General features: G+C 42.0%; 3 protein-coding genes and 1 pseudogene across 3 annotated transcripts; 1 reads left to right on the top strand and 3 right to left on the bottom strand.

Moving 5' to 3' along the window:
• Nucleotides 1–2,647: 2,647 nt before the first annotated feature.
• LOC102267401 (melanoma-associated antigen B10) lies at nucleotides 2,648–3,574 on the bottom strand. The gene has a single exon (XM_005892628.2). The coding sequence runs from the start codon at nucleotides 3,572–3,574 to the stop codon at nucleotides 2,648–2,650; it is 927 nt and encodes a 308-aa protein (XP_005892690.2).
• Nucleotides 3,575–55,172: 51,598 nt separating this feature from the next.
• Nucleotides 55,173–55,526, top strand: H2AL3 (H2A.L variant histone 3). Its single transcript, XM_005892622.3, has one exon. It carries the CDS (start codon nucleotides 55,173–55,175, stop codon nucleotides 55,524–55,526), a length of 354 nt encoding a protein of 117 aa, XP_005892684.1.
• Nucleotides 55,527–76,248: 20,722 nt separating this feature from the next.
• Nucleotides 76,249–78,062, bottom strand: LOC138986500 (spidroin-2-like). The gene is made up of 2 exons (XM_070366599.1): nucleotides 78,059–78,062; nucleotides 76,249–77,762 (listed from the first exon to the last, which is right to left on the bottom strand). The coding sequence occupies exons 1-2, from the start codon at nucleotides 78,060–78,062 to the stop codon at nucleotides 76,249–76,251; spliced, it is 1,518 nt and encodes a 505-aa protein (XP_070222700.1).
• A 27,698-nt stretch (nucleotides 78,063–105,760) lies between these two features.
• LOC102267683 (beta-galactoside alpha-2,6-sialyltransferase 1 pseudogene) lies at nucleotides 105,761–107,706 on the bottom strand (annotated as a pseudogene).
• Nucleotides 107,707–144,179: the final 36,473 nt, after the last annotated feature.

Below are 144,179 nucleotides of genomic sequence, written 5' to 3'. Positions count from 1 at the left end.
TAGAAATACTGCAGAATTTGTAGGAATTCAGCTTCTCTATATATTTGCTTATACAGTGATTTCCATGGTGTTTCCTTATCTACCATTTGTGGAAGAGGATTTGATTTTGACCATGTAAGTATTCTCACATATAGGTACATATGTCCAGTTTCAAAGAAGACACTAGTAAACTCCTAATTCAGATGTCAAGTATTTGTTGCTTAGTCGTGTCCAACTCTTTGTGATCCCATGGACTATAGCCTGCCAGGCTCCTCTATCTATGGAATTCTCCAGGTGAGAATACTGGAGTGGGTAGTCATTTCCTTCTCCAGAGGATCTTCATGAGCCAGGGATTAAACTTGGGTCTCCTGCATTGCAGGCAGATTCTTTACCATCTGAGTTAAGGCTGATTTCAAAAACCCCTTTCTAACTTCAGAGTTATATGCTGGAAACCAGTAGGTTCTGTGCCCAGTCATATTCTACTATCCAGTGTATTTGGAAAATGCCTTGAGTGTGATAAAGATGCCGATGGAGGATGATCACGTTTCTAAAATTCACTGTCCAATGTGAACTCTAGAGAGTAAGGGCTGTTGCTCTCAGAGGGATCCCGTGATGAGGATCCATCAAGAGATGACTACAGGAAGTTGGTATATTCCATCAGGAAGAGGGCAGATGATTCTGGGCTGTCTATTCCACTGGGAGCAGGACTCAGTGTCCAGAGGAATTAAGAAACAAAAGTTCTACAGCTGGGAGGAGTGGGCCTCAGGTGGGCAATAGACACTCTCCAATCAGGGGTCTTGTCCCAATTTTGCCACATACAACTCTGCCATACGAACTTGGGCATATTGCCAAGCTCTGTGAGCCTTAGTTTTTTCATCTGCGAAATGGGACTGATAAGCCCTGTGTTGTAGGACTGTTGAAATCCATGTGCTGAATGTAAAACAACTAATGTACTGTCTTTAGTACATTGGGTCTTTAATGATTAGCAGGTATTACTATTATCTTGACCTCAGACCCCAATACCCTCTTTATTGGGATTTATTTATTGAGAAGATGTTAGGGGAAATGCAATACTCTAGGACATGGTATACCAAGTCAGTTAAAAATGGTTATTAGCAAGAAAATCTAAATCAGTTTTCCCCTTTAGAGCATATATTATTTCTGTTTTGGAATTTTGTTAAACTGAATGCACCTCAATGCCCCTAGAATTTGTGTAGAGGAGCACTCCTTCCATTCCCACTCAGCTGCCCTTCTACCCAAACCATGCTTATTTTCATTTATTTTACCTCTACCAAAAATCTAGATCTCACATTCCTGTTGTTCACTTGCTCAGTCGTGTTCACCTCTGAGATCCCATGGACTGCAGCATGCCAGACTTCCCTGTCCTTTACTATCTCCTGGAGTTCGCTCAAACTCATGTCCATTGAGTTGGTGATGCCATCCAACCATTTCATCCTCTGTTGTCCCCTTCTCCTCCTGCCTTCAATATTTCCCAGCATCAGAGTCTTGAACCCCATAAACAGTATGAAAAGGCAAAAATATCTCACATAGAGGTTGATAAATTACACTCAAGATAATCTCATTAAAATGTCCTTTGAATGGAGTCGGTTCTGGCTCTCTAAAAGCAGCAAAAACAGTGCCATCCCAGTAGCTGGTGGCACTCCAAAGGAACATCACTCTGTTTCTCAGAAACTCCTTGACAACAGTGTACATAAAACAACTAGTTTGTGTACTGTGTTCAGGTGCACTGCTACAAGAGCACAGGACAAGTTCCATTCCTGCCCGAAGTACAGATTTCTTTGGCTTACCATAATACTATGTTCAGTGTGATAAGTTTCAGGTTATTAGCTTCAGACTCAGATACACTGGAGAGTCTGGCTCCTGCTCACCACTTCCATGCCTCACCTTGCCCACCCCTCAGCTTCACTGAACCTTCCGCTGAAGGACTTATGGTTTCTCAAGACCCCAGTATGCCTCGTCTCAGGGCATTTAAACTTGACTTCTGTCATATGGATCCTCAATCTTCTCACTCATTTTTCCTTGTCCTTTAGGTCTTAGATGATACCCACCATCATCTTTATGTAACTGCTGCTCCTATATGCTAAAATACTATGGATGGGGATTGGGTCTTACTTATCCTAATGTCCTCAGGACTAGTGTGGTGCCTTCTGAAGAGTAGCTGCCCAATTAATGTTTGGAGTTAATGTTCCTTCTACATCTTGAATGAGCTAAGCAAATCCAAATATATGTATTTAATTTTTTTGTAGAACACATTAACAGGGAAAAAACAAGCCAGGAATTGACCATTTTTTACTTTTTATTGCTATTTATTGACTCCAACTATCTTACTGCTGCATTCTTAGAAATTTCCAAGGAAATTCCTGGTTTCCATTTATTACAGGATAACAAATCTCTTAGTGTTAAATCTGAGGAACAGTAATAGATGTCTAAACAATGTCATTCATAAACTTACATTCTTAACGCTCATAAATCCTCTTGTTAAAAGAAAAAAAATGAAAAATGCCAAAAAGGTAAATTTCCAACACAGTGAAATATAAGAATACACAGGTTTTATCTACTTTTTCCCCCCTAATCCCACTCCAGCCTTCCACTGTTTCAAACATTGACATCCCTTTTCAAGAGCAAAGTGCAGAGGCTGCCTCAGTCTTCAGTAAGGGTGGGAGAAACCAGAACTTGCACTGGCCATGGCACTTGTGCCAGCCGTAGCTTCAATTCTGGCTCGGGCTCGCTCTTCCTCATCTCTCAAAGCCTCCTCGTACTGAGATGGGAAGCTCTTGGGGTTGGTCCCATGGATCTTAGCCAAAAACTCCAGCAATTTCATCTTGCTGACTTCAGCATAGGCTCTCGGACCCCACAGGAATTCATAGCGAGGGGGATCACTAGTGGGCACCTGCTGGTACTCCAGATACTTTTCCATCACCAAATCACTGGTGATGAGCCTTCTGGGTTCCCCAAAGATGAAATGCTTCCTCCCAGAATATATATCCATCATATTCAGCACTTTCCAGACTTCCTCCTCAGTGGCGCAGTTCCCCTTCATGAAGATCACTCCCAAGATAATTATCAGGAGGCCAGTCTTGGGCATGCCCTGTTGATCACTCAGCATTCCGTTGTAGGTGAGATCCAGCTTGTTAGCAAGGGTATAGCTATGGTTGATGGGATCCACTTCCTTCACATCAAGGCCAAAGACCAGCTCCATGCACTCAGAGGCACTCCTGAGAATCTCAAGGAAGTCATCCTTGTACTCTTTGACAACATTACCAATCATGTCTGCCTTCGTGACTGGCTCTCTCATTTGATACTTTTGCAGCAGGAAATTGATTAGCAGTTCCACCTTTTCATCTAGAAGGTCTATGTGCAAGTTCTCAAGGTCTGGCAGGGATTGCAAAGTGCTCGATTGTTCCATCTCTTCTTGGCTAGTGGAACCCCCATCTGATTTTTCCATCTCTTCCTGGATGCTGGAACCCTCTGTTGATCTGCTTAATGAGGTACCTGTGGTGACAGTGGAGGAGAAGGAGGCACTCTGAGGACACTGGGAAGAACTGGGTGTCCCAGAAATAGAAACGTCCTCCATGGGGTGGGGGATCAGAGAAGAGGAGGAGGAAGAGGAAGCCTCATTCTCAGCTTGTGTTACCTGTGCACCTGCCAGGCCCTGGGTCTCCCTGTGTGCCTAAAAGTATTGCTCATGTGGGAAGCATGGACTCTCCTTATTATCAGTCATAGGTGACAGCTGACAGGAGTGTCATCAAGAGAGTGGGTTAAGAGGGCCCACAGTTCAAGGGAGAGGGGGAGGGTGTGACTGGTCTCAGCTGGTAAACTTTGCCATCATAGCTCTCATGGAGGCTACCTCCACAGGTCTTCCCCGAGGACAGCGCTCTAGAGGGCCTCACAGGACTTCTGTCCTACACCACCTGTTCCATAATAGCCTGAAGGAGGAATGGAAAAATTCCTCAGGATGCAGCTGGCCCTCTCAGACTGAAAGCAGGGCAAGGTTGAGGCATGTGCAGTCCCTTGTGTTCAAAGGTGTGTTATCTGCTCAGCCTTCATTAAGGGTCTTCACGTTGACTCAATGCATTGATTGGAACGTTTCCTCCTCCTGAACTAGGACCACCTGCCCCCCCTCCTCAGAGTAGGGTAGTTACTTCCCTGAGAACCCCGAGTAGGAAGTCTGAGGATGCCTGAGTGTAATAGATTTATTGAGAGCTGCCCGGGTCTAACAAACAGGGTGGGGATGCGGGGGAGGATGCTGTCTATTCTGGGGTGGGTAGTTCCCTCAGTTCTCACTGAGGGCCCTCACTTTGATCCCTAGAAGGCCGTAGGTCACTTCCCCTCTGTTTTCCTGAGGCCAGGGCTCCCTTGGGACATGTCTCATCTCCCTATATCACCAGGAGTGAAAGTCAAAGGGTATCTCGGTCTAAAAGGTATTCTGGGGTTTCCTAGAGATGAGAGCAGGGACGGGGCTCTCATGGATCTCGGCCATTTTTGGATAAGTGGTCCCATAATTTCTCAATGAAGAGCCTCACCGGGACACCTACAGAGCCCGGGAATCTTCCATCTGGTGATCTATGGACAGGTCTCTACAGGCCTGAGGCTCCCAAAGAGGAGCTCAGCGGCACTACTTCTATCTACCTCCATAGGGCTTTCCAACGCCTACAGCCAGGGTGTGGCTGTTTCTCTTTTCTGAGAGGGGCGATACCCTCAGGTCTTACTCACAAGTCCTCACCTACACCCCTTGCAGGCCTAGGACTCCACCCTAGAGCAAAGCCCTCTTTCCCCTGAGACCACCCTCCCCATACCCACCCCCGGAACAAATGAGCGGGTGCCTCATTCGGACAGTTATTCCAGAGCTCTCCAGGCTGGGGGGCGGGGGCAGGGCTTTGTGGGGGGCCCTTCCTCTCTGGGTGGGCGCCCCCTCAGTCCTGGTTCAGAATCTTTACCTGGACTCTTTGCAGAACCGGAACTTGTCTCTCTTGATTTGTGACCTCTATCCTCAGATGGTGCCCTCACCAGTCTCACTTCCGGAGGGGGAAGTTAGGGGCGTGACTTCCGGCCACGCATATGTGGCGTATCCCTGAGCAGACTAATAAGCGGGGCTATGTGAGACCCCACCCCACCTGTCTATTCTCACTTAATGTCCTCACCTGCCTTACAGGATGGAGAAGGCAATGGCACCCCACTCCAGTACTCTTGCCTGGAAAATCCCAAGGACGGAGGAGCCTGGTAGGTTGCAGTCCGTAGGGTCGCTAGGAGCCGGACACGACTGAGCGACTTCACTTTCACTTTTCACTTTAATGCATTGGAGAAGGAAATGGCAACCCACTCCAGTGTTCTTGCCTGGAGAATCCCATGGACAGCGGAGGCTGGTTGGGCTGCCATCTATGGGGTCGCATAGAGTCGGACACGACTGAGCGACTTCACTTTCACTTTTCACTTTCATGCATTGGAGAAGGAAATGGCAACCCACTCCAGTGTTCTTGCCTGGAAAATCCCAGGGACAGCGGAGCCTCGTGGGCTGCTGTCTATGGCGTCGCACAGGGTCGGACATGACTGAAGCAACTTAGCAGCAGCAGCAGCAGGAGAAGGTCAGGGATTGTACCATCTGGCCACCCCTACTGGAAGCTTCCCAGGGCTAACAGTTGGGACTTGGCTCCATGAGGCCCTCTTTCTTCTGGGGTGAGTGGCCACATTCAGCCCTCATTCAGGATCCTTCTCTCGGCCACAGTCCTTTTGATTAATTAACTGATCCTTGATTAATATTTCTTACTAATGAAGGGAGTTATCAGTCTGTGCACTTCTGTCAAACTGCAACTCTCATAGAGATTGAAATCTGAGTCCCAGACTAGATTTTAGTTGGGGAGGCTGCAGCACAAGGTATGTGTGTGTCTAGAGTTGCTGCTAGACTGTTAGAGAACCCACACATCCCTTCCCATCAGAGGTCTCTTCTCCAGCCAGACTTAAACACTTGGGAATATTCTGTTCCAAAAGATTTACAGGGTGGAGACTCATGTAGACACATTTTTTTAAGGAAATTTTGGCCATATCCCTTGGAAGCATTGTGCCACTTCATTTCATGATGAAATGAACAGTTGTAAGAGCCAGCATAGGCCCACTAGGTGGATATAAGTTCTTACTTGACCTCTAATCATTTGGTAAATAATTGAAATAGTAAAGTAGGAATCTTACAAATTGTCATTCTTTGGATGTAGAGCCTGGAGCACAGTGGGGGGGAGGTGATTTGTCAAGGATCACACAGTTTGTGCCACAAGGAGTAATCACAGTGACATCCGCTGTTTCCATCCTTGTACTCAAAATGACTTGGGGCTTCAGAGTGGGGAGTGGAGTGTTTTGCAAGTGATTTGTTCTGATCTGTTGAAAACACTGAAGTGTTCTATGACTGTTTTCTCACTGTAAGAATTCCAAACATGCAGTCATAACAAAATGCTCCCTTGAGAATCCCCTCCCTCATCCCCACCACCATATAACCTTATTATGAGTTTATTCTGAATGGACGGAAATGTGGTCATGACTTAAAAAAATGGAACAATAAAATACATATTATTTTTCAACTCTACCCCCAATTAGTAATGCATCTTGAAGCATATACAGTATCAATCTTCAGAGTGGCCCTAAAGTCAGGAAATTCAGATAATTTTATTACTATTTTGCAGATTGACCATGTTATTGATGACATTTTATATATTTGTCTATATTTCCAGAATGTACAAGACCTTTATATAGATTTAGCATTTTTCTTTATTAAGAAAACTAAAATGACTAAGCTTGTAATTAAAACTCTAATGCATTTTTGTCTGAAAATATTGTCTTGAGGTGGCATGCATATTAAGATATATAATTGGTGTTCTAAGTATTGCTCATGAGAATTAGTAGCCTTTCCTTGGGCCATGAGAAATGAGAAACAATAAAATTACAAGGTTAACTATTTCTATACTCTACCTTTTATAGACTTAGCCTCTGTATTTCCTGTTCTTGACATATGAGGTCAGCTACATGAAGCCCTGTCAATCACAGTGATTAAATGCCAACCAGCATACTGTGACGCTTAGGCATAAGCTTAAAGTCTCAAGCACAAAGTCCAAGGACGGGTTTTCTATTTGCTCTTTGAGAGCTTATGCTGTGAAGCAGTTTCATCACCTAGTCCATCTTGCCTTGGAATCATTTTAGAGCTCTTTGGATATATTTTATTTACTTGCATTCCTTTTTTGAGGTTGGGATATCAGAGTAAGACAGAATCAAGTTTTTAAAGAAAGCATTTTATTTATCTGGCTGTGTTGGGTCTTAGCTGCAACTTAGTTGTGGAATCTTTCATTTAAGGATGTGGGTTCAGTAGTTGTGGTGCCCATGGCATGTGTGATCTTAGTTTCTGACCAAGGATCAAACCCACATCCCTTGCATTACAAGGCAGAATTCTAACCACTGGATGGCCAGGGAGGTCCCAGAATCAACTTCTTATGTCTTCATTTTATCCTTTTTGTCAACTCTCATGTACTATATCACTAATATAAAATGTTTTCTGTTTCCTATATATTGGGGGTTTTTAGAGACAGAGTAGTGGTTAAGAATGTAGAACTAATGTCATCTGGAATTTTAAAGATTCCATCTTTATTTTATGGAGCATTTGCATCTATTCTATGTCTCATCTTAAAGCAAAAGTATTCTAAAATGGGTAAAATTCTGAATTGTACTAATGTGGGGTATTTTAATGCTATAGTAAGCATAATTGTCAATGCCCATGATATATGTTAAGTCAAAAGTTGAAATAGAAGCATTTTGTATAAATGTAACAAGTGGACTTGGAATAATAAATACTATTTTAGTCTCTTAATTCTGTAATTTTTATTTGTGTGTAAAAGCTTTAGATCTACAGAAAAGTTGTGATGATAGTATAGAGATTTTCCATATACATATCCTATACCCACTTCCTCTATTGTTAATATCTTCCATTAGTAGGCTATGTTTGTCACAATTAAAGAACCAGTATTAATACATTATTTTCTATAGTCCAGAGATTTTCCATATACATATACTATATCCGCTTCCTCTATTGTTAATATCTTCCATTAGTAGGCTATGTTTGTCACAATTAAAGAACCAATATTAATACATTATTTTCTATACTCCATAATTTTTCCAGATTTCCCTAGTTTTTATCTAATGTTCTTTGATAAACTCCTGAGTCCCCTCCAGGAGAACAGTGTTAGATCATGTCTCCTCAAGGTCTTCATTGGCTGTGATAGTTTCTCAGACTTTTTTTATTTTTGACAAACTTGACAGTTTTGAGGAGTACCTTCTCAAGTAATTTTTATAATGTCCCTCAACTGAGATTTGTCTGTTTTCTTATCAATTTTATTGATTTTAAAAAAAGAATCAGCCTTCAGTTTCATTGATATTTTTTCTCTATTGTTTTCCTTTTTAATTTTGCTGATTTCTGCTCTAATTTTTATTATGCAATTATTATCCTTGCTTTAAGTTTAATTTACTTTACACCTGAAACTAACACGAAATTGTTAATTAACTATATCTTAAAATAAAATAAAATATTTTAAAGTTTAATTTGTTCTTTTTTTTTCTCTTGTTTCCTAAGGTGGAAGCCTAGGTAATTAATTTAGGTCTTTTTTCTGTGCTTATATATGCATTTTAAGTTATAAATTTCCATGTACATTGTTCAGTTGTAGCCCACAGATTTTGCTAAGGTGTGTTTCATTTTTATTTAATTAATAATCCTTTAAAGACTCTTGAGAGTCTCTTCAGTTCAGTTCAGTTCAGTCATTCAGTCGTGTCTGATTCTTTGTGACTCCATGAACCGCAGCACACCAGGCCTCCCTGTCCATCACCAACTCCTGGAGTCCACCCAAACCCATGTGCATTGAGTCAGTGATGCCATCTAACTATGTCATCCTCTGTCTTCTCCAACCTATCTTTTCTTTATTTTTGCAACGGGTAGTGGAAAATGTGTGATTTTTCTCTTGACAAGAAAATATTTCAGTGCACACTATCTTGCCTGACAGGTTTAGTATTTTCTTCATAAGTGATACAGGAATTTCTATACAACTCTCTTCCATCCTGTTGTGAAGAAAAAAGCAGCAAACTGGGAGGGAAATAGCTTATCACCAGAATAGTAATGTCTGAAGTAAGAGTAATGTCTGAAGGAATAGTAATGTCAGAAGGTTTTCAAACTATGTTGGTTTTTTCCTCCTTCTAACTATCTCCATTTTCTTCTTATAGCTCACAAAATGTAAGGGTTTTTTATGTTAACAGTTATTCTTTGTAGGTGTTTTTTTTTTTTTCTTTCTCTGGATTAAAGTCCTATCTCTCCTTAGTTTGTTGCTCTATGTGGTATTTGACTTGTTCAGTTCCTGCCTGTTTGAATCAATAAGCTCTTCTTTTAGCTTAGTTAATTCTTTTCTCATTTCATCTACAGTGTCCTGAACTTCCCTGGTGGTCCAGTGATTAAAATTCTGTGCTCCCAGTACAGGGGCCATGGGTTCAATCCTTGGTTGGGGAGCTAAGATCCCACATGCTGCATTCGGTTCAGTTCAGTCACACAGTCGTGTCCAGCTCTTTGTGACCTCATGGACTGCAACAATGCAGGCCTCCCTGTCCATCACCAACTCCTGGAGTTTTCTCAAATTCATGTCCATTGAGTTGGTGATGCCATCCAACCATCTCATCTTCTGTCGTCCCCTGTTCCTCCCGCCTTCAATCTTTCCCAGCATCAGGGTCTTTTCAAATGAGTCAGTTCTTCGCATCAGGTGGCCAAAGTATTGGAGTTTCAGTTTCAACATCAGTCCTTCCAATGAATATTCAGGACTGATTTCCTTTAGGATTGATTGCTTTGGTCTCCTTGTAGTCTAAGAGACTCTCAAGAGTCTTCTCCAACACCACAGTTCAAAAGCATCAATTATTCAGCTCTCAGCTTTCTTTATGGTCCAACTTTCACATGCATAATGACTACTACCATAGCTTTGAGTAGACGGACATTTGTTGGCAAATAATGTCTGCTTTTTAGTATGCTGTCTAGGGTGGTCACAGCTTTTCTTCCAAGGAGCAAGTGTCTTTTAAAAATTTTTATGACTGCAGTCACCATCTGCAGTAATTTTGGAGCCCAAGAAAATAAAGTGTGTCACTGTTTCCATTGTTTCCCCATCTATTTGCCATGAAGTGATGGGATGATGTCATGATCTTAGCTTTTGGATGTTGAATTTTAAGCCAACTTTTTCACCCTCCTCTTTCATTTTCATCAGGAAGCTATTTAGTTCTTCTTCGCTTTCTGCCATATGCGTGGTGTCATCTGGGTATCTGAGGTTATTGATATTTCTGCCAGCAATCTTGATTCCAGCTTGTGGTTCATCCAGCCCAGCATTTCGCATAATGTACTCTGCATGTAAGTTAAATAAGCAGGTACTCTGCATATAAGTTAAACATGCTGCATGGCGTGACCTAAAAAATAGAAAAAAGTCCTGCTTCAGGCTATCACAGTCTAGTTCCTCTGTCTGCACTCTGTTGTCACTGGGCTGTGATGAGGGCACAGATTTTGGTCTGGAAATAACAGGTAACTTGCTGCCATTCACTGTATTTGTTCTTTCCCAAGGTTTTCTTCTCAGATCAGGTGTACTTGTTGAAGAGGCCTAGAAGCTATAGGCTCTGAATCTTCATTTCTGTCCTCTTTTTGTTCTGTTTCTATTGTTGATCCCTTTTTGGCAATTCTCCTGTTGGGCAGCAAGACACTCATTTCTTCCCTTAACCACTACCTTCTAAGGAAAATTGGTCTAGTTTGTTCTATCCACTCTGAGTATCTCTGTATTTTAGTTGGGATGTTTAGACTATTCACATGTAAAGCGTTTATTTATATAGCTAGATTAATATTTACCACCCATGTAACTGATTTCTGTGTGTTCTATTTCCTGTTTGTTTCTTCCTCGTCATTTTCTGCCTTCTCTGATTTTATTTGGTTCTATTTTATATCCTGTCTCAGCCTATTATTTATATTTATTTTAAAAAATTTTCAGTGCTTGCTCTAGGGTTTAAAATAGACATATTTTTAATTAGTGTTAGTTCACCTTCAGATAACACTATACTGTTTTACATGTGGCACAGGTACCTTATAACAGAATATTCTCAAATCCTGCCTGCTTTCCCTGTGACCTTGCATGTATTGTTTCACTTACAATAGTGATATAGTCACTGCATACATTTTTTAAGTAGTCATTTATTCATTTGTTTTTTTAGGTAGTCATTCATTTACTTTTTTTAATATTTAAAAAAATTTTTTTTTAAGTTTTTGGCTGCACCAGGTCAGCTTTTGTGCAGACATTCTCTATTCGCAGTGAGCAGGGGCTACTCTTTCTTGTGGTGTGGGTGCTTGTCAATGCAGTGGCTTCTCTTGTCCTGGAGCACAGACTCTAGAGCACAGGCATCAGTATTGATAGCTTGCAGGCTCTAGAGCACAGGCTCAGTAGTTATGGCTCACAGGCTTAGTTGCTCTGTGACATGTGGGATCTTCCCAGACCAGGGCTTGAACCTGTGTTAACTGCATTGGCAGGCAGATTCTTATCCAGTCTGCCACCAGGGAAGCCCCCAACCCCATACATTGTTATTATTAATGCTTTAAAGAAAGGTATATTTTAGGCTAAGAAAAGGAAATTAAATTAGGAAAAGGAAAATATTTTATCTTCATTTATTTCTTCTCAGATGCTTTTTTTCAATGAAAATCAAATCTTCTGATAAATATACAGGTATATATCAGATATATTTTTTCTTATACATAAAGATCTTCTCTGAATATTATTGACAGGGCAGGTCTACTGGCAATGATTTGCCACATTTTTTTCTCTCCGAGAAAGTCTTTATTTTTCCTTTACTTTTGAAGGATACTTTCATCACTTTTCATCACTTTTAAATATTTCACAGCCCTCTCTTCTTGCTTACATGTTTTCTGACAAGAAGTCCACTGTAAGTCTTGTCTTTATTCCTTTATAAATAAGATACTTTATTTTCCTTTTTTTCAAATTCATTCTTTTTTAATGTGCAAATTGAATATGATATGTCTAAGTGTAGCTTTTTTCCTTGTATTTATCTTGCTTAATGTTCTTTGAGAATCCCAGATCTATAATTTATCCATCATTATCTGTCATTCATTTTGAGAAGTTCTGAGTGATTATTACTTCAAATATTTATTTTGCTCCATTTTCTCTTTCTACTCCTTCTGGTACTCTAATTACACGTATGTTACTTTTTCATATTGCCCCACTGTTCTTGGTTATTCTGTTTTTGTTTTTTTAATTTTTTACTTTATTTTTAAAAAATACATTGAAATATAGTAGATTTACAGTGTTTTGCCAATCTCTGCTGTATAGCACAGTGACTCAGTTATACATGTGTATACATTCTTTTTTAGAAAAATATTTATTTTCTTTGCATTTTACTTTGAGAACTTCCTATTGAGCCATCTTCAATTTTTTTCCTCAAACATGTGGAGTCTACTAATGAGGTAGTTGAGGGCATTTTTAATTTCTGTTTCTGTGTTTTTTGATTTCTGGAATTTGTTTTTCTTAGAGTTTCAATCTTTCTGCTTATATTACAGATCTGTTCTTGTATGTTATTTACTTTTTCCATTAAACAACTTAGCATATTACTCAGAGTTATATTAAATTCATTGATAATTCTAATACCTGTGCTGTATCTGAGTATGGTTCTGATGTTTCTTTTGTTTTTTAAGACTATGGGTTTGTTTTGATATGCTTTGTCCTTTTTTGTTGTTGTTGAAAGGTAGATGTTTGGGTTATAAAACTGTGGTAGAGTCTGTTAGTGTGAAGATTTGTTAATCTGGCTCAGAGGAGGGTTGTGATAAATGTTCATGGTGGCTATGGGTGCTAGAAGCATCAAATTCCTCTCGTGTCCTTATTTTGGTTCCCCATTTTGGCTTTGGGGTTTCTCTGTGCACTGTTCCCTGAGCTGTTTCTTACAGCTTTTCCAGCTGTTACCCAGAGTTACTATTTTTGCTGAAACCTGGCCTCTGTTTCCTGGTGGCAAATTGAAACACAGAGACAGAGTTTTGGGTGAAGTTGAAAGGAGTAGATTTTACTGCCTTGACAGTTAAAGGGGGCCACACAGGCTAATACCCTCAAGGCTGTGTGACTCACCCTGGAGGGGGCAGTAAGGAATTTTATAGTGTTCAAGGAGCAAGGCATGATCAGCTCGTGGAAAATTCTACCATCAGTTGGCATCAAGGTGAAGTTTCAAGTATCATCAGTCTTCCGGTTTCAACCAGTCTATGTTCTGTGTTCTTGGGGTCAGCAGTTTTCATCTGGAGGTGGGTCTGCATCCTTTAAAAACAAGTTAAGAATGTGTCAGGCCTTTATTCATATCTTTCAGGGAACTGGGAGTTGGATTATGTTGCTAAATGGCAAATATATAGTCTAAATTGTTACCAGTTCCCCAACCCAACAAGCCATTGGATGGTTCTTCATCTTCACATTTCCCAATCATTAATTCTTGAGTCAGCATTTTACTTTAAAGACAAGGACACAAGGGTTGGTACATGGTGTCACTATACTGGAGCCTTGTTGATTTGGTGGTAGGGTGTGGAGGACAGGAAGCATTCTATAACCTGACTGTCAGTCTTTAGAGGGCCTGTGTTTCAGTGCTATGACCTTAACAATGGTTTCTGTCCCTCCTCCAGTGATATATCATTTTTGCCTTTTTTCTACTACTTCGACTTCTTAGACTGCAACATTCCCAATTCATCTCCTTAAAGCTCCCCCTACTCTCCGCCCCCACCAGGTGAGGCCAGGAAAACCATGGGTGACAGATTGGAGAGGGATTTCATTTTCTAGCCAGGATAAAATTTCAGAATTATGCTATTTCGAAGTATCTTATCCTGGAAAGTAGGCTTTGGTTATAGGAAGATTATGGGGGTATTTACAAACAGTTACTCTCCCCTCCCTCTGCCAAAGCCAAAAGGGTTATTTCTTCATTCTTTACCCTGAGAACTTAGCGTGGTCCTTGGAGGGAAAAAAATCCATGATTATGTAAGCAGATCCATGGGGTTGCAGAGTCGGACACCACTTAGTGACTGAACAACAATGTAAGCACATCTTGGCTCCTATACCTGTCTTTCCAGATTTCAGGGTGGCATTTTTCAAAGGTAAAACTAGAACACACACTCAGGCAACCTTAAAGTCAGAGACTCTGCTTCACTAGCCAAAATTTTTAAAAAAGAAGATAGACTGTTCTATACATCAGTGTCTCTTTTGCTGTCTTGTACACAGGGTTATTGTTACCATCTTTCTAAATTCCATATATATGCGTTAGTATACTGTATAGAACAGTCTTATGGACTCTGTGGGAGAGGGAGAGGGTGGGGAGATTTGGGAGAATGGTGTTGAAACATGTAAAATATCATGTATGAAACGAGATGCCAGTCCAGGTTCGATGCATGATACTGGATGCTTGGGGCTAGTGCACTGGGATGACCCGGAGGGATGGTATGGGGAGGGAGGAGGGTTCAGGATGGGGAACACATGTATACCAGTGGTGGATTCATTTTGATATTTGGCAAAACTAATACAATTATGTAAAATTTAAAAATAAAATAAAATAAAAAAAAAAAGATAAAAAAAAAACCCAAAACCTTGAAATTATAGAGCAGAGCTTAAGGTTCTCTTTGTGGAGCCCAATCTGAAGACAGGAAGGATGAAATGCAGAGAGAAGGTCCTATTTCCCCAAATTAGTATCACATGTATCCTTCAGTCAGGGAAGTCAAATATGTTATTCTCCATAGTTGTTTCAAGATTTCCCACTGACCTATTTTTTCCTCCTAAACACCAAAGATCCAGCTGTTGATTAGATAAATATCACAGGGATTTACATGGTGAAATATAGGAATGCCCTACTTGGATGCTTTAGGCATAAAAGAAGAATTAACTTAATCTGAATGAATTGTTGGAGGATTGAGGTTCTTATAGCAAAGAAAAAGGGCTTTCATAAAAGCTTTTGTATCCTTTCAGAAAGATATAGGGATTACCAAATCCGTGCAATCCGTAGTGCTCTGCCTAGGTATTCTACTTGCATTGACTTTTCCCATCGTATGGTTAATGTTTTACACAACCTAGTTCCAGCTCTGCTTTTGAATTGTAACATTTCTAAATTTGTTCCATGGGGTACTTTAAATGCCTTCCAATAGAAGTTGTACATAGATTTTTTTCTCTAATGGCAAAAAGGAAATTTTAAGACCCCAGACTTCACTCCTTCTTGATACAGCTTTCAGGTTTGGCTATGAATAGCCTCAAGGAATTTTATAAAAGCGCTATAAACCCCCAGTTCTGTGTTTAATCTTGCTCTTGCTCTCTGGCAGATTTTACTTTTCATTTATGTTTGATTTCATGTGGGTAACAGTTCTGCTTTAATGAAGGCTGTCTGACTAACCTGTAGTTAAAAGTGAATGAGACCCACAGCACACCTATTAAAATGGTGAAAATCCAAGTCCCACATGCAGCCTGATCCAGGAAGTCTTTGTTCCTGTGAGCCACAGACTTTCCTCCCTGTACAGAGACCTGGGGGGCTTTCGGGGTGGGGAGGGTGACAAGAGAAGAACAGGGTAAAAGGGACCCAGTCAGGGAAGTAACTTAGTCCCAGATACCTCTATCTGCATGAGACTCTTCTCACACCAAGACACCAAGGTGGTCAGCATCAGCACAATGGACCTAGTTAGAGCAAGCAGCCTGCTGTAGGAGTCTCAGTCTCCTTGAGGTGAGACACTCTACCTCAGGGATGGGGCTTCCTTGGTGGCTCAGTAGTAAAGAATCCACCTGTAATGCAGGAGATGTGGGTTTGATCCCTGGGTCAGGAAGATCCTCTGGAGGGGGAAATGCAACCCACTCCAGTATATTTATATATGTATGTGTTAAGTCACTTCAGTCGTATCTGACTCTGTCAACCCTATGGACTGTAGCCCCCCAGGCTCCCCTGTCCATGGGATTCTCCAGGCAAGGATACTAGAGTGGGTTTCCATGTCCTCCTCCAGGAGATCTTTCTGACCGAGGGATCAAACCTGCATCTCTTATGTCTCTTGCATTGGCAGATGGGTTCTTTACCACTAGTGCTACCTACACCACATGTTGGATGTGGTATATATACCTTGGATGACATCACCCACTCAATGGACATGAATTTGAGGAAGCTCCGGAGTTGCTGATGGATAGGGAAGCGTGGCGTGCTGCAGTCCACGGGGTCTCAAAGAGTCGGACACGACCAAGTGACTGAACAACAACAAATACCACATCTTCTTTATTCATTCATCTGTTGATGGACATTTAGGTTGCTTCCATAACTGTGCTATTGTAAATAATGCTGCAATGAATTGGGGTGCATGAATCTTTCCAAATTAGAGTTTTTGTCTTTTCCGAATATATACCGTGGAATAGAATTGCTAGATCATATGGTAGTTCTAGTTTTAGTTTTTTGAAGGAACGTCCATACTGTTTTCTGTAGTGGCTGTGCCAGTTAACATTCTCACCACCAGTGCACAAGGGTTCTCTTCTCCACATGGTCACCAGCACTTATTTGTTTGCTTTTTTGATAATAAGCATTCTTACAGGTGTAAGGATTTTACACACATGGCTCAGATGGTGAAGAATCTGCCTGCAACACAGGAGACCCAGGTTCGATCCCCTGGAGAAGGGAATGGCAACCCACTCCAGTATTCCTGCCTGGAAAATTCCATGGACAAAGGAGCCTGCCAGACTCCAATCCATGGGGTCACAAAGAGTCAGACATGACTGAGCAGTTACAGGTATGAGAAGAGCTCACTGTGGTTTGATTTGCATTTCCCTGACAATTAGTGATGTTGAGCATCTTTTCATGTGCCTGTTGGCCATCTGTGTGTCTTCCTTGGAAAAACTTCTATCCCAGTCTTCTGCCCAATTTTTAGGTTGTTTGTTTTTTAGATATTGAGTTGTGTGAGAGGTAGTATTTGCTTTGAAATATTTTCAACAAATGCTTACCCGGGAGGCTTTTCCAGCCCTGACAGTTCTGAGGTAGGTGAAGCAAAGGCAAATCTCTGAGCTGATTCCTCAGGGAGCCACAAAACAGGTCAAAATGCACAACCACAACTCTGAGAAAAACGTCTATATTTCTCCCTCTGGCACCAGCAAGCTGAATCAGGAATTCAGGCTGCCATCCACAGAGCTACTGCCTAACCAAGGAATGGGGATGGTAGGCAGGTAACAAAAAATGCCTTTAGTTCATTAAGCACTTTTTGGTTCTAAGTTTTTAAATTAAATTATAGAGTTCAAAACCAAGTTGATACTGAGGGTTTTTTTTTTTTTTTTTGCCAACGCTTGCTTGTGGAGGGATGGATTTTTAGATTTCTCTGCTCTGTCAACTTCCTGGGACTTCACTCTGATGACATATCAAATGTTTAACAATAGTTATCAATCACTGGAGGGATTGTTCGGGATTTAAAATTTGTTATCAGCTTTTCTAAATCGTCTTCAGCAGGGTTTGTCAACTTTGACACTGTTGACATGATTCTGATAAATAATCCCTTGTAGGATGTTATCTTGTGAATTGAGGGGGTTTAGCAGCGTCTCTCTCCTTTACATGCTAGATGCCCGTAGCACTTCCACCATTACCAGTTGGGACAACCAAAAATATCTCCAGGGATTTTATTAATATCACAAGTCTCCTCAGGGAAAAAATGTACCTAGTGGAGAACTACTGCTCCTTAGGGGATGTGATCCTAATCTATGTAAGAAAGCTCTGTAGGTATAAAGATAGGTAGGTTGAGAGATTGATGGATAGTGTGGTTGGTTGAATAATGATCCACCAAAAGATATACACATCCTAATCAATGGAATCAATGGAAGCTGCTAACATTACGTTATATGGTTTAAAAAAAAAAGGACCTTGCAGATGTGATTAAGTTACAAATCTTGAAGTCTTGAGGTGGGGAGATAATTCTTTATTATCTGGGTGAGCCCTAAATGCTATCACATGTTCTTTTAAGAGAGAGGCAAAGACAGATGTAGAAAGATGTAAGAGAGATGTACAAATACAGAGAAAGCTATGGGAAGACAGAGGTGGAAATTAGGGTGATGATGGCAATCAGCCAAGGAAGGTGGGCAGCCACTAGAATTTGGAGGAGTCAAGAGCAGATTCTCCTCTATTGTCTCCAGAGGGACTGCAGGCCTGCCCATACCTTGATTGTGGCCCAGTGATACTGAATCTTTATGTGTTGCCTCCAGGGTTTTGAAAGAATACATTTCTATTACATTAAGTCATCAAAATTGTGTTAATATTTTTACAGTAGCCAAAGGAAATCATGGATGGATGGATAGATTGGTAGGCAGGTAGATAGATACACAGGTAGATTGTTGTTGTTGTTTAGTTGCTCTGCTGCTGCTGCTAAGTCGCTTCAGTCATGTCTGACTCTGTGCGACCCCATAGACAGCAGCCCACCAGGCTCCGCCATCCCTGGGATTCTCCAGGCAAGAACACTGGAGTGGGTTGCCATTTCCTCCAACTCTTTTGTGACCCCATGGACTGTAGCCCGGCAAGCTCCTTTGTCCATGGGATTTCCCAGGCAAGAATACTGGAGTGGGCTGCCATTTCCTTCTCCAGGGGATCTTCCTGCCCCAGGGATCAAACTTATGCCTCCTGCACTGGCAGGTGGGTTATTTACCACTGAGCCATCAGGGAAGCCCATATAAAAGTATATATTTAATGTAATATATAAATATGTAAGTCTATATTTAATGAAGTTATATATATATAATTTATTTCTATATAAAAATATATAGAAAATTTTATATATGTAATATATTTTTATTTTAAAATAATATATGTAAAGACAATTTTGTAGTTTTTTTATATAAAAATATATATAGAAATATATACATACATATAAGATATACATACATGGAGAAGTATATACATTTTCTCTCCATAAATATTTCTCCTTATATGTATTTATATATAGAAATAGATATATCTTTAAATGAGAGCAAGGACAAATGGAGACATCTTAGTTATTATTAACTCAAGGATTATCACTCAGTTCCAGAAAGACTACAAAAAGGAGTAAAGGAAGGGACGGATATCAGAGAGTAGTCTGAAATGATACCCCAGAGGAATACAGGATCCATGAAACTGGTGAAAGTTGCCCTCTAGAGCATATGGAATGTTATGAGGTGAGTTGGGGTTTGTTCCTCTAAATGAGTAGCACAACCATTCGGGTTGTAGTGGTCAGCTTGGTCAGAACAGAATCACCAGCTTCCATTCTCTTCCCAATCTGCTCCTCTACTGAGCGAGTTTTCCCTTTCAGCAAGTTTTCCCTGTTCCATCCACCCAGATTCTCTAGCCAAATTCTAGGAATCATCACTGATTGTTCTTCCCTCATGACCTAGTAGCCATTCAATTTTTTTCCAGCTGAGGGCCCAGATACAGTGGAATAGAGACAAACCCTGTCTGAACTGCAGATCTGCAGAATCTATAATTATTGTTTCACAGCATCAAGTTATGGAGCAGTAACTGATTTAAACACATTCTTTTAATGTATTCTCATTTTAGTGCCTCCTTTCATTCATCAGTAATTTCATTTTCCATCTTCCATTTCATTTTTATTCAATTTCTATCCCACCCTTTAAGACATTGTATTTTATATTTCATTCCAAGTCCCATTTCATCTTTTCCATTTCATCTATTTTTAAATAGTGAATATTTCATAGTCCATTTATTTCCTGCCACTGCATTTTCAGTTCCATTCTGTATTCCTTCCTATTTAATTTCAATTTTGTTCTTTTTTCTTAAAAATTTTATTTTATTCTATATTCCTTTTCTCATATGATGTTATATTTTTTATTTTGTATGCCATTAAATATTTATTTCCATCCTCCTTTCCATTCCATTTTCCCATTATATTCCATTCAATTTCCATTCAGTTTTCCTTTCCATACCCTCTTCAAGTCCATTTTCTATTCCTCATCTCATTCTAGTTTGCTCTGCAGTCTCATTTCATTCCATTCAGTATTACATTTCAAATCCACCTTATATCCCATATTATTAAAATTCCAAATATCATTCCATTCTTTTTTGTATTGTATTTCCAGTTGTTCATCCACTCCACTAAACATACCATTCCATTTTGACAAAATTGTTATAAAAATGACTTTCAGGAGATCAGATTGCTAATATTTTTATCAAAGAATTACGTATGTCATACCAACAATTTCTACCTCTGGGAATTCATCCATAACAATGAAAATCTAGATTATAATAAATTTTATTTAGCAAGAAGGATGTGTGCCTTGCAGTGATGTGTTAGAGGGTAAAAAGTTGAAAACAACACAAATATTTGCAAAATAAGAATGATTGAAGATGTAGGTTTCTTCTCTAAGTGGAATATTTTCTGGTTACCAAGTGGCCTTGTATAAATTTATTTATTGACATGGAAAGTGTGTTTTCTGGGTCTGAATCACAGGTTACAGAATAATTTGTATACATAATTCTACTTTTATAAAACAATAATGAATGGCTGTTCTGCCAACATATACTTGAGCATTTGCAGTAGTTACCTATGGGTGTGTGAAAATTTAGGTGCAAGTTTTCCTTACATTTTCCTCTCTTTTTTGGGGGTTGTAATAATGACTAAAAATAAATGTCTAAATGTTAAACTTGAAGCCCGTGCAACACATTTACTAGACATCTGTGGCCAAGAATGAATATTAGGTCAAGTAAATTAGTATATACTCTTCACTAGATAACTGTGTAGGCTATACATATGATGATATATACTTAAGGGCTGCTGCTAAGTCGCTTCAGTCGTGTCTGACTCTGTGTGACCCCATAGATGGCTGCCCACCAGGCTTCCCCGTCCCTGGGATTCTTCAGGCAAGAATACTGGAGAGGGTTGCCATTTCCTTCTCCAATGCATGAAAGTAAAAAGTGAAAGTGAAGTCACTCCGTCGTTTTCGACTCCTATCGACCCCATGGACTGCAGCCTACAAGGCTCCTTCACCGTGGGATTTTCCAGGCAAGAGTACTAGAGTGGGTTGCTATTGCCTTCTCTGATACTTAAGGGCTGCTGCTGCTGCTGCTACGTCGCTTCAGTCGTGTCCGACTCTGTGCGACCTCATAGACGGCAGCCCACCAGGCTCCCCCGTCCCTGGGATTCTCCAGGCAAGAACACTGGAGTGGATTGCCATTTCCTTCTCCAATGCATGAAAGTGAAAAGTGAAAGTGAAGTCGCTCAGTCGTGTCCGACTCTTAGCGACCCCATGGACTGCAGCCTACCAGGCTCCTCCTTCCATGGGATTTTCCAGGCAAGAGTACTGGAGTGGGTTGCCATTGCCTTCTCCCATACTTAAGGGCAGTACCACTCTTTATTTCAGGCAACGCTTGCCTTTGCCTCAAGGAGCCAGGTAGGCCGAAGCAGTCTTCCAGGAAGATGTCTAAAACGCCTTCTGGTGCCAGGGGTCTATGGAGGCAGCAGGGCTGAACATTTCAAGAACAACGTGGGCTCCATCCCATTTCTACCCTTTCAGAAACCACGCTCTAACTCTTTAACCCACACCAATTCAGTGTGGGGTAATCCAGGTGCCAGGAGGAGTCCCAGGTCTCTCCCATTCGTTGGCTCAGTGTTCTGACCAGACTCCATGAGGATGACCCAGTGAGGGGATTCTTTCTTTCTGACCAGTGTGGTATTTCTTTGAAGTGATTTCTTGACCTTGAGCTACCCAAAGGATGTTGACACGCTGATGTGAGGTCATTCAAATTGTTTATCTCGAGAGCCCCGCCTACCTATACACAATCAAACACACTTTTAGGGGCTATGTTTAAAGACTGAGGAAATTAATGTTACTTAGCATTCCAGGGCAGACCCCAACGTGGTGGTGCACACTTCCGTTTGCTGCCAGAAAGATGTGGGTTGGGCTCTAGGGAGATGAGAAGGGTCATGTGATATCCAGCTCACCAATCAGAAACTAAGGTTACACCAAGGTCCGCCCACCTTCTTCCGTCAGCTAATCCCGGCTCTACCTGAGATGGCGTTTGCAGGGGAGGACCTCTCCGTTTCTGAGAACCTGGCATTGTGACTACCTAATTGAGGATAGGGGAAAGAGGAGAGAAGCAGTAGCAGTTTAAATTAACGCAGGGTGAGGCGGCCAGTAGCCCTAAGAAGGAGGTATCCTCTGTCGCTACCCTTACCAGCAGGACTGGCAACCCAGGTCTCGATGCCCAGATTCCCCCATTCTCAAGTGACCCTCCTGATGCTGAAGCTGATGCTCCAATACTTTTGGCCATCTTATTCAACGAGCCAACTCATTGGAAAAGACCCCGATGCTGGGAAATATTGAAGGCAGGAGGAGAAGGGGAGGACAGAGGATGAGATGGTTGGATGGCATCACTGACTCAAAGGACATGAGTTTGAGCAAGTTCCGGGAAATGGTAAAGGACAAGGAAGCCTGGCGTGCTGCAGTCCATGGGTTGCAAGGAGTATGACACGACTGAACAAGTGACCCTTTACCACTGAGCTCAGCTCCTGAAAGCTTCCTTCACCGCTGCCTCCATTTTCATTATCACTGACGGCCCACACCTGCTCTCTTTAAACTCTGCGCAGGTGAAGGAGGTCTGGTCTTCGCAGCTGCAGGAGTTCTCACTCAGAGCTCAGAGGTACGGAGGCGCAGAAGGGCCAGAATTCACCCCGTGAACCTGGGAGCGAAGCCGCTACATCGCCGAGCGTCACTGGCTCAGTCAGCAGACGAGCGCCGACCCTGGTTTAGGGAGAAAGCATGCCAAAAAGCGGCCCCATGGGGAAGAGATTGCCCAGACCCGGGATCCTCCAGCATGCTCTCTGTTTTTTTGAGCTTCCGGGACTCAGAGGCCTGACTCTTGCTGCCGTTTACTCCAAAACCTCTGCCCAGCTGGCGCACTCCTTTCTTAGGCTTCTGTCTGGAGTCCTGCATCCTGGCCAGGCCCTGCTCTCCACGGGTATGACCCCACGCCAGGCCCAGTCCTCCTGAGCCAACACAGGTAAGAATGGTGCTTCGCTGCCGCCATTTTCTATCTTGAGTCTTGCTCCCCCCCTAGATTGACCTTAGGAAGGCTCGTCTTCCCCTAGGCACTGGTGGTAATGCCATCTGCATTAGCGCCGCCTCATCCGGGTCTCTCGGCACATTCTCCTTTCATTTTGCTGGGCAGTGAGTGGAGAGTGTCTCCTTAAGGTCTCTTGGCCTGAGCCCCTCTCTTCCCTCAGTGGGTTTTCTGTCTGGAAGTGCTCTCCCCTGCCATGACGATGAGTTGGTTCACCTGAGCTTCAACTCCAAGCCTAGTCCTCCTAGAGTTAGGCCAGCCTTGCTGCCTCAACTGGATGCCCCTGAGCCCTGCCTTTCCGAGGGGAGCAGGCCACAAGAGAGAGCACCTACCCCACCCCCTGCTTACTGAGCTGTGATGTCTGTAAGAAACCTCCAAGAAGCCAACTTGGAACAGATACCCATCCACCCACTGCAGTGATCTGGCTGCCTGCTAGTGTTCACCTGTGAGGTTTCCAAGAGTTCTGCTATAGCCACTAACATTCCGAGCAATTTAAAGTCCTCTCCTCCCTGTGACTCTAGCAGTTAGCTTTTAATTTGATGTTAACCCTAGATTCCAGCCCCCAACCCCCTGAAAGGGCCTGCCTCTGCTCCTGAGTTGAAATTTCCCTTTTCCAAGTTGCCTTTTTATAGAATGAAATTTTCTTTAAGGGTGTCTCATTCCGATGTTTCCGTAATTACAAGTAAAAGTAAACACTTCTTTTGTTCATGTCTTTGGGCATTTACGATTCTGTGAAGTGCCTATTTATACTCATTCTTTTAAAAATATGCATTATTTATAACCCTTTTTCTGGTTAATGTGGGGCAAATACTTCCAGTTTGTTGTCTAAGTTTTAAAATTTTTATGGAGCTGAATTTTACAGTTTGTGCTTTTTATATTTTAAGAAATCTTTTACTAATCCTAAAGTATATAAGATAGTCTTATTTTTTCTCTCTGTGCTCTAAGTCCTACTTTTCACAGAATGTAAACTACCTGAAATTTGCTTCCGTATGATTCCCATTGTATTCCTTGTTTCCATATGGGTAATCAATTGCCAAGAAGCATTTAAAAATTACCACCTTTTCCCATACTTTAGCACTGTAGCCCTGAAATGGAATGGGTTTAATTGTGAATCTAAGTTTAGACTCTTCCATATATCTGGGTCATTTGTCTCTATGTGCACTTACACCACACTGTTATAAAAAACTTTGATGTTCTAGGTCAAGTATCTCACTTCATTCTTTTTCAAGAGTGTTTTCATACTATTCACATTTCATAACCCTTTCCTTTTTCATATACATCCTAATATGTATGAAATAGCCCATTGGGGTTTTGTTTGAAATTGTTTTGAAATTACAAGTTATTTTGCAAAGTCTGTATTATTGTAATTAGTGAATGTTCATGTCTGTGAAAATAGTGTATTTTATCTAGCGATTTTTGTGTCTCATTGATTATTTTAATACTTTTCCCAGTAGTTTTATTCTGATGTTTCTAGGTGTGGTTTTCTTTGCATCTGTCTTGCTTGAAGTCTGTAGGAGTTCTTAGTCATGCAGCTTGATATCTTCAGTCAGTTTTGAAAAATTATAAGTAATTATCTCTCCATACAGTGATTTGTTTTTAATAAATGTAAGTGTTGGTTTCCTTTTTTAATGTAATTTTTTTATTGTCTCTGAAATTGTTTTATATTTGAAGGATTTTTTTAAAAAAATGCTACTTAACTCTTTAAAAGGGATGAAGAGTCATCATTTATGGCTTTTATTTGAAATGGAGTTATGACCATAAAATTTCTATTTGGGCAGTTCATACCCTATTAGTATAGGTGATTTACAGCCGGGACAAGCGAAGTAGAGTTTAACTCAAGGCGTCTAGAGAAATGGAAGGGTGATGGAGGTGCCCAGGGTCAGGAAGAAGCAGTGCATTATCAAGTGTGTGAAGGAAAAGGATAACACAGAGGGACTAGGGAGAGCTAGGAGGAAGACTCAGAATCAAGAAAGAAGAAACAGCAGGGGTCAGAACCCTGAGGTGGGGAGGTCTTGGTTTTTAGAGGAGGAAAAAGTTTGTGTGTTGAGAACATGGGCTTCTGAAGTCTACAAGATGAGGGTGGAAGGGAGCTGGGCAATTATTCAAAGTTAATGATTGGCATGATAAAATGGTCAAATACTAAGTGAAAAAACATGTTAATAGATAATCGCATTTAAAAAAACAGTTGTGACTGAGTTGTGAGCAGATATGTGTGTATCTGTGTATTTGTGTATGTGCATGGCCAGTTGTATAGAATTAAATGCGGATACACCATGCTGTGAACAGAATATGTATTCACTTGTCCTTTCACTTTGACCATATCATCATTTCTGTGATGAGACTAAACTTACCTGTTTTTCAGAAATTTAAGTTCTGAAAGGATGGTAGGAAACCACATTCAAGTGAGTGAAGTGAAAACAAAAAAAAATCAAAAAGCCAAAACACTAAAATGAACTCCTTCTCCCATATTTCCCCTCTCTTCTTTTGGCCAGTTTTACATATACTCTGAGTAGATGTATTTTTTATTATTGATGTATAATTGTTCTTGCCTGGAGAATCCCATGGACAGAGAAGCCTGGTAGGCTGAAGTCCATGGGGTCGCACAGAGTCAGACATGACTGAAGCAACTTAGCAGCAGCATAATTGATTTACAGTGTTGTCTTAGTTCCTGGTGTATAGCGAAGTGATTCAGTTATACATATATTCAATATATACATTCTTTTTCGTATTCTTCACCATCATGGCATATTACAAGATATTGAATATAGTTCCTGTGCTATACACTAGGTGCTTGTTGCTTATCTATTTTAGGTATAGATATTTATACCTGCCAATGCCAAACCCATGATTTGTCCCTTCCCCCATCCCCTTTACACTTTGGTAACCATAAGTTTGTTTTCTGTGTCTGAAGCTATTTCTGTTTCATAAATAAGTTCATTTATGTCATATTTTAGGTTCCACATATAAATAATATCATATATTTGTCTTTCTCTTTATGATTTCATTTATTAATAACATGATAATCTCTAGGTTCTCCTCTCTTTTCTTCTGCTTTTCTGGTGTATGGCGAGTACTGGTATTTGACTGGGTCAAGAAGGGCCATAGTGCTGAGGCCTGTATTTTTAGGGGCCCTACTTGGGCACTCCTCATCTAAATTTCATACTAGAGCTCAGAGTCCACAGGGACAATGGGATAAGGCCCCTGACCTTCTATTACTTTTGTATAAAATATTGTTTTAGTCAAAAATTTCGTTTGGGTTTTTCTGTTACATCTTATGGAAAAACTCAAATGACCTTATTGGCCAGTCCAATATATAAGGTACCCTGATTCTCTAAGGACACTTTCAGAGCCAGCAAGGTCCTATTCTCTAAGTTATTGCTAAGGAAAGAAGAGCTGGGCCTGTGATATGCTTGATCTTGGGCACAAAAGGTGGCCAGGTGGTCACTGTTTTGGGGATCAAGGGGTGGACAAAATACCCCCTCATATCCCAGAGACTGAGGAAGGAGGAGCCTTAGGTCTGGCTCCTTCCTTCATTGAGCCAGCATTGTAGGTGGAATCAAAGATCTAAGCGTCCTAGTTCATCTCCTGGGCATTTGATTTGCCTAATTGTGGACCTTAACCAAACATCCTTAACTCTGGCCCGCCACACCTAAATTTATATAGCCCCAGTGGGCCACAGGCTCTTCTACCTTCCTTTTGACTCTGAGTCCTTCTTACACTCTCTTCTTAAGGAAGTACCAAATACCATCGCATGGCAGACCTCCACACTGTAGAATCCAGTGGAAACATGTTGGACATCATCTTGCTTGACCTTTGGGCAGCATTTAATACAATTGGTCACTTCTTGGCCTCTATACATGTCTTTTCTTGATCTTTAGAGACTTCCCTCTTATGTTCACTTCATATTCTCCTGGACCTTCCTCATCTTCCATACTTCTATGTGTTAGAATTCCCAAGGTTTTAGTTTTAGGCCATTTTTTTCCTAGACACATTCACTTTGTAGGGCATCCTATCTAATCTCATTTTTTAAAATGTCATTTCAATTTGGTGAATTGCAAATATGTATGTTCATTTTTACTCATTCCCTTATGCTCTGTTAACAGCTGCATAATTGTTTTTTTCACTTGAGGTGTGTAATAGGCATCTCAGATGTCACTAATACAGAGAGCTGCCCATTGGCAATATAATACTAGCCACACAATGTAATTAACAATTATCTTGTAGTCAAATTTTTTTTCTAAAAAGAAACATAAAATTCACTTTAATAATGTTTTAAATTCCATCTATTCAAAATATATTTTCCATATAAAAGTAATATAGAAATTACTGATGAGTTATTTTCTATTCCTTTCTACTGAATCATTGAAGTCTGGTACCTATTTTACTCTTCCATCGTATCTCAATTCTGACTAGCCTCATGTCAAGTGCTCAGTGGCCACATGTGTGGACAGCACAATTTTGGACCTTCTTTCTTTCATCTCTCTTGTCAGTTTCCCCCTGATTTACTTCCAACCCCAGAGTTACTGCTATCCGTGGAGTCCTGTCCTAGAAGGCAATACTGAGGTACCAGTTCTGAAAGTTCACAGTGGTATTCTGCCCCAGTACCTTTGGTCCTTCTTGAGGTGTGCTCCTTGCCCCTGCCTGCTTTGGAAAAGCCAAAACCCTCCCAATTTTAGCTGCTCTTTCCAGTGAGTACCTAGTGACAAGTTTGTGATTCTCTATTATTTTAAAGTTAGATGCTGTGCCATTACTTCTTTTTTTCCCTCACACAGACACCGATATTATGTAGGTAATATGTTTCTTGGTGGTTTGTCCTCATCCACTTGAATTTGGGGATTTGAGCATAATGTTTGTACATTTCCAATTCCATGAAGTCATCAGCTCTGTTTATTATCAGAGCGTTTTCATCACTGCAAAATGAAATCCATGCCAATTAAGTTAATCCCCATCCTCTCTCTCCTAGGTCCTGGCAAGCACTAATCTGATTTCTGTCTCTCTGGGTTTGCTCATTCTGGATAGTCCATGTAAATGGCATCGCATGACCTTTTGTGTCTAGTTCCTTTCACTTAGCACAGGGTTTTCAGGTTCATCTAAGTTGTTGCATGAATCAGTACTTCATCCCTTTTTAATGGCTGAATAACATTCCATTGAGCGTCTTAATTTTGTTTATCCATTCATCAGTGGACAGACATTTGGATTGTTTGGACATTTGAACCTTTTAGACATTTGGACCAGACGTGTACAAGTTTTTATTTGAACATGTTTTTTCGGTTCTTTGGGATATATATCCAGGAGTACAAATTGTAGGTCATATGTAATTCTATCTTTAACTGCTTGAGGAACCACCAAACTGTTTCCAGAGTGCTGCACCATTTTATATTACCCCAAGAAATGCTATTAGATTTCTATATTCTCTACATCCATGTTAAAGTTTATTACTTCTCTCTCTCTCTCTCTCTTTTTTTATCTTATAGCCATCCCAATGGATGTGAGATGGTGTCTTAACTCAGTTTTGATTTGTTTTTCCCAAATGACTAAGGAGTTTGAGTATTTTTCATGTGTTCATCGATCATTTGAATATCTTGTTTGGAGAAATGCCTGTTTAAATCCTGTGCCAATTTTTAAATTGGGTCTTTGTCATTATTTTGTTGTTGTGTTATGAGCATTCATTATACAGTTGGAATGCAGAGACATTATTAAATATATGATTCACAAATAATTTCTCCTCTTCTGTGGGTTATCTTTTCAATCTGTTAGTAACACCCTTGCTGGACAAAAGGTTTTAATTTTGATGAAGTCCAATTTAATTGCTTTTTCTTTTGTTGCTTGTCCTTTGGTTGTCATGACTAAGAAACCATTACCAAATCCAAGGTCACGAATATTTACTGTTATATTTTCTTTCAGTGTTTTTTAAAAAAAATCGATTATGCTAAGAACATTTAAGATGACCTATTTAACAGATTTTTAAGTATGCAATATAGTATTATCTATAAACGTAATACTATACAGCTTATCTTTACAATGTATTCACCTTGCGTAACAACAATTTTATACCTGTTGATAAGAAACTCCTCTTTTTTCTGTTCCCCTTCCCAAGCGCCTGGCAGTGAACATTCTGTCCTTTGCTTTTTTGAGTTTAACTATTTTAGATTGCTTATTTAAGTGGAAGCATGCAGTTTTTGTCCTTCTGTGACTGGGTTATTTAATTTTGTATAATGTCCTCCATCCATGTTGTTGCATACTACAGGGTTTTGTTCTTTTTTAATGCTGAATTATGTTCCATTGTCTGTACATACCACATTTTTTGTCCCTTCATCCATCAATGGACATTTAAGTTATTTCTACATCTTAGCTGTTATGAATAGTCTTCTAATGAGCATTGGAGTGCTAATATCGCTTCTGGCTCCTAATTTTAATTCTTTACAATAAATATCCAAAAGTAGGATTGCTGGATTGTATGGTAGTTTTAATTTTATGTTTTAGAGGAGACTGCATACAGTTCCCATGGAGGCTGCCCCACTTTAAATTCCCACCAACAGTTTGCTTCACATCCTTGACAACATTTACAGTTTCTTTAAAAAAAAAATGGACATCCTAATAAATGTAAGATAGTATCTCATAGTGATGATTTTCTTTTTTCTGACGATTATTGATACCGAGCATCTTTCCACATACTCTTGGCTTTCTGTACCTCTTCTTTCAGTTCAGTTCAGTCGCTCAGTCGTGTCCAACTCTTTGCAACCCCATGAATCACAGGAGAATGTCTATTCAAGCCCATTTTAAAATCAGATTATTAGCTTTTTTTTTTTTGGCTATGGAGTTGTGAGAGTTCCTTATACATTTTGGAAATTAACCCCTTATCAGAAAAATGGTTTGCAAATATTTTCTCCAGTTCTCTAGGCTGCTTTTTCATTCTACTGATAATGTCCTTTGTTGAACAGAAGCTTTAGTTTGATGTAGTCTCACCTGTTTTTGCTTTTGTTGACATATCTATGAAATTACGGTTAACACCAGTGTCATGAAGCTTTTCCCCTATGTTTTCTTCTAGGAATTTACAGTTTCAGATCTTCTTACTTTTAAGTTTTAATCCATTTTGATTGCTTTCATGGATAGTGTAAGATGAGAGTCTAATTTCATTGTAAGAATTTTCTGGTTTTAGTTTTTATATTTGGGTCTTTGATCCAATTAATATTTTAATGTGTGAGTTAAGAATTTAACTTCATTTTTTAATGTATGTCTGTCCAGTTGTCCTTTTGCCATTTGTTCAAGAGAGCATTCTTTCTCCATTGAATGGTCTTGGTACCATAGTCAAAAATCACTTAACTGAAGATGAATAGGTTTATTTCTGGACTGTAAATTCAGCTCAAGTCAGTTCTGCCCTTTCCTTCCTATCTTAATCCTTACTCTATTTATATACCTATCCTTGTGTCAGTGCCACACTGCTTTATTACTGTAGCTTTGTAGTAAGTTTTGAAATTGGGAAATGTGAGTACTTCAACTTTATTCTTCTTTTTCAAGGTATTTTTGGCCATATGGGGTCCCTCAGAATTACATATTTTAGGGCCAGGTTTTCAACTTCTCATACATAGTCACTGGGATTTTGATAGAACTTACATTGAATCTGTAGATTACTTTGGGAGTACTGCCTAAATGGTTTTTTTTTTTTAAATGCTATTATAAATGAAAGTATTTTCTTAGTTTCTTTTGCTATTGTTCAGTGATGGTGCATAAACATACAAATGATTTTTATGTGTTGGTTGTCTATCCTGCAATTTTACTGAGTCTGTTTATTAGGTCTAATCATCTTTTTCTTTAGAGGAGTGGATTTTTCAAGATTTCTTTATGTAAGATCATGTTATTTGCAAACACAAGTAATCATTTCTTTTCTTCTAATTCATATAGCTTTTATTTATTTATTTATGTTTTTGCTTCATTATTCTGGCACAGACTTCTAGTACAGTATTGACATAGCAAAAGCATACATGGTAGTCTTGATCCTGATCTCATGGGGAAAGCTTTCAGGCTTTTGCCATTGAGTATGCTGTTAACTATGGGTTTTTCATAAATGCTCTTTACCGTGTGGAGAAGGTTCTTTTCTGTTCCTGGTTTGTTTAGTGGCTGTGGTATTAGAGGATGTAGCCATCATAGGGGAGGACCTTCTCAAAAAATGTGACCAGGGCCTGCAGCCAGATTAAGGTAGGAAGAAACTGTAGCTTCATAGGTGGAGGTTACAGGCAGCCTAGGAGAGAAGTTGATAGGAAGTGCATGATTAGAGCATATGGAAAGTCAAGGGGAAAATCCAACAGGAAATGCATAGGTTAAAAATGCAAGACTTGGAGGGAACGTGTCAGTATGCTTCAATGCACGGTTAAGCCAGCTTAAGTGGGTGCATAGGGGAAGCTTGTGTCCAGCCTAGTTGAGTCAGTAGAGGGAGGTGTGTGTGTAGTGGGGATTGTAGCCTGCTTTGGGGAAGATCTGACAGGAAGTGCAGAGGGAGCCGTCCAGCTTAGGAGTGGTTTAGCAGAAGGTGTATCTGTGGAGGGTAAAGCCAACCTGGGGGATGGGGATGTGGAAGGCGATATATGGGTGCATGGTGCACTCATTCTTGGACCTGGCAGAAGTGCAGAGATTGAGAGTATACAACCTAGGGGAGGATATGACAGGAAGTATGTGTGTGTGTTGAATACAGCCAGCCCAGAGGAGGTTCTGCAGAAAACACATGAATGGAGGCGACAGCTAGCCTAGTTGTGTAATGGCAACAAATGGATTGGTCGAAGGAGCATCCAGTCTGGAGAGGGCCTCCACAGACTTTGGATGGGGGAATTGTGTGAAAGCCTATAGTAGGATCTGACAGGAAGTGAATGGATGAAGGGAACATCCAGCCCAGGGGAGGACCTGGCAGAAGATGCATGACTGGAGAAAACACCTTGTTAGTTGAAGTTTAGTTCAGTCTACTTAGGTGATGCTTGGAGGAGAGCATACAGTCTTCAGGAGGATGTGGCTGGAGAAGCCCCAGCATGAGTAGCATGGGTGTGCAATGTAATCAGTCTTTGGGAGGCCCTATTAGAAACTGCATGGGTGAAGGTTGCAGCCAGCTTTGGGATACATGGCAGGAAGAACATGGGTGGAGAGTGTAGCCAGCCAAGGAAAGAACATGAGAAGATGTGAAGGTAGATGGCGCATCCAGCTTAGGTGAGCACTCTAAAGGAGGTGCATGGATGCAAGATGCAGCCAGCCCAGGGGCCAAAGTAATCATTTGGTGCATGAATGTAGGGTGAAGCTATCCTAAGTTAGGACTCCAGAGGAAGAAGTATTTATCCTGTGGGAAATCATGGCACGATGTCCGTTCATGGTAAGGAACATCCATTCTAGAAGGACATGGCTAAAGATGCACGGTTGCATGTTGCAGCCAGCTCATGTGAGGAAATGGCAGGGAGTGCATAAATGCAGAAGGCAGCTAGCCTCGAGGAGGACCCTGCTGCAGGTTCATTAGTGGATGGTGCATCCAGTCTAGGAGAGGATTCAGCAGGACGTAAGTGGGTGAAAGGCACATTCTTTCAGAGGAAGATGCAGCAGATTGTGCACGTGGGGAGCATCCAGCCTACAGATGGTTTTGACAAGAGATGAATGGATGGATGGTCCAGGCAGCCTAACAGACAGCCTGGCTGAAAGCGCACAGGTCGAGGATACGGACAGATTAGAGAAAGACCCAATGGGAAGGACATGTGTAGAGGGCGTATCCCAACTAGGGGAGGACTTGGTAGGTGGTGGATGGATGGAGTGTGCAGTGGTCATTCTGGGTATATACTGTGTTTTCAAGTTGGGAGCTGTAAGTCCATTGTTCACTACCTTGAAGTTAGGCTATGGTATTAGTTGTGAAAAGGACTATAAGATTCTTTCCATTTAAGTTTGAGATGAATCTTTCGAGAATGTCATTTCCAAAGGAGTTTATCCTCTAATTGAAGACTAAAAGAGGTGCGAAGGCAGACTTAACCTGCAGGTGATAAGTATGAGCATACTTAGTTAGTTCTTTAAGTACTTAAGTATGTTTGACTATATTAAGTTTGAGGTATCCAGGTAGAGTAAGACATTCTCATGTGCCTTCTAGTTATTATTTCATGTGTGTGCTCAGTCGCTTCAGTTGTGTCCCATTTGTTGCGACCCTGTGGACTACAGCCATCCAGACTCCTCTGTCCATGGGATTTCCCAGGCAAGAATACTGGAGTGGGTTGTCATTCCCTTCTCCAGGGGATCTTCCCAAACCAGGGATCAAACCTGCATCTCTTGCGTCTCCTGTATTGCAGGAGGATTCTTTACCACTGAGCCACCTGGGAAATCCTATTATTTCATAAGGAACTGGATTAATTTCCTGTGGCTGCTGTAAAAAATTGCCACAAATTTGGTGGCTTCAAAGAACAAAAGTTTATTCTCTCACAACTCTGAAGTCAGAATCCAAGTGTCAGTGTCAGGAGGGTGGTGGGTGCGCTCTCCAGAGGCTATAGAGAGAAATAGGTCAGACAGAGAAAGTTAATTACTGGATAATTAAAAAAATTTTTTTTTTCCAGCTACACTGAGTGCAGGCTTTCTCTAGTCGCAGCAAGTCGGGGCTCCTCTTTGCTGTGGCTTCTCTTGTTGCAGAGCACAGTCTCTAGGCACTCGGGCTTCAATAGTTGCAGTACTCAGGCTTCAGTAGTTGTGGTTCATGGGCTTAGTTGCTCCATGGCATGTCCCCTGCATTGGCAGTCAGATTCTTATCCACTGCACCACCAGGAAAGTCCTGGATGACCTTAGTTATATGTGTATTCTTTAAAAAGCAAACAAAATGGTGGGCTCATAGAGAACAGATTTTTAGTTGCCTGAGCCGGGGTAAGGGGTGGGCAAAATGGGTGAAGGAGATCAAAAGGTACGTATTTCTAGTTATACAATGAACTAACAGATCGTGGGAGTGTAATGTACAGCATGGTGAATATAGTTAATAATACTGTATTCATGTTTGAAAGTAGCTAGGAGGGTGGATCTTGAAAGTACTTCATCATGAGAAAAAAAGTTGTAACTATGGTAATTGACGTTAACCAGATTTATTGTGATCATTGTACAATATATACAAATCTCAAATCACTACATTGTACACATGAAACTAATATAATGTTTGCTAAATTAATTGGTAGTAAAAGAAAAATAATTTTAAAGCAGAATGAAATAGTTGAGTTGATCAGTTTGTCATGGAAGGTGACATAGTGGGAGGACCCATGGGTTTCTGGCCTCCATCTACTCTATGGACATGAAGAGACTTTGGGGGCAGAGAAACTGACTTCATATTTTTGTTGGATTCATTTATCTAAAATAACTTCACCCCAGTTTGTCTACTGTCTTTGTTTAAACTGTTTATTCAAGTTTTTAAAATACCAAACATATATCTGCACTATTCTATACACCAATTCATATGTAAGAGACAGAATCACAAGGATACAAAGGATTGAGAATTCACTTTTAGTGTTTCAGAAAAAAATTTAGCCTTTTTCTTTCAGTTCCTAGATATATGCAAGGAAATAGTCCTGTGTTAAGTTAAATCCCAGAGGAGTATATATGAGTTAGTGATGTGGTGAGGAGAGGGAAGAGGGCAGAAGACCCGTGTAGTGAGAAGTAATAATGATTATTTTGATCTTGTATTAAGAGCCTACAGCACCCGTCTACTCCTTACAGCAACTCTGTATTTATTGACTATATTTATACATACGAAGAAATGGATGCTCACAGGAAATGAATAATGCATCCTGAAGTGCACGGCTGATAGGCAAACATCTTAAAATTCAAACTGAACCACGTGTCTCATTGCAGCCCCAAATTTAGGGAGATAAATTCCCTCATTTGTTTATGGATAAACTGAAGCTGTGAGTTGTTTCTTTTCTGGCCCAAGATTGAATAGCAAACAAATGGCAAAGCCCAGCTGAGTTGATATAGTCCTTTGGGGGGGAAAAAAGTATATTAGGAAGGAATAGGTAATTTCTTTTTTTTTTTATTTAATTTTTTAGTTTGTATTGGAGTATAGCCAATTAATAATGTTGTGATAGTTTTAGGTGCACAGCAGAACAACACATATACATGTATCCATTTTCCCAGAATAGGGGATTTCTAAAGTGAGTTATTTGGGGGAAGCATTTATGTGAATGATTCAGATGGAGAAAGTCTATCTTCAAGAAGCTGAGCTAAGCAGAAAGCCCTGTTGTGAGTACAGACACTAAAATGAGTTGGTTAGTGGTTGGAATGGCAAGGTGTGGTCTAATTCCATCCCAAAAGCTTTTTGTATATTCTGAGGGAGGGGAGTTCAAAAATCTGAGACGTTGATAATAGAGTAAGTAGCCTTTGTGTCCACTAGGAAGGTGATTGAAGATCCATTAACATATTATGATTTCTCAATGTTTGAGAGTGTTCATGGACAAAGGGGGCTTAATCCTTCAGAAGGATATCACTGGGGAAAAGATCTAGTGTCTTGTTTTTTTTTTGCTTTAAACTGGACAGTTCCTGATTTAGTGATTATTTTCTTTAAAATATTTTCAAATATCTTTGTCAACAGAGGGTTTCCAAAAGGAATTAGGCCATATATATTAGATCCCTTTCTTTGTAATTGTCTAAGTTGATGAACCAGGAGCTTATGTTCTGTGGGTTCAGATTTTTCAAGCATGACATCCTCATGATGTCGAGCCAGAGCCTGAATCCAGAGAGGAGATCTGCCTGCCAGTTTATGTTATGCTTGTGTGGTTTCTCTATTAGGGACTTTAGTCTATTAAGAAGACTGGTGACTAAAGCTGGAATTGTATGATCACTTAGGAAGAGACTGAAAACCGTCCTTCCAAAATTGTTAACCTAGGTTGAAAGTTAGAAACAGATTTGTGCCATTGTCTGCATTCTTGTATTTGTGACCAATCAATTTTGAAAGTAAAAGCCAATGTGATAGACAAAGGAAGCTTGTCACCATTTTTAATGGATTTGTGGAAAGGTATAATACTATATTGATCCATCAGAATTGTAGGAGTTTTCTCTTCGGGACTTGGAAATGGCAAACCTGAAAGAACAACACTTGTACAGTTTCTGCAAGGACTGACAATTTTTTTCTGCAGTCGAGCCTTTTTATAGGAGCGAGGAACAAAGAGCTTAGAGCATACGGCCAGCAGAGCATGTACAGGGCTAAGATATAATCAGTAAAAGATACTTCAAGGAACAGTGCATTCTTAATGACCCATGTGTTTATCCATGACCCATTTTCTCAAGCAACATCTTTAATGTTGAATCGCTAAATTTTGGCACTGAGCGTAGCCAAAGGCAGGAAATGTTTTTCAGCTATCAGTACATAATGCCTGGTACTTCTGGCCCTTCGCCATTTTCCCATGGACCTTCTCCTTCAAGGCTATTTTGCACTGTGCCTCCCAACATATCCTCCTTTTGTTTTTAGTTTAAGCACGACAGCTGCTAGTTGGACTCCATCGTAGGAGGCATGGAGTTTTGAGTAGAGACATCTGTATAGAATTGTGTAGTGCCATACCAGATAGGGTTCCTACTGTAACAATAGATATTAGACTAAGAATGCCAGGAATAATCCATCCTATTATGCGCTTTGACCTCTTTAAGCTATTTTTGAGCAAAACTGAGAGAAATACAGAGTCGGTCCATGGTTCTGTTAGGTTAACAGGAAGCCACAAATCAGATCTTTGCTTGACTATTGCAATGTTGACATAATATGAAATAGTATGGTTTAAACATGTATACAAGGCATATGCTATACAGTTAACAATCTTAGCAGAAAGATCTACATCAAAGTTATCTACAATAAATATGTACCGGAAGTGCACACAAGATTGGATATAACCTGTACTATTGTATAAAAGGTATAGTTTTGAGGTTTTAAGGCTTTTGCAGTCCCATACACATTGGCAAAGTGCTCCAATGCAGCAGGAGTCTTCCACACATGCCATTCCTCAGGTCCTATGGTAGGGGTTCAGACGTTGACATTTTCTCTTCAGCTTCTCTATGGTCATTGATGAGACCCTTTGAGTCAGCTGTGTCACCTGTCGGGGGAGTCCAGTCTCGGGGTCCTTCTCGGTAATGGACATGGCGAAGTGGAACCCAGATTTCTTCTTCATCTGCAACGACAAGACTGTAACCTCTGCCTAGGAGTCATAAGATTCCTGGCAACCATTGATTAAACTGTTTATACCATATTGGTGTGTTGGCTTCTAACGGTTTCTTACTGTTTTCCTCTGCAAAATGTCTGTCTGCACGAGTATCAGAACTGTTTTTAGTAAATTTAAAAAATTTAAGGAATAAAGAGTTAAAGATAATAACAATTGAGGGTTCATAGGATAAGAAGTGTATCTTCTCTTCCATATTTTCCCTCATGTGCAATGAAGAAAGGTTCTGTACGTGATCGAATTAAGGCTTGAGTCTTTGAAAAGAGAATATATAATTCTTCATCTAGGTTGTATAAAAAGGCGGTAACAAAATCAGGGAAAAGGGAAGCAAGGTATTTGGAATCAGTATACACATTGAAGGATAATGGTTGAAGAGCCAAAAGAGCATATAAAGCGTATAATTCAACTCTTTGTATTGAAGAATAGGTAGTAGGTAGTTTCTCTTTGATATTAGGGCTGACAATCACAGTTATGCCTTTCTTGTTGCCATCAATAAAATAGGTAGGTGCATTTGAAATAGGCTGGGAGGCAATGATATTAGTTACTATAAATTTAGTAAATTATAGGAAGTTCCACAATTTTCTTTTTGGCAAATGGAATGAGATAACATTCTGAAAATCACTTAATGCTATTTGCATGGTCATGTTATACTGTAAGGTAATTTGTAGTTCCTTTTTTGTCAAGGGGACATGTATTGCATATGGATCAAATCCAGTTAAGGTTTGTACATGGCTCTGTCTTGATACAATTAGTTGCCCTATTTTCTCAATGTATGATGTGATTTTTTTGATTGTTTAGTATGCAGATATACCCATTCTGTTGGGCTGTTGTGAGCTATAATTGCAGTAGGTGAATGTTTGGTAGGAAATATATATAAATAAATCGGTTGGGTATGGTCCAGCTGAGTTGAGAAGGATTGCTGAATGCGTTTTTCAACAATTTTTAATTCTTCTTTCACTTCTTTTGTTAGCTGTCTAGGACTATTAGGGTCAGGAGGCCCCTCTAAAATTTTAAATAAATTTTGTAATGCATAGGTGGGAAAGCCAATAGATGGCCAAAGCTAATTAATATTTCCTGTCAATTTTTGAAAATCATTTAATGTGCGTAGAGAATGCACAGAGATTTGAGTTTTTTGAGGTTTTATCTTAGACTCTTCCATAACATGTCCCAAGTAATTAAAGGGTGCTTTCAATTGAATTTTATCTGGCGCAACAAGCAGGCCATGATTTTGAAGATTTAGTGACTTCGTCATATAACTGTTGTAAACAAAGTTCAGATTCCATGGGGAGTAGTATATCATCCATATAATGAATTATGAAAGCAGTAGGATATTTATCTCTAACAGGTTGTAATAAAACAGATATGAGATATTGGCAAATGGTAGGAGAGTTCATCATTCCCTGAGGTAGAACTTTCCATTGAAATCTTTTAACAGGAGCCATGTGATTTATAGAAGGAACTAAAAAAGCAAAACATTTTCTATCTTTAGGATGCAAAGGTATAGTAAAAAAGCAGTCTTGTAAATCAATAATAATTACAGACTAGCCTTTCGGTACCATGGAAGGGGAGGGCAATCCAGGTTGTAATGGCCCCATAGGACTCATAGTATTATTAACAATTCTTAAATCTATCAACATTCGCCATTTTCTTGATCTCTTTTTTATTACAAAAACGGGAGAATTCCATGGGGAAAATGAAGGCTCTGTATGATTTTTCTGTAATTGCTCATTTACTAATTGTGTGAGAGCTGCCAACTTTTCTTTAGTCAGGGGCCATTGAGGTGTCCATACTGGGGCATCAAATTCCCAATCGAGAGGCAGCGGTGTTAACTCAATGGCCCCCATTAAAAAGGCTCATTTAGAGAGATCGTGGCTTTCGTTTGTTCAAGAAAATCCCTTCCCCACAAATTAATAGGGATACTGGTAATACATAGTTTGATGTTAGCTACAATTTGATCAGGACCATAAGCCTGTAAATAGGATGCACTGATGAAAGTTTGTGTAGCATCAGCCTTGCCCACCCCTAACAGTCTGGAAGGAGCCATAATCTTACCCCATTCAAGGGGCCATTCTTCAGTTCTAATAATGGAAATGTCGGCTTCTGTATCCAACATACCTGTGAAATTTTTTCCCTGTATCTTTAGAGTAAGCATAGGTTTTTGATGCTCCTTTAATAAGATAGATAGTGCAGTGGTAAGATTAGTGCTACCAAAACCTCCCTGTCTAATTTTATCAGATGCCTTCAATGGTTTGACATATGGCAAAAGTAATAATTGTGCAAAGCATTCCCCTTTTTGTAGATATACATTTCCTAATTTCACGACATTTACCATGACATGTATCTCTCCTTCATAATCTCCATCCATAACTCCAGTCAACATTATTAAACCTTTCATTGTATAGTTGTTATGTCCCAAAATTAGTCCAACTGTTCCAGATGGGACCGGACCATAATATCCAGTGGAGATTTTATGAGGATTGTATAATTCTATTAATTCCATATCATAAGGACTAGGTATATCAATGCAAGCACTCTTAGATGTAGCTGCTTGCAGTGTCAGAATGTTGGGTCCTCCTTTTGTAGTGGGGCTAGAGGATAGCCCCTTTATTAGTTTCCCTATTGTTTTTGTTGTGCCTCTGGTGTCAATGCATTTCCATCCTTATCGAATTTGGAACGACATTCAACCAATAGAATCCCCTCTTACATTTTGGGCAAACTCCCGGGGGGCCTTTTTTTATTAGAAGTATTATTATTTTTAGCTGTCTGCATTGGAGTATGGCATTGTTTTTTCATATGGCCGGCCTTCCCGCAGTTAAAACATTTAGCAATGGCAGCCTTTTGCACATTAAAAGTTTCTAGTGCTGCTAATTTTGCTCTATGGGACATAGATCCAGTATCTCTACAAACTTTCAAATACTCCATAAGAGAACTGGTTTCTCGAATTGGTCTAAGCACGGATCGACATTCCTCATTAGCATTTTCAAAGGCAAGTTGCTTTAAAATAATATTTTGTAAGGTTTCATCTCTGATAGATTTCTCAATGGCATCCTTTAATTTCCCTATAAATTGGGCATATTCCTCCTCATGTCCCTGTGTAATCTTGACAAATGAACCATCAGAGTTAACATTATCAACCTTTACCCATGCTCTGCAAGAAATTTCTCTAATGAAATGCAACATCTGAGGGGTAATATTAGCTAATTGCACAGTCATATCGGCCATGGTTCCTGTTCCAGTGAGTATATCATAGGTTAAATTGGCAGGGTTACCACGAGATTGCTGGCCAATCATCATTTGTCGGGCCTCATCACCAACCCACATTTGCCATTGAAGTAATTGTTGAGGATTTAGAACCATCTTTGCTACTTGAAAAAAATCATATGGCATCCAATGATCAGCCCATCCTCTGAGGAATTCTACACAGTAAGGAGAAGTAGGTCCATACAGAGTGCATGCTTTCTTAAAGCTGGACAACATACCAAAATCTAGACCAGCCCAAGCATTCTGGCCTTGGGCAGACTGATCAAACTGTATTGGGAAAGCAAAAGCACAAGTAGGCATCTCCTGAGGAGGAGTGAAATGGTTAGTACAAGCAAAGTTAGCAACTGCTGTTACAGGCGGAGCAGAAGGAAAAACTCAGACTTGGGCTGTCCATTGAATGAAATGACCTCCGCTCTAAGTGGTTTCAGTTTTGACACATCCTGTATACATATGTCTCCAAGCTGTTTTTCTAAGGATTGTGTCTGATTGAACATAACATTCTTATATTTCAAAGCTCATTGCATATCTTGTTCCTTAAGCCCATATTCATATAAAGACTGAACAGTCTCCATTTCCAAATCAACATTATGCCCTTCAATTTGTTCTATGACAGCCCACATGAGTGACCATGTAACCCACCATTGAGGGGGAATGTGGACTCCTTGCCAATATGCTCGCAAAACATTATTCTTAACCCTTTTCCATATGTCTAGATCTAGCGTCCCCTCCTCTGGGAACCACAGATTATGTTCCAGTAAAATATGATAGCAGTCATTCAACTGATCTCTTGAAACATTAACACCATTTTGTTTCAAAAAGTGATGCATTATAGAAATGAAAGGAATCTTACTGCTATGTTGTCCCATCCTGCTTACCTCTTTCTGCAGGGCTTGCTGCTTTGTTCAGTCTTCCTATCAAGTCCCTGTTCAGGGCGCCACCTGTAGGAGTTTTCTCTCCGGGACTTGGAAACGGCAAACCTGAAAGAACAACACTTGGACAGTTTCTGCAAGGACTGACAATTTTATTTCTGCAGTCGAGCCTTTTTATAGGAGCGAGGAACAAAGAGCTTAGAGCATACAGCCAGCAGAGCATGTACAGGGCTAAGATATAATCAGTAAAAGATACTTCAAGGAACAGTGCATTCTTAATAACCCATGTGTTTATCCATGACCCATTTTCTCAAGCAACATCTTTAATGTTGAATCGTTAAATTTTGGCGCCGAGCGTAGCCAAAGGCAGGAAATGTTTTTCAGCTATCAGTTCACAATGCCTGGGTACTTCTGGCCCTTCACCATTTCCCCAAGGACCTTCTCCTTCAAGGCTATTTTGCACTGTGCCTCCCAACAAGAATGTCTTCATTTTTGGTGACTCATCTAGCCAAACCAGAGGGTTCCATCTCCTGGATCCAGGAGATTGACCACTTGGGAAAGGTCAGGAGGTTTGGTGAGCAGGTTCTGAGGAATAGTCTGAAGTGAGTTGAACATCCCTTGTGGTTTGTCCACTGATCCAGAAGATATTTAACAATGCCATGAATATCAGAGCAAGACTAGGGTTTGAAAATTGCCTTCTCAGTTGGTTAATCTTGTGGCCCTTGAGTGTCTAAAGAGCCCCCAGTAGGAGAAGGGGAGCTTAATACTCAAGTGACTGGAGGGAATTGGGAGACAGAGAGGAAAGAGAAAGGTCTGACAGAGGTGGAGGAGGTTGAATACTTGAAGGGCAACAGAATAAAGGATTCAAGGGCATTTAAGTTTAGATCAAAATGGTTAAGAAAGAGGGCGAGGAGAAAAGAGGGGTATGATGGGAAGAGAGAGGTCTTAGGAGGCTTTGTGTAATGAAGATAGTCTTTGAAGGAAATAATGGCTTCTGAAGTTTTAAAAAATTATTTAATTTATGATTGCACTGGATCTTCATTGCTGCTCACAGGCTTTATCTAGTTGCGTTGTGTGGGCTTCTTATTTGTGGCAGCTCCTCTTGTGGAGTGTGGGCTCTAGAGTGTCAGGCTTCAGTAGTTGTGGCGCACAGGCTTAGTTGCTCCACTGTGTGGGATCTTCCTGGATTGGGGATTGAATCCATGTCCCATGAATTGGCAGGTGGACCACCACCAAACCACTAGATCACCAGGGAAATCCTGAAGAGATTTCTGAAAATATTTATTTATTTGACTGCATTGGGTCTTAGTTGTGGCATGCAGACTCTTAGTTGTGGCATGTGGCTTCTAGTTCCCTGACCAGGGAATGAACCCTGGGCCCTCTGCTTTGGGAGCACAGAGTCTTAGCCACAGGACCACCAGGGAAGTTCCTTATGAAGAGATTTTATAGGAGATGGGTTTTTCCAACTCTTTATACTAGATGAAATAAGCAGGACATTGCTTGGGTGAGGTTTTAAAGCAGATCCTAGCAATTGAACTGGTTTGGAGAGAACCCAAGATCGCCAAAGAGGCTGTTCAAATCTTACATTGTTGGTCAGCAAATGTGTGCCTTTTTTAGAGAAATTAGATGGAATTAAAAGTTGAAATATGGAGCATGTATCCTGTATGAGAGGCACCTGGGGGTTATTGGTGAGTTGGAGGGTAATAAAATTGACACCTGCCAGTGTTAAAACCTTGGTCTTATAAACCCAAGATGTGGTTTCCAGAGAGAGATGCGGGATGGGCCGGGGGTGGGGAGGGAGGGCTGTGTGTGTGTGTGTGTGTGTGTTCAGGTGTCTTGATTCAGCACCCCTAAAGGCTCAGAGAGTGTGTGTGTGTGTTCAGTTGTCTAGACTAAGCATCCCTGAAGGCTCAGGGAGTGTGTGTGTGTGTGTGTGTGTGTGTGTTGGTCATTCAGTCGTGTCCGACTCTTTGAGACCCCACAAAATATAGCCCACCAGACTTCTCTGTCCATGGAATTCTCCAGGCAAGAAGACTGGAGTGGATTGCCATTCCCTTCTCCAGAGGAACTTCCCAACCCAGGGATCCAACCCTGGTCTCCTGCATTGCAGGCAGATTCTTTACCATTTGAGCTACAGGGAAGTCCTCAGGGACATTAATCCTGTAAAAATCAGTGGCAGGAGTGGAGCTTTAGCACATTATGTTAATTGAGATAAGCCAGAGAAAGACAAGTACTGTAAGATACCACTTTTATGTAAAATCTAAAAAAAAAATCAAACATTTAAAAAAAGTGAAATGGTAATTACTGGAGGGTGGGGGGCCAGTCAGAGAATAAGATTGATGGTGCATAAAGATACAGATTTGTAATGAGTACTAAGATAACCACAGAGATTTAATGTATGGTTCATTGAACACAGACAATAATATTGTACTGTAAGTATATAATATGATAAGTACCATTACAGTGGAAATCATATTATAATATATAAATGTATCAAAATAACAACCTTAAATTTACACAAAGCTACATGTCACATTTATCCAATTAAAAAAAAATCATTCGAACTTTTGTTAAAAGTGTGATTTCCCATGAAAGATTCAAGGTCATTTACCCCCACTCAGTAACACAAACATGGAAGACAGAAACCATAAAAGTTTGAAAGTTGGGGGAATTAAGGTCAAGTCCTTACTGTATTAAGAAAGACAGATGTCTGGAAGAAGGGACAAGGAGTTGTGACTCCCCACCAGGAATCCTGATTACTCCAGTCACAAAAAGGTTGCACAGAATCCTGGAGGCCAGCATTATTAACTAGCTGAAAACAGTAGGTCTAAGGTTGCAAGCGCCACTCCATTTGAGTCATGTCACCAATTGACCCTGGTGGCTCAGATGGTTAAGATGGTTAAGAATCCGCCTGCAATGCTGGAGACTGGTTTGACCCCTGGGTTAGAAAGATCCCCTTGAGAAGGGAATGGCTACCTACTCCAGTATTCTTGCCTTGAGAACCCCATGGACAGAGGAGCCTGGTGGGCTGCAGTCTGTGAAGTCACAAAGAGGTGGACACAACTGAGCGACTAACACCATATTGTCAAGGTAAAAAAAGAAAAAAAAAAGTAAGTCTAGAGATTAGTAAGGAAAGATTTTATTAAGTATTGTAATAAAAATATGCTCAAAATCCAAGACAGAAACCTCTCATTGAAGGTATGAATAAGCAGAATTATTATATGTAGAGACCATGGGAGACACGGCTGTGGAAAGAGGCAAAGCATGCTGAGAACTCCTTGGGTGGTTCGTGAGCCTTTATAAACTGTGTCAGACATTGTAAAAATAGAAAATGTTTATTTCTGGGCCTGTGAAGCAGAGATTTGGGCCTGAGATGGAGCAAATTTGAGGGAAATTTATGTAAAGTTTAGGGCCCAGCTCTTGTAGTCAAACCAGCCTAAACTTACTTATATTAGGGACAACATTTCATCAGCCTTGTCCAGAGGGACCTTGAGGGAGGTGCTTGGTTGCAAGCTTTGGTAATAGACTGGCCTAAAGTGCATGTTCAAGGAGCTTCCAACTTAGGGGAAGACCAGAAAGACGTGCAGGAATGTAGGTTGCAGGCATTCTTGGGTAGAATCGTGCAGGAAGCAAATTGGCATAGGGAGTGTCCAGAGTAGGAGATGACTCTGCCACAGGTGCATGGATAGTAGATGCAGACAGCCTAGGGGAGGAAATGGTATGCTTAGCCTAAGTAAAAGTTCCAATCTATGTAAGATATGGCAGAGGGCGTATGACTTGACAAGATATGAGGGGTTGGAGGAAGTATATGCCCTAGAGGACCACTTTGCAGTAGCTGCCTATGTGAAAGGTTGTTGTTGTTTAGTTGCTGAGTTGTATTTGACTCTTTGAGACCCCATGAACTATAGCCCCCCAGGCTCCTCTGTCCATGGGATTTCCCTTGCAGGAATACTGGAGTGGGCTGCCATTACCTACTCCAGAGGATCTTCCCAACCCAGGGATAGAACCCAAATTTCCTGCATTGCAGGTGAATTCTTTACCTCTGAGCCACCTGGGAAGGCCATGCAAAAGGTACAGCTGGCTTTATGTCACCTCCAATAGGAAGTCCATGAGTGAGGGGAGCATGCAGCCCAGGGTGAGGCATGGCAGGTAGTACATGAATGGAGGGTGCAGCCATCATAGGGAAGCGTCTGGTGGAAGTGTGTGGGTGCAGGGTGCAGCCTGTCTTGGGATCACCTGGGAGGAGGTGCTGTAGAGTGTCAGCAGCCTAGGAAAAGGCATAGCAGGAGATGAATCAGTGCAGTCTGTAGCCAGATTAAGGTAAGACCCAGCCAGAAGTACGTGAGAAAGGGGTGCGCAAGCAACTTATTCATAGGATATGGAAGAAGGTGCATGGTTGATGTACCCAGCTGCGGATATGTCCAAACAGGAGAACATTGATGGAGGAGGGAGTATGTAAGACTGTAGAAGAAACATCGATAGAGACCTTTGACGAGGGACTACCCTACCTCAGAGAGGAACCAGCAGGAGGCACCTGGCTGTAGAGTGCACGACACTAGGGGAGGATGTTACAGTCTGAAGGTCTTTGTCCTTGAAAATTCATATCCTAATGCCTGATGTGGTGGCATTAGTGAGTGGGACTGTTAGGAGGTGTTTTATGTGTGTGTGTGTGTTTTTAAAATACTTATTTGGCTGCATCAGATCTTCATTGTAGCACGTGGGATCTTTGTTGCAGTATGTGGTATTCAGTAGTTCTGGTGCCCAGGCTTAGTTACCCCGCAGCTTGGGGGATCTTAGTTCCCCTGACCTGCATCCCATGCATTGGAAGGTGGATTCTTAACCACTGGATCACCAGGGAAGTCCGTTTCAGGAGATGTTCAAGCCCTGAGGGGTGGAGCCTCATGAGTGTAATTTATTGCCTTACAAAAGAGGCTCCAGAGACACCCTTTGCCCTTTGGCCACGTGAATATACCATGAGGAGCCTGGGACCTAGGAGAAGGCCCTCACTTGACCATCCCCGTGCTGTGCTATTAAACTTTCAGCCTCCAGAACTGTGGGCAAAACATGCCTGTTGTTCAAAGGCTACTCAAGTCTGTGGTATTTTGTTGTAGCATCCCCAAGAGACTGAGGACCTACCTGGCAGGACATGCCTGGATGGAGATTCAGCTGGGGTGGTTGGAGTATGACAATAGGTGTATCGGTGAAGAAAGTCTAGGGCTAGACTGCAGAATGTGCATAGATAGAGACTGCAGGCAGCCTAGTGTATGTTCTGACAGGAAATACATGGATGGGGGAGGTATTCAGCCTAAAGGAGGATTCAGCTGAAATGCATAAATTATTGGTGCAGTCAGCTTAAGAGAGTTCCAACACGAAGTAGCTGGATGAAGGGTGCATCCATCCTAGGTAAGGCCTCACAGGAGGTATATGTATAGAGGGTGCAGGAAACCTAGAGGACATGACAAGAGCTGCTGGAGTGGAAGGAACACTAGGCTAGGAAAGTATTCTGGAGGACGTTCAGAGTACAAACTGTAAAGGGAAGGACAGGGTAGGAGGTGCATTGGTATAGAATGCAGCCAGCATTGTGGAGGACTTGGCAAGATGTTGGGTTCACAGTTAAGCTAGGCTAGTAGACCACCAGGCAGGAAGTACATAGTTTTAGGGAGCTTCATGCCTGGGGAAGCTTTAAGGGTTTCCCTTATAGCTCAGACAGTAAAGAATCTGCCTGCAATGCAGGGGACCTGGGTTTGATCCCTGGGTCAGGAAGATCTCCTGGAGAAGGGAATGGCAACCCACTCCAGTATTCTTGCCTGGAGAATTCCATGGGCAGAGGAGCCTGCTGGGCTACAGTCCATGGGGTCACAAAGAGTTGGACATGACTGAGTGACTAACACAGACACAGTGCCTAGGGAGAGCATTGATCAACAGTGGGGATAGCCATTCAAGCAGAATATCTGGTGGAAAGTGCATGGATGAAGGGAGACTCTAGGCTAGGGGAAAATGATAGAGGAGGTACCTTATTGGAAGGAATTACAAACTTGGAGGAGGATAAGGAAGAATACGTATGCATGAAGGCATCCCATCTAGGGGAGGATTTGGGACGAGACACATTTGTGGAGAATGCAGCCAACCTAGAGGAAGATCGGGAAGAAGTGAACAGTGAATGGATCATCAAAAATACAGAAAGAGATCGCAGGTGGACCGTGGGTGTAGAATGCCTCTAGTAGGAGATTCATGGATGAAGTTTTGGCTAGTGTAGGGAACATGAGCCCAGAAGATCCATGGGTTATAAGTGTAGCCAGGCTGTGGTAAGACTGGGTTGCATATGCATCATTAGAGGATGCAGCCAGCCTCTGTCAGAAACCAGAAAGATCAGAGAAAAGGGAATATTCAGGCTAGGTGAGATCTTGGCGGCAGGGTCGGGAGGAGGGCGGTGGACGGAATATTAATCCTGTGGCAGATCAGGTAGGTGGTTTATGGGCGAACCATTATCCAGCCAAGTGGTAGACCAGAATGTAGCTCATGGGAGAGGGGAGCAACTAGCCTGGTGGAGAACCTGGGATCCCTGTCAATCAGGAAGTTTATATCTAGTTCAGGGAGAGCCACCAGAAATGTATGACTGAATCATTTAGCTAGGCTAGGGAGGACATGGAGGTGAATAGGTGGAGAAAGGATGCAGGCTGGAAGAGTATTCTGGTGAAGGTGTATTCAAGGATGCAGCCAGAATGTGTAGGACATGGCCAGTGGTGCATGAGTTCTGTATGGAGGTGATTATGTGAAAGATCTGGAAGGACACAATGTGTAAAGGCAGGCTGGAGGATGAGTAGGTAAAAGGAGCATGGATGAGATGAACTTTATGCCTAGGGAGGGACTCGGATAGCATTCATGCTTGGTGGGGGTGGGGGAACACCATCCAAAGGAGATCGGGCAGTAAGTGTGTAGGTGGAAAGCATCCAGTCTGAGAGAGGTTTTGGGGGTTCATTAAAGGTGTTTACAGACACCTTAAAGGAGGGCATGGTAAGATCTGCATGGGTGGAGAAAGCATGAGTCTTGGGCTAAGAATGTGGAGAAGGTCCATTATTGTACATTGCTGCCAGCCTAGGGCAAGCACATCGCAGTAGTTGTTTGTGTGCACAGTACAGCCAGCCTAAGGAGGATCATCTGCCATATAGAAGGGTGTAGGTATAGAATGAAGCTAGCTTATAGGATACCAGCAAGAGATGCATGCTGAAAGCTGTAGCCAGGCTGTTGGAGGATCAGGTAGGATGTGTGTGGCTGGAGGATGCAGCCAGCCTGGGTAAAAATCCACCAAGATGTGTATGGAAAGAGGAAGCATCCAGATTAACGTCTCTGCAAGAGATGCAAGGGAAGAGGGAACATAGAGATCGTGGTAGGACTATGTGGGCAGATAATGGGTGGAGGGAGCCTAGAGCCAACGGGAAGACCAAAGGTTCATGAGTGGAGATGAAGCCAGCCTAGGATAGGGCATGTCAGGGTACACAGATATGTACACTGCAACCACCCAAGGGGAGGTACTGGATGATGATCTATGGATGGTGATGACAGCCTTCCAAGAGGCCGAGATACATGGAAGTACATGAGAAGAGGGAATATCCAGCAGAAGAAAGGAAATTGCAAAAAATACATGGGTTGAGAAAACACCTAGCTTATAGTAGGATGAAGTGGGATCAAGTAGGATCATTGGTCGAGGGAGAATCTAGTGGAAGAAGTGGCAATAGTTATAGGATAGGAAGGTTCAGCCAGCTTAGGAGGAAGGCCTGTAGGCAGTGCATGAGAGAAACATGCAGTGAGCCTATGAGAACCAGCAGGAAGCCCATGAGTGCTTGTGGGGCAGTCATCAGCAGGTGCGTGTATGGAGAGTTCGGAAAGACTAGTCAAGAGGTGCAGTGGGTGGAGGGAGCATGCATCCTAAGGGTGGCAGGGAAGGAAGAAGAAGGCTTGAGGGAGTATTCGAGTCCTTTTAAAGAACCAACAGCATATGAAGCAGTGGATGGAGCAGAGGTTCATGGGAAGAGGCGTAATGTTCAGCCTCAGATAGGATTGGCATTATCACTAGGGCTTCCCAGGTGGTGCTAGTGGGAAAGAACCTGCCTGCGAATGCAGGAGACATAAGAGATGTGGGTTCCATCCCTGGGTGGGGAAGATCCCTGGAGGAGGGCACAGCAATCCACTCCAATATTCTTGCCTGGAGAATCCCATGGACAGAGGAGCCTTGCGGGCTATGATCTATAGTGTTGCAAAGAGCCAGACACGACTGAGGTGACTTAGCAGGCAGGTGTGCAGGAAGCAAGCATTCCATGTGAGAGTCTAGCAGGCACTCCATACATGGAAGATGCAGGCAAATTATTGGAGGAATCAAAAAGATGTGTAAGCATGGAGGGTGCAGCCAGAGGACTGGGCTGGAAGTGCATGGCTGTAGGAATCTTTAGGAGATTTGTAGATACAGGGCACAGCAAGAAGGAGTCAGCAGAAGGTGAAATGGTGGCTGGTGCACACAATCTAGAAGGGGAATTGTCAGGTGGTGCCTGCACTAGAGGCGGGCAGTCTGTCTAGGGGAGGAACAGACCAGCAGTGCATAGATGGAAGGAACACATAGTCCAAGAAAGCACATGGCAGGAAGCACATGGCTGAAGAGAGTATCTACTGTAGGGGAGGTCTTCCCAGGAGTTGCAAAGGTAGAGTGTGCAGGGAGTATGGCAGCCTATCTGGCTGCCAAGTCATGGGTAGTAGGAGCAGCCAGTATAAGGAGGACCCAGCAGGAAATGCATGAATCAGAGTGTCACCCAGGTTTGGCGAAGGTGACACAGCATGGAAATAGGTGAAGGGAGCAGCTGGCCTAAGGGGTGACATTAAAAAAGCGAATGAGAGGAGGGTGCAGACAGCCTCTAGGAAGAGTCAGCAAGACGTGCGTGGGTCCAGGGAGCATCCATCCTAGGGTTGGACACAGTCAACATTAGTTGGGTGCAGCCAGTCTAGGAAGGACCCAGCAGAAAGTATATGGATCGAAGACAGCCATGTAAAGAGGACCTACGTGTCTAGAGGACTCAATCAGCCTGGGGAAGGACTAGGCAGAAAGAGCTTGGGCAGGAGGAGTGGACAGCAGACAGGAGGACGTTTTAAGAAATGCATAAATGAAGAAGGCATCCAGTCTGGGGAGGCTCAGGAAGGGATGTTTGTATACTTATGGCTGATTAACAGCTGTTGTACTGCAGAAACTGTTACAACATTGAAAAGCAGTTATCCTCTGCTTGAAAATAAAAAAAGAAAATATCCAGTCTAGGATGAGACTCACTTACCCTGGTGAGGACTGAGCAGGAGGCTCATGGGTGAGGGGTGTCACCAGACTCATAGAGGACAGAGAAGGTATGGAGTTTTAGTGACTTTCTCACCTAGGGGAGGGATAGGAAAACATACACAATTGGACAGAGGTGAAGCCATTCTAAGGTAGAATCCGGCAGGAGGTGTGTGGCTGGAGTGACCATCTAGCTGAGAGGAGGATATGACAGTGTGTGTGTGGCTGAGGATGTGTAGCATGTGTTATGTGGTACAGGGTGGAGCCGATGTAGGCTCAAGCCATCAGGAAGTACATGGTCGGAGAGAAAAATCAAGCCTAGACAAGGATTTAGCAGGTGGTGCATGAAAAGAGGGAGCAGGGAGGTTAAAGGAAGACTCGACAGAAAGTGCATCAGTGGATGGTTACGCTAGCCCAAGGGGGCCATGGCGAGTGCTTCCGAGTTGAAGAGCACAGTCAGCCTAGATGAGGAAATGGCGGGAGGTGCAGGGGTAGAGGGAGCATCCATCCCAAGAGAAGCAGAAGCTGGGTGAGCAGTGGAGCCGCCTCCTACAGGATAAACTGACAATACATGCAGCCAGAGAGGTTGTGTCCAGCCTGCAGGAGAAGTAAGGAGGAGGAGCATCATCAGTGCAGAAAGCAGCCATTGTAAGGAAGGATGTGGCCGGAAGAGCAGGAGAGTTGATTTCAACTAGTCTAGAGGAAGATTCAGAAGGAGATGCAAAGATGGAGGTTTCAGCCAGTCTAGAGGAGGAATAGGCTGGAAGTGCATGAATGGAGGCAGCATTCTGTTGAGGGGCAGACTGACAGAAGGTGCCCAGATGGAGGCTGCAGCCAACTGTTGGTCATACTTGTTAGGTGAGGCATGGGTGGAGGTTACAGCCAGCCCAGGGTAGGGCTCAGCAGGAGGAGCATGGGAGGGTGGGCATCCACTTAGGGGACAGGGCACCTGGAGGTGCGTGGCTGGAAGGTGCAGCTAAGGGAGGGCTCGGTTCTAAGTGCATCATGGTAGGGCAGGATCCAGCAGGTACTCCATGAATTCAGAGAGCAAGTGAACCTGAAGAAGGTAAGTGCAGAGGATGGGGATACTTCTGCCTAAAGGAGGACATGGAAGAAAGTGGACAGTGGAGTCTGCATCTGTCCTAGAGGAAAATATGGTGAGAAGTGCAGGTGTGAAAGGTGCAGCTGGCCTCAGGGAGGGCATGGCAGGAGGTGCAGTCCATCAGCCTAGGGAGGAATCTGCCAGGAGGGCCAGGAGTGGAGAGAGTGTCCCACCTAAGGCAGAGTTGAACATGGATAGAGGGGAAGCCAGCCTCAAGGATTCACCAGTAGGCACCCATGTAAACGTGAATGGTAGTAGCAAGGCTATCTGTTAAGCAAAGGGACAATACAGTATTTCATAAACTCAATTTTAAATAAACACAAATCCTTAGGACTTACAGAAGTGTATCTGACTCTTTGCAATCCCCTGGATGGTAGCCCGCCAGGCTCCTCTGTCCATGGGATTTTCCAGGCAAGAATACTGGAGTGGGTTGCCATTTCCTTCTCCAATATATTTTTATTTTCACATGTATATTATTTTGTATATTTTTAATAGTGTATTTAAAAGGTCAGAAATTCAGTTTCCTTATTTTAGGAAATTTTAGGAATAGTCAATATATGTAAGCAAGTGTTTAAATATGCCAATCAGAACTGAGCCCCATTAATTTCAGATAATTTATAATCTATGTTAATACTATGTAGAGGTAGGAAAGCTTTATGTACACAGAGTTTGTGAAAGCATTTCTGAATTATAGGCACAGATATACAGGCAGAGAGAAATAGAGCTTATAGCTTCAATTCTACAATTTCAGCCATAGGTCAAGTATAAACATAGAAACAGTCAGCCTCCCAGAGGACATGAACTTGTTCATTAATTTGAGCTCAAAAATAGACAAAAAAGATGGATGAACCAGATTCTATGTTGTTTCTCACCTAGTGAGAACTAGATCTCTACAAACCATCAATCTAGAGAGAGCTTCAAATGGTCAGATCATAAGTAAAAAGTCTCACCACATGACCAAACAGTTGTACTTTTAGGTATATACATAAGAAGATTGAAGCCAGGGACTTCTCTGGCAGTCCAGTGGTTAAGACGTCTCCTTCCAATACAGGGGGTATGGGTTTGATCCCTGGTCAGGAAGCTAAGATCCCACATGCCTTGTGGCCAAAAAAAAACCAAAACAAATAAAAAACAGAAGGAGTATTATAACAAATTCAATATTTTAAAATACTAAAAAAAGAAAACCTTAAAAATCTGCATTTAAAAAAAAAATTGAAGCCATGTGTTAACAGAAAAGCTTTTACATAAATGTTTATAGTGGCATTATTTTTAATAGCCAAAAGTAATTCACATGTCTATCAGTTGGTGAATGAAAAAAAAAAAATATGATATATATATATATATATATATATATATATATATATATGCTGTGCCTAGTCACTCAATCATGAGTGACTCAATCATGTCTAACTCTTTGCAATCCCATGGACTGCAGCCCGCCAGGCTCCTCTGACCATGGGGATTCTCTAGGCAAGAATACTGAAGTGGGTTGCCATGTCCTCCTCCAGGGATCTTCCCAACCCAGGGATCAAACCCAGGTCTCCCCCACTGTAGATTCTTTACCAGCTGAGCTATCAGGGAAGTCCATGTATATATAAATACACACACACACACACACACACACACTCGTACATATACACACACATGTACACACAGACACACACATATATATATATGCTATGCTGCTGCTGCTACTGCTGCTAAGTTGCGTCTTAGTCGTGTCCGACTCTGTGCGACCCCATAGATGGCAGCCCACCAGGCCCTGCTGTCCCTGGGATTCTCCAGGCAAGAACACTGGAGTGGGTTGCCATTTCCTTCTCCAATGCATGAAAGTGAAAATTGAAAGTGAAGTCACTCAGTCGTGTATGACTCTTAGTGACTCCATGGACTGCAGCCTACCAGACTCCTCCATCCGTGGGATTTTCCAGGTGAGAGTACTGGAGTGGGGTGCCATTGCCTTCTCCGAGATATATATATATATATATATATATATATATAAAATATATATAAATAAATAAATAAATAAATAAAATGGACTGTTTTTCAGCTATAACAATTTATGAAGTACTGATACCTGCTATAACGTGGATGAACCTTGAAAATGTGCTACGTGAAAGAAATAAAATACACACTGCCCCATATTATATGAGTCCATTTATATAAAATGTCTAGTATAGGTCAACCCATAGAGGCAGGAAGTAGAGTGTTTGCCAGGGCTTGTGGGGATTGAGGAATAAGGCCTTACTGCTTAATGGGTTTGGAATTTCTTTGGGGGTTAAAGAAACTATCCTGGAATTTGAAGATATTTTCACAACATCATGAATGTATTTGTAACAAAAACACTGAATTACTACTCTTAAAATTGCTGAAATGGTGAATTTTATGTTACATGGACTTCACCTTAACAAAAAAATACAAGGAAAACTAAAAACCAGATTACCAACCATGACTATCAATAGCAGGAAATAGCTTATTAGCTGTAAAGGAGCCAAAAACACAATAGATACATTAAATCAGTAGAGAGGAAAACAAAAATTACAAAAAGAGTCAATGATGTGTTACTGATATATTGAATTCACATTGGAGAGCCAGGAAAAAGACATGTCTGGGCTTTAAATTTTCATGTAGTTTACGTCTCTGTCATTGAAGTCACATGGCCATGATAGGTGGAACAATTGGACATATGGGTGTGTCTTCCAAAACAAAGATAATTATCAAATAAGTATAAAATCCTGACACTTACCTAGATAGGAACATGTATTAAAGCATTTATCACATAAGGAAATGGGCAGATGTTATAACTAGTTGACAAGAGAAACCAAAGAATGGAAAAGTAATATTGATCAGAAATAGTAGGATAAATACATTAATAGAGGCCAGATTGTTTGATTGCTGTATGAAAAGGAAATTGAGCCTTTAGCAAAGGTTGTATCAGTGACCTACAGGCTTCCAAAAGGATGTAAAAGGGCTCAAAGATGATGTAAGACTGGAATGAAATAACCCAGAGTTGTGTTTTACAGACATAGATTAGTTTTCCATTGAAACACATTTTTAGCTAGAATGTTGTAGTCTGACAGAAAGTTAAAACTTCCCTTCAAGAGATGGTCTTTTCAACAGAGAGACCAGATTTCCTATCAGCCATTTCTAGGCCAGCCCTGGTCAGGGCCAATTGGCTACTGATGACATCACAAAGCCTGAGCTGTCACAAAGGCAGCTCCCTGAGCAATAAGAGACCTGAGCAGGGGGACACAGCCAGCAGAGAGACACTGGCATCTCAGGAGGCCCCAGCCAGCGGTATCATCAGTCTGAGCTGATAGAAGCAGCATCCAGCCGACACCATGTCTCCGGGAAGACACCTCTGGAACTGCCGTCGCAGTAGGAGACGCTCCCTCTCCCGTTCCACCAGGGCCGAGCTGCAGTTCCCTGTGAGCCGCGTGGACCGCCTCCTGCGAGAAGGTCAGTTCGCCAACCGCCTGAGCTCAGCGACGCCCGTGTTCCTGACTGGCATCCTTGAGTACCTGATAGCCAACATCTTGGACCTGGCGGGGAAGGAGGCCTGCACCAACCACAGGGTGCGCATCAGCCCGGAGCACGTGCAGACGGCGCTGGTCAACAATGAGAATCTCCGCTGCCTTTTCCAGCCTGGTGCCTTCTCTCAGCCCGCAGCTTCACCACCCGCTCCTGAGAATTAGGGATGCCCAGGCACCTGAGTCCAGCCACACCTCATCAGTAGCTTCATCTCGCCCCAAAGTGCCCATAGATGAGGGAGGCCTGGTCTTCTGCCCTTAGCACTGCTATTAAAGCGTTCATGGCTGTGCTTGTAACTGCTTGCTTTCTGTCATTTGTCCTTGAGGCGTCTGGGTGACATGGGGTGGCAGGGGGTTCCTCTCATGAGGGATGGAGGGGTGGAGTGGGTGGTTAGGGAGGGATGCTGGAATCCTGAAATCTGGGAGCGGTTTCCGATGGTGACAGTATTATGTGTGGTCCTGGGGGGAGTCACTGGCTGAGGTTGCGGGGCAGGACTTCCTCACTGGCTCTGAAGAAGTCCAGACCAGGGAGGTTGGGAGGTTGGCGCGGAGAGGGCCTCTTGAATTCCCAGAAGGATGGTGGTAATGGGGGAGGGGCTGAAAACCGTGAGGGAGGAGCCTAAGGCTTTATTCCTGATGGGGAACATCTAAAAGTGGGAGGTGAAGCCAAGAGGAGTGATTGAAGAGGATGGCAGAGCAGTCAGTGTGAACTTAATGGGGCAGGACTTTTACATGAAGAGTGAAGAGTGATGGGGAAACCATAAAGAAATACACATAAGAGAAATTATGGCCATGTTGAGTTCATGTATTATTTTACCATCTCATTCCAAAAAAGAGACTTGAGACAGGGCTTATTAGCCAGTGCTGTGACACTCTCTGTGGACGTTCACCAGATGGCAAAGGGCCCCCCTCTGCTGCTCCTGGCCTGTCATACAGGGCTGGTCAGAGGCTGCCCAGCTGGCTTCAACAGTGGGGTCAGTGGACCTGGGTTCACCATCCCAGTTCACCACTTTGGCTGTGTTATCTTGGACATCCGTCTGTTTCCTGTGAGCGACAGCTTCCTCATCTGTAAAACAGGGATAATCAGAGTTCCTCCATCTTGGGGTTTTCCCAGAGATGAAGTTACCATGTGCCTATAAACTGACTTAACACAGAGCCTGGCACAGGCCACACCTTAACAGATGGCTGCCTGTGTCTCCCTCCCCAGCTGCTTGGACAGGTCCCCCAAGGGGCGGCCAGGCCCGGTTCTCATGTGATTGCTGGATGCTTGGGCCTCTGGCTGTGAGAGCCCTGGCCTGGCCTGCTGCACCCTGTGGGGGTAGAGTGCTGTGCAGAGGAGGAAGCCAGGGCTACATCCAGGAACCACACAGTCCTCACCTTGGTTCCCTCTCTGCTCCCCTCTGTCTAGTGACACCCTCTATCTCCCTCCTTCCTCCACTGATGGAAGCTTGGCACTGGCTTAGCCTCTGCCGGAGTGTCTGACAGTAACTGTGTCTGGTGTGCACAGAGCTTGGTGAAGTAGGTGCCTGTTTAATCCAAGAAACATTTCTTGACAACTGGTGCTCATTCAGCCAAATATTAACAGATGCTTCATTGTCAAGATGTTCACTGCACAGATTTGTGGGTCATTACAAGAGCCATGAAACCCTCCTGGCCTTAACCAAGCCCCTCTCACTCTCTTATTTTTAATAGCTGAGTAATATTCCACTGTATATATGCACCATGTCTTTATCTATTACTCTCAGTGGACATTCAGGTTGCTTCCATGACCTGGCTGTTGTAAATAATGCAGCGATGAACATTGAGGTGCAGGTATCGTTTTTTTGTTTTTTTTTTTTTGTAGCCCTAGGTTATTTTTATTTATTTATGTTTGCTTCTTTTAAAAAAATTATTTATTTTTATTTTTTATTTTAATTGGAGGCTAATTACAATTGAATTCGGAGAAGGCAATGGCACCCCACTCCAGTACTTTTGCCTAGAAAATCCCGTGGATGGAGGAGCCTGGTAGGCTGCAGTCCATGGGGTCGCTAGAGTCGGACACGACTGAGCGACTTCACTTTCACTTTTCACTTTCATGCATTGGAGAAGGAAATGGCAACCCACTCCAGTGTTCTTGCCTGGAGAATCCCAGGGACGGGGAAGCCTGGTGGGCTGCCGTCTATGGGGTCTCACAGAGTCAGACACGACTGAGGTGACTTAGCAGTAGCAGCAGTAGCAGGATTGTTGGATCATATGACAGTTCTGTTTTTAGTTTTAAAAAACCTCTATGCTGTTCTCCATAATGATTATACCAATTTACATTCTTATCAACAATGTGGGGGAGTTCCCTTTTCTTTACACCTTCCCTAGCATTTATTTCTTGTAAATTCTTTGATAATGTCCATTTTGACCTTCTGAGTGGCATGAGGTGATACCTCATTGTAGTTTTGATTTGCATTTCTCTAATAATTAGTGGTCTTGAGTGTGTTTTCATGTGCTTTTTGGCCACCTATATGTCTTCTTTGAACAAAGGTCTATTTAGATCTTCTGCCCACTTTGATTGTTTTTTGTTTGTTTGTTTGTTTTGACAATGAGCTACATGAACTGTTCGTATAGTTTAGAAATTAATCTCCTGTTGGTTGCTTCATTTGCAAATATTTCCCCTCATTCTTTATGTTGTGTTTTTGTTTGGTTTATGGTTTCCTTTGCTGTGCAGAGCTGTGAAGTTAAATTAGATCTCATTTGTTAATTTTTGTTTTTATTTTCATTGTTCTAGGAGGTGAATTGAAAAAGATTGGTTCAACTTATGTCAGAGTGTCCTGCCTATTTTCCTCTAAGAGTTTTATAGTATCCAGCCTTAAATTTATGTTTATAATCCATTTTGAGTTTAATTTTGTGTATTAGAGAGTATTCTGATTTTATTCTCTTACATGTAGATATCTACTTTCCCAGCACCACTTAATAAAGAGACTGTCTTTTCTCCATTGTGTATTCTTGCCTCCTTTGTCATAGATTAATTGACTATAGGTGCAAATCTTCATGTTTTAATCTTCCAGTATCCACAGGCTTCCCTGGTTCTTGAGTTAGACAGGCCCCGCAGTCATGTGGCTATGACTCTTTAGAATGGGCCTTTGTGGTGCCAAATTAGAATTTTAAAATGGGGGACCATGTAGTAACCTCTAATACATTCTTTCCTAGAGCATTAATTGCAGAGTGAAAGCTCACAGTTCTAATCTGGAGAACAGATGCATTTGCTAGTCCTACACAGGTGTTTTTTTTTAAAGAAAATTATCTGCTAGCATTTGAAACCTAATGACTTTTTATGTGAATAAAGGTCTTGGCAGAGGGAGCATTGGTGGGAATGCTATAAGCTAGTTGAGAATCTAGCAGGAGCTGCACAGGTGCTTGAAGCAGGCAGCCTAGGTAAGGCCTCACCAGGAAGTTCCTGAGTGGAGGATGGAAACTGTCTAGGGGAGAGCCGTCTGAGGATGGCACATGCATAGAAGGTACAGCCATTCTGGAGGCTGATGGATTAGAAAGTGAATGGAAAGACAAAGACACCTGCCAAGAGGAACATTTGGCAGGAGTTGCACGAGTGAAAGAATATCCATTCTGTGGTAAGACCTGGAAGGCTATGCATGAGTGTAGGGAGCATCTAACCTACAGAAGACTTCTAAACTGTGCAGGCATCAGGGCAAAGCAGCATGATGATGTAGTCAACACAAAGTGTAGTAGTGGTGGATGTAGTTAACCTTGGGCTTCAGTAGTTGTGGTACATGGGCTTAGTTGCCCTGTGGCATGTGGAATCTTCCTGGACCAGGGATTGAACCTGTGTCTTCTGCATTGGCAGGTGGATTCTTAACCACTGGACCACCAGGGAAGCCTTTGCACAAGGTTCTTGAGTGGAGGGTGTAGATACCCTTCAGTAAGGTCCTCCAGGAAATGCCAGGGAGGAAGGACTATTCAGAGGAGTAAGACTCAGTAGGACATAAACAGTGGCTGGAACATCAACCCAAGGGGAAGATGCAGAAGGAAGTGTGTGGAAAGGCATAGCACTTAGTCAATGGGAGGAGTGGACAGGAGGGTGCATGGGTGAAATAGCCCTCCTAGGCAAGGATCCTGTAAGATTGTGTAAGTCAAGGATTCAGACAGCCTGAGGGAACAGTCAGCAAGAGAGGTGTTAGAGGGGAGTGTACAGAGAAGCTGGGGGCTCTGATAGGGAATGTGTGGTCTGTAGGGCCATGCAGCTCAGGGGTGTTCTCAGAAGGAGGTTCCTGAGTAGCAGGCTGTAATAATTTAAAAACTATTTTTTTAATATTTTTCCAATTGCTGATCGACATCTTGGAATCCTTAGGCTGTGCCAGTGGCCCCAGGTAGTTGACATCTCACCTCCCCAGGGCTTTTGTGAGCGTGAAGGAATCTTATTACAAGTCTTCAACCACAAGCTGCAGCCTGTTTCACTTCCTGCCCAGTAGGAGTGTCCCCCTCTAGTTACTTCTCACTTATGAAGTGATAACAGTCCCAGGTCCTCTCTTACTCTCTCTCAACTTCTCCCTGAACATGACATTGTGTGCCATCGGGCCTCCTGTTCACTGGGGAACTCTGAGTACATGTCTTTTTCAAAAGGGAGTTGTCTCCATGTCTGTTCCCTTACCAAAATGTGATCAAAACAAACCTTGAGTGTATTTTAAAACAGATGGTACAGTGAGCAGGTTGATATGGTGACAGGGGTAACGTGGTGTTTGGGTTTACTAACTGAATTCATCAGATGGCAGATACTGTGTGGAAAGGCACTGCTGGCTGTTGGCCAGCTTGTGCTTCAGTGGCTTTGTGTTGCGTTGTGTTGGTCTGGTATCTCTCTGGTTCTTCAGTTTGTGTTGTAGCAGAGGTCAGAAAGCTGAGTCGTCCCTGAGCAGCTCCCTAGCTCAGGATGCTGTGGTCTGGGCAGAGTGGTCTTCAGTTGGCTCCTCAACTCTCTTTTCTTAGTTTATTTTTTATCGAAGTAGAAGGCAAAGAAGAACTAAAGAGCCTCCTGATGAAAGTGAAAGAAGAGAGGGAACAAGTTGGCTTAAAGCTCAACATTCAGAAAACTAAGATCATGGCATCCGGTCCCATCACTTCATGGCAAATAGATGGGGAAACAGTGGAAACAGTGACAGGCTTTAATTTTTGGGGGGCTCCAAACTGTCAGGAGTGAACAAGAAATTGAGATAGAGAGTTGAAGTTTCATAAGGGTAGAAATGGGCTTCTCTGGTGGCTCAGATGGTAAAGATTCTGCCTGCAATGCAGGAGACCTGGGTTCGATCCCTGGCTCAGGAAGATCCCCTGGAGAAGAAAATGGCAACCCACTCCAGTATTCTTTCCTGGAGAATTTCATGAACAGAGGAGCTAGAAATACAAACCATCTTAAAGGACTTTGTACAGAGCCTTCAGGAAAAGGGCACATACTGGCTTAGTAAGAGTCTTTACTACAGGCCCCACACTCTGGCTCATAGTCTAAGAAATGAGGCAGTCAGTGGGAATAACTAGAGGTCCTCAGGTTCTCTGAGATAAGTTTTGACTTCAAGTTGGACTCCTCCCCTCTCTAGATAGATTCGCCCCTGTACTCAGCACACCTGTCAAATAGATAAAAGTGCCACTGGTCAGCCAGATCAGAAGAGCTCCTAGAAAATGACTGTGTGAAATGAACCTCTGCTATTACTACAGTGGACTTTTATAGCCTGGGAATGGGCTCACTCTAGCATAGCCACAATCCCTGATGACCAATGATAAATGGCAAACAGCAGAAGAAGGCAAAGCATTATTACACAAAATTGGCATGGTTGGGTGGCTTTATTACTTTGTCGAAAACTCTGACCCTGCAGATCATAAAGCCATTTCAAATCCAGAGTCTGCCCTCCTTGACCCACAATCCAAGGAACTTATCCCCTCTTGGAAAGCTGCCTTTCTTTCTCTCATGGCTAAGCCCACACAGTTCAGGAAGCCTGGGAGGGAATAGCTGTCCCAGTTGACTTGAGAGCAGCTAACCCACCAACAAGCAAGTTTTAGTTGATCAGAGCCTGGACTGGCTTGACCCGCTATGCCAGTTTTTCCTCTGGGCAACCTCCTCTGCTTCCTGAGCGTCTCCCTCAGGGACCCCCATCTGCATCTCTCTTTGGGTATCAGTGAGTAATGGTAGTTCACCAAGATCTCATAGCTGGATGGCCAGTTCAAAAACCGAAACTCCAGAAAGGAAGCATTTCTTTTCTTTTTTAAGAAAAATTACTTTATTGAAGTACAGTTGATTTCCACTGTTGTGTTAATTTCTGCTGTACAGCAGAGTGATTCAGTTATACACATACATACATTCATTCTCATATTCTCTCCACTATGGTTTATCACAGGATATTGAATATAGTTCCCTGTGCTATACAGTAGGATATTATTGTTTATCCATCCTATATATAATAGTTCACATATGCTAATCCCAAAGTCCCACTCCATCCTTCTCCCACACCTCTTCCCACCTTGGCAACCACAAGTCTGTTTTCTGTTTGTGAGTCTGTTTTTCAGATAGGTTCACTTGTGTTATATTTCAGATTCCACATATAAGTGGTATCATGCAGTATTTGTCTTTCTCTTTCTGAATTATTTCACTTAGTCTGATCATCTCAAAGTCCATCCATGTTATTCCCATTGGTATTATTTCATTCTTTTTATGGCTGAGTAATATTCCATCGTATATGTGTATCACATCTTCCTTATCCATTCATCTGTTGAGGGACATTTAGATTGTCTCCATGTCTTGGCTATTGTGAATAGTGCTGATATGAACCTTGGGGTGAATGTATCTTTTTGAATTGTAATTTTGTTCTGTTATATATGCCCAGGAGTGGGATCACTGGATCATATGCTAACTCTATTTTTAGTTTCTTGGGGAACCTCCATTCTGTTTTCTATAGTGGCTGCACCAATTTACATGCCCATCAACAGTGTAGAAGGGTTTCTTTTCCTAGGAAAGGAGGCATTTTCTTTTCTTTTTTTTTTTCCTTTTTGGGCTGTGCTGCACAGCTTATGGGATCTTAGTTCCACAACCAGAGATTGAACCCAGGCCCACGGCAGTGAAAGCACTGAGTCTTAACCACTGGACCACCAGGGAATTCTCAAGGAGGCATTTCTTAATTTAGGACCTTTTCCTAATTCACAGTCAGCTTCTGCAGAGAAACCTTGAGCCTCTCAAGTATCGTCCCCAGACAATCCTATCTATTGGCAACTTGTTCCATCTATAAAATTCAACAATTAAAAAAACCTGCTAGATGTCTTAGGCACTCACATAGGAATGAGTTCCCTTTGTTGGATGGATAGAGGAGGCCACACTCAACCAGAGGGAGACACCATCATTTCCTAGTTCTAGGGCCCCTTATGTCCCACGCCCTGCTCTCACCTGACCTTCTGCAGTAGCAGTCACCTAAGTACCTCCCCTAGAATGATGGCAACTCTCTGGAGCTTGTCCCACTGCCTAGGGCTTGTCACACATAAACTGCTCTGAGGGACCACTGGATCCTGTAAAATAACCAACTTTCCTGGCCCTTTTTGATACTGGGATCATAGTTATTCCTCCCATTTCAAAAACTAATGTGACTCAGTTAAATCAAGGGCATATCAAATGTGGGGTACATAGGTCCCACTTGATGTTATGATCAGGTCTATCATATTAACTACATTTCCAATGCTAGTCACCACCTCTGTCTCTGGTACGTCTAGTCATAGGTATGGACACCATTATGGGAAGTTTCTTAAAGTGGAACAAGGGAAAATCGGCAGTACTTCCATTGGGACTTGCTTGCTGGGAGCCTGTGGACTTTCCACCTCATTAAGATTATCAGTATGTCTCAGGACAAGCTACAACTAGGTCTGGCTGGAGATAGGCCGCCATTACTTCAGGTCTTTTTAAGGCTGACACTGTGGTTCCTATCATCTGCCCTGTTAATAGCCCTGTCTGGCCAGAGTTAATGGCAGACAAATTAAGATGTATGACTACTCATTCTAGATGACCTACATCTCAATGCAGTTGTTCTGTTCATCAAGGCACCTTTTTTTTTTTAATCATTGTTGCAATTATGAATGACATGAAGACTACACATAGTGATCCCTCCACAGGGCAGACAGGAAGACTAGTTGGAGTGGGCATTGTGAAGGGGGCAAAGAAGAACCTTTCGCCCTCAGTGTAGTGGAGCAACGACATGATGTGAACAGGGCAAGGAGGATGACTGGCCATCCATCAGTGCACTGGTTTATCCTGGCAGTGAATATGAATAGGGGACGTGCCCCATGAGTGCAGTGGGGTAAGAAAGAAAGCAATATGTATGAACAGGACAAAGAGGAGTCGTGGCAATTAGTGCCCTGGGGCTCGTGCCCCATGAGTGCAGTGGGGTAAGAAAGAAAGCAATATGTATGAACAGGACAAAGAGGAGTCGTTGCAATTAGTGCCCTGGGGCTCGTTGGTAGATGTGACTGGGAGAAATGGAGCTTGCACAATCAGTGTACTGGTTTTGTAGTTAAAGGATGCGAACAGAGCAAAGAAAGGAGCTGTGTGTTGCAAGGGAGACGGAATGTGAACAAGGCCAAGAGGAGGTGCCCCATGGGGAGAGAGCAGGCCCGTGCTTTCAGTCCCAGAGGAGGAACTAGGTAGGAGCACGTGACCAGGCCAATGAGGAGGACTCCCTGCACTGTCAGAGCATTAATGGGGCAGATTGTGAATGAGGCGAAAAGAAATTGAACAGGGTATATGAGCAAGGCAGTGAAGATGGGTCTCTCATATCCCTGCAGTGATGCACTTGGCTGGGGATATAAAAAGGGCCAAGGAAAAGGGGCTCCCATCGTCAGTTCATTGGAGCAACTGGACAGAGGCTATGCATGCAGTCAGTAGGAGTAGTACTGTTCCGTAAATACAATGGGTCTCCAGCCTGGGCGTGTGTGTGAGTAGGATAGAGAGGAGAAGCCCCACCCCAGATGCATTGGTGAAGTGAATCCACGGAGAGGTGCTTCCCTGATTGTTTGGAGAACTGCACCTGGGCAGGAGGAGAGATGATCGGGCCAGTCAGTAAGATGCCTGTACTGTCAATGCAATGGAGTAACTGCAGAGGATGTGGACAGGCAAGGAGGAAGAACCCTGCTCTGTCAGAGCAGTGAGGTGATGGGGAATGGAGGAGGGTCTGCAATTAATCAGTGATGCGATGTCACTTGAGAAACTTTCTGAAAGGGGCAGAGATGAGAAGCCCCAAATATGGGCGTGGCATCAGGGACACCTGCACCATATCAGTTCCTGGATGGAAGAGGTGTACAGGAAGTGAGACACATGCTCATACCAGCAGTATGGGGGTGACTCTGAACAGGGAATGTGACCATGGCAAAGAAAACAGGCCCAGCATCATCCGTGTGGTGGTGTAAGTGATGAAGCATGTGATGGGCACAAGGAGAATGAAGCTCCCTCTCCCATCAGTACTGAATACTGTGCAGAGTGTGCTAACGGGGTCATGGAGAAGAACTCTGGATCACTGCATCAGTGCGATGGTGTAAATGCACAGGATATGGGATTGGGGCAAAGCGAATAGGGCCTGCAGCTACAGACGATGATGCAAGTTTATAGGCGATGTGAGAAAGACCCAGCATCTCTCACAAGAGGGGAGTGGGAACAGGGCCCAGGGCACAGCAGTGTGAGCTGGGCATAGAGGATGAGCCCCGACCCATAACCAGTGGTGTGACTTGGCCAAGAATATTAATGAGGCAATAGAGGAACCCCTACCCACTGTAGAGGGTTAGCTGGACCGGGGATGTGACCTGGGGATGTGATGCATTCTGGCTTCATCAGTACAGTGATGTCATTGAGCAGAGTATTCTCATGGAGCAAAGAAGGAGCCCTGCCCCATCCCTGTGCTGCTGTAACTCACCAGAGTTTTCTGTGTAAAGAACAGTAGCCCTGTATACTATAACTGTAATAGCATCAGTGGACAGAGGAAGTGAACAGGACAAAGACGATCAGGAACCACCCACGAGTACCATGAAGTACCTGGGCAGGAATGTGAACATGGCAAATAGAAAGAGCCCCACACACTTGGTGCAGTGGGATGACTGAACTACAAAAGTGAACAGGGAAAGAGAATGATTGTTGGGGGCCAGAGTGAGGTACTCCGCCCATGGCAAAGGTCATGAGGAAGGAGGCTCGACATACGCAAAGGCGGGATCGAGCCTCAGAGTCCCCTGAAATCCTCGGCGTCTACCCCATAACCAGAGCCTGCCTACTTTACTACTTTGTGCTCTTACCTACACCTCTGACTTTACGGGGGGCTGTCCCCCACCACCTCTTTCGGAGAAGGAGTTAACCTAGAGCTCCAGTCAATAAAAACTCTTGGGTGTGACAAGAGTGTTTTAACCTACAAACTCCTCTGAAGGTTCTCTGGCCTGCCTGACAGGCTCGTCCGGCCACATGTGATTGGTCACAGCCTCCCAACCGTGAGAGGCACGAGATGCTTTAAACCTTCTAAAAACAGGTTCCTTAGAAAAGTTAGAAAACTATTAGTATAAGTATAATGGGCTAATTAGAAATTGTGTTGGTGAAGGGTTTTTCATTTGTTGAGCCAATGTTTGTTGCTAAGTCTCCATATCCCCTGCCCTTACACACATTAATGAATATATAGAATTGACCTTTGATATTAATCACGTTAGACCTTAGGCTAAGTAAATTCTTTCCTTAACTAAAACGCACTACACCCTCACCCTGTAGGAGTGTAACTTTACTTGGGTGGCGTCTGTTTTGAGAATAATCAGCCCTGGAGAAATAAGTGTCCTGATGGACTGACCGCTGTTACAAAGGAGAGGGTCGTAAATTGTCAGCAGGCCCCCCTGGCCAGAAGATGATGTAACACCCCTAAGACCTCTGTATACATTTGTGTGAAGCACCTGACTTTAATAAAAGTCAGGACTGCTGTCCCCACGTGACTTTTGTATAACATCTCAGTGTATAAAAACAGACTCTGGAAAATAAAGAATTGGGATCAGTTTCTCAAAATACTGGTCTCCCCATGTCTCTCTCTCCTTCTGGCTGAGTCTCCATCTGGAGCGCGGAACCCACCAAGCTTACTAATTTTGCCTGGGCTTCTAAGATCCGACCAGGGAGGCCTCAGTGTCTCCTCTCCCTCGGGAGAACGGAAGGACGCCTGCGGCCCCACGTAAGTGGTGCAAGCTTCTTGTCTTGAAGTTTTATTGGTCCCCCCAAAAAACCAACTACTCAGCCTTCTTTTCTCCACTGAATTTTCCTACTGAGCTATCCTTATTCTATTACTCTTTATATCTCTAATTAATATCTAATTGAAACTATCGTATCCTGACCCTCGCCGACGCCGTCTCTCCTTCGAGTACCCTGGATCAGCCGGGGCTGGTCCCCGGCAAATGATCTCTGGTCTGTCAGTGCAGAGATGGGACACACGAGGGAAGTGAGAAGGGCAGAGAGGAGAAGAGGAGGTCCTCGCTTCCTCTGTGAGGATGTGAACAGACCACACAGGAGAATCTTCACACCCTTAGTACCAAGGTGGAAGTTGACAGGCTCTGAACAGAGCAAACCACGAGTTCACTGATGAAATGGGGCAGGGCTGTGTGAACGAGGTCAGGAGGAGGAGCCCTGCAAACCTAGCACACTGGTTTCACTACACGGGCTGTAAGCAGGAGAAAACCAGTGTGTAGTGTTTCCTGGGCTGGTGATGTGAACAGGGTGGAGGAAAGCATGGCCAGTGCCACGGGGTGAGTGCCCAGTTGGTCCCATTAAGCAAAGAGCAATCCTCCCAGCATCATCACCTTGGAGTGCTCAGACGGGGTGTAGGAACGAAGGAGGTGCTCCACACTTCAGTGTAACTGGCCGGGGTGTGAACAGGTAAGAGGAGACCCTGGCACACAGGGAAGGGAGGCTAGGATAAGCATCCCCATGTCCTCTGAGCAACTGTGTGAATGAATGAGCAAGGAGTGTGAAGAGAGCAAAGGGCGAGAGCCCGCCCCCCACCAACTCAGGCACTGGGCTTAGTCAGAAGGGAGACCAGGGCATGACCAGCCCTGATTGCGATGGTGGGTCCAGACCTGGTGTGATCAGGGCACAGAGGATGGGGTGCCCTCAGTGCACGGGGGACCAATCCTGGGTAAAACCCGCACAACCGCTGCCCTTAAGTACCACCCTGGGGCGTGAGTGAGGTGCACGTGAGGAGGTGGACCACCAGGGCTGTGTGTAACTTCGGAGGGGAGGTGACAGTGCAAAGAGGAGGACCTGGAGGCATCAATGCCGGGGTCTTGACAGGGAACACTTACGGGGCAATAGGAGCCCCTTAATGTCAGTACCATGGGGAGACAGGGCTGGGTATGGAAGCAAGCAGCCAGGAGGAGCCCCACCTGTCTGCGCATGCGGAGGAGTCACTGGGAGGCACCTACCCACCCGCTCTGACCTGCCGGATCCTGCTCTTGGACCCCCAGACTCCTGGGAGGAAGCCGGGATATGAGGCTGATGCAGGCAGGGCAATCCCCTCCTGATTCAGTAAGGGCTGCAGTGCTGCTCTGTGGTTCCCCCCAGGAATTACAAGTTCGCCTTCCAGACGGTGAGATTTACAGTCACACTGTCAGAAAGCGTTTCATCTGCAGGTGATCTGACCTACACCACTGAGATAGTTCATGAAAACCATTCTCCTGCCGCCCTGCTCAGAGCCTGTCATGAATCTCCTAACGTATAGCACTGAACACTCTGAAAGCTGAGCTCTTAAATCTTCAAACCTGGGAACTGTCCAAGATACATACCCTGATACAAACAAGCACCATGGTTACACTCTGGAATACTAGGTAACTAACGTGGGAACCAAGTCAGTGACCCACAGCTAATCCAGCCAAGTGATAAAGCTCCATCCTGGACTTTCTGGCAGCCTTGACAAACTGCTTCAGCAGAAAAGAGACTGGATCACCAGGCAACTCTGCCCACAGCTGGCACCTTACTGACATTTCTGCAGCTGTGGCCAGGAACTCAATGGGCTGTGAACACGGATTATCCCCTCACCCCAGAAGCGATCCCTGTGGGCCGAGCTGCAGGAGGTTAGCGGAATGATACGTGGAAAGTACCCCATTCCTGGCTGCTGCTCCATGTGCTGTGGGGCTGGAGTGGCTGCCTTGAGGTCAAGGTTGTGGACCTGACACTGGGGAGAAGCACCGCATTCTCCATGGAGCCCGCTCTTTGGCCAGCTGTCTGGCCAGCTGTACTGAGAGTACATGGCTGTGCTACATTAAATGTGCCAAAGTTAAATTGGAAAGAATAAGCCAAATCAATTGCAGTGCCTGGAAACGCTAATCTTTTAAACATATTTCCAGGGTGGGGGAAGTTCAGTGAGGAAAGGAGAATTAGTTTGGGGGATGGAGTGGGTTAACTCTAAGGAGTGTGGGCAGGGCCCCCTGGAACAGTTGTGCAGTTTGTGGGCTTCACAGAGTGGTCGGTCATGGGGGTGAGGTGGGGACACTGACATCTACCCTTGATGCTCCTCTCCTCGTGCAAACCCCCCCAGCCCCCCTGCATGTGCCTGAGTGGACACTGCTTTCTGAGTCCTCTTCTCATGAGGGGAAATGCTGTTGAGTGAGGTGGGAGCTTTTCCTGTTCATTCTTCTACAGACAAGATGCTTAGGCACCGAAACAGAGGCTGGGCTGGCCCTTCAGCTGTCTGCTCCAGCTGCCCTCCCTGGGTCCTCCCACCATGACCACCTCTCACTGAGGCCACAGGGAGCCACGTGCACCCCAACCCTGCAAAACAGCAGCCTCTCACCTCTGGGCTTCTGCCCATGCCTACCCCTGTGGGCTCTGTGACATCACCGGCCCTTGAGGACGTTCTGTAGTAGCAGAGCCCACTCCATGCGGTCAGGCATCTGGAGAGCTGGAGGGGTTGGTCCTGGGCAGCTGCCCTCAGCCGTCCCCGGGCAGAGAGACCTCCAAGGTGCCCACGCCACACTGGCTCCCTGGGGTCCCAGCGGGACGGAGCTCTGTAGCTTCGTGGTCCATCCTCATGTGGCTGGTCACGTTCAGTCAAAAACTGCAGGAGGTACACTCCTCCTTCTGGTGCATAGCCATCCTGGTGGTCCTGGCACCCTGAAGGGCCACACTCAACAACCCCACAAAACTAGGAGCGCTGGCTTCAGAGGTCTTCCCAGGGCAGAAGGCTGGTCACACTCTCAGGGAACAACTCTCTTCGAACAACTGCTCTCTGCAGCCCACTGACGTCTGTGTACAAACCCATCATGATCAGACAGAGACTTCTCTCTCATCAGTGCTTTTCAGTCCCACTCTTCAGGCCTGACAGACTTGAGGAACTTAAATAAAAGCCAGACCAGGAAACACTACTTAGAGAGAAGTTGACCTTCACCTGTGTATACTTTGCCTCATGACTTCCCTTTCATCCTTTAAGTAAGTTGAGTTACTTTTCCCCCCAACTCATCTTATTGTCTGTCTAATTACAGGTACAGTCAGTTCACACTACAGAACCGCTTCCAGAAGACTTTGGATTTCGTAAGAGGTACCACCAGTGGGGACCTTTGGGAAACTTGTAATTTCCCAGGTAAGTTCTATTCATTTATAAATTGATAGTACAAACATGTGTGAAGTATTTAATATGTACCAGGCACTGTTCAAGGTATCATGCATGATTCACAGACACAATCCCTTTATGAAGTTTATACTCAGGTAAGAGTTAGACCTTAATAAATAACTCTACTTGCGTCACAGTGCACATCATAAATTAGAGAAATAAAGTTAAAATCTCAACTTGATGAAAGATCCTTGATGTTTTACTGCAAACCACAGTCAACCTTTTCAAATGTTTGTTTTCAGCATATATTTGGAAAGGAGGGACTGTTGAACCAAAGTATTTTTTTAAATTATTTTTCAAAACTGAAATACGTTGAAATTTGAATTGCTAACGTTTGCAGTATTTTTAAACCATATCTACAGTAATTATTCAGATTTACTTATATTTAGTTGATTTCCACATTCACCTTCAGGAATTCTACTATGTACTTCTATTTCAAAGGTTTTATTTTGATTAAATTTTTGAATGTTGATGAGTCCTTTCAGAGAGGGTGGAATCTTCAGAGTGTATATATAATTAAATTGATTTCTGTGGCTTTCACATAAGACTTGATATGGAGTTACTGAGTCAAACACAACTTTTTCCCTTTACCGGTATTACGTTCTGTTCTTTTATTTCCTGTTACTCTGACTTTCAGGAGAAGCCTGATTTTGTGCCTTTAAGGCAAATACTCTCTTTTCTTCCCTGAAAGTCCATGGCATTCTTAATGTTTGAAATTCAAAATGCCAACCATTCATATTCAGATATTGAACAAGTTTTGTTAATTTTGTTTTGATCCTGACAAGACCTTTTCATCTGAAGATTAACATTTTTCTTCAGCTTCTGAAAACTCTATTGTCTTCTCTAAATATTGCTGTTACATTTGTTCAGGAATTTTCTTTCAAGCATGCCAATAATCCATATATTAGATCTCCATTATCTGTATTTAATGTCTTTAAGACTCTCATGCTCTACTGACTGAGGTAGCCGTGCGGCTTGTATGTAATAGCTTTAATTCTCTGCTTTTACTATCTGGTTTTTGTTTTCTGCTACTGCATAGCTTATAGGATAAACGTGTGTGTTTATACTTTGAATAGTTACGTGTATGCTATGAAGATAGCCATGGTGCATCACTGCTCAGTGAAATTTCTTGCCTTTGTTCAAGATTTCTTCAGTTGATAAATGGCTCACAAGAATGACTCTTTGAAGTACAGTGAGTGCCCTGGTAAAAGCAGGAGTATCCAAAGCAGTTAATGTGATGAGCAGCCATCTTTCCCTCCTTCCTCATGTGCAATCCCAGAAAAATTTGGGCACCTCAGAAAAAGAGACAATGTTTCCTAGTTCTCTTATTTTGTACAACTATGGCAGTGCCAACCAAATTTCCTTTGATGTGAAACTAAGTTGCTTCCGATGGAGATGGCTGAGCATAAAGCTGCTGTGGAAAGTGAATAAGTTACTGAAAGTAAAATACTTGGGACAAAGCCTGATGCCTGATGAGCACTCTGCGTTCTCAGAAGGCAGATTCTCCATCCTGTCACAATGGGTAGACTTTGTGGGAAGCACTTGATGACTGTGAAGCATGGAAAACCAGAGAACGCTTCATTCATGTCATGGCTTGGGCCTGCAGGGTGAGGGCCAAACCGCCTGAGTGTTGTCCCCTCTAAGTCACTTTCTGACTGTGTGGCCCCGGGGAGGTTAGTTGTCATGTCTGGACTCTGTATGAACCCAGAGGCTTCATACACATGGATCTGCTCTGTAAACCTGAGTTCTCATTCTCAAGTTCCTGTGGTTCCAAATCCTCTTCCATGAGAACTTGCTACCCTGTAGTCCACGACCTTGACCCTGCCTGACAGATGAGCTGTGGTTCTCGAAGGCAGCACTTGAAAGAGGGCCTTTTTGAATTGTGACCTCGTGGTCATGAACTGTGTGAGTCCTGTAGCGACCAGGTGTCAGGTTTACATGGAGGTGCTCTTGCAAGCACAGGAGTGGGGCAGTTCTCATCAGGTGCCAGCTTGTTACAGGTGCTCGGGCCTGGTGGTGACATGATAACTTAGGGGCCATCTGGTCACTGCAGGGACATAGCAGCAGTACACCCGCCTCATCCAAGTTCTTTCAGCCTACTTTTTGTTTTTAAACTAATAGACTTTATTCTTTTGAACAGATTGAGATTTACAGATAAATTGAGCAGAAAGTAGAGTCCCATATACCCTCCTAACACAATCCTCAGTTTCCTTAAACGGTGTGCATTGATGCGGTACATTTGTTAAAATTGATAAGCCAATATTGATGCATTATTAGCTAAATCCATAGTTTACACTAGGGTTGTCTTTATGTGCAAAATTCTCTGCATTTTGACAGATGTATAATGACATGTGTCTACCATTATATTATCTTACAGAATAGTTTCATTGCCTTAAAAATCCTTGGCGCTCTGCCTTTTTATCCCACCCCTGGATGAACTTTTTTTTTTTTTTGGCTATCTCCATAGTTTTGTGTTTTCTACAGTGTCATTTAGTTGGAATAATTCAGTACATAGCCTTTTCAGATTATTTTTTCACTATATACAATAATATATGTTTAAGCTTCCTCCATGTCTTTTCGTGGCTTGATCACTCATTTCCTTTTTTGCTGAATAATACTCCATCCAAACTGTGGACACACCACAGTTTATTCATACATTTCATTTATTAAAGGAAATCTTGATTACTTTGAAGTGTGCAGTACCGTATTATTTGTAGGCACTATGTGATAAATAGACTCGATGAATAAGTTCTAGAGATCTATTGTACATCTTAGCAATGTCTTTTGCAGGGTGCTCAAACTCTAGGGTGGTACTTATCAGGAGCTAGAGGAGGACGCAAAAGGGAGTTGCTCAATGAGTATAGCGTTTCACTTTTTTAAGATAAAAAATTTCCGGATGTCTGTTCCACAACAGTATAGATTTAACACTACTGAATTGTACACTTAAAACAGGTTAAGATGGTTAACTTCATGATATATTTTACCACAATAAAAGTAAACTTGCCAGAATTGCATTGAATCTGTAAATCAAATTGGAAAGACCTAATATCTTGACAGTATCAAGTGTTCCTTCTCATATACCTACGTTTTTCCATTTGCTTAGATCTTCTTTATCACGGATTTGTAGTTTTCCTCACATAGATCTTGTACACATTTTGTTAAATTTATACTTAAGCATTTATTTTTATTTCATGCTAAAATAAAAATCTTGCATCCTGAAACCTTATTCTAATCACTTAATACTTCCAGGAGTTTTTGTTGTTTTTGATTCTTTGGAATTTTTTACATAGAAAAGCATGTCATCTACAAATAGTCAAGTTATCTCTTCCCAAATCTATACAATTTTATTGTGTTGGCTTCCCTGGTGGCTCAGTGGTAAAGAACCTGCCTGCAGTTCAGGAGATGCAGGGGGTTCAATCCCTGGGTGGGGAAGATTCCCTGGAGGAGGAAATGGCAACCCACTCCAGTATTCTTGCCTGGGAAATCCCATGGACAGAGGAGCCTGGCGGGCTACAGTCCATGCATGGGGTCACAAAGAGTTGGATACGACTTAGGGACTGAAAAACAACATTCCAACGTTAAGAGTGCCTTTTCATGTTTTATTCTAGCGTGATCTATGACTTCTAGTACAATGATCAATAGGAGTAATAAAAGTAGACCTTCTTGCCTTGATGCTTGATCTTAGTTGGGAAGCAACTAGTTTCTCACCACTCAGTGTCCTGTTAGTTGTAGTTTTTAATAGATGATATCTTTAAAGCTAGACAATATTAGTTTTCAGAGGTTTTTTTTTTTTTTCATCAAGAGGGTGTTGAGGTTTTGTCAGATGCTTTTTCTGCATTTATTGATACAATCATATAATTTTTCTTCTTGAGCCTCTTGATTTAGTGAATTATGTTAACTACTTATTGAGCAGAGATGTATCAACATGTCTTTTGTTACCTGAACATTATTGACCAGAGACTTTTCAGTATTAACTTATGTAGGAAATCACTGGCCACAGGCATTAGTTTCTACAAAAATCCCACAGTCAACAATGTGTTACAGATTATCAAATATTGAACCAGCCTTGTATACCAGGAGTAAGTTCTACTTAGTCATGGTGTATAACACTTTTTATTCATTGTTGGATTTGATTTGCTAGTGTTTTGTAGAGGAACTTTGAATGTACATTCATGAGAGAGATTAGATTATAGTTATTCCTTTCTTGTAATATCTTTGCTTTTATCTTTTTATCTTTTAGGATAATTCTGGCATCAGAATGAGTTACAAAGCATTTCCTCTGTTTCTATCTTCTGAAAAGGACTTTTAGAGACTTGGAATAATTTCTTCCTTAAATGTTTGTTACGATTCATCAATGAAACCATCTGGCTCTAGTGCTTTCTGTTTGGGAAGGTTATTGATTGATTATTATTGATTCCTTTTCTTATACAAACACACACACACACACATATAACTATTCAGATTATATGTTTCTCTTTGTGTGAATTTTGGTGGATTGTGTCTTCCAAGAAATTTGTGCATATCACCTAGGCTATCAAATTTGTGGGTATAAAATTGTTCATAATATTCTTAACTATCCTTTTAATGTTCATAAGATCAATAATGATGTCATCTATTTACTTTTTAATAATAGGAATTTGTATCTTATCTTTTTTCTTAGTCAATCGGTCTAAAGTGTTATTAATCTTAGTGATCTTTTCAAATATTAATAGATGGTCATCTTCTCACTGAGTCCTCACAATGGTGGAAGGTCTGAGGGAGATCTCTGTGATCTATTTTATAAGGGCCCTGATCTCATTTATGAAAGATTCATCCTCGTGATCTAATCACCCCTAAGGCCCTTTGTTGTTCATTTGTCAAGTCATGTTTGACACTCTGAGACCTCATGGACTGTAGCCCTCCAGGTTACTGTCCTTCACTATCTCCCAGGGTTTGGTCAAACTCATGTCCATTGAGTTGAAGGCCCTACATGCTAATAACTGTCACTTTAGGGCTCAGGATTTCAACATATGAATATGGGGATATTATAAGCATTCAGTCTGTAATAGGGGGTTTCCAGCTATCTTTCTGTTATTGATTTCTAGCCTAATTCCATTATGATCTGATAGCATACTTCGTATAGTTTTTAGTCTTTTAAATTTGTTCAGGTGTTTATGCAATCAAATGCATCTTGATGAGTGTTCTATGTGATTGAGAGGAATATATAAAGGCATACCTCATCTTATTGTGCTTTGCTTTATTGTACTTCCTATATATTGCATGTATTACAAACTGATGGTTTGTACCAGCCCTGTGTTATGCAAGTCTATCATTTTTCCAATAACATTTGCTCACTGTATGTCAGTGTCACATACTGGTATTCTCACAAGATTTCCTATGTTTTTGTTATATGTTATGGTAATCTGGGATCTTTGATATTACTGTTGCAAAAAGATTTTGACTTACTGAAGGCTAAGATAATGGTTAGCATTTTTTATCAATAAAGCATTTTTAAATCAGGGTACGTACATTATTCTGACATAATACTATTGCACACTTATTAATAGATTACAGTATATTGTAAACATAACTTTTATGTGCACTGGGAAACCAAAAAATTAATGTGACTCATTTTCTTAAGATATTCATTTTATTTTGGTGGTTTGATTCTGAATCCACGGTATCTCCAAGGTATGCCGGAGATTTGCTGTTGCTGGATGAAGTATTGTATAAATGTCAGTCAGATCCAGTGTATTAATGAAGTTGTGCACGTCATTAATTATTGTGTGTCTTCCTGGTGGACCTGTCCATTTCTGATAGAGTAGTATTGAAGTCTCCAACTATAATTGTGGATTCATGTATTTCTCCTTGCAGTTCTATCATTTTCTTTGCCTCATGTGTTTTGATGCTCTGTTGTTAGGCAGATATTTATATATTTTTGTAGAACTGAGTCCTTTATCAATGTGTGAAAGTGAAGTTGCCCAGTCGTGTCTGACTCTTTGTGACCCCATGGACTGTAGCCTGCCAGGCTCCTCTGTCCACGGGATTCTCCAGGCAAGAATACTGGAGTGGGGTGCCAATTCTTTCTCCGGGGATCTTTCAGACCCGACTCTAATGCCTCTCTTTATCCCTCATAACATCCCTTACTCTTGCGAAGACTAGCAAAGTAATCTTCTCCCTTCTCGGCTCGGCTCGGCTCGGCCCCGCCCCGCCCCGCCCCGCCCCGCCCCGCCCCGCCCCGCCCCTCTCGGCCCCGCCCCGCCCCTCTCGGCCCCGCCCGGCCCCGCTCGGCCCCACTAGGCCCCTCTGGGCCCCGCCCCTCGGCCCCGCTCGGCCCCTCTGGGCCCCGCTCGGCCCCGCCCCTCGGCCCCTCTCGGCCCCGCCCTTTGGTCCCGCCCCGCGGCCCAACTCGGCCCCGCCCCGCTCGGCCGCGCTTCGGCCCGGCCTCTCTCGGCCCCGCTCGTCTCGGCCCCGCCCCGCCCCTCTCGGCCCGGCCCCGCCCCGCCCCTCTCCGCCCGGCCCCGCCCCGCCCCGCTCGGTTCGGCCTCTCTCGGCCCCGCCCCGCCCCACCCCGCTCGCCCCGGCTCGGCCCCGCCCGGCCCCACCCCTCTCGGCCCCCGCCGGGCCCGGCCCCGCTCGGCCCCTCTGGACCCCGGTCGGCTCGGCCCCGGTCGGCTCGGCCCCGCTCGGCCCCGCCCCGCTCGGCCCCGCTCGGCCTCTCTCGGCCCGGCCCGGCTCGGCCCGGTTCGGCTTCTCTCGGCCCCGCCCCGCTCGGCCCCGCTCGGCCTTTCTCGGCCCCGCCCCGCCTCTCTCGGCCCCGCCCCGCCTCTCTCGGCCCCGCTCGGCCTCTCTCGGCCCCGCCCCACCCGGCCCCGCCCCGCTCGGCCCGGCCCCGCTCGGTTCGGCCTCTCTCGGCCCCGCTCGGTTCGGCCTCTCTCGGCCCCGCCCCGCTCGTCTCGGCCCCGCTCGGCCCCGCCCGGCCCCGCCCGGCCCCGCTCGGCCCCTCTGGACCCCGGTCGGCTCGGCCCCGCCCCGCTCGGCCCCGCTCGGCCCCGCCCCGCTCGGCCCCGCTCGGCCTCTCGGCCCTGCCCCGCCCTGCCCGGCCCGGCCCGGTTTCTCTCGGCCTCGCTCGGCCTTTCTCGGCCCCGCCCCGCCTCTCGGCCCCGCTCGGCCTCTCTCGGCCCCGCCCCACCCGGCCCCGCCCCGCCCCGCTCGGCCCCGCCCCGCTCGGTTCGGCCTCTCTCGGCCCCGCCCCGCCTCTCGGCCCCGCTCGGCCTCTCTCGGCCCAGCCCCACCCGGCCCCGCCCCGCTCGGCCCCGCCCCGCTCGGTTCGGCCTCTCTCGGCCCCGCCCCGCTCGTCTCGGCCCGGCTCGGCCCCGCCCGGCCCTTCTCGGCCCCGCCCGGCCCCTCTCGGCCCCGCCCGGCCCCTCTCGGCCCGGCCCCACTCGGCCCCGCTCGGCCCCGCTCGGCCTCTCTCGGCCCCGCCCCGCCCGGCCCCGCCCGGCCCCGCCCGGCCCCGCCCAGCCCCGCCCGGCCCCGCCCGGCCCCTCTAGGCCTCGCCCCGCTCGGCCCCGCTCGGCCCCTCTAGGCCCCGCTCCTCGGCCCCGCTCGGCCCCGCCCCGCCTCTCTCGGCCTCTCTCGGCCCGGCCCCGCTCGGCCCGGCTCGGCCTCTCTCGGCCCCGCCCCTCTCGGCCCCGCCCGGCCCGGCCCCGCCCGGCCCCTCTAGGCCCCGCCCCGCTCGGCCCCGCTCGGCCCCGCTCGGCCCCGCTCGGCCCCGCCCGGCCCCGCCCCTCTCGGGCCCTCTTGGCCCCTCTTGACCCCTCAAGAAAATTCAAATGCTAGACCACTAAGCTAAGGAAACAGGGACCTTAGTGAACACGATAAACTTATAGTCGTTACAAAAGTAGTTTAGAAAAGTCACTATACATACTATAAACCACTATAAATGTGAAGTTGCTCAGTCGTGTCCGACTCTTTGCGACCTCATGGACTGTGGCCTACCAGGCTTCTCTGTCCATGGGGTTTTCCAGGCAAGAGTTCTGGAGTGGTTTGCCATTTCCTTCTCCAGGGAATCTTCCCATCCCAGGGATCGAACCCAGGTCTCACGCATTGTAAGCAGATGCTTTACCATCTGAGCCACCAGGGATGATCCCATAAATCACTATGCTGCTGCTGCTGCTAAGTCGCTTCAGTCGTGTCCGACTCTGTGCAACACTGTGGACTGCAGCCTGCCAGGCTCCTCTGTCCATGGAATTCTCCCGGTGAGAATACTGGAGCGGGTTGCCATGCCCTTCTCCAGGTGATCTCCCGACCCAGGCATAGAACTCAGGTCTCTTACATCTAGCTTCATTGGCAGGCGTTAGCAGGTGGGTTCTTTACCACTAACTAGCACCACCTGGGAAGCCCATATATGTGTGCTTAGTCACTCAGTCGTGTCTGACTCTTTGTGACCCCATGGACAGCAGCCCGCCAGGGTCCTCTGTCCATGGGATTCTCCAGGCAAGAATACTGGAATGGGTTGCCATGCCCTTTTCCAGGGGATCTTCCCAACCCAGGGATTGAACCCAGGTCTCCCATATTGCAGGTGGATCCTTTGCTGTCTGAGCCACCAGGGAAGCCCAAATACTAATTTTTTAAAAATAGTGCTCGATCATTTAAAATCTTTAAGAATCCATAAGTAATTTCAAAATTGGTAAAAGTTGCCTAATCAATATATTAAAATGTGCCAGAAGTTATCTTCTGTCAACTCAAACAGATATCCAGTGTTAGATATGTTTGATATATCATGTATATCAAATTGGAGAAGGCAATGGCACCCCACTCCAGTACTCTTGCCTGGAAAATCCCATGGACGGAGGAGCCTGGAAGGCTGCAGTCCATGGGGTCGCTGAGGGTCGGACACGACTGAGCGACTTCACCTTCACTTTTCACTTTCATGCATTGGAGAAGAAAATGGCAACCCACTCCAGTGTTCTTGCCTGGAGAATCCCAGGGACGGGGGAGCCTGGTGGGCTGCCGTCTATGGGGTCGCCCAGAGTCAGACATGACTGAAGTGACTTAGTAGTAGTAGTAGTATATCAAATGATTCATAAAGCACAGATATTAATAGAGTTTCCTGAAGAACCTGAAACACCAAGAAACATGAAGAAATCTAACAAATATTTTATCCCTGTTATGAGCCTAAAAAATAAAACTGTCCCAGTTTTAAATGGATATGCATAAAAATTCTAAAATGGTGATGATTATGTGCCACATGAAAAACAAGCAGTTTGGTTAATAATAACAGCAAAAATAAGTCACACATAAAATAGTATGTACATGGATCACAACAATACAATAAGCTACATGCATTTCTCTTAAAACTAGAAAAGAATAGACAACTGTCATTCTTATAAAATGATGCTTTTACAGTATCACCAAAAAATAAAAAAAAATTAAAGTAAATGAGTAGTAAAGTTTTTCCGGGTTTCAGAGACAAAAATTTTGATATTTTCGTATCTTATGGAAATTTTTTTTGGCCATGCCACAGGCTTGTGGAATCTTAGTTCCCTGACCAGGGACTAAACCCAGGCCACGGCAGTGAAAGCTCTGAGTCCCAACCACTGGACTGCCAAGGAATTCTCTTATGGGATTTTGAAAACTTATGTTCAATAAAATGCTCCATTGATGCAGATATAAACTATGCAATTCATTCAGATACCAGTTACTAATTTCTGACTACGTGCCAAGCACTTTTACCTATGGAAATGCAAGTAGAAAGATGAGTAAGATATGGACTCTGTATGATAAAATTTTAATGATCTTAAAAAGCAGTTATACAACAGAAAGTAATTATTTGAAGGATAAAGAATTTAGCCTTATGCTTGAAGATGGTAGAATGCTAATTCTCTATCAAATGTTTAATAAAAACTCAAGTACATCTGGTCCTATTTAAATCATTTGGAGATATTATGTTTGTTTTACCTCCAGGTCACAAAGAATAAGCTTTTATATAGTGTATTGCTCCTATAATAGTTTAAACTTCAAGTTGTTCCTACTTGAACAACTGCATGGTGGGGTCACAGTATAATAAACCAAGAGGAAGAGAAGGCTGCTCTTCGACAGAAGTTGGGAGATGGTATTATTCCTTTGCAGATTTAAAAGCTCATGCAGCTGATTACATTGTTATTATCAGTGTAACCAAGACAGACTATCTTGTGTTTGGCTTATTTTTGTTATCACTTCATTATATAATTATATGTATTAGTATTTCCCTAAGGAGAAATGAATACAATGCTCCCCAAACCCACTGTATCTTTTTCATGGTTATATTGTCAGCAACTGCTATGATTCCCAGTATATAATTCAGTAACTACTCACTGAATGAATAGCAAGTCAGTAATAAAATTCAGAATCCTGCCTCAATGTTTCACACTATATTTTCTGGGGGAAAATAGTGTAGTCAAGTGAAGAGTAGAATTAATGTAAAATACTCATATTTTAAAAGCCCATATATAGTAGTATGTATATGTTAATCCCAACCTCCTAATTTATCCCTCCCACTCTCCTTTCCCTTTGGTTGCCACAAAGGAAAACATCACCACCTGTCCCAACACTGCAAGAACACCAGCTGTTTGGGCCAGTTTATCCAGTTACTCTTTTAGGACTTGACTTCCCGTTTAGATGCTGTGACACATGACACAATTGGGTGAGAGATAGTTGGCCTCTTTGCTCTACCCCAGCCCCATTTGTATGAACTCAGTTAACAGAGAAGGGGGAATCAGTGAATGGTCATCGGCGATATCATAAAGAATGGTATTAACTAAGGAGATGTTAGCCAAGAGATGTCTTTCGGCTCTAAGATGCTGTTTTCATTCAGCTGTTGTCTGCTTCACTGATCATGTGGTAGACCCTTTTGGGCCCTTTGGCATCCTGTTAAGAATGTTGCTTCATGACATTCAGGAGCAACAAAGCAGACATAGGACCCACTGACAGGCTAGGAGGCACAAGTAGATTACTCCTATCAGCTTCATTTCTACTGTTAGCATAGGCCCCTTGCTCTTTTTGCCAGAGTTGCATGAATAATTTTGCTTTACTTAACCACAGTGAAAAACCTCCTGGTTTTATTTTTTTAACTATATAATAATTTTAATTATTTATTTTTAATTGGAGGATAATTACTTTACAATGTTGGGTTGGTTCTTGATGAAAGCAAAAGAGGAGAGTGAAAAAGTTGGTTTAAAACTCAGCATTCAGAAAACTAAGATCATGGCATCTGGTCCCATCACTTCATGGCAAATAGATGTGGGAAAAATGGAAACAGTGACAGACTTTATTTTTGGGGGCTCCAAAATCACTGCAGATGGTGACTGCAGCCATGAAATTAAAAGACGCTTGCTCCTTCAAAGAAAAGTTATGACCAACCTAGACAGCATATTAAAATGCAGAGACATTACTGTACCAACAAAGGTCTGTCTAGTCAAAGCTATGGTTTTTCCAGTGGTCATGTATGAATGTGACAGTTGGACTATAAAGAAAGCTGAGTGCCGAAGAATTGATATTTTTGAACTGTAGTGTTGGAGAAGACTTTTGGGAGTCCCTTGGACTGCAAGGAGATCCAACCAGTCAATCATAAAGGAAATCATTCCTGAATATTCATTGGAAGGACCACTGCTGAAGCTGAAACTCCAGTACTTTGACCACCTGATGCAAAGAACTGAGTCATTGAAAAAGACCCTGATGCTGGGAAAGATTGAAGGCGGGAGAAGGGGATGACAGGATGAGATGGTTGGATGGCGTCACTGACTCAATGGACATGAGTTTGAGTGAACTCCGGGAGTTGGTGATGGACAGGGAAGCCTGGTGTGCTGCAGTCCATGGGGTCGCAAAGAGTCGGACGTGACTGAGTGACTGAACTGAACTGATTGTGTTGGTTTCAGCCATATATCAACATGAATCAACCATAGGTATATGCATGTTCCCTCCGTCTTGAACCTCCCTCCCACCTCCCACCCCTCTGTGTTGTTACAGAGCATCGGGTTTGAGCTCCCTGCGTCCTACAGCAAATTTCCACTGGCTGTCTAATATTATACATGGTAATGCATATGTTTCAGTGCTACTCTCTCAATTCGTCCCACCCTCTCCTTCCCCCACTGAGTCTACAAGTCTCTTCTCTGTCTGCCTCTCCATTGCTGTCTTGCAGATAAATTAATCAGTGCCGTCTTTCTAGATTCCATATATATATATACACATACATACATACATACACACACGTTAATATGCAATATTTGTCTTTCTCTTTCTGACTTGCTTCTCTGTGTATAGTAGGCTTTAGGTTCATCCACCTCATTAGAACTGACTCAGATACATTCCTTTTTATGACTGAGTAGTATTCCAATGTGTATATGTATCACAACTTCCTTATACATTTATTTGTTGATAGACATCTACATTGCTTCCTTGTCCTGGCTATTGTAAATAGTGCTGCAATGAACAAGTGTCTCACTGGTAAAGAACGCACATGCTAATGCAGGAGGTGCAGGAGACACAGGTTTGATCCCTGAGTCAGCAAGATCTCCTGGAGGAGGAAATGGCAACCCACTCCAGTATTCTTGCTTGGGGAATGGCATAGACAGAGGAGTCTGGTGGGCTACAGCCCATGGAATCACAGAGAATCAGACAGGACTGAGCACACACACATGCACACACACAGACACAGAAAATTGGGGTACACGTGTCTTTTTTAATTATCATTTCCTTGGTATATGCTCAGTAGCAGGATTGTTGGGTAGTATGGTAGTTTAATTCCTAGTTTTTTAAGGAATCTCCATACTCTTCTCCATGGTGACCATGTCAATTTGCATTCTCATCAACATTGCAAGAGGGTTCCCTTTCTTCCACACCCTCTCCAGCATTTGTTGTTTCTGACTGATTTTTTTAAATGTACTATTCACTGTTAAAAAAAAAAAAATGTACTATTCAAATTAGGTTTAAAGAAAAGGCAGAGTGCATATTTGCCAAAATCTGCAACAGATGAATGATAGATAATGGATGATGTTTATGAAGTCTGTGTTATGTGTGTGAATCTTCACTTGTGCCAATATAGTTTCCACTTTGCACATTCCTTAATTGCCTGTCTTGTGTGGCATAGCAAACCAATAGAAGGTAAGAGGCTAGTAACATATGTACTTTTAAAAACCTGACAATATTAACTGTGTAGACAGTAAGACTGTAGAAATTTTGCTTCAGATTAGGACAAACTTCCAATATTTGTGTGATTTCATTTCTTGGAGCCATTTTATTAATAGAGTATGTCTCTAGGACCCACAGTGCTTTTTCAGAACTCATTAGCCAAAGAAGAATGCATTTCACTCACAGCCCTAGGGAATCCTGTCTGTGTTCTGTGACACTTCAAGTGCATTATTGTCCTGTCACCTTAGGTGTCTGTTGCCAAATTCCTTAATCTTCAATTGATCAATTGCTGAAGAAAAAAAATGTGTTACGCAGGCCCTGTGGTTGAGGAATGGAGACATTAGATCAGACAGAAGCAGTGTGTTTGAAATGTTGTTTTCTTTGTTCAGAAATTTTAAATGCCAATTCCAGAAACAAAATGAAGTGAAGTCAAAGAAAATTAAACCATGATGCTCGTGATGTAACTTGGGGCGTTTTGAGCCCATGATCCTGTGATATGGCCTTGTTTTATGAGTCCAACTGCATTGATACTACCATGCTGCTGCTTTCAAAAACCACTCTTTCTTTTCCTTTATAATGGTAGCATATTGAGACCTAAGGTGAGGAGTATACGGGTTTAAGGTATAATTTTACACAGGTGAGCCTCCTGCTTTTTCCTTTTTGGCCTACTGGTTTGCTACATTTTCCTTTTAATTAATTTACAGATTTCAAGATGTGTTTTGTTTATTAGCAACAGATCCCAATTTGTATTGTGTACCCTACAGGCCAACAGTCCAGTGCAAACCAGTACAAGGGCCTGTAATTCATTCCACCTCTTATTGTGCTCATGTCCTGCATGGCTGTGTCTAGAGTCCTTTAGCACCAACGCAACTCATCTACACTGTCCACTAACACAAGTGCACCAGCCTCTTCTCCCTGCTAATGTATCAGCCCCAAGGACAGGTGAATTCTAATTAAGTTGAACATTCCTTCCTAGCATGAGCCTCTAAATCCTCCAGCACAGAAGCTGAGGCATGAAATAGACAGAAGTGATGAAATAGACAGGTGGTTTAATGTGGTCCACTGGAGAAGGGAATGGCAAACCACTTCAGTGTTCTTGCCTTGAGAACCCCATGAACAGTATGAAAAGGCAAAATGATAGGATACTGAAAGAGAAACTCCCCAGGTCAGTAGGTGCCCAATATGCTACTGGAGATCAGTGGAGAAATAACTCCAGAAAGAATGAAGGGATGCAGCCAAAGCAAAAAAATACCCAGCTGTGGATGTGACTGGTGATAGAAGCAAGGTCTGATGCTGTAAAGAGCAATATTGCATAGGAACCTAGAATGTCAGGTCCATGAATCAAGGCAAATTGGAAGTGGTCAAACAAGAGAGGGCAAGAGTGAATGTTGACATTCTAGGAATCAGCGAACTGAAATGGACTGGAATGGGTGAATTTAACTCAGATGACCATTATATCTACTACTGCGGGCAGGAATCCCTCAGAAGAAATGGAGTGGCCATTATGGTCAACAAAAGAGTCTGAAATGCAGTACTTGGATGCAGTCTCAAAAACGACAGAATGATCTCTGTTCGTTTCCAAGGCAAACCATTCAGTATCACAGTAATCCAAGTCTATGGCCCAACCAGTAACACTGAAGAAGCTGACGTTGAACAGTTCTATGAAGACCTACAAGACCTTTTAGAACTAACACCCAAAAAAATGTCCTTTTCATTATAGGGGACTGGAATGCAAAAGTACGAAGTCAAGAAACACCTGGAGTAACAGGCAAATTTGGCCTTGGAATACAGAATGAAGCAGGGCAAAGACTAATAGAGTTTTGCCAAGAAAATGCACTGGTCATAATAAACACCCTCTTCCAACAACACAAGAGAAGACTCTATACATGGACATCACCAGATGGTCAACACCGAAATCAGATTGATTATATTCTTTGCAGCCAAAGATAGAGAAGCTCTATACAGTCAGCAAAAACAAGACCAGGAGCTGACTGTGGCTCAGACCATGAACTCCTTATTGCCAAATTCAGACTTAAATTGAAGAAAGTGGAGAAAACCACTAGACCATTCAGGTATCACCTAAATCAAATCCCTTGTGATTATACAGTGGAAGTGAGAAATAGATTTAAGGGCCTAGATCTGATAGATAAAGTGCCTGATGAACTATGGATTGAGGTTCGTGACATTGTACAGGAGACAGGGATCAAGACCATTCCCATAGAAAAGAAATGCAAAAAAAGCAAAATGGCTGTCTGGGGAGGCCTTACAAATAGCTGTGAAAAGAAGAGAAGCGAAAAGCAAAGGAGAAAAGGAAAGATATAAACATCTGAATGCAGAGTTCCAAAGAATAGCAAGGAGAGATAAGAAAGCCTTCTTCAGAGATCAATGCAAAGAAATAGAGGAAAACAACAGAATGGGAAAGACTAGGGATCTCTTCAAGAAAATCAGAGATACCAAAGGAACATTTCATGCAAAGATGGGCTTGATAAAGGACAGAAATGGTATGGACCTAACAGAAGCAGAAGATATTAAGAAGAGATGGCAAGAATACACAGAAGAACTGTACAAAAAAGATCTTCACGACCCAGATAATCACGATGGTGTGATCACTGACCTAGAACCAGACATCCTGGAATGTGAAGTCAAGTGGGCCTTAGAAAGCATCACTACGAACAAAGCTAGTGGAGGTGATGGAATTCCAGTTGAGCTATTCCAAATCCTGAAAGATGAGGCTGTGAAAGTGCTGCATTCAATATGCCAGCAAATTTGGAAAACTCAGCAGTGGCCACAGGACTGGAAGAAGTCAGTTTTCATTCCAATTCCAAAGAAAGGCAACGCCAAAGAATGCTCAAACTACCGCACAATTGCACTCATCTCACACGCTAGTAAAGTAATGCTCAAAATTATCCAAGCCAGGCTTCAGCAATATGTGAACCGTGAACTTCCTGATGTTCAAGCTGGTTTTAGAAAAGGCAGAGGAACCAGAGATCATATTGCCAACATCTGCTGGATCATAGAAAAAGCAAGAGAGTTCCAGATAAACATCTATTTCTGCTTTATTGACTATGCCAAAGCCTTTGACTGTGTGGATCACAATAAACTGTGGAAATTTCTGAAAGAGATGGGAATACCAGGCCACCTGATCTGCCTCTTGAGAAATGTGTATGCAGGTCAGGAAGCAACAGTTAGAACTGGACATGGAACAATAGACTGGTTCCAAATAGAAAAAGGAGTTTGTCAAGGCTGTATATTGTCACTCTGTTTATTTAACTTCTATGCAGAGTACATCATGAGAAACACTGGACTGGAAGAAGCACAAGCTGGAATCAAGATTGCCCGGAGAAATATCAATAACCTCAGATATGCAGATGACACCACCCTTATGGCAGAAAGTGAAGAGGAACTTAAAAGCCTCCTGATGAAAGTGAAAGTGGAGAGTGAAAAAGTTGGCTTAAAGCTCAACATTCAGAAAACAAAGATCATGGCATCCGGTCCCACCACTTCATGGGAAATAGATGGGGAAACAGTGGAAACAGTGTCAGACTTAATTTTCTGGGCTCCAAAATCACTACAGATGGTGACTGCAGCCATGAAATTAGAAGATGCTTACTCCTTGGAAGGAAAGTTATGACCAACCTAGACAGCATATTCAAAAGCAGAGACATTACTTTGCCAACAAAGGTTCATCTAGTCAAGGCTATGGTTTTTCCTGTGGTCATGTATGGATGTGAGAGTTGGACTGTGAAGAAGGCTGAGTGCCAAAGAATTGATTCTTTTGAACTGTGGTATTGGAGAAGACTCTTGAGAGTCCCTTGGACTGCAAGGAGATGCAACCAGTCCATTCTGAAGGAGATCAGCCCTGGGATTTCTTTGGAAGGAATGATGCTAAAGCTGACATTCCAGTACTTTGGCCACCTCATGCGAAGAGTTGACTCATTGGAAAAGACTCTGATGCTTGGAGGGACTGGGAGCAAGAGGAGAAGGGGACGACAGAGGATGAGATGGCTGGATGGCATCGCTGACTCGATGGACGTGAGTCTGGATGAACTCCGGGAGTTGGTGATGGACAGGGAGCCCTGGCGTGCTGCGATTCATGGGGTCGCAAAGAGTTGGACACGACTGAGTGACTGATCTGATCTGATCTTATATGCTAAGCTGTGTGCAACTCTTGTGACCCCATGGACTGTGGCCCACCAGGCTCCTCAGTCCATGAGATTTTCCAGGCAAGGATATTGGAGTGGGCTGCCATTTCCTTCTCCTGGGGATCTTTCCCACCCAGGGATCGAACCTGCATCTCCTGCATTGCGGGTAGTCTCTAGCATTGCAAATGGATTCTTTATTGCTGAGCCACCTGGGAAGCCCATGATACATATTGTTGACCAAATATCTAAGCTGGGAAATACGGCAGTTGTATTGATCCCAAGAACTTGAGTAAGGTGTTCTTAGTGGTTTGTGACTGTAGGACAGAGAATAAGTGTTAATTGTCACTTGTTTGCTGAAGATTTATCTTGAACAACAACATTAGAGTGAGGGAGAGCAGCTTACTATGCTTTTCATTGATCTGCATAATAAATAACTATCAAGTATAAGCAGTTTGAATGGTTTTTGGATAGTACAGAACTCTGATTTAGTCTTAAAATTATTCTTCTTGCTGTTAATGTTGAGTAAATCAGGTATTACATTCCCCTGTTACTATCTCTTGCCCAGTCCTAGATTCCATTTGAACCATTTGTCATATCCATGATCTAAGTGACCCTTCTTTGCATTTCAAGTGCGAACATTTTCATAGGGTTTTAAGGCTCTACCCTTCCCCTATGAAGAGCTGCTAGACAGTGGCAATTAATTAGTCTCTGAACATCAAGCGTCCTGAAAACAGGATGCAGTCTTCGTGCAATTCCTGGTAAATGCAGAGTTAGAAAGGCCAAACTGCTTGACCTCAAAGCACTTTCTGTGGCCTTGTGGCTCCAGCTAAATAGACAGTCCCCATTTGTAAAGCACAAGCTGAGGGTAAAACCTCCAGTCACTGTTTCAGTTGCTTAGACATCAAGCACTGCAATATGGGCCTGATTCTCTTCTACTTTTAGTAGGTGTCAGCACCAAAGAGACCTCTGACACCCTTCCCCAGACCCCTGTAATCACAGCAGAGAATTTAGTTGTTGTTTCCATATCTAAGTAGAAAACCCATGGAGACCTACAAATCAGGGATAGAGAAACTCTCTAAGTGGAGCCTTCCTTCCTGCATTTTTACCCGAGTCAGGACAGTAGGAGTGATTGAAGCAAACCATACACACTCATTCAGAATGTTCTCCCAATTTTATAGTTTCAGTGTTTAATGTCAGTCCAGAGGTGTGGCTTAACTCAAACCCTGTTTGATTAAAAAGAACAAAGTTTTAACAATTACAAATCAAAAGAAGAGTGATTAGCTTAAGCTGTTCCAATGGTACTGACAGATGACAGTATATAAAAATGGATTTATGACTTCCAGTTTTGGTTGTAGGTCTTTAGTGATTTCTCTTCAATTCAGTTAGTAGCACTAAAACCCTCTTTTGTGTACAAGCCAGATGCTATCCTTGTCACTTCCCCACTAGTTGACAAGTTCCCTTTAACAGTGAAGCCTGTACTTGGTGACATTTCCCAATAATTCCCCATTAAAGCCAGCTGACACCTGTCTTTTTTTCCCTTAGATTTGACTGTTGGTTGTCTTTAGAACTGTGCTGCATTTGTGCTCTGTCTGGTTGGTGGTCCATTTATAATGCAAAGCAATGTTCTTGACTTTCTATGAAGCATGAATATAAAGAGGGAGAAGATGCTGTGAAGAGGCTGAGAGGAAAGAGAGGAAGTAGCTTTCAGGGAGAGAGAAGCTGGGGATCCTGCTTGCTTGAAGCCCTATGGCTCTGAACTTCCTGAAGCAAATGTACAGCGTATAATCAAGTGTGATTTCTCCCGATTCTCTCAGAAGTAATTAGGCAGTACCTCCTTACCCAAGACCTCTACTTAATTATAGAAGTGTCTGGTAAGGAGGTATTTGCATATCTTCAGGTCATATTATGTCATGAGGACATTTGAACTGATGAAAACTGACATTTACTAGGAAATAAAAATGCATCACATTGAAACCAGGAGTCATGAGAAACTCACAGCTGCAAGTTTGGGCACCTATTTTAATTGATGAGACACAGCGGCTCTGCCTCGTGAAGCAAATCAGAGTGTGAAGTAGGAATATAAATATGCAGAGGTCAGAACATCGCCGCAGAGGCAAAGCTCCCGACACTGGTTCAGGTCCCCTGACTGCCGGCTCCAGATTTTGTCTTCTCTTTACTCTTCTCTCATCCCTCAGGATTTATGAATCAGGATTTAGAGGAAAAGACTTCTTTCACTATCTGTCTCTTGCTCTCTTGCTCTTCGCTGTTTTACTTTTGCTGTGTCACTTCTGTTACTAGAGAAGTACCACCAAGTGGTTACAGTGGCAGTGATTTTTGGACAGAAGAGAGGCACAGAGAAAGAAGCCATGGTGCAATTCTCAGGAACATACTATCATTTCACGTGACTGTGTTTGCCTTCCAGTAATTAGTAAGAGTAGCTGTTACAATTACAGTAATAACCGCTGTTCACTGTACGCCAAGCATTGTCCTGTGCCCTTGACATGAGTTCATTCATCTGATCCTTACAGAAATGCTCTGAAGTAGATGCTCTTTTTATGTCCATATTAATGCTTAGGGAACAGGGCCTAAGTGATGGAATAAGTTGTTCAAGATTACCCAGTTTGTAAATCGAATTCAGAGTTTGAAATTAACCAACCTAATTGCAGAGGCTGAGCTCTAAAGAGTGAACTTTTGTTGTTGTTACTTCTCCTTTATGTTATTTGTGCACACATTATCATAAATCTGTACCATTATATGTGTTTCTTTGGTGGTGGTGAATTTAAGGTGTCTCTAGTCAATAAATAAGGCAATGGCAACCCACTCTAGTACTCTTGCCTGGAAAATCCCATGGACAGAGGAGCCTGGTAGGCTGCAGTCCATGGGGTCGCTAAGAGTCAGGCACGACTGAGCGACTTCACTTTGACTTTTCACTTTCATGCATTGGAGAAGGAAATGGCAACCCACTCCAGTGTTCTTACCTGGAGAATCCCAGGGACGGGGGAGCCTGGTGGGCTGCTGTCTATGGGGTCACACAGAGTCAGACACAACTGAACCGACTTAGCAACAGCAGCAGTCAATAAATAAAAGCAACTATAAATTTCTCTGGGATAAAGATGGGTACAGTTAGTAATTTAAATTAAACATCACAAAGAACCTTTTCCTACTGTTTTCTCTACTTTTAATGGTCATATGTAAAGTGTTTTTAAGTGTTCCGATTTAGAGCTCCGGGCTTCCCAGGTGGCACTAGTGGTAAAGAACCTGCCTGCCAATGCAGGAGACAGAGATGTGGGTTCAGTCCCTGGGTTGGGAAGACCCCTGAAGAAGGAAATGGCAACCCACTCCAGTATTTTGCCTGGAAATTCCCATGAACAGAGGAGCCTGCTGGGTTACAGTCCATGGAGTTGCAAAGAGTGAGACATGACTGAGCAACTAACAGTTTTCCATTGTCAACTTTCCTTTTGGATTCTAACCATCTGTATGTCACAGTAGTGTCCAGAACAGGTGCATGAAAGATATGCTTTCCTGCAGTGCTGATGAGAGTCATACAGCCTATCTGGACTGGGAAGAGCAGCCAGCCAGGAAAACACCCACCATTTGCTGCTTAAACTACCGAACAATTGCATTCATCTCACACACTAATAAAGTAATGCTTAAAATTCTCCAAGCCAGGCTTCAGTAATATGTGAACTGTGAATTTCCTGATGTTCAAGCTGGTTTTAGAAAAGGCAAAGGAACCAGAGATCAAATTGCCAACATCTGCTGGACCATCGAAAAAGCAAGAGAGTTCCAGAAAAACATGTATTTCTGCTTTATTGACTATGCCAAAACCTTTGACTGTGTGGATCACAATAAACTGTGGAAATTTCTGAAAGAGATGGGAATACCAGACCACCTGATCTGCCTCTTGAGAAATGTGTATGCAGGTCAGGAAGCAACAGTTAGAACTGGACATGGAACAATAGACTGGTTCCAAATAGGAAAAGGAGTTCGTCAAGGCTGTATATTGTCACCCTGTTTATTTAACTTATATGCAGAGCACATCATGAGAAACGCTGGGCTGGAAGAAACACAAGCTGGAATCAAGATTGCCGGGAGAAATATCAATAACCTCAGATACGCAGATGACACCACCCTTATGGCAGAAAGTGAAGAGGAAGTAAAAAGCCTCTTGATGAAGGTGAAAGTGGAGAGTGAAAAAGTTGGCTTAAAGCTCAACATTCGGAAAACAAAGATCATGGCATCCGGTCCCATCACTTCATGGGAAATAGATGGGGAAACAGTTTCAAACTTTATTTTTCTGGCCTCCAAAATCACTGCAGATGGTGACTGCAGCCATGAAATTAAAAGACGCTTACTCCTTGGAAGGAAAGTTATGACCAACCTAGATAGCATATCCAAAAGCAGAGACATTACTTTGCCAACAAAGGTTCATCTAGTCAAAGCTATGGTTTTTCCTGTGGTCATGTATGGATGTGAGAGTTGGACTGTGAAGAAGGCTGAGCGCCGAACTATTGATGCTTTTGAACTGTGGTGTTGAGAAGACTCTTGAGAGTCCCTTGGACTGCAAGGAGATGCAACCAGTCCATTCTGAAGGAGATCAGCCCTGGGATTTCTTTGGAAGGAGTGATGCTAAAGCTGAAACTCCAGTACTTTGGCCACCTCATGTGAAGAGTTGACTCATTGGAAAAGACTCTGATGCTGGGAGGGATTGGGGGCAGGAGGAGAAGGGGACGACAGAGGATGAGATGGCTGGATGGCATCACTGACTCAATGGACGTGAGTCTGAGTGAACTCTGGGAGTTGGTGATGGACAGGGAGGCCTGGTGTGCTGCGATTCATGGGGTCGCAAAGAGTTGGACACGACTGAGTGACTGATCTGATCAGCATTTCCCTACATGTCCCAGCAGTCACCCTCTTCCTCTGTTGTATTTGCACATGCAGACGTATACATTTTCTCCAGGTGTATCCAGCTAATTTGCATGGTGACTTTTCCAAATTGTCTTCTCTGCATTAATGTTAACTGGTGCAAAGGGTTCTTTGAGAATCCGTCCCATGTGTGATCAAATTTCTCTTTGGGGGAACATACCTACATTAAGATGCCTGGCAAAGGAAGAAGGTGAATAAGCCTTGGGCAAACACGTTCGTAACTAGTGACATACATGGATCAAGCTTTTGGTAGTTTTAAAAATATTCAATTTAATGTCAAAGACAAATGTCCAGTTTCTTGCTAATCTTAACTGTGACTATGTGAATAAAAAACCTTACTTTTTCTTTAAAAATAGACTTTAAAATCAATTTTACGTTCATAGCAAGATTGAGCAGAAGGTAGAGTTTTCCTATATACCCAGATTTCCACAAATGCAGAGCCTCCTCATTGTCAACATGCCCCAGCAGAGGGGCACATGATGAACTTACATTGACACATCATCATCCAGAGTTTATAGTTTACATTAGCGTTTGCTCCTTGTGTTGTGAATTCTGTAAATTTGCACAAGTGAATTATGAATCCACCATTATAGCATCATGCCAAGTAGTTTCATGGCCCTAACCTAAAAATTTTCAGTGCTCTGCCTTTTCAATATTTTCTCCCTCCTAAACCCTGGCAACCACTGATCATTTTACTGTCTCCACTTTTGTGTCTTTTCCAGCATGTCAGAGTTGGAATCATACAGTATGTACCCTGCTCAGAGTGACTTCTTTCACTTAGCGATTGGCAACTAAGGTTCTTCCTTGTCTTCCTGGATTGATAACTCATTGCTTTTCAGTACTGAATCATATTCCATTATTGGTGATGCAGCACAGTATCCATTCACCTGCTGAAGGACATCTTTATTGTTTTCCAAGTTTGGGTAATTATGTATAAAACTGTTATATCCATGTATGTGCAGTCTTTTGTATGAATAAGATTTTTCAGCAACTTTGGGTAAATACTAAGGAATGTGATTGCTGGATCCTGTGGTAAGATATGTTTAATTTTGTAAGAAACTGCCAAACTGTCTTCCAACAGCAATGAATGAGAGCTACTGTTTTGTTCCATATCCTCCCAAGCATCAGTTCAGTCTCAGTTGTGTCCGACTCTTTGCGACCCCATGGACTGCAGCACTCCAGGCCTCCTTGTCCATCACCAAGTCCCGGAGTTTACTCAGACTCATGTCCATTGAATCCATGATGCCATCCAACCATCTCATCCTCTGTCATCTCCTGCTTCTCCCACCTTCAATCTTTCCCAGCATCAGGGTCTTTTCTAATGAGTCAGTTCTTTGCATCAGGTTGCCAAAGTATTGGAGTTTAAGCTTCAGCATCAGTTCTTCCAGTGAATATTCTGGACTGATTTCCTTTAGGATGGACTGGCTGGATCTCTTTGCAGTCCAAGGGACTCTCAAGAGTCTTCTCCAGCACCACAGTTCAAAAGCTTCAATTCTTCTGCACTCAGCTTTCTTTATAGTCCAACTCTAACATGCATACATGACTACTGGAAAAACCGTAGCTTTGACTAGACAGACCTTTGTTGGCAAAGTCATGTCTCTGGTTTTTAATATGCTGTCTAGGTTGGTCATAGCTTTCCTTCCAAGGAGTAAGCGTCTTTTCATTTCATGGCGGCAATCACCATCTGCAGTGATTTTTGGAGCTCAAAAAAATAAAGTCTGTCATAACTATAAATATTTTAGTTATGATAAAATATATATAACATTCAGTTTACCAACTTAATCATTTAAGTGTGCAGTTGAGTGGTGTTAAGTGTACGTTCATTTTGTGAGTTAATTAAAGTTAATGTCCAACACTCTTTCATCTTGTAAAACTAAAAAATCTGTATCTTTCTTTCCTTGATTCTGGTTTAATTTCATTGTGGTTTGAGAGCAGGTATTGGTTTCTATTTTTAAAACTTTGTTATGGTGTGTTTTGTGACTGAGAATGTGGTGTATTTTGGTGATTATTCAGTTTGAGCTTGAGAAGGTGATTCTTCTGTTGTCGGATCTGTAGTAATCTGTGGATGTCCCTGCTGTGCATTTGACTGATGGTGTTTGTTGAGTTAACCATGTCCTCACTGCTTTTCTGCCTGTTGGATTGGCCAGTTCTAGTGCAGGGGTGTAGAAATGTCGGATTAAAACCATAGTGTCATCTATTTCTCCTTGTAGTTCTATCAGTTTTTTCTTTCTGTATTTTGATGCAGTGTGCTCTTGTTAGGGCATAGACACCAATGGTTGTTATGTCTTTTGGGAGAATTGCCCCCTTAATCATTATTAGTGCCCCTCTATAGCCCTGATAACTTTGTTCTGAAGCCTGCTCTTTCTGAAACTAGTACAGCTCTTCCCATTTTGTTTTGATTAGTAGCTGCATGGTATATCTTTCTCCATCGATTTCTTTTTCTGCCCAGCTTTATTACGATATGACTGGAAAATAAAAACATAAAGTTATGTATATTTAAGGCATATGGAATGACATCAACAAGATGATGAAATAGGAAGCACTTTACTCGTGTTCTCCCACAGCAGCAATAATTTGGCAGCCGGAGACAGGCGCACTGACTTCAGCCTGATTGTAGAGTCTGTGGTAGCCCTGTGGCTTGGTTCCAGCCCTGCCCAGCTATGTTCTGGGAGCAGTCCTGCCCACCCAGGGACCTGAGGGGAGACATGTCTGTCAGTGCCCCTAGGAGTCGGCTCACTGACCTCCCATTACAGCTGCAGAGCCTGAAGTGGCTCTGGGACTTCACTTGGGCCTGTCTCAACTACAGTGTGGGGGCAGCCCTGCTGTCCCAGGGTCTGGATGGGAGACAAGCCTCTCTAGGCTTCCGGAGGCAGGGGTACCTGTTAGGTCTCCCTGCAGATCCTGACGAACCTTGTGTTCTGGCTCCATCTCACTGAACAGTGCGATGGTCAGCCCTGCCCAGCCACAAACCTAGTAGGAGGCATGTGTGTCTATGCGACTGGGAGCAGGCCTACCCGTCTCTGCCCCAGCTGTGGATCCTGCAGCAGCCCTGTGACTTGGTTCCAGCCCCTGTAGTCCAGGCTGGTCCTGTCTCCCTGAGGACATGCTCAGTTCTCCAGAGGGAGCCCCTCAGGGCACCAGTGAGAGACATATATTATTCATACACCTGGTAACAGGCCTGTCATCTGCAGACACCACTGTGGGTCCTGAACAGGACACTGTCCCAGTGCCAGCTCTTCTGACCAAGTTTCTGCAGGGAGAGCTGCTTGCATTGGGGCCAGGCAAGATCCCTATAAGCTGAAGTCCCTAGTTACAGGCCCACTAGTGGTGGATCCCACTATAGGCTAAGTGAACCAGCTCCAGTCCCATTCGACTGTGATCCTGGAACCAGGTTCGATACCCCAGGGTCCAACAAGAGAAGGTCTTTACCTACTGGAACCAGTCTGTACATTCTAGAAGAGATGATTGCAACTTCAGATGCACACATAACAATGTGAGACTACACGGATCAAAAAGAAACAGGTAGACATGACTACAGTCGAGCTAATTAACATATCCATCATGTCATATGGTTATCATCTCTTTTCTTTTGTAGTGAGGACACCTGAGATCTACTTTCTTAGGAAATTTCACTTATACAGTACAGTACTATTATTTATATCCATTATGCTCCACAGTAGATCTTCAGAAGCTAGCATCCTTCATAACTGAAACTTTAAATCCTTTGCCTGACATCTCACCATCTCTCCCACTGCTAGACCCTGGCATCTGTCCATTTACTTTTATTGAACATGTGTCTTTATATTTAAAGTAGGTTTCCTGTAGCCAAAATATAGTTGAATCTTGTTTCTTCTTCTGCTCTGACATCTGTCTTTTAATTGATACATTTAGATGTGGATATTCAAAGAGATTGATTTAATTGCACACTTATCACCTACTTACTTGCTACTGTCTCCTATTTTTGCCTTCTACTGTTTTTCTGCCCTTTGTGGTTTTAATGGAGCATTTTATGTGATTCCAGTTTCTCCCCTTTGTTAGCATATCAGCTTTACTTCTTTTACTTTTTTAAAGTGGGTTTCCTAGACTTTGAAGTGTATGTTTACAATTAATTTATATCCACTTTCAAATAATATTATACCATTTCATGGGTGGTTTGCGTACCTTATAAAAACACGAAAATCCTAATTCCTCCCTACCGTCCTGAGTATCATTGCTGTCAATTCAGTTTACTTATGTAGAAGCCTACATACTCAGAGACATTGTTGCTCTTGTTATTTTGAACAAATTGTTACTTATTAGCACAATTAAGGATAATAAAACTTGAAGTTTTAATTTTACCTTCACTTATTCCTTCTCTGATGTTCTTCCTTTTTTATGTAGATCTGAGTTTTTGCCCTGTGTTACTGTTATTCTCCTTCTCTCTAAAGAACTTCTTTAATATTTCTTGGAAGGCAACAGATGCCCTCAGGTTTTGTTTGTTTGAAAAAATCTTTATTTTCTTCACTTTTGAAGGATGTTTTCTCAGGGTACAACATTCTAGGTTGATGAGTTTTTTTTTTTTTTTTTTTTCTATAAACACTTTAAATATTTCACCCTACTCTTTTCCTTGTTTGCACAGTTTCTGAGAAGAAGTCAGATATAACTCATATTTTTGTTCCTCTGGAGGCAAAGATATTTTCATCACCTCTGAATTCCTTGAGGACTTTTTTCTTTATTTTTTATTTTCTGTAGTTAAAGATACACATAAAGGGGTTGTGAATTTAGCAGAAAATGTCATCCAGCAAAAATCCCTCATGATGACTATATCATGTCTTTTTACCAGTATCTGCTCTGTAGTCTCTACTTTCATAAAAAAACTAATTTGTGTTTTCTCTGCTAAAAACACATGCCTATACGTTTTAAAATTACATTGCTGGCCAGGCATTTTTAATATTCTTTCATTTATTCAATCACTGTTTATTATACAGTTTCGTATTCCTAGATGAAGGGTAAACCTTGCCCTTTATTTCCCACTCTGGGGTGTAAAGTCAAGAGACAGTAGATTTTTATACCAAGATATACTCCTTAGAGTTATTTAGGCCAGAAGTGTTCAATAAATATTCTCTTAATGAATAAATATACCAAAATCTATTCTGATTACAGGAAACATTCTAATTTTTTCCTAAATTTATGTAATCCATATCCTGTTTAAGTAGACTTCCTTAAATATAATTCATAATTCAGAGACTTTCTTACATATAAATAGGGGATTCTAACTGAACTCAGGAAATAACAAATAGAAATGAGAATGAAATGTTGCCAAGATTTTCTTTGAATTGAGATGTCTGAAGAGGTAGACATTAACTTAGTCAGGTGCTGAATACTTTAGAAAAGGGAATAAAGTCTCTAAAGTGTGTTGGGTTTCATTGTCCCCTAAAGAATAAAAACTTTATATTCTCTCTTCCTGTACTTCTCCTGCCATTTGCAACTTGGTGGTTTCTAACACTGATTAGTGTAGCAGAGAGGACTAAGCACTCATAATTGTTTAAACAGTTAGAATGGCCCAGCAGATGTGATTAGTGTGTGGACACAATTTCCTTTGTTAACAGTTTTGCAAAGAGTTCCAGCGGCTCTCAGGGTGCTGGCACTCCATCTTCCTAATTAACAAGGGCCAGCAGCCTAATGTCTCACATGACAATAGGAAGGCCTGGTGAAATATGCTAGGTTTTCTACTAATCAGCATTTTAGACAAAAAATAAAATGGTAATAGAGAATGTTTCACTGGTTTATTCTAAAGGTGTATATTAATATTTGTAATAAGATAATCAGACCCTTTGGAAAGATAAAGCCACAATAAACAGTGCTGGAAATTGAAGCCACTTCCAAAACAGTATGGTAGTCAAGATGCAGTTATGTTTCTTGGGGAAAAGTGCAAGCTTTAAGGAATAATGTAAAATTGTTTTAAAAATTGTATTAAGGGAAATCAATGTTGAGTAGGTAAAGCCGAGATTGTTCATGAAAAAGAGGTGCAGCCTAAACTGTTGTTCAAACTACCCAGTGTGAAAGAGGTCACATCAGACCTCCAGCTCACCTGAGATATATGTGTGCTTCCTCAAATTAAACACCTCCCCAAACAAAAGCTATAAATAAAAAAGCTTTCAGGGTATGTATTGCAGGAGCATGGCAGTGGAATTTGATCTTTTCTATTTGAAGTGTGTGCACTGTCACATACACGAGCTATTTGAGGAAAGGCATTTTACACTAGATCTGTTTAAACTGCCCTTGCCTTCTACAATCCATTAGACCTGAATTACATAGGCTTTCAATCATTTGATGACTGAGTTTTGTATGAGGAAATGGCCGATGTCAAAAGGAGAGTGACAGGGACAGTTTTTATAACCTGTTTTAGAAGAAGAAATGTGGTTAATTTGAAGCTGCAAAAAGACTTCCTCTGACAGAGTGCAAATTGCATCCAATTGAAGTAAATACCCTGTATACACAGTGAAAAAGGAAAGTAAATGGGAAATTGTAGCCTGGGCACTTAACCATATCCAAAAGAAACCACCAGTCTTTAGAAAGAGCTATTTAGTCAAGCAATTCCAAAGGCTGTAATTTTCTTCTTGTTTTGTTTGCTACCTTTAGCTAAGATCCTCTGGAAAATAAACGAAAGGGAATTTTAGAGAGCACTTCCCTAGGTATTCCTAAGAGAAGAACTACCTTCTCTAAGTTCTCTGTAAACATCATAGAATAAAGCATATGTCTTTTCATCATCTCAGAATGATGTTCAATTTGATCTTTTCTGTCTTTATTAAAACTGTGTGATATTTGCCATCACTGTGTAGGTCTGGTCATATGAGGTTCACACCTCAGAAATGGTTTATTTACTTTCAAATACAGTATCCATGGGGCTTCACTGGTGGCTCAGATGGTAAAGACTCTGCCCACAATACAGGAGGCTCGGGTTTGATCCCTGGGTCAGGAAGATCTCCTGGAGGAGGAAATGGCAAACCACTCCAGTATTCTTGCCTGGGAAATCCCATGGACAGAGCAGCTTGGTGGGCTACAATCCATGGGGTCGCTAAGAGTTGGACATAACTGAGCAAATAGCATACACACATACAGTATCTATAATTTAAGGAGCTGAGTGGAATTAGTGCCTCAGTAAACTAAGATTTCTGTATCATCTAGTAGAACCTAATTCAGTCAATCATGCTTTTTAGTACTCATTATAAAAATATTGAATGCATAATGTTCATCTCTCCTGGGCTGCCCTGAGGTCTTTCATCAGTTTTACCCCCTTCTCCCACACATGAGCCAGATGTACAGTGGAGCAGTTCCCTCTGAAAGAGATCTAGAAACTAGCCGAAAACCTACACATAGGCCACTGAGGAAATACCCACACTGAAATGGATAAGAAAGGCTGACATAAACTCTGGCCATAAACCCCACCTCCTGCACATGCCATACAATCAGAGGGAACCCCTAACTCCCAGCTTCTACCTGAGAAGCAATGAATTTGGACCCCACATGTAGCCCTCCACCTTTTTAGACTGCTGCCTAAAGGCTGCGCCCTCAAAACACCCAGTTCTGAAAGTGAATGGAGCTTGTGTCCATGAGACTGCAAGGCTATACCCAATAATGAAGCAGTTCTTAGTGGCCGAGAGAACACTCACCATGTTTCTGTCTTTGGGGCACAGTGCAGAGGGAGCAGACAAAAAAAGCCTATCTCCCAGTCTTTGCCTGAAAGGCTGCTGCCTGAGTGTCAGACTTCTTATTTAGCATTCATCTAGGAGCTAGCCATGATCTTTCATGGAGACCAGAGAAGCCCCGGACACATCCCCTACCTTCTTGCTCCAGCCCACTTCAAATTACCAAAGTTTGTACCCTACCTTTTGTATCTACTGCCCAAAGGGTGAGTCCCTGTATCACTTGGCTCTGATCGCCAAGCTGGCTTGCATTTAAGAGTCCCACAGGACGGTAGCAAATAAGAAGTTCTTAATGGGTGAAGGAGACACCCCCACCCATGTCTATAAACCTAGGCAGAGAACAGAAGGAACAGGCAAAAAAACCCATCTCCCAGTGGCTCCCTGGAAGGGGGTAACTTTCATACTTTCCCAGCTGCTGCTTGAGAGTCTTGCTTCTAATCAACCTGTATCTAGGTGCTGACTCTGATCCCCTCCTTTGAGGCACTGACAAGCCTTGGCACAGCATCAGCTATAAGAAACCACCACAACCAAGAAGGTGGCTGGTACAGTCACAAGGGTTGGGACTGGAATTCTATCACCTCTACCAGCTTTGTTTGTAGTGATGCTTTCTACAAAGACACAAAGCTGTGTTCTCAGGCTGAGCTGATTGATCAAGTTCATCTTCTACATGAGACCATGCTGGCAAGACTATTTTATCTAATGCACAGAAACCAACAAAGAATGAAAACAAAGGGATGGAAAAAAAATGTTTCATCCAAGTGAAAATCAAAAGAATGCAGAAATAGCTATACTTACATCAAATAATATAGACTTTAAGTCTCAGACTGTAACAACAGACAAAGAGTGTCATTATTGTGATAAAGAGATCAGTTTGTCAAGAGGATATAAAATTTTAAAATATTTATGCTGTGTACCAAACAGGTGGCTCAGATGGTAAAGAATCCACCTGCTGTGTGGGAGACCTGAGTTCAATCCCTGGGTTGGGAAAGTCCCCTGGAGAAGGGGATGGCAACCCACTCCAGTATTCTTGCCTGGAGAATCCCATGGACAGAGGAGTCTGGTGGGCTACAATCCATGGGATTGCAAAGAGTCGGGCACAACTGAGCAACTAACACAAATATAAAAACAAGTATATTAAGCAAATATTAACAGATCCTAAGGGAAAAAGATGTCCTTTTCATTATAGGGGACTGGAATGCAAAAGTAGGAAGTCAAGAAACACCTGGAATAACAGGCAAATTTGGCGTTTGGAGTACAGAATGAAGGAGGGCAAAGGCTAATACCATTCTGCCAAGAGAATGGACTGGTCATAGCAAACACCCTCTTCCAACAACACAAGAGAAGACAGCAAACACCCTCTTCCAACAACACAAGAGAAGACTCTACACATGAACATCACCAGATAGTCGACACTGAAATCAGATTGATTATATTCTTTGCAGCCAAAGATGGAGAAGCTCTATACAGTCAGCAAAAACAAGATCGGGAGTTGATTGTGGCTCAGATCATGAATTCCTTATTGCCAAATTCAGACTGAAATTGAAGAAAGTAGAGAAAACCACTAGACCATTCAGGTATGACCTAAATCAAATCCTTTATGATTATACAGTGGAAGTAAGAAATAGATTTAAGGGACTAGATCTGATAGAGTGCTTGATGAACTATGGACGGAGGTTCGTGACATTGTACATGAGACAGGAATCAAGACAATCCCCAAGAAAAAGAAATGCAAAAAAGCAAAATGGCTGTCTGAGGCCATTTTCACAAATAGCTGTGAAAACAAGGGAAGCAGAAAGCAAATGGGAAAAGGAAAGATATACCCATTTGAATGCAGAGTTCCAAAGGATAGCAAGGAGAGATAAGAAAGCCTTCCTCAGCAATCAATGCAAAGAAATAGAGGAAAACAACAGAATGGGAAAGACTAGAGATCTCTTCAAGAAAACTAGAGATACCAAGGGAACATTTTATGCCAAAATGGGCTCAATAAAGGACAGAAATGGTAGGGACCTAACAGAAGCAGAAGATATTAAGAAGAGGTGGCAAGAATACATAGAAGAACTGTACAAAAAAGATCTACATGACCAAGATAAGCACAATGGTGTGATCACTCACCTAGAGCCAGACATCCTGGAGTGTGAAGTCAAGTGGGCCTTAGAAAGCATCACTACAAACAAAGCTGGTAGAGGTGATGGAATTCCATTTGAACTATTTCAAATCCTAAAAGATAATGCTGTGAAAGTGCTACACTCAGTATGCCAGCAAATTTGGAAAAGTCAGCAGTGGCCACAGGACTGGAAAAAGGTCAGTTTTCATTCCAATCCCAAAGAAAGGCAATGCCAAAGAATGCTCAAACTACTGCACAGTTGCACTCATCTCACATGCTAGTAAAGTAATGCTTAAAATTCTCCAAGCCAGGCTTCAGCAATATGTGAACTGTGAACTTCCAGATGTTCAAGCTGGTTTTAGAAAAGGCAGAGGAACCAGAGATCATATTGCCAACATCCTCTGGATCATCGAAAAAGCAAGAGAGTTCCAGAAAAACATCTATCTCTGCTTTATTGACTATGCCTAAGCCTTTGACTGTGTGGATCACAATAAACTGTGGAAAATTCTGAAAGAGATGGGCATACCAGACCACCTGATCTGCCTCCTGAGAAATGTGTATGCAGGTCAGGAACAGATCAGAAACAGTTAGAACTGGACATGGAACAACAGACTGGTTCCAAATAGGGAAAGGTGTACGTCAAGGCTGTATATCGTCACCCTGCTTATTTAACTTATATGCAGAGTACATCATGAGAAATGTGTATGCAGGTCAGGAACAGGTCAGAAACAGTTAGAACTGGACATGGAACAACAGACTGGTTCCAAATAGGGAAAGGTGTACGTCAAGGCTGTATATCGTCACCCTGCTTATTTAACTTATATGCAGAGTACATCATGAGAAACACTGGGTGGAAGAAGCACAAGCTGGAATCAAGATTGCCCGGAGAAATATCAATAACCTCAGATATGCAGATGCCACCACCCTTATGGCAGAAAGTGAAGAAGAACTAAAGAGCCTCTTGATGAAAGTGAAAGAGAAGAGTGAAAAAGTTGGCTTAAAGCTCAACATTCAGAAAACGAAGATCATGGCATCCGGTCCCATCACTTCATGGCAAGTAGATGAGGAAACAGTGGAAACAATGGCTGACTTTATTTTTCTGGGCTCCAAAATCACTGCAGATGGTGACTGCAGCCATGAAATTAGAAGACGCTTACTCCTTGGAAGGAAAGTTATGAGCAACCTAGACAGCATATTGGAGAAGGGAATGGCACCCCACTCCAGTACTCTTGTCTGGAAAATCCCATGGACGGAGGAGCCTGGTAGGCTGCAGTCCATGAGGTCGCTAAGAGTCGGACACGACTGAGCTACTTCACTTTGACTTTTCACATTCATGCATTGGAGAAGGAAATGACAATCCACTCCAGTATTCTTGCCTAGAGAATCCCAGAGACAGGGGAGCCTGGTGGGCTGCCGTCTATGGGGTCGCACAGAGTCAGACACAACTGAACCGGCTTAGCAGCAGCAGCATACAGCATATTAAAAACCAGAGACGTTACTTTGACAACAAAAGTCCGTCTAGTCACGGCTATGGCTTTTCCAGTAGTCATGTATGGATGTGAGAATTGATCTATAAAGAAAGCTGAGCACAGAAGAATTGATGCTTTTAAACTATGGTGTTGGAGAAGACTCTTAAAAGTCCCTCAGACTGTGAGGAGATCCAACCAGTCCATTCTAAAGGAGATCAGCCCTGGGTATTCTTTGGAAGGAATGATGCTAAAGCTGAAACTCCAATACTTTGGCCACCTGATGCAAAGAGCTGACTCATTGGGAAAGACCCTGATGCTGGGAAAGATTGAGGGCAGGAGGAGAAGGGGACGACAGAGGATGAGATGGTTGGATGGCATCACCGACTCAATGGACATGGCTTTGGGTGGACTCCGGGAGTTGATGATGGACAGGGAGGCCTGACATGCTGTGACTCATTGGGTCACAAAGAGTCAGACACGACTGAGTGACTGAACTAAATTGAAGGGAAAAATAGACAGCAATACAGTAATAGCAAGGGAATTCAGTATCCTACTTTCAACAATGGATAGATCATCTAAACAAAAGAACAAATAAATGTACAAAAATAGATTTTAAAAAAATTGATATATAGTTGGTATATATTATTATGTAAGTTACAAGTATACAACATAGTGGTTCACAATTTTTGAAGGTTACATTCCATTTATAATTATTATAAACTATTACTATAGTCCCTTTTTTGGTACAGTATATCCTTGCAGCTTATCTGTTTTAGACATAGTTTGTACCTCTTAATCTCTTACCCCTCTATATTACCTCCCTCCCTTCCTTCTCTCCATTGGTAAGCCCTAGTTTGTACTCTATATCTGTGAACCTGTTTCCTTTTTGTTATATTTACTAGTTTGTTTTATTTTTTTATATGCCACATGTTCATGATATCATATAGTATGTGTCTTTGTCTGAGTTATTTCACTTAGCATAATGCCGTCCATAATGCAATCCATCTGTGTTGCTGCAGATGGCAAACTTTCATTCTTTTTTTGGTAGAGTAGTATTCCATTATGTGTGAGTCTGTGTGTACTGTGAGTCTAGCAATCAGTTTCAAAACACTAACTGGAAAATTCACAAATATGGGGAAATTAAATAACAGACTCCTGAATAGTCAATGAATCAATAGAGAGCTCAATAATCAAAAGTTATCAGACAAATGGAAAAACAAAAGACCAAAATTTGTGCTGTATAGCAATTAGCAGCAGGAAGGAAATTATCAGGATCAGAGCAGAAATAAATGAAATAGAGACTAATAATGCAATAGAAAAGATTATGAAAACTAAGAGACAGTTTTAAAAAATATAGATAAAATTTGCAAACTTTTAGCTGGACTTACCAAGGAAAATAGAGAACTCAAAATTATAAATGCATTTCATTTTTAATTGAAGTATAGTAGATTTACAGTGTTTCAGGCGTACTACAAGGTGATTCTGCTGCTGCTGCTGCTAAGTCGCTTCAGTCGTGTCCGACTCTGTGTGACCCCATAGAGCAGCCCACCAGGCTCGTCTGTCCCTGGGATTCTCCAGGCAAGAACACTGGAGTGGGTTGCCATTTCCTTCTCCAATGCGTGAAAGTGAAAAGTGAAAGTGAAGTCGCTCAGTCGTGTCCGACTCTTCATGACCCCATGGACTGCAGCCCACCAGGCTCCTCGGTCCATGGGATTTTCCAGGCAACAGTACTGGAGTGGGGTGACATTGCCTTCTCCATGAGGATAGAGACTGTACCTTTTTTGGTTTTTTTTTACTTTACAATATTGTATTGGTTTTGCCATACATCAACATGGATCTGCCACGGGTGTACACATGTTCCCTAACCTGAACCCCCCTCCCACCTCCCTCCCCATACCATCCCTCTGGGTCATCCCAGTGCACCAGCCCCAAGCTTCCTGTACCTTTTTTCCTGTTTCCCTGGTTTGCAATAACAACAGCATTCTGGTGGGGAAAGCAGACCAGTTTTGGCAGCCCTGGTGGGAAAGGTGGATCTTGCATTTACCTGGGTCGGGGGCGGGAGGCTCTGGAGGGAATGCTAAACGGGTATACATGAGTGAGACAGGAGGCTCTGGGTTCACACACCCCCGTGACAACAGGGCAAACTGGGCTGGGGGCCCTGCCCTTGAGTTTCTGAAGCCCCAGGGCTCTTGCTGCCTGGAGTGTGGGCTGTGATTATTCAGGCACACAGTCTTCCTTCCCAGGCCCGGGGTGTCCAGAAGACCAGCTGTAAAATGCCAGTGGGGAAGGGTGAGGGGGCCTGGCTGGGGAGCTTATGCTCCACAGCGAATTGTCCGGAAGCCATGCAGCGTGGCTTTTCCGAGCAGGTAGATGTCCTTGTCTGTGCCGAGGTTGAGGCGCTTCACCATGTTCTTCTCAAAGAGGAGTGGGTGTTAGGCGCCCATTGTGCAGGCACTGTCAAAATACCTCTGATAGTAGTTGCATACATCAGTCTTGTGCTTGGATGAGAGGAACTTGTAAATAACCACTTGGTCACACAGTAACATCATAATGACAATGCCGAGCATCCCGGAGGACAGGGGGTTTGGCTGGATCTGCTCTGAGGAGATTTCTTGAATGATGTCCCACAGCTCCCAAGGCATCTGGGACTTGAGGATGTAAAAGGGCTGATCAGGATGCAGCTTACGATAGCTCTTGAAGTTATTGAAGAAACTGTAGTCGGGATTCCTGTACCACTTTGGGATATCTGAATGGTAAACAGATGGGTCCCACACAATTAGGATTCCTTCATTGTACAAACTGTCTTTCAGGAAGCCCGCTTCTGTGGTGACCAACTGAGAGTTTACCAGATGAATGGTGGTTTTCGTGCCCACGTCTTGTTGGAATTTGACTGTGGGTGCCCCATTAAACCTCTGGACTGCATCATGATCATCTATTTCTCGACCTAGCCGGGAGGACTTCAGAGATCCTGCTGGAGAGACACACCTGCCCCACTGCCTTGGTCCTAATGTCCTCCTGAGGCAGGTAACCCTCCCAATCAGAGGTGTTGAAGGGAAAATCTGTGGTCTCTATCATTGAAATGTTCACGTGGTCCCAGAGGTAGCAAAGCAGGCCCTCTGCACTGTACTTAACCCTGGCCCCTGGCCCCTTGTATATCACTTTGTACTTGTTCATGTTCAGATAATTCTTCCGGATAGTTTGCAGCCTGGGGATAAGGTTTTTGGAGGAGCAAGGTGACTCAGTTATACTGAATTATTTTCCATTGTAGTTTATTACAAAGTATTGAATATAGTTCTCAGTGCTATACAATAGGTTCTTGTTGTTTATCTATTTTATATTTAGTAGTGTGTATCTAATAATCTCAAATTCCCAATTTATTGCTCATTCCCCTTTCTCTGTTGGTTAAGTTTGCTTTCTGTGTTTGTTGAGTCTGTTTCTGTTTTGTATATAAGTTCATCTTACCAATTTTTGTTTCCAAATATAAATGATATGATATTTGTCTTTATCTGTTTGACTGCACTAGGTATGACAATCTCTAGGTCCACCCATGTTGCTGCAAATGGCATTATTTCATTCTTTTTGATAGCTGAGTAATATTCCACTGTGTATATTAATATGTACCATATCTTGTTTATCCATTCCTCTGTTGATGGACATTTAAGTTGATTCCATGTCTTGGCTATTGTAAATATTATTGCTATGAACATTAGGTTGCATATATCCTTTTTTTAAACATTTAGAATTTATTTTTTAATTGAGGTATAATTGCTTTACAATGTTATATTAGTTTCTGCTGTACAGCAATGTGAATCAGCTACATGTATACATATATCCACTCCCTCTTGAGCCTCCCTCCCACCCTTTCCCTATCCCACCACTCTAGGTCATCACAGAGCACCGAGCTGAGCTCCCTGTGCTGTACAGCAGCTTCCCCCTAGCTCTCTTTACACATGGTAGTGTGTATATGTCAGTGCTACTCTCTCAATTCTTCCCACCCTCTCCTTCCCCCACTGGGTCCACAAGTTCATTCTCTACGTCTGAGTCTCTATTCTTGCCCTGCACATTCTTTGGATGTATGCCCAGAACTGGGATTGCTGGATCATATGGTAGCTCTAGTTTTAGTTGACTTTAAGGAACCTCCATACTGTTCTCCATCGTGGCTGCACCAATTTACGTCGCCACCAACAATGTAGGAAGGTTCCCTTTTCTCCACACCCTCTCAACATTTATTATTTGTAGACATTTTGATGATGGCCATTCTGACCAGTGTGATGTGGTATGTAAATGTTTCTACACACAAATATTGAAGTATCTGAAAGAGAAAAAAATTCCATTTATAATTGCATCCAAAAGAATATGAAATACCAAGTAATCAATTTAACTAAGGAGGTAAAAGATTTAAACAATTTAAACTCTAAGACATTAATGAAAGAAATTCAAGGAGGTATGGATAAATGCAAACATATTTCACTTTGGGTTTTGGATTTAGAACTGTCTTTATATTCAGTATTGATCTCTTGAAGATTATTTTAATCTTAATCAGTCTTGATTCTCTGAATGTAGGTGATTTTAGCTACATGAGACCCTCATTTTCCATCTCTTACCCAAAGATACTTTGGGGGATTTTATAAAGTCTCTTAAAGAGTTTGATAGACTGTCTTTCTTTGTTCTTCTCTACCTCTGTCAGTCTAGTAAGGAAGATTCCTGTCAAAATAAAAAAGGTGATTTTGCCTTGACTTATTTTGTAATTCATAGTGGTTGTTGGTGAGTACTGTTCCATGTATAAATTCTCATTAAAGGCCATTTCAGGGATTACTGTATCTTAAGAAATGATTGTCCTTCCTCCCTTTTTTGAAGAAAAGAATGACACACAGAAAATTGCATGGCAGGGGCATCGAGTAGTAAAGATATGGGAACACTGATACAGTTGTATGCCTTTAAAATGAAATTGGAAAAAAAAAATAAAGTGAAATTGGATCATGGTAGAGTGGAAAGAATGCCAAATTTGTAGTCAGAAGCTCCTATGTTTGAAGCTTGGTGCTTGGCAAGAGAGAATGAGGGCATCAGTGTTCAACCTGCAATGCCCTTGTAAGAATTAGAAGACATGCATGTATGGGTTTCCACAGGATTTGGTATTTAATAAGTACTCAGCTCTTTTATTATTAAATGGTTGGGAAAGTGGAGTGAAAGGGTGAAGGAGAAACACCTAGATTAAAAGAGCATGAGTAACACTTAGATATTTATTAAACAAAATGTACAAACAATGATGATATCTGAAACAATAGTAATTTTGAACACCAGTTGAACATATGGTGACATAAGCTTATTTTAGGTTTGGAAATAGTGTCATAACTTGATTTTTAAAGTTTCTTTTAGAGATGCAAACTGAAGAATACACAGATTAGAGGGCAGGTTAACGGGGTATATATGGGGCAGGATTGTCCATGAAGTGGAGGTTTTTAGGGCTATAGGGTATGGATCTCTGTCACTGTATGTGTTTGTGTAAAAAAAAACAAAATTTTTGTTATACACAGTTACATGGTTCTCAAAAAAGGAGATGGGAAAAAGACAGTTATAGGTCATAGCTTAAGACATTAAGCTACCCCAGAATTCAGAATCATAGATAAGAGCAGGGGAACTTGAAGAGTGGCACAAATACATATAAGTTTGTTAAGGAGAAGCAGTAGATTCCAAAGAATGGCCTTATTTGTGCCACAAATGTCCCTGGAGCTAGGCTCGTAAACACACAGTAATCATGAATGTCACACCAGTTAATAATGTAGATGTTTAATGTCAAAATCACAGGTCTCTTTCTGAATTCTGACTCTTCATTAACTCCTTCAGATCTTTGTCTCAGTTCATCTCCATAATCAGCTCAGAGGTTTGTTTATGGCTTTTCTTGATGTTGAGTATTGACTATATTTCTCCTTGTTTTTGAACAACCTCTGCTTCATTCAGTGCTTTATTTATGCTTCTGGAATATGTTTACCAATATGAAATTGCTCTTTTCCCCCTCAGGACATGCACAATGAAGAATATAAACCTTTTGCCTAACTTTTGTTATTTTATCTTAGTCATGTATACTTTAATTTTCTGCAGAATAAAAATTCATTAAAATGATACTGAGGCTTATACAGTATGACAGAATTGACCAGAAACACAGTTGAGATCATTATTTTACTTACAGAAAGTCTCAGTTGTCAAACTATCAAATAGATGATAACATAATTGATCATAATTGCTTATTAAAATGAAAGCATCAGCTGGCAAGATGGCACCTTGATTCAGAATCATTTTAATGACTGAATCAGAGCACTGCATGTTTCAAATTTGAGGAATTAGCTGCTACTGAGGCTGAAAAAGAAATGTACCTGCTGTTGAAGGATATAGCTTTTTAAAATAGTTTTATGTATTTGTATACATTTAGCTGTGCTAGGTCTTCATTGCTTGGCAGGCTTTCTCTAGTTGTGATGAGTGAGGGCCAGTCTCTAGTTGTGTTGTACAGGCTTCTTATTGTGGTGGCTTCTCTTGTTGTGGAGCACAGGCTCTAGGGTGTGCGGGCTTGAAGAGTTGTGGCACATGGGCTCAGTAGTTGCAGCTCCTGGGCTCTAGAGCCCAGGCTTAATAGTTGTGGCACATGGGCTTAGTTGCTCCGTGGCATGTGGGATCTTCCCAGATCAGGGATCAAACCCATGTCTCCTTCATTGCCAGGCAGATTCTTTACCACTGAGCCACCAGGGAAACCCTGAAGGATATAGCTTTTATATATGACATACGTCAGAAATAACAGAGGGAGATAGTTGAAACAAATATATTCATTTTACTAGATAACTCTTCTACCACACATTGATGTTTACAGAGCATTGCACTTGTGGCCCAGTTTTGTCTCCACAAAATAATACTGACTATGATTCTTATTTTATGTTGAGACACTGTTTCTCAAGGAATTCAATTGAAATGACTTACTGTAAGTCATTTGCCTGATGAGTACTGAAGTTCTGACTCAAGGCTCATCTCTGAATTGAGTGTTTTTTCCCCTTGTTCCTCCACTGGCACCCACAGATAAGAAGTTTTTCCAAAGTTATATTATTCTAAAAATGAATGCATTAAATTCACTTCTATTGTGAAACCTCAATCATAACTTCATAGTTATCCTTGGAAAGGATGACCAATTTTCTGCCATTATAAATTAGTAGAGGTGTACAACCAACTCACAGTTCTATTGGCGATTTCAGTGGAAAGTCTCCCAAATTATACTTTATGACCATTTTGAAACCAGTGTAAGGAAGGTTGAGTTAGGCTTTATGTCAAAGAATTTTACCTTATCAGGTGGAGACTCCATTGCTTTCACCCGCATCAGGAAACCATAGCTATTCTTGAGACTGTTTCTGGTTGTCAGCTGTCCAGATGTTTTTTCTATAGCCATTTTTGTTGTAACTTTTCATAGATAATTCTCATAGTTTCTTATCAGTTTGCATGAAAGCCTTTGTTTCATTATTTCCTAGTTGAACCATTAATACGAAATTAGTTTCACACATGATTATAGTCACTATTTTGATGGTTTGATTCCCGAGCTGCTCACAAAATATTCTACTGTATATTTTAAGTATTTAAGATTCCTTATACATGTTCATTATATTTATTTCAGTAACTATATCTTTCTCAGGGGAGGAAACATTAATTTCCCTGACAGTGTGTATCAAGCTATTAAATGTTTATGATGGTGACTGTATCTTCGTGGGAGTGAGAGAGTGTATTGACGGGGTGATGGTTTGGAAGCAGAAATACTACCTTAAGGCCCAGATGACACAGGCCCCTTCCTAGCCTCTGACCAGGCTCCCGGTGGGACCACTAGCAATCCACTTCCAGCCCCTACTCTGGGTACTCATGTATCAGGATTCCCTTCTCTAATGGCCCTCAGTCCCCTTCCAGGGCTGTGTGGGTTTCGTGGGCCCATTATACTGAGTGCAGACCTGCCTCATTTGTGTACAGTCCTGGGCCCAAGGGGTAACCAAGTGGTAGATATCAGTAGTGAGGTGTGAATGAGGTTTTAACCTGTGTTTGGTGGTGTCCACATGAATGCACAGTCCCTCTCAGGGTGGGAAGATGCAGAGCAGGCAGAAGTGAAGGAGAAAGGACCTCTCTAGCCCAGTGATAGACTTTGTCTGCACGGCTACCTTCTAACCTATAAGTCCACAGTCTGAGAGTTCAGAATCAGAACCCACTCTTCTAGGTGAGTAAGGTATCTTGTCAAGCTAGGAGCACAGAACACTTTTACTTACCCTTTTCTGCATGTTATTTTTGACTTGTGAACACACAGATATATGATGCGTGAGCCTCTATTTGTTCTCTTGTCACAAGCCCCACAAATGCTACAGGTGGCCTGAGCCAGGGTTGCATTATCAGATAGGGAGTTTGCATCTACTTTGCTAGCATACACCAGCAACATCAAATGTAATAGCCTAATGTTAGCAGAGAATGCCGTGCTGACCGTCAGAGCCTTGATTATGTCTCCTGAAATTGAAATAGCTTTCCAGATTTTCTCTGGTAGATACCCTAAAAGTACCACACTGTGAAGTCCCTGTGCAAAGTCACTAACTAAATATTCAGACTCTCCTAAAGTACTCCTGACATGACAGTTCAGGGCAGTTCCATCTAAAAATTATTTGTCCATTCAGTAAACATCTATCAGTCATCTGATAAATGTGTAAATGGAAGGCATTTTGAAAGAATATGTTAGGGGTGTAAAAGATGAATTATGCTCAGTTCTCATTTTCTGGTCTAACAATGAAGATCTCATAATCTTTTAATAACTGTAAGATAGGTCAATAAGTAGTATATTCATGACAGATAGAGTCATGATTCTTTGGGAGTTTCTGTGTAGGCAGTTGTGCATTTCATGCACTGCTTAAATTATACCATCTGCGTTTGAATCTCCGAAGCTTGCTGCCTCCGCCTCCTTCTGCTTACCTCATTCTTTTTTCTAGCTAAATCCTAGTTAGTTTTTGAACGTCAGCTCAGATTACAGCCTCTGCAAGGTGCATTTCCCAACACTGTTCTCCCTTGCCTGGGGTAGGTTGCATTATCCCTTGAGTTCCCAGAGTACCTCGCTTCACTGGATTCTAAGTTTGCACATCTGTCTGTCCCCGAGAATTGGGCTCCTTTAGGGTACAATGGTGGAGAAGGCAATGGCACCCCACTCCAGTACTCTTGCATGGAAAATCCCATGGACGGAGGAGCCTGGTGGGCTGCAGTCCATGGGGTCGCAAAGAGTCGGACACGACTGAGCGACTTCACCTTCACTTTTCACTTTCATGCATTGGAGAAGGAAATGGCAACCCACTCCAGTGTTCTGGCCTGGAGAATCCCAGGGATGGGGGAGCCTGGTGGGCTGCTGTCTATGGGGTCGCACAGAGTTGGACACCACTGAAGCGACTTAGCAGCAGCAGAAGCAGCAGGGTACAATGGCATCTTCCACATCTGTAAGTCCTCTACTCCACACAATGTCTAGGACGTGCTGGGAATGCTCTAATGGCCTGCTGAATGGCTGAGGATCACAGGAGTATAATAACTATGTTGTAGAATACTAAGGCAGAATGTAAAGAGGAAGAAAAGGGGGGGTAACTGATTGAAGTAAATGAAATATCATGAGCAAAACACAAGTGAGACACTGATATAGGGGAAAAAAGCGAAGAGTGTAGCTGAGCTCTCTTGTGGGTTTTCTGGAACAAAGATTTGGAAACTCATGCAGAATAATAAGGCTTTTGAATATTAGACTAAGGTGTCTTCATCTTTTTTGTTAAAAATATAGTTCCAGTGAGCATTTTTAACCAGTAGAGTTTTGTGAATGGAGGTCTACTTTAAGAATTAACATCATGGTTTGCAAAGATGCCTAGGAGGAGACACAGGGACCTGCAGATGAACTAAGAAACTCTTCACTTACCAGCCATTTCTGGATAGTTTATTAGTTCACAGTTCCTGTCCTGGGATCTGGAGACACTGAGGCACATAAGTCTTTAAAGTCCCACAGTCTGACATGGGAGACTGACCTTTAAAGAAGGAGGAATGATCCTGGAAGATATTTTAGAGCTTCTATGAAGGGACCTTTCTATATACCCAGAGGAGCATAAGGAGTCATGGTTGGCTATGGTTGGAAACTGATATTTGCCTGGAGGGAAGAATTATTGACTACTCATATCAGAATGCAAAAGAAGGGTGTTTTTTTTTTTTTTATTGTAGGATAGTTGCTTTACACTGTTGTGTTAGTTTCTGCCATACAATAACTCAAATCAGCAGAACGAGATAAAAAAAAATATATATATATATATATCTCCTCCCTCTTCAGTCTCCCTCCCACCCCATCCCCCCAGGAGGGGTTGTTTAAGAGGTTTAATCATTTTGAGCCTATTGCTTTTTGGGGATTACAAGCAGACATAACAACACAAGTACCGAACAGATTGTGCCTCATGAATCTCCCAACTTAATTTCTGCAACTACCCCCACTATGCAGCATAAGGAATCACTAATGTTATACTGGAAGGAAGGCAGCCTCTTGTGTATTGTGTTGCACAGAGTATAAGATAGTGGGGCACAGAGTATGAGATAGTGAAAAAGAGACAATGTAACTGTTGAGAAGATAATGTGAAAAGCTAAGGCTTAGACATGCAGGAGCAGAAACCAATTTAGATCACACATTGATAAATATCCAGGAAACTGCTGAGCATGAAACAACTTTGGGTTGAGGTAGTCCTCTCTACAAACCCATACACCTTGCTGTGATGTATTTCTGGAAAGCTATTGTAACAAGGGCTGTTACGTTTCCTTAAAAATAACAACTTTCCACTCCTGATGAGTATACTTTCAGTTGGAGGAAAAATTTTCGAATAGGAAAGCAATAGGGCAGAAGTCCTTTACTTTTAAAGTAGAAAGGACTTTTTTTGTCTCATCTTTCTATTCACAGAGGCCAGTATCAGCAGAATCATTAAACTCTTGGTGCTTCTAGTCCTGGCCCCTATTCCCAGCTGCAAACAAGTCTGCCAATCACTGTCACTTTCGTCAGAAAATTTTGTGCCATGAATGCCTGGAATGAGTTGAGTAATGAGGTTCTCATAGACTGTTGAGAATCTGTTGGAGAAATGACCCTATGGGGGTCATCACAGAGACTTGCAGTCTGTCTATATCCAAGGCAGTGACCTTGGGAGGGAAGATCAGAATCTTTACATGTCCTATTAAAGATGGGCCAGATGAACGTGTGTGATAATTACACCTATTATACTTAAAGACAGGGAAACAAATAAGCAACAAACCAGGAAGGAACCAACTCAAGAAATCTATGGCCTCAGTTAGACTTCCAATACAGCCTACCTTATCTTGAACGCCAGTTTCATTAATACATCTTTTGTACCTGGAAAGTGACTGAATTAGGTCACTCTAGATTGTGCTCCCGTAGAAGGCTGTGGCAACCCACTCCAGTACTGTGGAAAATCCCATGATGGAGGAGCTTGGTAGGCTGCAGTCCATGGGGTTGCACAGAGTTGGACACAACTGAAGCGATTTAGCAGCAGCAGATTGTGCTCCAGGAATAAAACAATCTCAAAATCTCAGTGCCTTAAAACAAAAATAGTTTGTATTGTGGGTTCTGCTGAGGAACAATAGATGCTCCAATCTGGAATAAAAAAAAAAAAAATAGAGGCTGGTTTTTAGGAAGAATTTGGCATAAAGGAGATTATCACAGGGCTGGACTTGAGCATATGGGCTTGGAAGAGGGGAGGAATTTCTCCATGCGCACCCCAGAGCCTCCCTGTTCCTTTCATAGACTCCACTTCCTCAGTGCTTGTGATCTGAAGGTTAAGATCTGAGGGCGGGGCCTCAGTGATTCCTGATATCACTGCATTCTGCTGTATTTCTCTATGAAATTTTCTTTTTCTACTAAAGGTTTTGATTACAGCAGGACCCATGCCATTAAATAGAGATGAATTTATATTAGTTAAGTAGCATTGAAAATTAAAATTTCAGTGGTTCACTACGAGGCCAGGTGTAAATAGTACTTTAAGTATGTGTTTATCTAGGCACCTTGATCCAGTTTTATAAATTTTCTAACTATATTAAATTTTAGAAAATACTTAATTCCTTTGCCCATAAGATGGTTTGGAAAAAATGATAAACTTTTAAATAATAAATGTGTGGCATTTAAAATAACGTCTAATATATTATAAGCTTAAAGGAGGAGGGGGAATCTAGTTAGCTAAGTGATTATCAACAGCTAATACACTATCTTTGAGAAATCTAGTGGCCCAACAGGACCCAAGCCCATCTGGTGACTTCTGCTGGAATTGCATAGAGTGTTGGAGGGATAAACTCAACGTAGATGTGACCTTAGAGATGTCAGGAAGTCCTGGCAGAAGCCAGGAGTGGCTTCTGATTCACTTTGTGGGTTTTAAGCCCTTGTATCCGAGCCTCATTACATTATTATCTTAGCTCGGTGCTTTGATACAAATGCAAGATTTCCTGAAAGTAAGAAATGTTTTTTGTTCAATTTCCCTGACACTAACAAAAGACATTTTCTTTTTCTGGGCATCATGCTCCAAGGGTTCCAAGAAACTGTAGCTGTGGTCCTCCGAGTGCAGGCTTGTTCTTTCTCCTGCATACTCCTGACCACACTGATTCCTGGGTATTATTGTAACATTCATCCAGTTTTCGGTAAATTAATTGTGTCTTTTTGTTTGGTTGGTTCTGAAGAGGTTTTCAGTGAGGAGTCTGAACTCAATACTGAGGGTGCCGGTGCAGTTAAGATGGTTTCTCCTGTGCTCCAGGGCTCCCTCCTCTCCAGACACCCCCACATCCCCCACCTCCTCCCCATGTCCTTAGATGCTGCGTCCTCATCACTTTAGAGCGCTCTGTGATATTTGCTCTGAGACGGCCTCACCTCAGAGTAAATGGGCCGTCTGATCCGGACAGTATGCTCCTTTAAGATGAGAACTGTGACTGCCCGTCTGCTCACACCCAGCTCTGCTCAGTGCATAAAGAATGAATTCATCAACTGAAGGAACAACCCACAAGCTTCGGGCTGTCTGGATTCTAGCCTTGCCTTCACTCCAACCTCCACGTTTATAAGAAGGCAAGAAAAACCACACTCCTGAGGGGTTGATCATCTTGATCATTACTCTATGGAATCAGGGGAATACCCATCTCCAGGGTTCTTTAAGCTCTGAAAGTCTACATCCCTAAAAACGGAGGCTGTGTTCTTGTGTCCACTTTACTGTCTGCCACTGACCCTTCCTATGAGGAGAGCGCAGACAGCCTGCTTTCTCCAGCATATGTCATCCTCCTGGCCTGCCTTGACAACCAAGTTCTGACATCATGTCCCCCACTCAAACTGGCTGATGTGCAATTTATCACGTGTTTCATTTGGTCATTTTTCATTCAAGACAATAATAACAGTACAATTACCTTTCAAAACATCTAAAATATACCACTGAAATAAACAATGGAAAAATTATTTCCCTCTGGTAGGAGTATTTCATGCTCAATATAGAGAAGAGTGACAGCTATTCATGAATAAGTGTTTTAGATACAGAGATTCTAGATGATAAAGTCTCTACTTACCTCTATAAATGGTAAAACTAAAAATACCAAAGCAGCATATGAGGACTTGCTATAATATTTTCACTGAAAAATAAAATTAGAGCATTTTAGTTAATAAAAAGTATTTGAACCCATCTGTTATTCTAGCATGTGTTTATATATGACACTGCCTTGAAATTCCACATTTGTGATCAAGACTGGTGTAAAACTACTCAAAAAACTTGGTCCATTATTAAGAATCAGGCTGATTTTATATATTCACAAGAACAAACTGCCATGTTTTCTTAAAAATAAAGGAAAACAATGTACATAAATTTTTATGTCCACAACAGACTGTCATTACACAAAGAATTTTTGAGGCACCACCAGGGGCAGTGATCAACTAGGGGATCATTCACAGGAATAAGACGTGGTTCTTGTCATGATGATGATGAAAATTAATGATTAAAGCACTGACTCTTGCAGCTTAAATTTGCAGTATTCACACCACTCATTGATTTATGAAAATAGTTTACTCATGTGCCAACAAATATATCAGGTGAACGATGGGGACTTATTTTTTCATCCGTCCACAAGGCTACAATCTCTGAGACTTCTGTCTTGTTTGTGGCTGTAATTCCAGTGTCCAGAGCAGTGCCTGGCACAGAGTAAGCAAAATAGACATCTACTGACAGAAAGAATGAATTCACTTCGGAAATAGTTCAGTTCCCCCATATTCGAAACCTGTGACAGTCTGTAAGATGAACGCATGTGGTCACTGCACACTGGAGGTTTGGAGCAGCCTCTGGAGTCACACCCGGATTCAAATTCCAGCCTGAACTCTCCAGCTGTGTGACCTTGTGTGAGTTTCATGGGTTCTGATCGTCAGTCTGTCCTCATGTCCCTTGGGAGTGGTCCTCGTCAATCTCTTTCTGGCAGGACTGCGAAAGGTGAAATCGTCTAAGGAGCAATCTGTGCTCACCGTGATGCCTGAGTATGAAAACCACTGGCCTTGTTTGAAGCTTTTCTCCCCATTTCATAACTTTCAGTTCATCTGCATGAACTCACATCTTTAAAACCATGTGAAAATACCAAGGAAGATGAAAAGTTCAAAGGATATGATGTCAGAACACAGCCAAGCACCTGAGGCTCAGCACGTGACAAACTAGTCCATGGCAACAACAGAGGACCTGAGAAACCTGCATCCCAGTGTCGGTGGGCCTGCTGCAACTTGCTCCTCATCTCAGGCTCATCCCTGCTTTCCTAGCACGTGTCCTGCAGTCAGACCAAGAGCAGCCAGCTCTTCTCCTTTCTGAGAGGCACAATGACACAGACGGTCGCGAACCTGTGCTGGGCTTACATTCACACAGAAATGTATAATTGAATGTTTGGGAAGGTTTAATTAATGATAGCCAAAAACTGGAAACAACCAGATGTCCTTTAATAGGTTAATGAATAAACAAACTGTGATATATCTATACCATGAAATAATTCTCTGCAATCAAAAGGAGGAAAGTATTTATTTTTGTCTGTGCTGGGTCTTTGTTGCTTTGCGTGGGTTTTCTCTAGTGGGGAGCGGGGGTTTCTCATTGTGGTGCATAGGCTTCTCATTGCCACGGCTTCTCTTGTTGCAGAGCACAAGCTCTAGGCACTCGGGCTTCAGTATTGCAGCATGCAGACTCAGTAGTTGTGTCTCAGGGGCTCAGTTGTTCTGCAGCATGTGGGATCTTCCTGGAACAGGGATCAAACCCGTGTCCCCTGCATTGGCAGGCAGATTCTTTACCAGTGAGTCACCAGGGAAGTCCCAGGAGGACAGTATTGATGCAGCAACCTAAGTGAGTCTCCAGAGAATTATACTGAGTGCAAAAAGCCAATCAAAATTGGTTACATACTTTATAATCCCATTTATGTAACATTCTTTAAATGACAGAATTAAAGAAAGGAACAAATTACTGGTTTCCATGGATGAATGAGGGGACGAAACTGGTGTGGTGACTGAAATGTCCCTTATTTTAACTTTATCATTGCCAATATCCTGGCTGTGATACTGTACCACACTTTGGCAAGATATTATTGTTGGGAAAACTTGGTAAAAGGTACATAGGATTTCTCTATATTATGTCTTACAAGTAAATGTTAATACATAAATATTTCAAAATTAAAAGTTTAAGAAAAATGAAGTAACAGCAAACTATAAACAAATGAAATATGATAATATCAACTTGAGATTTCAGTCATAAAGAATCAACTGGCATTACTTCTTTGGTAAAAATTGCAAAATACAGTGGAGAAATAATGGTCATGAATGTGTATGTGCCAAATTGCATAACAGAGTATAGGAATTAAATTCTAAGATAAATAAGCAGAATATTAAAATAATACAAAATTTGAAAAGTTTTTTGTGTTGGCCTTTACTGTAATGAATAAATTTAAAACTCATTTGTTAGCTGTTACAGACTGCATTATGTTCCCCCACCCAAACCAAGCCTCTGCAGAGGGTGATGAAGGTTAAATGTGTTGATATGAGTGGGCCCCAATACAAAATAACTGGTTTCTATAAGAAGAGAAAGATACCAGGGATGTGTATGCTGTGTGAGAACACAGCGAAAATGCAGCCATCTCCAAGCCAAGGAGAGAGGCCTCAGAAGAAACCAAACCTGCTGACGCCTGGATCCTGGACTTCCAGCCTCCAGAATGATGAGAAAACACGTTTCTGTTGTTTAACCACCCATAGTCCCAGATCCCACAGTTGCATGAGTGAGTGCTAACAGCCCAGGCCCCCACTGCTTGTGGACCCCGATCTGGTCCCGACTCCTTCACTAGCCTATACTGCCACACGCGCCTACTGGTAGCCACTGCACAGCACTGACCTCAGCTCCCATGGCTTGCCTTGCCTGCTGTGTGCTCCTCTTCTGCTAGGCCCTGCGGCTACATGAGTGCATGCTGACAACCAAGGCCCCACAGATGCTCATGGACTCAGATCTGGCCATGACATACGTCACTGGCCTGCAAAGCCACCTGTGCTTGAGAGTAGAGCTTCCACATTCTCACCAGTACAACAGCAACAAAATGGTATTTTGTAAGGAGAAGGATGCACTAACCTTATTACAGTGACCATTTTGCAATATACACCTATATATTATCTCATTGTACGCCTTAACCTTACACAATGTTATATGTTAATTATATCAGTAAAGCTTGAAAAAAAAATTCAGTGAACCACTAATCTAGCCAGAGCTCCTCATATTTAATGTACAGACAAGATAGCCTTGGGAATCTTTTAGAAACAGAGATATGTTGATTCTGATTTGGCAAGCCTGAAGTGAGGTCTAAGACCGCTGATCCTCAGGCCATGGTGGGCATAGCAGGGCCCTAGCCAGCCTCCCTGTCTCAGGGATTGGAGCAGAATTGTGAACTCTCTGAACTGGAAAATTGAAAACAGAACAACAGCCAGAGTGCAATCTCTCATCCCTGTGCTGTTCAGGCAAGGAGACCAGGAAAAAGAACTTGGGTTAAGTGCTGGGCAGAATATGAGCTCTGGTTAAATTGAAAAGTGATACTGGAGAAGGGACAGGAAGATTTCTAAGGAGCCTGACTGGAGATGTGAGGCGCAGTAGGCACGAGAGAAGAATGGGTCAGAAGAACAAATGAGAAGAATGGGAGGAAGAAGAAAGACCAGACCAGTATAAGCATGCTTTTCTGGTCTGTATTTCACTGGCTGAACACACCGCCAAAGTCCAGCTTTTCTGTGCTCCTAAGCAATGTGAAGTCCTCAAAAAATTTTCTTATAAAAAGAATTTGAGGATGTAAAAGATAGTCTGATAATTGGGAAAACATGGATCCAGTTTCAGCACAACATACCGATTCTTTTCTGCTTGTCTCCATACTCCCTGTTGCTATGCCACATTGGTAAGTTTTGTTTTGGAGAGTATTCAAACTGATAGTAAAAGTATTATATACACTGGAAAAAATAGAACTATAAAAAATTCCAGCCTACACAGAAATATATTTAATGGATTTTGGTTTACTGGAGCTAGAATAATTTCCAATGTTTTCCTTTTCAAAGGCTGCTTACCACTTGTTCTGTTTGTTTAGTTAATACAGATATTTTGGCAAGAGTGTGAGGATTGGTCATTTTAACTATATTCTTAAAGCAAACCTGAAGCACTCATGTATATTCCCTGGTTATAAGTAAGCAGGTTGAGACAAACTGGTAAGTGAGGTACTTTGTAGCTGCCACAATCATTAGGTGCTAATAGATCAGTGTTTCTTCTGGTCCCATGACACATTCAACAAAAGAAAACAAAACCAAATGAAAAATAATATATTTTTAGTTGACTAACTTGAATTAGGGGGCTTCCCAGGTGGCACTAGTGGTAAAGAACCTGCGTGACAGTACAGGAGACGTGAGAGACTTGGGTCCCATCCCTGAATTGGAAAGATCCCCTGGAGGAGGGCATGGCAAACCACCACAGTATTCTTGCCTGGAGAATTCCATGGACAGAAGAGCCTGGTGGGCTATGGTCCATAGGGTCGCAAAGACTTGAACACGACTGAAGCGACTTAGTACAGGACAACTGAATTAAAGAAAAAAGAAATACTTTTATTCTCATCTTTAAAAATATTTTACAGTGGTTCTGTTTATAAAAGACTGCAGGTTATTTCAGAGTTCACTTAGCATTTTGAAAGCTGAGAAATGAATTTGACTTTAAGCAACATACTTGATTGTGTTAGCAGATTGGTCATGAGGACCCCTTCCTGGGTCCTAACCCAGCAGAGACTCTCTGCCTTACCAGGGAACGTTCTATTTCCTTTGGGTTTGTGCATCCAAAAACAAAACAGAAACTGAAGCTGAGATGGATGTAGTACAAGGTTTGTTCAATGGCTAGAGAATGGAGAAGCTCACACTTAGTTCACAAATCAACTTCTTTCCTAATAGTGGAAGAAGCTTGATTTTTAAGGCGTAAGAATAATAAGGGGGGAGGGGCATATGCATTAATTTTTTGGGAAAAGGTGGGGGTCTTTTCCTGGAAACGGCATGCCACCCTTTCTCTGTCCTTATTTGGTCTGCAACTTCTGATCATGGCCACTAGTGGAAGTGTCATTTAGCATGCTAATGTGGTGGTATTAACATATAGTGAAACTCAAGGTTTGCTGGAGGTTGTCACTATCTTGTTTTCAGCTGGTTTCCTCTGATTTCTTGTTTTCTGTCTCTCTTGGCTTCCTTCATTTGTGTCCAACCCTGTGACCTAAAGGCATAGGTTAGTTCATTTTGCAGGGATGGACTGGACAATGTCGGAGCAAAATTGTGGCTGCAGACCTGGTGTTAATTGCTATAAAATGAAAAGCTGTACAAAAATTCAAACCCCAACTATTAATACCATTTACTGGGTAAATCTGTGTCCTGCTTTACTTTTAACAATAATTTTCCCAGTTCAGTTCAGTTGCTCAGTTGTGTCTGACTCTTTTCGACCCCATGAATCACAAAACACCAGGCCTCCCTGTCCATCACCAACTCCCGGAGTCCACTCAAACTCCGTGTGTAGATGTATGATTTTGGTTTTGTACAGGAAATGAGTGGGTGGAGATAGGTGGGAGCCAAGGAACACAGAGAATATGCTTATTATTCATTATGGTTCAGTGGAGAAAATTCCTAAAGGAATTGGTATGTAGCCAGAACAATGAACAACAATTCTTTGTTGTGAGGGTCCAATCATGCATGAGACCTCATATTCTTGAGACTTTACTATGAAACACAAAATGGAATTTCAACATCAAAGGACATCACCACTTAGCATAAATTTGTATTATGGAACATGTTTATTAGAAGTACCTTACTAAATTTTATTAATGAATATATAGCTTAGTTATTTAAGCAACCATTGCTTTCCTTTTTATTGTAACTACATAAACTCTTAGCTATACCAGAGAAACAGTTTGGTTTTTTTTAAACAGCTTTATTCAGGTATAATTGATACACAAAAAAACTGCATATATTTAATGCATATACTTAGATGAGGGTAGACATATGCAAACATCCCTGGTAATACCATAATCTAGGTGGTAGACATATTCAGTACTTCCAAGATTTTCTTATGTTCCTTGTTTTTTTGTGTGTAAGAACACTTGATATGCAATCTACTCTTAAATTTTGAAATGTACAATATCTTGTTGTTAACTGTAGGTGCTATGTTGTACAGCAGGTTCCTAGAACTTATTCATTTTGTATAACAGAACTTTACGCCATTTAATAACAACTCACTTCCCCCTCCACCTCCTGTCCTTTGGAAACCACTATTGTATTCACTGTTTATATGAGATTGACTGTTTTATATACCTCATGGAAGTTGAATCATGCAGTAATTTTTTGGTGTGACTGGCTTACTTACTTAGCATAATTTCCTCTAAGTTCATCCATCTTGTCTCATGTCACAGATTTTCCTTCTTTTTTATAGGTGACTGATATTCCATTCTGTGAACATACCAAATTTTCCTTATCCACTCATTGATCCATCAATAGACACTCAGGTTTCTTCCATTCTTGGCTATTGTGAATAGGGCTGCAATGAAAATGGTAGTCTCAATATATCTTCAAGGTCCTAATTTCAATTAATTTGGATATATACAGAGAAGTGGGATTATTAGACCATACGTTAATTCTGTTTTTAATTTTTGGGGGAATATCCTTACTATTTCTGCTGCTGTACTATTTTATATTCCTACTAACATGGTAAATAATAAGCAGGGTGACAATATACAGCCTTGACGTACTCCTTTTCCTATTTGGAACCAGTCTGTTGTTCCATGTCCAGTTCTAACTGTTGCTTCCTGATGTGCATATAGGTTTCTCAAGAGGCAGGTCAGGTGGTCTGGTATTCTCATCTCTTGAAGAATTTTCCACAGTTTATTGTGATCCACACAGTCAAAGGCTTTGGCATAGTCAATAAAGGAGAAATAGATGTTTTCCTGGAACTCTCTTGCTTTTTCAATGATCCAGCGGATGTTGGCAATTTGATCTCTGGTTTCTCTGCCTTTCCTAAAACCAGCTTGAACATCAGGAAGTTCAGGGTTCACATATTGCTGAAGCCCGGCTTGGAGAATTTTGAGCATTACTTTACTAGTGTGTAAGATGAGTGCAATTGCGTGGTAGTTTGAGCATTCTTTGGCATTGCCTTTCTTTGGGATTGGAATGAAAACTGACCTTTTCCAGTCCTGTGGCCACTGCTGAGTTTTCCAAATTTGCTGGCATATTGTGTGTAGCACTTTCACAGCATCATCTTTCAGGATTTGAAATAGCTCAACTGGAATTCCATCACCTCTACTAGCTTTGTTCATAGTGATGCTTTCTAAGGCCCACTTGACTTCACATTCCAGGATGTCTGGCTCTAGGTGAGTGATCATACCATCATGATTATCTTGGTTGTGAAGATCTTTTTTGTACAGTTCTTCTGTGTATTCTTGCCACCTCTTCTTAATATCTTCTGCTTCTGTTAGGTCCATACAATTTCTGTCCTTTATCGAGCCCATCTTTGCATGAAATGTTCCCTTGGTATCTCTAATTTTCTTGAAGAGATCTCTAGTCCTTCCCATTCTGTTGTTTTCCTCTATTTCTTTGCATTGATCACTGAGAAAGGCTTAGAAACGCTGGGCTGGAAGAAGCACAAGCTGGAATCAAGATTGCCGGGAGAAATATCAATAACCTCAGATATGCAGATGACACCACCCTTTATGGCAGAAAGTGAAGAGGAACTCAAAAGCCTCTTGATGAAAGTGAAAGAGGAGAGTGAAAAAGTTGGCTTAAAGCTCAACATTCAGAAAACGAAGATCATGGCATCTGGTCCCATCACTTCATGGGAAATAGATGGGGAAATAGTGGAAACAGTGTCAGACTTTATTTTGGGGGGCTGCAAAATCACTGCAGATGGTGGCTGCACCATGAAATTAAAAGATGCTTACTCCTGGAAGAAAAGTTATGACCAACCTAGATAGCATATGCAAAAGCAGAGACATCACTTTACCAACAAAGGCCCATCTAGTCAAGGCTATGGTTTTTGCAGTGGTCATGAATGGATGTGAGAGTTGGACTGTGAAGAAAGCTGAGCCCCAAAGAATTGATGCTTTTGAACTGTGGTGTTGAAGACTCTCGAGAGTCCCTTGGACCGCAAGGAAATCCAACCAGTCCATTCTGAAGGAGATAAGCCCCGGGTGTTCTTTGGAAGGAACGATGCTAAAGCTGAAACTCCAGTACTTTGGCCACCTCATGTGAAGAGTTGACTTATTGGAAAATACTCTGATTCTGGGTGGGATTGGGGGCAGTAGGAAAAGGGGATGACAGAGGCTGAGATGGCTGGAATGCATCACCAACTCAATGGACGTAAGTTTGAGTCAATTCCGGGAGATGGTGATGGACAGGGAGGCCTGGAGTGCTGCGATTCACAGGGTCGCAGAGAGTCGGACACGACTGAGCAAGTGAACTGAACTGAACATGGTAAAACGCTTCCAGTTTCTCTACAACGTTGCCAACACTTAGTATCTTTTTAAAAGTACAGTCATCCTAAAAGGTGTTACGTGACATCGCATTGTGGTTTTGATTTACATTTGCCTGATAATTAGTGATGTGGAGCATGTATTCATGTTATTTGTTTTAAAATGGCTAGCTTGAGTTATGTGAATTCCCATTGAGATTATTTCGAATTAGCCCTTGGAGGCTAATAAAAAAAATAGTGGATTAGCTTTTGCATGGAATAATAAGGCTTGGCCTTAGATATTGATCTTTAGAAAGATAGTACCACTGTGAGACATTGTGAAAGCAAAAAGTCATTAGGATTTAAAGATCTCATCTGGAAGCAATAGAATTTCATACTATAGTGACTTAGAAGTCAAAGTATTAATAATTATAACAGAAAATAGTGAAATTCCAGTGAAGAACTTAGTTGCTTTTCTGTTATTATTTTGGAACTTACAGCATTATATTGGCTTGCAGCCAGGGTAATTCTTGGAGTGTCTGAGACAAAAGAGTGTCAATTATACTTTGATAATTTTTGGTAAACTTTTTGATTTAAAAAATCTATAACATAGCATGCTGCTGTTGCTGCTAAGTCACTTCAGTCGTGTCCAACTCTGTGCGACCCCATAGACGGCAGCCCACCAGGCTCCCCTGTCCCTGGGATTCTCCAGGCAAGAACACTGGAGTGGGTTGCCACTTCCTTCTCCAATGCATGAAAGTGAAAAGTGAAAGTGAAGTCACTCAGCCGTGTCCGACTCTTCACCACCCCATGGACTGCAGCCTACCAGGCTGCTCCATCCATGGCACTTATTAATTCCCAACAGTAAAAACACAGGTGTTCTATTTCTCTCTGTGATTTTCTGATTTTTTTTTTCATTTTTCGAAAGAAAATAAATGAAGGAAAGGAAAGTAAATGAGTCTGTTAAGAAACTAGAGCACAAGGAAGAATAGGTTAGCTCGTTTCAAGTTAGGGGAATGATGAGACTATATGTCTATAAGGGGAAATTGCTACAGAGTGTGCATTAATTCTGGCTGCCATAACAAAATACCTCAACTAGGTGGCTTCAAGAGCCAAAATTTCTTTTCTCAAGTTTTAGAGGTTGGAAGTTCAAGATCAGTGTACCATAATGGCTGGGTTCTGGTGAGATCTCTCTTTCTTGTTTGCAGCCACCTGCCTTGTCACTGTATCTTAGATGATGGAGAGCAAGCTATCTGGTTTCTCCTTTCCCTCTTATAAGGACACAAATCCCATCAGATTAGGGCCTTACCTTTATGACTTTATTTTAATTTTAATTACTTCCACAAAAGGCCCTATCTCAAAATAGTCATATTGGAGGTTTGGCTTCAAGAAAAGAATTTTGGTGGGACAAAAATTTTCAGTATATAACAAGTATACAAAAATAAAAGAAGAAAAAGAAGATAGTGGACAGAGATTAAATCACTGTTTAAACAGTGTTGCATGAGCACTTAGATGGCATAGAATTAGAAGCTCCAGTAGATCTGACAGGAATGTGGGAATTCTTTTATAGAGAAGAAGAAGAACTAAAATACACAGAGACACTTACAGGCAATGAGGAAGGGAGGTAATTAGAGAGAGGGTTTTCTAATTACATGGTCTTATTCTTTCAACTAGTTTGTAAATGTATTCATTTATCAAGAGTAAAAGACGCTGTGATTAAATTATACCCCAAGGAGTGCATGAAGAGTTTGAAATGGCTTCTATGGTCATTATAATAGAAATTCAACAAGAAGTGTTTTTTAATTATCAGGGAGCATTGAAGGAGTACTTGAGTTAGAAAACATTAATTTGTAGTGAATTGTCAAAGCAAATGATCATAATTTTCTTCAGATCAACTCTTGACAGCAAAACTGTGGTAATTGGCAAGGCCAACTAGTGGTTTAGAGCATAAATGTTTCATCGTGTGAAACAAAATAAGAGCCCTGAGAGATGATAGCTTGTATTAATAGTTGATCTAGTTCTTTCTACCTAAACCATGGTGTTCTTCTGTTGAAGATGAAATCACAGAGTATCATCATCAGATAAGGATTTCCCATGACCATGACTGAATAGAACAAGAACAAACCCACTCTGTAATCATACAGTCATACAACACAAGTAACCAAATATCTCCCTCTTTCAGCTAATATCCATAATTGCTGCTTCTTTCCCAATGATGACTTTTGCCCCACTCCTTTCCTCCTACCACCTAGACAATAATTACGATGACCGAAGATCTGAAAGAGTCAGACACAATTGAGTGATTGACACACATACAGTCCTCAAGTTACTCCTACTTTCTGACAACATGGACTCCAGAACAGACATATACTTTCTTGGAGCCTTCCTAAAATCAGTTAGCATAAACCCAAATCCTCGAATAATCCCCCAACTCCTTATCAGAATGCCCCACTCTTCGCCATGATTTAGCTTCCCTTGTTGCAACAGTAAACTTAATTTCATTGACAGTAAGGTCCCTGGTGGTCTCTCTCTGGAGGGTGTCGATGTAGGGCATAAAATGTGGCCTTTGTCTTTAACACAGCTTCTCATGGGGTCCAAGCTAGGAAGGCATAGGTGAGACTAGAGTGGAGCTGACGGATTGATGGATGTGGTACCCAGAGACAGAGTACTCACATCAATGGTAGAGGATTGGTTTAGTGTGTGAGAGACTGGACAAGAAACAAAAGCGGGGACAGACTTCACACTGATGAAGATGACCTGTACGGAACACTTGTATTTACAGCCCCAAGCACAGCTTCTTATACTCAGTAGACTGTACTCTGATTAAAAACTAGTCTTTATTTTAAAAGTGGAGCTTAGAGCTCCTTCTCTTCTTCTGTCTCAAGATGAGTAGATATTTGCACATCAACTCAGATTCACAAAGTATGTCAGAAGCACAAGGAGCCTATAATATTCTCTCTCTTTCTTACTGACTTGGTAGGGAGGCAAATAGGAACTCTTTCCATAGATGGAAACCCACTCTTGTGGCAGAGTAAATTAGCACACAATAAAATGTGAATATTTATTTTGTCATTCAAAGACCCCCTTCCCCACCAGCTTCTCAATGGAGAAAAAAATATCACTACATATGCAATTGGGTATAAACTTTATATGATTCAAAAATGTTGAGAATCATTCAGAACTGTAGGTGATCGGAGTTTGAAGAAAATATTTAATCTTTCAGAGAGCCTTCCCTTCCCCTTGCTTCTGTCTCTAAGGTGGTGTTAGGGTAGATGGACGAAGTGTTTCAAGGATCTCCCAGTCTTGAGAAAGAGCCAAGGATCTCAGATACAATGCCCTCTCTTTCTGTCGTCTCTGGGACAAGGTTCCTTGTAAACATGAGTGTGGAAAACCTTGCTAACCATGTGGCTGAAACTTCTGATTGGTTCAGTTAATGATCTGGTCTCTTTTAACTTGGTCAGAATAATCGAAGATCAGCTTGGTTTCCATCAGAGGCAAGTTACTGATTGTAACTCATCTCCCGTCATACCTGCTAGCTTCAGAGCTTCAGAGACCCCCCCACCCCACCCTTATCAAGCCAGTCAGAGTTCTGTGCCATATGGGAGTAGGGTTGGCTTATCAAAGGAAAATTTCAGGTGCCTTTGTAAGGCCAAGTTCTTAAGAGTTTTGTTCAAGGTTGTTGGGAGAGGGGTGGCCCAAGAACTGACCTCTTCCTACATCTCTCAGTGCAGAATAAAAGAAATAGCCTCCTTCTCAGCCATTAATGTTATTCTTGTTTGTCAAAAGTATCTCCTTCTTGGCAGGGGAACCCTTCTATAACATTGGTGGGAATGCAAATTTGTGCAGCCTCTATGGAAAATACTATGCTGTTCAGTTCCTAGGTCATGTCTGACTCTGTGACACCATGGACTGCAGCATGCCAGGTCCCCTGTCCTTCACCATCTCCCAGAGTTTGCTCAAGTTCATGTCTATTGAGTCCATGATGCCATCCAACCATCTCATCCTTTGTCACCCCTTCTCTTCCTGTCCTCCATCTTTCCCAGCATCAGGGTCTTTTCCAGTGAGTCGGCTCTTCACGTGAGGCCAAAGTACTGGAGCTTCAGCATCAGTCCTTCCAGTGAATATCCAGGGTTGATTTCCTTTCGGAGGAACTGGTTTCATCTGCTTGCTGTCCAAAGGAGTCTCAGTCTTTTTGGTTCAATTCTCACATCCATACATGACTACTGGAAAATCCATAGCTTTGACTATATGGACCTTTGTAGGTAAAGTCATGTCTCTGCTTTTTAATATGCTGTCAACATTCTCAAAGCTTTTCTTCCAAGGAGCAAGTGTCTTTTAATTTTCTGGCTGCAGTCACCATATGCAGTGATTAGGGGCCCAAGAAAATAAAATCTGTCACTGTTTCTACTTTTTCCCCCATCTATTTGCCATGAAGTGATGGGATCAGATGCCATGATCTTAGTTTTTTTGAATGTTGAGTTTTAAGCCAGATTTTTCACTCTCCTCTTTCACCCTCATCAAGAGGCTCTTTGCTTCCTACCATTAGAGTGGTATCATCCGTGTATCTGAAGTTGTTGATATTTCTACCAGAAGTCCTGAATCCCCATTTGTGTGTCATCCAGCCGAGCATTTCGCATGATGTACTCTGCATGTGAAGTGAAGTGAAAGTCACTCAGTCGTGTCCAACCCTTTGCGACCCCATGGTCTATACAGTCCATGGAATTCTCCAGACCAGAATACTGGAATGGGTAGCCTTCCCTTCTCCAGGGGAATCTTCCCAACTCAGGGATCGAACCCAGGTCTCCCGCATTGCAGGCGGATTCTTTACCAGCTGAACCACAAGAGAAGCACACTCTGCATAGAAGTTAAGTAAGCATGGTGGCAATATACAGTCTTAACGTACTCTTTTCACAGTTTTGAACCAGTCCATTGTTCCATGTCTGGTTCTAACTGTTGCTTCTTGTCCTGCGTACAGATTTCTCAGGAGGCAGGTAAGGTGGTCTGGTATTCCCATTTCGTTAAGAATTTTCCATGGTTTGAAATGATTCACACAGTTAAAGGCTTTTGTGTAGTCAGTGAAGCAGAAGTAGATTTATTTTTTAATTCTCTAATTTTTTCTATGATCCAACAGATATTGGCAGTTTGATCTCTGGTTCCTATGCCTTTTCTAAATCCAACTTGTACATCTGGAAGTTCTTGGTTTCCATACTGTTGAAGTCTAGCTTGAAAGGTTTTGAGCATTTCCTTGCTAGCATGTTAAATGAGCACAAAATCACTGCAGATGGTGACTGCAGCCATGAAATTAAAAGACACTTACTCCTTGGAAGGAAAGTTATGACCAACCTAGACAGCATATTGAAAAGCAGAGACATTACTTTGTCAACAAAGATCTGTCTAGTCAAGGCTATGGTTTTTCCAGTGGTCATGTATGGATGTGACAGTTGGATTATAAAGAAAGCTGGGTTCATGGGGTTGCAGAGTCGGACATGACTGAGTGACTGAACTGAACTGAACTGATACAGTAGTTTGAACATTCTTCAGAAAATAGTATAGAGATTCCTTCAGTTCAGTTCAGTTTAGTCGCTCAGTCGTGTCCGACTCTTTGTGACCCCATGAATCGCAGCACACCAGGCCTCCCTGTCCATCACCAACTCCTGCAGTTCACTCAGACTCACGTCCATCGTGTCAGTGATGCCATCCAGCCATCTCATCCTCTGTCGTCCCCTTTTCCTCCTGCCCCCAAACCCTCCCAGCATCAGAGTCTTTTCCAATGAGTCTACTCTTCGCATCAGGTGGCCAAAGTATTGGAGTTTCAGCTTCAACATCAGTCCTACCAAAGAACACCCAGGACTGATCTCCTTTAGGATGGACTGGTTGGATCTCCTTGCAGTCCAAGAGACTCTCAAGAGTCTTCTCCAACACCACAGTTCAAAAGCATCAATTAATTCTTCAGCGCTCAGCCTTCTTCACAGTCCAACTCTCACATCCATAACATGACCACTGGAAAAACCATAGCCTTCACTAGACGGACCTTAGTTGGCAAAATAACGTCTCTGCTTTTGCATATGCTATCTAGGTTGGTCATAACTTTTCTTCCAAGGAGTAAGCGTCTTTTAATTTCATGGCTGCAGTCACCATCTGCAGTGATTTTGCTGCTGCTGCTGCTGCTAAGTCGCTTCAGTCGTGTCCGACTCTGTGCGACCCCATAGACAGCAGCCCACCAGGCTCCCCTGTCCCTGGGATTCTCCAGGAAAGAACACTGGAGTGGGTTGCCGTTTCCTTCTCCAATGCATGAAAGTGAAAAGTGGAAGTGAAGTTGCGCAGTCATGTACGACACTTCGTGACCCCATGGACTGCAGCCTACCAGGCTCCTCCATCCATGGGATTTTCCAAGCAAGAGTACTGGAGTGGGATGCCATTGCCTTCTCCGGCAGTGATTTTGGAGCCCCCCAAAATAAAGTCTGACACTGTTTCCACTGTTTCCCCATCTATTTCCCATGAAGTGATGGGACCGGATGCCATGATCTTCGTTTTCTGAATGTCCAGCTTTAAGCCAACTTTTTCACTCTCCTCTTTCACCTTCATCAAGAGGCTTTTTAGTTCCTCTTCACTTTCTGCCATAAGGGTAGTGTCATCTGCATATCTGAGGTTATTGATATTTCTCCCGGCAATCTTGATTCCAGCTCGTGCTTCTTCCAGTCCAGCGTTTCTCATGATGTACTCTGTATATAAGTTAAATAAGCAGGGTGACAATATACAGCCTTGATGTACTCCTTTTCCTATTTGGAACCAGTCTGTTGTTCCATGTCCAGTTCTAACTGTTGCTTCCTGACGTGCATATAGGTTTCTCAAGAGGCAGGTCAGGTGGTCTGGTATTCCCATCTCTTTCAGAATTTTCCACAGTTTATTGTGATCCACACAGTCAAAGGCTTTGGCATAGTCAGTAAAGCAGAAAAAGATGTTTTTCTGGAACTCTCTTGCCTTTTTGGTGATCCAGCAGATGTTGGCAATTTGATCTCTGGTTCCTGTGCCTTTTCTAAAACCAGCTAGAACATCTGGAAGTTCGTGGTTCACGTACTGCTGAAGCCTGGCTTGGAGAATTTTGAGCATTACTTTACTAGCATGTGAGATGAGTGCAATTGTGTGGTAGTTTGAGCATTCTTTGGCATTGCCTTTCTTTGGGATTGGAATGAAAACTGACCTTTTCCAGTCCTGTGGCCACTGCTGAGTTTTCCAAATTTGTTGGCATATTGAGTGCAGCACTTTCACAGCATCATCTTTCAGGATTTGAAATAGCTCAACTAAAAATAGAGTTACAATATGAATTAGCAGTCCTGGACATATATCCAGAAAATATGAAGACTCTAATTTGAAAAGATGTATTCACCCCAGTGTTCATAGCAGCACTCTTCACAACAGCCAAGGCATAGAAGCAACTTGAATGCCCATCAACAGATGAATGGATTAAAAAGATATGGTATATATGTGTCTCTATGTGTATATAGGTGCTTCCCAAGTGGCACAGTGGTAAAGAATCCACCTGCCAATGCACAGGATGTGCAGGAGACACGGGTTCAATCCCTGGCTTGGGAAGATCCCCTGGAGAAGGAAATGGGAACCAACTTCAGTATTCTTACCTGGAAAATTCCATGGACAGAGGAATCTGGTTTGGGCTTAAGTCCATGAGGTCACAAAGGGTTGGGCACAGATGAATGAATGAGCATTCACAATGGAATACTACTCAGCCATAAAAAAGAATGAAATATCACTGTTTGTGACAACTTGGATGGACCTAGAGATTATCATTATAAGTGATATAAGCCAGATAAAGACAAATATAATATATATCACTTATATGTAGAATCGTAATAAATAATACAAATCAATTTATTTACAAAACAGAAACAGTCTCACAGACAGAAAACAAATTTATGGTTGCCAAAGGGGAAAGAGAACACGAGGGGAAATTAGAGAATGGGAATAGCATATACACACTGCTATGTATAAAATAAACAGCAAAGACCTATGTATAGCACAGAGAACTATCAGTGTCTTGTAGTAGCATATAATGGAAAAGAATCTGAAGCTCTACACTTGAAACTAACATAACATTGTAAATCAACTATAGTTAAATTTTTTAAGAAGTACCTGCTTTCCATAATTTGCAGTCCAAAGCTGGGAAATTTGTAACTGCTTCCTTCTTTTCCTCTTTTTCTTTTCCTACTCTTTCTATCATTTCTTAGCCAGAGCAGGGCAGCATTTCCCTAAACTTTGCCTGTGCTCTGGTTTCCTTGGACTATTGAAAAGTAAGCTTAAGGACCTAAAGTAGGAAAAGGAGTAACTATAAATTAACTTTGTACGGCTGATGCTTCATAGCCTATAATTTGGAGAATACTCCAAGATAATACCAGTCTTGTAAGGCTGCCACCTAGTGTCATAATCCAATTTAGAAAATGAATGAATATTACCAACTTCTTTCGTAACCTGCCGGGGACCAGCCCCGGCTGATCCAGGGTATTCAAAGCGGGGACGGCGTCGGTGACCTATTTATTTAAATATTTTATCAAAGATGTAAAGAGTAATAGGATGAGGATAGCTCAGTGAGGAAATTCAGTGGAGAAAAGAGGCTGAATAAACTTCCAAAGCAGGGAATTTACGTCACCTACAAAGGCCGCAGGCATCCTCCCGTTCTCCCAAAGGAGAGGAGACACTAAGGCCTCCCCGGTCAGATCTTAGAAGCCCAGGCAAAATTAGTAGGCTTGACGAGCTTCCCCGCCTCAGAGGAAAAATTCAGCTAGAAGGTGAAAGAGAACAACATGGGGAGACCAAGTTTCAGTGAACAAGGCCCGCACTTTATTTTCCAAAATAGTTTTTTATACCTTAAGTTGTGTATAGAGGATAATGGGGGAAGGGGTGGAGTCATGCAAGGACAGCAGTTCCTGGTCCTAATCGAAGCCAGGCTTTTAAACTTATCGTATGCAAAAGTTCAGGTGATTTACATCATCTTCTTGCCAGGAGGCCTGTTAACATTTTAAGGAACTTATTTTTCTCTAAAGGTGATTATTCCAAAGTCAGGCACCAGCCTCCAAAAAAGCATTGGACAAAGCTGCATTCCTATAGGGCAAAGGTGAGGTGGGCTCAATCAAGAAAAGAATTAACTCAAGGGTCCAAGGTTACAAACATTGAGCTACTACTTACATTTCTATACACCCATTATATCAATCAATACACTGCCAAGGACACAGTAGGTAAGGGGTATGGAGACTTAGCAGCAAACATTGGTTCAATAAGTGAAAAACCCTTCACCAATACAATTTCTTTCTTTTTTTTTTCTTTTTTTTTTCTTTTGCTGTCTCGTATACAGGGTTATCGTTACCATCTTTCTAAATTCCATATATATGCGTTAGTATACTGTATTTATGTTTTTCCTTCTGGCTTACTTCACTCTGTATAATAGGCTCCAGTTTCATCCACCTCATTAGAACTGATTCAAATGTATTCTTTTTAATGGCTGAGTAATACTCCATTGTGTATATGTACCACAGCTTTCTTATCCATTCATCTGCTGATGGACATCTAGAAGCTACCAACAGTATTCTTCACAGAGCTAGAACAAATAATTTCACAATTTGTATGGAAATACAAAAAACCTCGAATAGCCAAAGCGATCTTGAGAAAGAAAAATGGAACTGGAGGAATCAACCTACCTGACTTCAGGCTCTACTACAAAGCCACAGTTATCAAGACAGTATGGTACTGGCACAAAGACAGAAATATAGATCAATGGAACAAAATAGAAAGCCCAGAGATAAATCCACGCACATATGGACACCTTATCTTTGACAAAGGAGGCAAGAATATACAGTGGATTAAAGACAATCTCTTTAACAAGTGGTGCTGGGAAATCTGGTCAACCACTTGTAAAAAGAATGAAACTAGAACACTTTCTAACACCATATACAAAAATAAACTCAAAATGGATTAAAGATCTCAATGTAAGACCAGAAACTATAAAACTCCTAGAGGAGAACATAGGCAAAACACTCTCTGACATACATCACAGCAGGATCCTCTATGATCCACCTCCCAGAATATTGGAAATAAAAGTAAAAATAAACAAATGGGACCTAATTAAACTTAAAAGCTTCTGCACATCAAAGGAAACTATTAGCAAGGTGAAAAGACAGCCTTCAGAATGGGAGAAAATAATAGCAAATGAAGCAACCGACAAACAACTAATCTCAAAAAATATACAAGCAACTCCTACAGCTCAACTCCAGAAAAATAAATGACCCAATCAAAAAATGGGCCAAAGATCTAAATAGACATTTCTCCAAAGAAGACATACAGATGGCTAACAAACACATGAAAAGATGCTCAACATCACTCATTATCACAGAAATGCAAATCAAAACCACTATGAGGTACCATTTCACACCAGTCAGAATGGCTGCGATCCAAAAGTCTACAAATAATAAATGCTGGAGAGGGTGTGGAGAAAAGGGAACCCTCTTACACTGTTGGTGGGAATGCAAACTAGTACAGCCACTATGGAGAACAGTGTGGAGATTCCTTAAAAAACTGGAAATAGAACTGCCTTATGATCCAGCAATCCCACTGCTGGGCATACACACTGAGGAAACCAGAAGGGAAAGAGACACGTGTACCCCAATGTTCATTGCAGCACTGTTTATAATAACCAATACAATTTCTAATCAATCTTTTAACTACTCAAAGGAATCTGTTTAGACAGTTTAGAACATCTCCTGCCTCTCACAGTTGGGAGGCTCTGAACAATCACATGTGGCCGGAAAAACCTATTCAGGCAGGCTAGAGGATTTCCAAAGGAGTTTGTAGGTTAAACACTGTCACACCCAGGAATTATTAACTGGAGCTGTAAGCTAACTCTTTTTTCAGAGAGAGGTAGTGGGGGACAGCCCCCCGTAAAGTCAGAGGTGTAGGTGAAAGCACAAAGCAGAAAGTAGGCAGACTCTGGTTTTGGGGGTAGATGCTCGAGAATTTCCAGGGGGACTCCTGAGGCTTGATCCCGCCTTTGCGTATGCCGAGCCTCCTTCCTCATGACCTTTGCCACAGGCGGAGCTCGCTCCCCACAGTAACCAGTTGCATTCACCTCTCAGATATATAGATCCTGGGAAGTACTGAGTTAATCTTAGTTTACAGAGGAAGCCATAAAAAGACTAGCTTGTTAATTCAGGGAAAAGTGATTGATAAAGAAATAGTGAAACGGTATCAATTTGTGATAGCAAAACACAACCAGTAAGAATACTTTGGTTTCTGACATGGTGCGCTGTATTATGTTCTATTCGAACTGAGTGTTTGAGCTGAGGGTGGGGGTCTTCTGATTGTTTTCATTGCTAGAAGAACATTTTGGGACTTTCCTGGCAGTCCAGTGGTTAAGACTCCCCACTTCGAATGCAGGGGATGTGGGTTAGATCCCTGGTCAGGAAACTAAGATCCCATAAGCCACGCAGTCAAAAAAATAAGTTTAACTGTTAACTTTGAGATAGAAAGCAGTGTACAATGACTTTGCATTCCTGGAGACTTAATTTATCTTTTATAGTCAAAGAACAAAACAAATGGTGATAACATATGTTTTATATGTATATTTTTGGATTTATTCAAATTCCTGGTCTGTAGTCATGCTATTGAATAATTCTATTTTCACAATCAGCAATCTGATTCATTTGCTCTATAATTCTTTGTTGTAACTATTCTAGAACTATGAGGGACATACCAGGTATAAGATGTGAGCATTTCCCTAATCAGAGCAGAGAAATGAAAATTTTAATAAGCCTACTTAAAATGCTCTAGGGTCCTTAATAAAAATTCTAACATAACACAAAGTATACTGTTAAACATATTTGCATACTAAATATTCCCTGATGTTGTGCAAGTGTTACCAGAAACTGGTTTACATTCCATATTATTAAAATCTCATTTTTCCCACTTCATAAATTATTTCAAATACAATTTTCACCAACAAATGACTATAAAGCACTAGTATTTTTTTGAAATTTATTTCAAAGTTTAACACAGTGGGAAGTTTTTCTTCTGTTAATAATTATATATAGCTGTGCTAGGCAAATGAATTCAAATTTTGTTTCATATTGAATGCATTAATGTCTCCAGTTTTATTGTGATATAATTGACAAAGTTGTATATATTAAAGATACACAACCTGATATTTTGATGTGCATATCTATTGAAATAACCACTACAGTCAACCTAATTATCATATTGATTACCTCACATAGTTCCCATTTTCTTTGTGGTAAGAGCAGTGAAGATCTAACCATTTAGAAAATTTCACATAGTCAGTAGACAGTGAAAGTGAAGTCACTCAGTCGTGTCCGACTCTTTGCGACCCCATGGACTGTAGCCTACCAGGCTCCTCTGTCCATGGGATTTTCCAGGCAAGAGTACTGGAGTGGGCTGCCATTTCCTTCTCCAGGGGATCTTCCCAAACCAGGGATTGAACCCAGGTCTCCCGCATTGTAGACAGATGCTTTACCATTTGAGCCACCACGTAGTCAATACCATATTGTTAATTTTAGTCACATTGCTATAAATTAAATTATTTAATTAAATTTATAAATTTAATAATAAATTTATATATTTATAAATAAATTTAATTGAATTTATAAATTTAATAAATTATTTAATTAAATCTATAAATTAAATTATAGATTCATAACTTGAGCATCTTACATGACTGAAAATTTGTACCTTCTGACCATTACCTCTCCATTTCTCCCTTCCTCCAGCCTCTGTCATCCACCATTTTATTCTGTTTCTATGAGTTTGACAATCTTTTTTTAATTTTATTTTTAAACTTTACAGTATTGTATTAGTTTTGTCAAATATCGAAATGAATCCGCCACAGGTATACCTGTGTTCCCCATCCTGAACCCTCTTCCCTCCTCCCTCCCCTCCCCTCCCTCTGGGTCGTCCCAGTGCACCAGCCCCAAGCATCCAGTATCGTGCATCGAACCTGGACTGGTGACTCGTTTCATACATGGTATTATACGTTTCAATGCCATTCTCCCAAATCTCCCCACCCTCTCCCTCTCCCACAGAGTCCATAAGACTGATCTCTATATCAGTGTCTCTTTTGCTGTCTCGTACACAGGGTTATTGTTACCAACTTTCTAAATTCCATATATATGCGTTAGTATACTGTATTGGTGTTTTTCTTTCTGGCTTACTTCACTCTGTATAATAGGCTCCAGTTTCATCCACCTCATTAGAACTGATTCAAATGTATTCTTTTTAATGGCTGAGTAATACTCTATTGTGTATATGTACTACAGCTTTCTTATCCATTCATCTGCTGATGGACATCTAGGTTGCTTCTATGTCTTGGCTATTATAAACAATGTTTCGATGAACATTGGGGTACATGTGTCTCTTTCCCTTCTGGTTTCCTCAGTGTGTATGCCCAGCAGTGGGATTGCTGGATCATAAGGCAGTTCTATTTCCAGTTTTTTAAGGAATCTCCACACTGTTCTCCATAGTGGCTGTACTAGTTTGCATTCCCACCAGCAGTGTAAGAGGGTTCCCTTTTCTCCACACCCTCTCTAGCATTTATTGCTTGTAGACTTTTGGATCGCAGCCATTCTGACTGGTGTGAAATGGTACCTCATAGTGGTTTTGATTTGCATTTCTGTGATAATGAGTGATGTTGAGCATCTTTTCATGTGTTTGTTAGCCATCTGTATGTCTTCTTTGAGAAATGTCTATTTAGTTCTTTGGCCCATTTTTTGATTGGGTCATTTATTTTTCTGGAGTTGAGCTGTAGGAGTTGCTTGTATATTTTTGAGATTAGTTGTTTGTCATTTTGCTTCATTTGCTATTATTTTTCTCCCATTCTGAAGGCTGCCTTTTCACCTTGCTAATAGTTTTTTCTTTGTTGTGCAGAAGCTTTTAAGTTTAATTAGGTCCCATTTGTTTATTTTTACTTTTATTTCCAATATTCTGGGAGGTGGGTCATAGAGGATCCTGCTGTGATGTATGTCGGAGAGTGTTTTGCCTATGTTCTCCTCTAGGAGTTTTATAGTTTCTGGTCTTACGTTGAGATCTTTAATCCATTCTAGCAATCAGAATCCAACAACACATTAAAAAGATCATACACCATGACTATTTTTATTTTACATATAAATGAGATCATGCAGTTATGTGTCTTTCTCTGTCTGGTTTATTAAACTTAGTAAAATGTCCTCTAGATTCATTTAGATTTCATTTAGGTTTCTTCTGTATCTTGGTGTTGTGAATAGAGCTACAGTGACCACTGGGCTGCTGATATCTCTTTGATATACTGATTTCATTTCCTTTAAATATATACCCAGATGTGGGATTGCTGGATTAGAGGGAAGTTTTTTCTTTAATTTTTTGAGGATCCTCCATAGTATGTTTTATAATGATTGGAACCACGTTCATTACCACCAACTGTGCAAAAGGGTTCCTTCCCTTTTCTCTACATCCTGACCAACACTTAACCTTTTGTCTTTTCAGTAATCATCATTCTAATAGGTGTGAGGTGATAGCTCATTGTGGTTTTGATTTGCCTTTCCCTGATTTTCCTGGGGTTATTTACTTGTTTATTGTTATTGAGTTGTTTGAGTTAGTCTTATATTTTGGTTCTTAACCTTTTATCCGATATATTATCTGCTAATATTTTCTCCTGTTCTGGAAGTTACTGTTTTACTCGATTGTTTCCTTGGTTATGCGGAGGCTTTTTAGTTTGGTGCAATTTGACTTGTTTATTTTGTGTGTGTGTTGCCTGTGCTTTGGTGTCATGTCCAAAAAATCATTGCCCATTCCAGTCAATGTCAAGAAGCTTTTCCCCTAAGTTTTCTTCTAGTAGTATTATGGTTTCAGGCCTTATGTTTAATTAATTCTTTAATGTATTTTAAATAGATGTTTGCATATGATATATGTTAAGAGTCTACCTGCATTCTTCTGTATGTGACTATCTAGTTTTCCCAACACAATTTGTTGAAGAGACTATCTTTCCCCATTTTGTGTTCATAGCACCCTTGTCGAAGGTCAGTTGACCATAGATGCATGGATTTATTTCTGGGCTTTTTATTATCTATTGGTCCATGTGTCTGTCTTTTTGTTAGTACCGTATAGCTTTGTAAAGTATTTTGAACTCAGTGAGTGTGATGTCTACAGCTTTGTTCTTCTTACTCAAGACTGTTTCGGCTCTTTGTCATCTCTTGTGATTCAATATGAATTTTAGGATTGTCTTCTGTTAAGAATTCCACTGGGATTTTAATAGATTGTGTTGAATCTTAGATAACTTAAGGTAGTACAGATATTTAAAAATTAATTCTAAAGTCTTTGAACATGAGATGTCTTTCCACTTATCTGTGTTTTTAATTTTCTTTATTAGTGTTGACTAAAGCAAATTAAATCCCACAAAGCCAAATGAATCAGGTAGGCTGTTAACCTGATTTAAAATGTGTAGTTTACTGGTTAAAAAACACTCTTGTTTCAATTAACACATTAAATTAGATTAACAAAGAGGATAATCACCTGGTATTATATTTTTCATTACTTCTCTAACTGTAGAAATATTTAGGGTCTTACATTTACTAATGACAAATTTGTATTATTGAAAGTTTTCAAAGTTTTGGGACTTCCCTGCTGGTCCAGTGGCTAAGATTCTGCACTCAATGCAGGGGGCCCAGGTTCGATCCCTAGGAACTAGGAACTAGATCCAACATGTTGTAAGTAAGACCTGACACAGCCAAATTAAAAAAAAAAGTTTTCAAGGTTTCAAATTTCAAAGAGCAAAGAGTACTGTTCCAGACAGCAACTTCTTGGAAGCCTGGTCATAAAGGGACAGTAGTTAGAAAGGTAACTCTGTTGACTCTCCTGTGGTCTCTCATGACTATAGGCACTCAAACCTTTTGATTCTTGGAACCATGCTATGAATACATTGATCTTTGTTCAGAACCTCTTCAACCAGACAGATTGACAATTAGATCAAATTTAAAATCAACTTAGTTCACTTAGTATAGCCTTGGTCTTCCATGAGTCTTCTTGTCTTTAGGCGTCAGTTGAGAGTAGCACCTCATGGACTAAAAGCAGTAGAATAATGGACAAACTTCCAGAAATTTGCATTTATTCTGGAAACCAACTTATCCAGACTCTTTTAGCCCTACCAAAGCCCTGCCATTAGCAACACAGAGTGAAAGCTCTTATTAATCCAGGCATAGCTTATTGTCCCCTGAAGCACAAGAAAGTCAAGATAGAACTCAGCAGTGTTGTCTTAGGATGAAGCACAATGACAGCAGATAGAAAGCTGTAGGTCATTTTGCTGTGTGCTGTGTGGTGATGTAGTTAGGAAGGGCATAGGCTCTGAAGAAGCATGCCAGAAGCCTAGTAAGAAATGGAGGAACCTTAAGCAAGAGAAAGGTAGTCATCCCAAACTTGTACACAAGTTTCAGTATCTTAGAGGCAAGATGAGTTTCTGGTTTTAAAACATACTGAAAAGTATTTGACACTCTTCCCACCAAGAGTTGAAGTCTCATTTCCCACCTCATGCCCTTTTGAATGTAGACTAGCCTTAGTTAATAGTGTCTAATAAAGAGAATCCAGCTATAGTGATGGTGTATAACTTCTGAGGCTAGTTTAGAAAAGACCATATGGCTTCTGGCTGGCTCTGTTAGGACACTTGCCTGTGGAATAAAGCTGATATGGTGCATGGAAGCCCAATCCACATAGAGAGGCCTGGTGTAGGTATTTCTGTTGATAGTTCCTGCTGAGGTCCCAACCAACATCATCCACCAGACATGTGAGTAAGAAAGGCTCTGAGGTGGTTCCAGCTCCAGCCATTGTTGGAGTGCAACATCATGAAAGACTCCAAGTGAAATCCAACAAGCTGAGCTCAGTCCACCCCTAACACTGTAAAATTACAAAAACTAAAAAGTGTTCTCATTTTATGCTACTCAATACAGATTGGATTATTAATCAGTAAGATTATATATATATATTTTTCTTGTTTAGATTCTTTTCTGTTACAGGGTATTACACAATACTAAGTATAGTTCCCTGTGCTATGCAGTAGGTCTTTGTTGGTTATCTACTGCATATATAGTGGTGTGTATATTTCAGTCCCAAACTCCTAATTTATCCCTCCCCTCACTGCCTTTCTCCTTTGGTAATTATAAGTCTGTTTTCAATGTGAAACTATTTCTATTTTGTAAATAAATTCATTTATTTCACTTTTTAGATTCCACATATAAGTGATATCATATATTTCTCTTTGTTTGACTTTATAATCTCTAGGTCTATCCATGTTGCTGCAAATGGAATTATTTCATTCTTTTTTGTGGCTAAGTAATATCCCATTGGGTATATATACCACATTTTCTTTACCTGTTCATCTGTTGATGGAATCGTTGGTTGCTTCCACATCTTGGTTTTTGTAAATAGTGCTTCTGTGAACATTGGGGTATATGTATCTTTTCAAATTAGTTTTCTCCAGAGATATGTCCTTGAGTGGGATTGCAGGATGATGCAGTAGCTCTATTTTTAGTTTTTTAAGGAACATCCATACTGTTCTCCATAGTGGCTGTGCCAATTTACATCCCCACAATGTAGAAGGGTTCCCTTTACTTTGCACCCTCTCCAGCCTTCATTTGTAGACTTTTTGATGTTGGTCATTCTGATCTGTGTGAGGATACCTCATTGTAGTTTGGATTTGTATTTCTCTAATAATTAGTGATGTTGGACATCTTTTCATGTGCCTGTTAGCCATTTGTATGTCTTTTTTGAAAAAATGTCTACTTACACTTGCTATTTTTTTTTATTGCATTGTTCTTTGTTTTGTGTTTTTAATATTGAGCTGTATGAACTCTTTGTGTATTTTGGAGATTAATCCCTTGTTGGCTGCGTCATTTGCAAATATTTTCTCCCACTTTGTGGGTTGTCTTCTTTTGTTTATGGTTTCCTTTGCTGTACAAAAGCTTTTAAGTTTAATTAGGTACCATTTGTTTATTTTTGTTTTGAGTTCTGTTACTCGAGGAGACAGATTCAAAAAAAATATTGCTGCAACTTACGTCAAAGAGGGTTTACCTATGCTTTCCTCTAAGAGTTTTATTGTATCCAGTCTCACATTTAGGTCTTTAATACATCTTGAGTTTATTTTTGTATATGGTGTTAGAGTGTTCTAATTTAATTCTTTCATATGTACCTGTCCAATTTTCCCAGCACAACTTGTGGAAGACTATCTTTTCTCCATTGTATATTCTTGCCTCCTTTGCAGTAGTTTTAATTGACCATAAATCAGTTTGGTTCAGTAGATCAGTCATGTATGACTCTTTGTGACCCCATGGACTTCAGCATGCCAGGCTTCCCTGTTTATCACTAACTCCCAGAGCTTACCCAAACTCATGTCCATCGAGTCAGTGACGCCATCCAACTATGTCGTCCCCTTCTACTCCCGTCTTCAATCTTTCCCAGCATCAGGGTGTTTTCCAATGAGTCAGTTTTTTGCATCAGATGGCCAAAGTATTGGAGTTTCAGCACCAGTCCTTCCAATGAATATTCAGGACTGATTTCCTTTAGGATTGACTGGTTGGATCTCCTTGCAGTCCAAGGGACTCTCAAGAGTCTTCTCCAACACCACAGTTCAAAACCATCAATTCTTCAGCACTCAGCTTTCTTTATGGTC

This window comes from Bos mutus, chromosome X, assembly GCF_027580195.1.
Source record: "Bos mutus isolate GX-2022 chromosome X, NWIPB_WYAK_1.1, whole genome shotgun sequence".
NCBI classification, from domain to species: Eukaryota; Metazoa; Chordata; class Mammalia; order Artiodactyla; family Bovidae; genus Bos; species Bos mutus.
Note: the sequence above shows the minus strand (reverse complement) of the source record. Positions and strands in the feature narration are given on the sequence as shown.

What these genes read in the sequence shown, in the direction of transcription:
- LOC102267401 (XM_005892628.2), bottom strand. Translation starts at nt 3,574, where the DNA reads ATGGAGGACGTTTCTATTTCTGGGACACCCAGTTCTTCCCAGTGTCCT.
- H2AL3 (XM_005892622.3), top strand. Translation starts at nt 55,173, where the DNA reads ATGTCTCCGGGAAGACACCTCTGGAACTGCCGTCGCAGTAGGAGACGC.